This window comes from Pseudophryne corroboree, chromosome 8 (genome assembly GCF_028390025.1).
Source record: "Pseudophryne corroboree isolate aPseCor3 chromosome 8, aPseCor3.hap2, whole genome shotgun sequence".
Lineage (NCBI taxonomy): Eukaryota > Metazoa > Chordata > Amphibia > Anura > Myobatrachidae > Pseudophryne > Pseudophryne corroboree.
In genome coordinates this window covers 405,143,763-405,287,941 of record NC_086451.1, presented here as the reverse complement: position 1 = coordinate 405,287,941, position 144,179 = coordinate 405,143,763, and the positions used below count along the sequence as shown (strand labels likewise).

At 46.2% G+C, this 144,179-nt stretch overlaps 1 protein-coding gene across 1 annotated transcript; it reads left to right on the top strand.

Annotated features, from left to right (window-relative positions):
* The first annotated feature begins 29,360 nt into the window (after positions 1-29,360).
* On the top strand, positions 29,361-129,586 carry LOC134949887 (cytochrome P450 2G1-like). The gene is made up of 9 exons (XM_063938584.1): positions 29,361-29,384; positions 51,689-51,905; positions 55,399-55,551; positions 58,315-58,475; positions 61,292-61,468; positions 66,715-66,856; positions 106,062-106,249; positions 122,985-123,126; positions 129,012-129,586. Exons 1-9 carry the CDS (start codon positions 29,361-29,363, stop codon positions 129,191-129,193), a joined length of 1,386 nt encoding a protein of 461 aa, XP_063794654.1. The 3' UTR covers positions 129,194-129,586.
* Positions 129,587-144,179: the final 14,593 nt, after the last annotated feature.

Below are 144,179 nucleotides of genomic sequence, written 5' to 3'. Positions count from 1 at the left end.
AATAGAAATAGAAACAAAAGTGTACATGTGATGAGTGAGTGTTTTGTATATATAAGTTTATACAATTTTTGAGGTTGAACCACAAGAAGTCGAGTTCTCGCAGGGTACATGCATGTAAGTGACGTACATGGTGGCTAGGGAGGCATCCCTTGTTAAACATAGAATCTGAGAATTAGAGTATAGCAGACAAGGAGGTCACACTGTAGCACAGACCAGGAGGTCCAGAACAGACCAGGAGGTCCAGGTACAGCAGACAAGGAAGTCCGCTATAAATAGAGAAAAGAGCACAACCCAGGGGGTTGGTGCAGAACCCATATAGGCCATTAAAGCTCATGCTGAAGGAATTCGCAGCCGAAATTTTCGATTCCACTGGTCGCTCTGCACATAAGATTAGTTGCTTATGTGCTGAACGATTGTACCGCACGTAATTGTGTGCATTAGTTAATCTGACCAGTACCATTTGTGTACGAAATGGGTCATAAATACTATTTGTACATTCTGACGTGATTTGTGTAATTTTTTATTTTCTAAAGGGAAGTTCGCTGGTCACTCAGGAATTATCCAACAACCAACAGTTACTGGAAAGGGTCAATGCTCTGCGGAACACACTCACATGTTCCAGTAAATAAAGGTTTATAGGGGCCCTGGGTCGAGTACGCCAGCACTAGGACAGTGTGTAGGTCGTATTGGTCGGCGTGGGCGAGTGAGTGGGGTACTCGGTAAACCGCCACCGTCAGCCTATCTTGAACATTTTGGTTTTTGTAAGGGTTGGCTGAAGAAAGCAACGCCTACAGGTATGGGGGCCAATTGTTCAGGTAGGGTCGATCAACCTCGGTTCGGGTTGATTCAGTGAACCGACCAGTCGGGTCGGCAAGGTACGTAATGTGTGAAAAATACGGTTCACACACAGAGGTTTTATGTGATGAATGGGAGAGAATGACTGTACATGACGGGGAGAAATTCCCAAGAGTAGGTAGCTTTAGCCCAGAAGTGTTACAAAATCTAAGGAGGAGGATATGTCTCATTAAATCAACAAAGAGACAAATCAAACATTATGATTATTTGCAGTTATGGCAACAGGAGGGTGAAATACAGAGAGGATTGGCTCAGGCGGCGGGATCTAACCCTATCAAGAAACTGATAGCCACGGCCCCGCCACCACCTTACGTAACAGGAGAGAAATTGGTTGCGGAGAATGACGCATTAGGGTGTAACAAACAAACACTTAGCAACTGTGTAAATGTTAACAAGTTAACCAATGCAAGTATTAACCCGTGCAAGTTGTACCCTGTTTTGAACTTTCCCCAGGAGTGTGATCAAGAGGACGAATCGGCAACAATATCGGCGCTCTCTCTAGCAGCCACCATATCAGAAACTACAGTAGGCACGGCCCAACCCTTAAGATTAGTAACAAAGGTCCCTAGCAGAGGGACAGGTGAGGTCGTATCTACGGGTAAGTACGGCACCATACACTATGCTGAAACCATTTCACCACAGGCTGTAGAATCTACACAGAATGATGTTGCTAGACTTAATCCTGTTAGGGTGATAGCTGTTCCAAATGGGAAAACAGACACTACAGGAGTCACTCCCATTAGGAACATTGCCATGTATAGCCCATTTTCCCGAATGGAATTAAGAACCATAGTGTCTGAATTCCCTGACCCTAGGAAAGACTTAGTTGCTAGCCAGAAATACATCAGAGACCTAGGGAACACTTTAGAGCCCAATAACAAAGACTGGCAGGTATTGCTGAGGGCTTGTTTACCCTCCAATGTCGACTCGGCTCAATTTTTAGCTGACTGTGGATTGGATCAGGATGTACCTCTTACAGATGTGTACAACAAAGATAATGTAAAAAGGATAAGTTTACAGTTAAAGGAGTATTTCCCAGCTGTAGTTAAATGGAACAAGATATTCTCCATTAAACAAAAGGAGTCAGAAACAGCTGCAGAGTATTTTCACAGGGCATTACTAGATATGGCTAAATACACAGGCATAGAGGACATTAAAACAAACATAAACCATCGAGAAGTAGCAGTATCTGTACTAATGGATGGTTTAAAAGAGGCATTAAAGACAAGGGTACAGACCACGCAACCATGTTGGCGAGGTCTGTCGGTGGCTACTTTGAGAGAGGCAGCTGTTGATCACGATCGGAATATCACCAGACACAGGGAATTACAAGGTGATAAGTTAATGGGCGTAAGTATACAGGCCCTGACCACAAGGCAGCCTTTGTATAAATCACCAAACCCTGTGGGTAAGTCAAATGTGGTAACCTGTTATTCTTGTCATAGAGAAGGACACTTTGCACGAGACTGTAAATCGAGAAACATACAAAAGTCTTATCAACCCCCTAGACAACGACACGACACACAACATTGGGAGCAGGGTCCACAGAAACGGAGTTATGAGCCACATGCAGGGGAAACAAAAAGATACCACCCAAACAGAGACTGGCAAGCCTCTGGTAGTTCCCATTTAACCCCTTCACAAGTAGTTGCTGCCAGCGGGATTCAGGGAGATCACCATACCCAATAGGGGTGTGGCCGTACCTGTAATCTGCAGCCAGTAAAATTGATTGCAAGTTTTAGAAGTGAACCCGAAATTGCAATTAATGTAGCTGGTAAATCATTAAACTTTCTTGTAGATACGGGGGCGGCCAAATCAGTGATAAATTCGACAGTGGGCATGAGAACCACTGGTAAGACAATTCCAGCCATGGGAGTAACGGGAGTAGTCCAGCATTACCCTGTTAGCAAACCAGCCAAGATTACAATAGGGCCTTTACATGCCAAGCATTTACTTTTTGCTGGCTGCATCGGCACCGACTAATCTCCTGGGAAGAGACTTATTGTGTAAAATGGGGTGCGTCATTTATTGTACTCCTGAAGGTGTATTCTTGGACATACCTGAGAATCACGCTCAGGAAGTGCGAGACATGGTAGACTCCCCATCAAAATTAATGTCACATACCATTATGACAAATAGGACTCCCTCCCAGGTAGAAGAAATGACATCCCAGATACCAGAGTCACTTTGGACTAAAGATGGACAGGACACTGGATTAATGGCAAACGTAGCTCCGGTAGTTGTACAAGTAAAAGATGGTAGGATAGCTCCAAAAATCCCACAGTACCCTCTGAAGCCAGAGGTGGAGTTAGGAGTTTACCCAGTAATAGAGCGCTTGCTACAACAGGGCATTCTGGTAAGAACATCCAGCACTGCCAATAGTCCCATCTTCCCTGTGAAAAAGAGTGGGGGGAGGGGTTACAGGCTAGTGCAGGATCTAAGGGGGATTAACAAAATAGTTGAGAGTCAGTTCCCCGTAGTGCCAAATCCAGCTGTCATCCTTATGCAAATCCCTCCCACTGCGAAATTTTTCACTGTTATTGACCTCTGCTCCGCTTTCTTTTCGGTACCTCTGCATCCTGACAGCCAATATTTGTTTGCATTTACATACAGAGGAGTCCAATACACATGGACTCGATTACCACAAGGTTTCATAGATAGTCCAAGTATATTTTCTCAGGCTTTGCATGATTGTTTACAGTCTTTCCAACCAGAGAGTGGATCAATATTGATACAGTACGTGGATGATTTACTACTGTGTTCAGATTCATTGGAAGCATCCCTGAAGGATACGAAACAGCTCCTGTTTCATCTTTCAGACACAGGACACAAGGTTTCCAAAGACAAGTTACAATTATGCCAAACTAAAGTAAAATATTTGGGACACTGTCTAACACAAGGACTGAGACACCTGACCGCTGATAGAATTCAAGCAATTAGAGACATGACTCTGCCACAAACCCAGCAACAGATCAGAACGTTTTTAGGAATGTGTGGGTATTGCCGTAACTGGATCCCAGGATTTTCCATTCTGGCATTACCTTTGCAGGAGATGGTCTCCTCAAACAAACCTGATCGGATTTCGCATACAGACGAGTCCGAGATGGCATTTGAGAGACTTAAACAGTGCCTAACGCAGGCACCAGCATTAGGTATGCCAGACTATGGGAAACCCTTTGAGCTGTACGGAACAGAAAGTGCTGGTTGCGCGGCAGGCGTCTTAACCCAAAAGCATGGTGATGCCAGCAGACCGGTAGCATACTACAGCGCTCAGCTAGATACGGTAGCGCGATCCCTCCCCACATGCTTGCGAAGCGTTGCTGCGATAGCATTGTTAGTAACGAAAAGCGAAGATGTAGTGCTAGGTCACAACCTCACAATTCATACACCACATGCAGTGTCAGCCTTGTTAAACTCTGCCCAAACCAGGCACGTCTCATCAGTGCGGTTTACAAGATGGGAATTGGCACTAATGGCCCCCGTAAACATCACCATAAGGAGATGCAGTGCATTAAATCCTGCAACATTTCTCCCAGGTGTGCCTGGACAGGCACAAAGGGTGGAGGATGAGAGTGGTGGGGAAGGAGGATTTAATACAAAGGAGGACACACATGATTGTGTGGAATATTTGACCCAAAATTTTACCGCAAGGCCTGACATCAGTGACAACCCACTGGAAGATGTAGATCTAACCTTCTACACGGATGGTAGTTGTCACAGACAGTCAGACTCGGGAGACTTGTGTACTGGATACGCAGTCGTAGATGACCAAGGCACCATAGAAGCAGAACCGCTAGGCCCACCTCACTCAGCCCAGGTTGCTGAACTGGTCGCCCTAACCAGAGCATGTGAATTGGCTAAGGGCAAATCAGCCAATGTCTACACCGACTCTAGATACGCATTCGGGGTAGTCCATGATTTCGGAGCCCTATGGCGCCTCAGAAACTTCATGACGGCAGCTGGTACACCGGTAGCGCATGCAGCTCACATCAAAAGGCTTCTAACAGCGATACAGGAACCCGACAGAGTGGCTGTTATCAAGTGTAAAGCACACACATATAGCCAGGACCCAGTATCACTTGGTAACAGCCGAGCAGACGAAGCAGCTAAGTTAGCAGCTGGTACACCCAGACAGACAGACACCACACAATTGATGGTATTTAACACCATCAACACACAGAAATTGTGTGAAATGCAAAATTTGTGTTCCACACAGGAAAAGGCAGTCTGGAAGGCAAAGGGATATGGCCAGGGGTCCTCAGGACTCTGGACGGATGGACAAGGTAAACCAGTGGCCCCCAGAGCATATCTTCCATGTTTAGCTGAGGCAGCACATGGGCTGACTCATCTGGGCAAGGAGGGAATGTGCAAGTTGGTAAGAGCATATTGGTGCGCCCCAGGATTTTCATCTCATGCGAGTAAGAGAGCGATGTCATGCCTTACCTGTTTGAGAAAGAATATCGGAAAGGCAATACCAACAGAACCATCTCATATCCCACCTACAGGCGGCCCTTTTCAGGTAATATAGATTGACTTTATTCAATTACCCCCTTGTCGAAATTTGAAATATGTACTTGTTTGTATAGATGTATTCTCAAATTGGGTCGAAGCATTTCCTGCGGCCACAAATACCGCGATGTTCACTGCTAAGAAAATTCTACAGGAATTTGTATGTAGATATGGTATCCCTAGAATAATCGAAAGTGATAGGGGTACCCATTTTACAGGTGATGTCTTTCAAGGAATGTGTAAGTTGATGGGAATTGATAGCAAGCTGCACACTCCATACCGTCCCCAGGCGAGTGCGAAAGTGGAAAGAGTGAACAGCACTATTAAAAATAAACTGAGCAAAGTTATTGCAGAGACAGGATTGACATGGCCAGAAGCTTTACCCATTGTACTGTACAGCATCAGAACCACTCCCAGGTCCCCTCTTAATCTGTCTCCCTTTGAAATCTTGTTTGGTCGACAACCGCATGTTATGATTAACCCTCAGGATGATTTGAAGTGTAACAATGAAGTGACTGTAAAGTACCTGGTTAACATGAGTAGACAGCTAAGGAATCAAAATGATAATTTGAAGTTAGTGATTCCTGATTTACCAGATAGTAATTGTCATGACATTGAACCTGGAGATTATGTAATGATACGGAATTTTCTACGCTCAGGTTGCCTTATTGACAGATGGGAAGGACCATACCAAGTCTTATTGACTAGCACTACCGCATTGAAGGTTGCCGAGAGAGAGACTTGGGTTCATTCGTCCCACTGTAAGAAGGTTGCTGATCCAGAGAGGTCCCGTGATAAGGAACAGACGGTAGAGGAAGTTGTATCACTGGAGTGTCTGTTCCAGGAGGACTGAGGCGGCACCTGAGCATCGGAAAATCATAAGATCAAAAGCAGTTGTCGATTCCCTGTTCCCTTTTATTGTTTTTCTCCACTTCCCATCCCCTCTCCCTCAAATTATTTTTCCCCCTTCTCATTCTTCTCCGTTTCCTCCTATAAGATGGACTTGCCCCAAGAGACTGTGATCCGGATTTTCCTGTTGACCATGATGTTGACCAGAGCAGTCTGTTCCGGCGAGAGTACCATGGAGGTCGAGAGAGGTTCTGGAATGGGTTCTGATGACAAAGGTGGAGACGTAGTTTTCCAAGAACAACTTAACCAACAAGTAAAGGCGAGTATCAGAAAACGATCCGATAGCATTGACAATAGAAGGAATTGTGAAGGATTGTTAGCTGAAGAAAACTGTATCTGCAGGCTCTGTGACAATGTAGTTGAGGATGGGTGCCTCAAGAAATGCCAATCCAGTTTTAATATCCACATGGACCGGCATCCATTGAGTGACTATCACTCCTTAGTGGGTAGTGTGTTAAATCAAACAGATTGTTGGGTATGCTCTCAAGTACCTCAAGGTCATAGCAAATCAGGACTAGTACCATTTCCTTTAACGGTAGGGGAGGTACTTGAGCTAAAGGGTGGGAGACCGGTGGACAGGAGGTTTAATATCTCCAGTCCTCCTAGTTTGAAGCTCCACCAATATCATGTGGATAGATCCCTAATATGTTTTAACATTACCAATCCCCGAAAGCCGGGAAATTGGGAAGTGTCATGGAGTAACCAAACCATGACCTTTTCATATAGAGCAGATAGAATGCCGACAGATACAGAGCTTATACGCCACATAGCCAGTAGAGAAAAATCTTTCCGATATAGGTATACCCTAGGAAGTAGGATTACGAGAGTTGGAGAAGTATCACCAGGATACTGTGCACATATCGTACAAACTGATACGTGTACTAGACAGATGGGAGAATTAGGGTTAGGAGATTTCACATGGAAGATGTGTAATATGGTTATGTCCTACTCCGTCCCATATGTTCTCCCCAATGATGCATATTTCATATGCGGGAGGAAGGCGTATAAGTGGCTTGCCCCAAACTCTGAAGGATTATGTTATATTGGAAAAGTACTGCCTGAGGTAATGACTGTATCACATGCCAAAATGAAAGATATACACCGTGTTGCCCAAGCTCCTTATACTCACACTCATTACGAGCACGTAGTTAAACGGCACCTGATAGAAAGAACAGAGCATCCGGCCTCTGACATGATCCATGAATCCACCGGGATTCAGGTCCTAATCGCGTTAGATTTCACTCGCACCGCTAGAGGAGTGCTGAACTATAGATACATATCTGCGCTTGCAAATTTGTTAGACAATATCACAGAAATGTATGATGACACGTTTAGGTATACTGGAAGGGAACTTCAAGCTTATAAAACAGAACTGGTTCAGCATAGAATGGTTCTTAATTATCTCACGGCAGTAACAGGTGGATATTGTGTCACACTGGCAACGCAGTACGGCGTGAAATGCTGCACATATATTACGAATAGCACCGAGGACCCGGTCGAGGTCATAGACCAAAAGATGGATGATATTCTCCAATTAAAGTGGGAATTTCGCAGGCGACACAATCTCACCCGTGCTGCTGTGGGTAATGAGCTGACTGGTTGGGTGTCATGGTTGAACCCGCGAAATTGGTTCTCTGGTTTAGGAGAATGGGCTCAAGGAGTCATAATGGATGTAGGGAAGTTTCTCCTATGTATCTTAGGTGTTGTCATAACGATTGGCTTGATATTTAAATGCGGTCAGGCTTTAATGAAGTGCAAACGTAGTACCAGGGTAGTGAGTCTAAGGAGTGAGGAAATTGTAATTCCAATGGATTTGATTTATGACCCAACTGTAGAAACAATGATGTGATGAAAATGCGATTATACGGTCCGTTTCTTTCACCTGTTTTTCTGTTTTTTCCAAGGTAAAAAGACCCACTTTTGACGAGGAATTTGATGATCCTGTATACAGACAACTGATGGATTAAAGAAGAAGTTTTGACAACCTTATACACAGATATTTGATGAACTATGCCATAGACCCCCAGTTTCCCTAGAAATTTTAAAATTACGCTAGCCCAACACTTTTGTAAGTCTATGGACATTGACAAAGCTTTTTGCCCACACCTTTTGGCAAAAGCCCAAAGAAGACTGCATTCAACAGACACCGAACAAGACTTCAACCGACAAATGTTCATTAACCTGACATAGAATACCACTGCATTTACCATAAGTGTTCTTTATCTTCATCACTACAACCTTCAGGTAATGACACACATAGTCGATAGGGAATACAGGCACAGATATCAGCAATCACATATTCCCCCATTCATGTATCATCAACTAAAATGTGCTCCCCCATTTTGTTGCAACCAAAATCCGAAAAGAGCTCGGTAAAGTTTGACAGCCCATCCACAGACCCGTACCGCGGGATAAGAAGGAATTCAAATGTATACTTCGCAATACCTCGAAGCTTGATTTAAAACACGTACGGCACGATGATACATGACCCCCCCCCCAAACATGGATTCATACACACATGCTTCTGCTATCTCAATAGGTCATACCCTTTTCCTACCTTCTCCTCTCCTCCCCTACCCAACCATGGAAATGTATTTACACCTGACATATATTTTTCTCGTTTTGAAATGTTTTAGGAAGTGGCAGTTATTGTTGACTGCCAAAGGGTGGACTGTCAAAGTCAGAAAAATATCACGCTACACACTGCCATATTTGCACCTCATGCGAGTGCCTGTTACACGTTCATGAGCCCTGCCGTGCGTGCGCATACTCGCCGCTGCGGGCACCCGCAGGCGCACGGTGTGCGCATTTACGGTAAAGTTTATGTGCGTCTAGCGGGCGACTCGTTCATAACATATTTTAACTGTATAACGTATTTTGTAGATCATGGTCCCTTTGATAGATTCTGAAAGTTTAGTTAATATAGCATGTTCATGGACAAAGAGATCCCTCTTTGTTTAATACGAAGGGTCAGACATGGGTCATACAGTGGTGTTTAGTATCCATCGGAAGAGTATTTAATTAGCAATATTCCGGTGTTGGTTTGAAGCGGATTAATCGCTCGTGCGAATAGTTATGGACATAAGAAGTTTATGTCTATTTACTATTATTTGCACTTACTTATCCATGCGGCGGGAAACCTAGTTTCCCACCCACCTGAGCAGTTGGAAATGGTCTCAGCCCACCTGTGTGAATCAACCTATGACCTTTTGTTATAATACGAAGACGAATTCCTGTGTCCAATGAACAATGAGATTGTAGGGACCATTGAATTGTATTGTGTGTGGGGCATAAATAGACAAGCCGATGATATCCAGCTCACTCTCTTCAACGGTTCTCATTGCTGATAATCGGGAGCTGGATATCGAGGCGCATGCGATCGTTCCCCTTGTGCGTAAGTTTTCTCCGCAATCATATTGTCTTTCTTGTTGTTGTGAGCCATATCTCTCTCTCTCTCTCTTCTCTTTCTCTCTCATTTCTCTTATATAGTTATTGTACTGATATTGTATTTCCTGTGTAGTTATCTGGTTAGTTAGTCTATGTTATATTGGTAGTGTATGACTTGTAGTGTATTATTCTTTTGCAAGTATAACATTCATATAAGGCGTTAGACCCTAAGCCCGGTATTTGTGTATTTCTTATAGTGTTAAGTATTCTCAGACCGTCGGTGACGCTTGAACAGCTTTTAAGTTAATAAGGTTACACTGTGTTGCATCTACACCCTATCACTACACCAAGGTTTACTGCATAATACACTGTTTTATGGTATAGTTATAAAGGTTTAACATTGTGAGCGTCTGCGCCGCTGGTGATCTCCTCGTGGTCCCGAGCGTCCGCTACGCTATAGCGAACCATTACGTTAGTCGGCAGCCAATAGCGTGCCTGTCTGTGATCTCTTGGCCGTGAGCGAACGTGACGCTTGAGCGTCTCGACTACGGCTAAGCGATTGTTACGCAACGTGCGTACCCTTACGGTATTCCATACGTTAATAGCGTACAGTGTTCTTAGACCTCTCAAAGGGTTTTAAGTAAGATAAATATTTAGCTTTATCAATATATATTGGGGTAAAAAAGTATTTGGTCAGCCACCGATTGTGCAAGTATATATTAGAGATGTGCACCGGACATTTTTCGGGTTTTGTGTTTTGGTTTTGGATTCGGTTCCGCGGCCGTGTTTTGGATTCGGACGCGTTCTGGCAAAACCTCCCTGAAAATCTTTTGTTTTAATTGGGTGTTTTTTTACAAAAACCCCTCAAAAAACAGCTTAAATCATAGAATTTGGGGGTCATTTTGATCCCATAGTATTATTAACCTCAATAACCATAATTTCCACTCATATCCAGTCTATTCTGAACACTGAACACCTCACAATATTATTTTTAGTCCTAAAATTTGTACCGAGGTCGCTGGATGCTAAGCTACGCGACCCAAGTGGACGACACAAACACCTGGCCCATCTAGGAGTGGCACTGCAGTATCAGACAGGATGGCAGATTTAAAAAATAGTCCCCAATCAGCACATGATGTAAAGAAAAAAAGAGGTGCACCAAGGTCGCTGTGTGACTAAGCTAAGCGACCCAAGTGGCCGACACAAACACCTGGCCCATATAGGAGTGGCACTGCAGTGTCAGACAGGATGGCAGATTAAAAAAATAGTCCCCAAACAGCACATGATGCAAAGAAAAAAAGAGGTGCACCAAGGTCGCTGTGTGACTAAGCTAAGCGACCCAAGTGGCCGACACAAACACCTGGCCCATCTAGGAGTGGCACTGCAGTGTCAGACAGGATAGCAGATTAAAAAAATAGCCCCCAAACAGCACATGATGCAAAGAAAAAAAGAGGCGCAATGAGATAGCTGTGTGACTAAGCTAAGCGACCCAAGTGGCCGACACAAACACCTGGCCCATCTAGGAGTGGCACTGCAGTTTTCTAGCGAGAGGATGAGTGCTTCCATCCTCAAGTGAATCTGAACCACTAGCCATGAACATAGGCCAGGGCCTCAGCCGTTCCTTACCACTCCGTGTCGTAAATGGCATATTGGCAATTTTACGCTTCTCATCAGACACTTTTAATTTTGATTTTTGGGTAATTTTACTGAACTTTTGTAGTATACTTGACGACACAGCGGTAGAGCAGTGGACTACTGTACCGTACTGCTATATATATACTGGTGGTCACAGCAACATTCTGCACTGTCCTCCTACTATATACTGCGCACAACTAAAATGCACCACAGGTATGGATGGATAGTATACTTGACGACACAGAGGTAGGTAGAGCAGTGGCCTACTGTACCGTACTGCTATATATATACTGGTAGTCACAGCAACATTCTGCACTGTCCTCCTACTATATACTGCGCACAACTAAAATGCACCACAGATATGGATGGATAGTTTACTTGACGACACAGAGGTAGGTAGAGCAGTGGCCTACTGTACCGCACTGCTATATATATACTGGTGGTCACAGCAACATTCTGCACTGTCCTCCTACTATATACTGCGCACAACTAAAATGCACCACAGGTATGGATGGATAGTATACTTGACGACACAGAGGTAGAGCAGTGGACTACTGTACCGTACTGCTATATATATACTGGTGGTCACAGCAACATTCTGCACTGTCCTCCTACTATATACTGCGCACAACTAAAATGCACCACAGGTATGGATGGATAGTATACTTGACGACACAGAGGTAGGTAGAGCAGTGGCCTACTGTACTGTACTGCTATATATTATATACTGGTGGTCAGCAAAATTATGCACTGTCCTCCTACTATATATACTGCGCACAACTAAAATGCACCACAGGTATGGATGGATAGTATACTTGATGACACAGAGGTAGGTAGAGCAGTGGACTACTGTACCGTACTGATATAATACTGGTGGTCACTGGTCAGCAAAATACTGCACTGTCCTCCTACTATATACTACAATGTAGCACAGATATGGAGCGTTTTTCAGGCAGAGAACATAGATATTTTCAGCACACTGAGCACAGATATTTGCAGCACACTGAGCACAGATATTTGCAGCACACTGAGCACAGATATTTGCAGCACACTGAGCACAACTGAGAGAACGCTGCACGTCCTCTCCCTATCATCTTCAATGCACGAGTGGAAATGGCGGCGACGCGTGGCTCCTTATATAGAATACGAATCTCGCGAGAATACGACAGCAGGATGATGACGTTCGGGCGCGCTCGGGTTAACCGAGCAAGGCGGGAAGATCCGAGGCTGCCTCGGACCCGTGTAAAATGGGTGAAGTTCGGGGGGGTTCGGATCCCGAAGGAACCGAACCCGCTCATCACTAATATATATATATATATATATATATATATGAGAGATTGTGTACAGGTGTGCTAACGTTGTTTCAAAAGTATACCATTCAGGGCTTCACTCTGAAGATATTTTCAACATTAAGGGCCTAATTCAGACCTGATTGCTTCTCTGCAAATTTGCAGAAGTTTGCGATCAGATAGTCGCAGCCCATACGGAGTGAAAATGCACCCATGCAAGTTTGCATATGTCGTGCGAAAAGCTCTGCGAACACCAGTCTGCTGCAAATTCGTTCACAACTCACCATCTAATGTGCGTAGCCCAGGATCTACTTCTACAGTGCGAAACAGGCTGATCAGGGCCGGAGCTGACGTCACACACCCTCCCTGAAAACGCTTAGAAAAGCCGGCGTTTTTCCTGACACTCCCAGAAAATGGCCAGTTACCACCCCCAAATGCCTGCTTCCTGTCAATCAACCTGCGTATGCCTAGCGATCAAAAAAGTTGCTGAATTCTTTCACAGTTTGGCCTCACGCGTGCGCACTATGATCCGCACGCATGCGCAGTCGTTCGATAATCAGCAGCCCTGCAAATTTGCACAGCAGTGTTCAGGTCTGAATTAGGTCTTAAATCCCATTGCTGTCAGGCTGCAGCTCCCCACTGTACAGGTTGCATTACGCAATCCCACAGGATAAAGATATCTCAAAGGAATCAGAGGGGATGCTTCATAGTGCAGTATATTTTATTCTTAACAATTGTCAGACTCCAAGGACATCTCACAGGTAAAACTTGTACCTATACATTCCACTGAGTGTGTTTCAAATACCACTCGGCTTAAACAGTAAAAATTACCGGCATCGGCTCCACCACCTGCCTGATCATATGTCAGGATCAGGGCCGGTGCAAGGTTTCTTGACACCCTAGGCAAAACTTTAGCCTGCTCCCCCCCTGCATGCTTACATAGTGGTACGTGGTGGATGCCGTACATGCAGGAGTCTGCAATTGTGGGGGTGGGGGCTAGCGGGCAACATGCGGGAGTCTGCAATCGCTGAAGGGGTGGTGGTCAAAAACACGCCTGAGACTGAAATCGCAAGGTGTGTGTGTGTGTGTGTGTGTGTGTGTGTGGGGGGGGGGGGGGGGGATGTGGGTCTATTCATGATGCAGTGTAAACAGTGGAGAAGTTGCCTATGGCAACCAATCAGTGTTGAGGTAACATTTATAAAGTGTATTCTATACAATTATATAAGCTGATTGGTTGCCATGGGCAACTTCTTCACTGACTTACTTCTCCACACTTTTCACTGCTTCATGAATAGACCCCACAGAAATGTGAAAAGAGAGAGGGTGATCGGGTGAGTGTTAGAGACGGTGGGTGACAGAAAAGTCAGTAGGTGACAGGGAGAGGGTGACAGGAGAGAGAGCGGACGGGAAAAGGGTAACAGCAGGGAGAGGCAGTTGGAGAAGGGTAGAGAGTGAAGCTAGGGACAGGCAGTGACCAGTGAGTGGAGGAAGGTGACAAGCAGAGGGTGAAAACAGAGGGTGACATTGAGAGGATGAGAGTCACTGGGTAACAAGCGAGAGAGGTGATGGGGAAATGGTGAACAACAGGAAGAGTGTAATAGAAGAGAGGTGACGGAGTGAGGGCAATACCCCTTTTACACCGCCAGCATATAACACAGATTATTGCACTTGAAGGTGCATAACCCGTGTTGCTGGCTGGTGTAAAAGGTTCGAGTTGGAATAATCCGGGTCGAGTGACCCGGTATTCCAACTCGGGTGGTTTGCAGGGTTGAACACGAGTTCAACTCGGCAAACTTTGCAGTGTACAGTGAATGTGCGGGCGGCGCTTGGAGATCATGTGATCTCCAAGTGCCACCCCCGCCACGTCACTGGCAATATGCCGGGTTGGCGATTGCAGTGGGAAAGGGAGCTGACGCAGGGCGCAGCCGGGTAGCACCCGTGTCAGGCTCCCGGCTGCGACCCGCGCTGTTGGTCTAAAAGCGGTATAAGAGTCAGTGAGTGATAGGGAGAGGGTCTCAGGAGAGAGGTGACGGGCGGGGAGAGGCAGTGGGTGATAGGCAGTGGGAAACTGCATTAATTAAAAAACAAAAACACATTAATATGCCACTCCCCCATACACATTTTTAATATACCGTCCCCCCCTCCCCTGCACATATTAATATACCACCACCCCCTCCCCTGCATACATTAATATACCACCATACCACCCCCCTCCCCTGCACACATTAATATACCCCCCCCTCCCCTGCACACATTAATATACCCCCCTGCACACACTAATATACCACCCCACCTCCCCTGCACACATTAATATACCCCCCTGCACACACTAATATACCCCCCCTCCCCTGCACACATTAATATACCCCCCTCCGCTGCACACACTAATATACCACCCCCCCTCCGCTGCACACACTAATATACCACCCCCCCTCCGCTGCACACACTAATATACCACCCCCCCTCCGCTGCACACACTAATATACCCCCCTCCGCTGCACACACTAATATACCACCCCCCTCCGCTGCACACACTAATATACCACCCCCCTCCGCTGCACACATTAATATACCACCCCCCTCCGCTGCATACATTAATATACCACCCCCCTCCGCTGCACACATTAATATACCACCCCCCTCCGCTGCACACATTAATATACCCCCCTCCGCTGCACACATTAATATACCCCCCTCCGCTGCACACATTAATATACCCCCCTCCGCTGCACACATTAATATACCCCCCTCCGCTGCACACACTAATATACCCCCCTCCGCTGCACACACTAATATACCCCCCTCCGCTGCACACACTAATATACCACCCCCCCTCCCATGCACACACTAATACACCCCCCTGCACACACTAATATACCCCCCTTCCCCTGCACACATTAATATACCCCCGTCCCCTGCACACATTAATATACCACCCCCCCTCCCCTGCACACACTAATATACCCCCCTGCACACACTAATATACCACCCCCCTCCCCTGAACACATTAATATACCGCCACCTCACCTGCACACATTAATATACCACCCCCCCTACCCTGCACACACTAATATACAACCCCCCTTGCACACACTAATATACCCCCCTCCCCAGCACACACTAATATACCCCCCCTGCACACACTAATATACCACCCCCTCCCCTGCACACACTAATATACCCCCCCTGCACACACTAATATACCACCCCCTCCCCTGCACACACTAATACACCCCCCCTGCACACACTAATATACCACCCCCCTCCCCAGCACACACTAATATACCCCCCCTGCACACACTAATATACCCCCCCTCCTCCCCTGCACACACTAATATACCCCCCCTGCACACACTAATATACCACCCCCCTCCCCAGCACACACTAATATACCCCCCCTGCACACACTAATATACCACCCCCCACCCCAGCACACACTAATATACCCCCCCTGCACACACTAATATACCACCCCTCCTCCCCTGCACACACTAATATACAACCCCCCCCCCCCTCCCCTGCACACACTAAAATTACCAGTTTCCCTCATTAGCAGCAGAATGTACCTGAGTCTGTGCTCCCCCGTATGGTATGGCTTTCTGATAGACCTGCTGGGCTGCTGCTCCTCACGTCTGAAGGCTCCTCTCCTCTCTCACAGTCACATGTGCACCAAGTGACTTCTTCCTGTTCCTGTCCATGCAGGAAGCAAACTCAGCAGAGCGTCGGCTTCTGTATGAGCACACTGCAGCATGTGGCTGCAAAGGGAAAATAAAAGTGCCCTGGCCCTGGGGGTGGGGGGGTGGTAAGGGTGCAGGCAACATGCCTGAGCCCTCAAGTGAATATGTGAGGCGCTATCACGGAGGTGGGGGGCGACAGATTTGTAGAGACAGCATTTTCTCATCAGTGTGTTCTGCCGCCCTCCAGTGGCCGGCGCTCATAGGCAGCTGCCTAAAGCTGCCTAGTGATAGCGCCGGCCCTGGTCAGGATTTTCCCCACGTTCTGTAGGAATAACACCTGCTTTGGTGCGTCGGGATACCGTCAGTCACAGCAACAGGAGAAGTTATCCAAGAGGTAGAAGACACATCACCAGGCCACAAAGTGTTTGGTTTTATAAACTGTGCATGTTCTTTTTAATATCCAACATAAAGATTGGTGGAATGGCAATTTAATCATGCACCATTTTTCTTTTCTGCCAGTGCTGTGTGGTAATGTTTTATAAATGTGCTACAAACTGCCGTGCGTTTGTGCTGCTGCTCTGTCACCTAGTAACCAGCCTGCTCACTGCAGACTTTGGCCAGTATTGATGAAAACAATATTATGAACTGTGACGTGGTCCAATAGACTGAAAATGACTTGTCATTAAGGTAAACAATACTGTAGGAACAAAAAAAAATGCCCCAATTATGTGATTTCTACTGTTTTTTATCGACTTGTGAAAAAAATACAGACCCAAGACCAAAACATGGGCGTCAGCACACTGGTAAAAAAGGTCAGCGGGTGAAAAGTCAACAGCTCTTATGGTTGACAGGTGCAAAAGGATGACAGGTTCAATAGCTCAACATGACAGTGGACATTGGCGTTAAAAAAAAATAGAAAACTCATGTCGGCATTTTGACATGTTGGCATTTCAAATGTCGGTATTCTGACTATGTTGACATTTTGAACATGTCGGCATAATGAATGTCGGCATTTTGACTGTTGGTCAATGGCTGTCGGGATTATGACCGTCAGTAATGTGTCTGTCGGTAAATCAACTGCTACCCTGCGAAATTATCTTTCTCTAACGTCCTAGTGGATGCTGGGGACTCCGTCAGGACCATGGGGAATAGCGGCTCCGCAGGAGACAGGGCACAAAAGCAAGCTTTTAGGATCACATGGTGTGTACTGGCTCCTCCCCCTATGACCCTCCTCCAAGCCTCAGTTAGGTTTTTGTGCCCGGCCGAGAAGGGTGCAATCTAGGTGGCTCTCTTAAAGAGTTGCTTAGAAAAAGTTTTTAGGTTCTTTATTTTCAGTGAGTCCTGCTGGCAACAGGCTCACTGCATCGAGGGACTTAGGGGAGAGATTTTCAACTCACCTGCGTGCAGGATGGATTGGATTCTTAGGCTACTGGACATAGCTCCAGAGGGAGTCGGAACACAGGGCTCGCCCTGGGGTTCGTCCCGGAGCCGCGCCGCCGACCCCCCTTGCAGATGCTGAAGATGAAGAGGTCCGGAACCAGGCGGCAGAAGACTCTCAGTCTTCATCAGGTAGCGCACAGCACTGCAGCTGTGCGCCATTGTTGTCAGCACACTTCACACAGCGGTCACGGAGGGTGCAGGGCGCTGGGGGGGGCGCCCTGGGCAGCAATGTATAATACCTGTATGGCGAAAAATACATCACATATAGCCCTTGAGGCTATATGGATGTATTTAACCCCTGCCAGATATCAAAAACTCCGGAGAAGAAGCCCGCCGAAAAGGGGGCGGGGCCTATTCTCCTCAGCACACAGCGCCATTTTCCCTCACAGAAAGGCTGGTGGGAAGGCTCCCATGATCTCCCCTGCACTGCACTACAGAAACAGGGTTAAAACAGAGAGGGGGGGCACTGATTTGGCGATATGTATATATATTAAAATGCTATAAAAGGAACACTTATATAAAGGTTGTCCCTGGATAATTATAGCGTTTTGGTGTGTGCTGGCAAACTCTCCCTCTGTCTCCCCAAAGGGCTAGTGGGTCCTGTCCTCTATCAGAGCATTCCCTATGTGTGTGCTGTATGTCGGTACGTGTGTGTCGACATGTATGAGGAAAATATTGGTGAGGAGGCGGAGCAAATTGCCTGTAATGGTGATGTCACTCTCTAGGGAGTCGACACCGGAATGGATGGCTTATTTATGGAAATTACGTGACAATGTCAACACGCTGCGGGCCGGTTGACGACATGAGAGGGCCGGCGAACAAATTAGTATCTGTCCAGGCGTCTCAAACACCGTCAGGGGCTGTAAAATGCCCATTTACCTCAGTCGGTCGACACAGACCCAGACACGGACACTGATTTCAGTGTCGACGGTGAAGAAACAAACGTATTTTCTTTTAGGGCCACACGTTAAGGGCAATGAAGGAGGTGTTACATATTTCTGATACTCCAAGTACCACAAAAAAGGGTATTATGTGTGAGGTGAAAAAACTACCTGTAGTTTTTCCTGAATCAGATAAATTAAATGAAGTGTGTGATGATGCGTGGTTTCCCCCGATAGAAAATTATTGGCGGTATACCCTTTCCTGCCAGAAGTTAAGGCGCGGTGGGAAACACCCCTCAGGGTGGATAAGGCGCTCACACGCTTATCAGAACAAGTGGCGGTACCATCTACGGATAGGGCCGTACTTAAGGAGCCAGCTGATAGGAGGCTGAAAAATATCCTAAAAAGTATACACACACATGCTGGTGTTATACTGCGACCAGCGATCGCCTCAGCCTGGATGTGCAGAGCTGAGGTGGCTTGGTCGGATTCCCTGACTAAAAATATTGATACCTTTGACAGGGACAGTATTTTATTGACTATAGAGCATTTAAAGGATGCATTTCTATATATGCGAGATGCGCAGAGGGATATTTGCACTCTGGCATCAAGAGTAAATGCGATGTCCATATCTGTAAGAAGATGTTTATGGACACGACAGTGGTCAGGTGATGCAGATTCCAAACGGCACAAAGATGTATTGCCGTATAAAGGGGAGGAGTTATTTGGGGTCGGTCCATGGGACCTGGTGGCCAGGGCAACTGCTGGAAAATCCACCGTTTTTTACCCTAAGTCACATCTCTGCAGAAAAAGACACCGTCTTTTCAGCCTCAGTCCTTTCGTCCCTATAAGAGTCATATCTGCCCAGGGATAGAGGAAAGGGAAGAAGACTGCAGCAGGCAGCCCATTCCCAGGAACAGAAGCCCTCCATTTCTCACCAAGGGTACCTCAGGTTCGTGGTACAGAACTGTCACTATCAGTTTCAAGACGATGCCGTTGGATTGTCCAAGGCACCCCGGGTCCTTACCAAGGTAATGACCAAAAGGAGGATTCGTCTTCAAAGAAAATGGACGACCTCCTGATAAGAACAAGGTCCAGAGAACAGTTGGAGGTCGGAGTAGCACTATCTCAAGTAGTTCTACGACAGCACGGGTGGTTTCTAAATATTCCAAAACCGCAGTTGTTCCGACGACACGTCTGCTGGTCCTAGGGATGATTCTGGACACAGTCCAGGAAAAGGTGTTTCTCCCAGAGGAGAAAGCCAGGGAGTTATCCGAGCTAATCGGGATCCTCCTAAAACCAGGAAAAGTGTCAGTGCATCATTGCACAAGAGTCCTGGTAAAAATGGTGGCTTATTACGAAGCGCTTCCATTCGGCAGATTTCACGCAAGAACTCTTCAGTGGGATCTGCTGGACAAATGGTCCGGATCGCATCTTCAGATGCATCAGCGGATAACCCTATATCCAAGGACAAGGGTGTCTCTCCTGTGGTGATTACAGAGTGCTCATCTTCTAGAGGGCCGCAGATTCGGCATTCAGGATTGGATGCTGGTGACCACGGAGGCCAGCCTGAGAGGCTGGGGAGCAGTCACACAAGGAGTGTGATCAAGTCTGGAGAATTCTCTCCACATAAATATACTGGAGCTAAGAGCAAATGTATAATGCTCTAAGCTTAGCAAGACCTCTGCTTCAAGGTCAGCCGGTATTGATCCAGTGGGATAACATCACGGCAGTCGCCCACGTAAACAGAAAGGGCGGCACAAGAAGCAGGAGGGCAGTGGCAAAACTGCAAGGATTTTTCGCTAGGCGGAAAATCATGTGATAGCACTGTCAGCAGTGTTCATTCCGGGAGTGGACGACTGGGAAGCAGACTTCCTCAGCAGGCACGACCTCCACCCGGGAGAGTGGGAACTTCATCGGGAAGTTTTCCGCATGATTGTGAACCGTTGGGAAAGACCAAAGGTGGACATGATGGCGTCCCGCCCGAACAAAAAATGGGACAGGTATTGCGCCAGGTCACGAGACCTTCAGGCGATAGCTGTGGACGTCCTGGTAACACCGTGGGTGTAACAGTCGGTGTATGTGTTCCCTCCTCTGCTTCTCATAACCAAGGTATTGAGAATTATAAGACATAGAGGAGTAAGAACTATACTCGTGGCTCCGGATTGGCCAAGAGGGACTTGGTAACCGGAACTTCAAGAGATGCTCACAGAGGACTAATGGCCTCGGGAGCTAAGAAGGGATTTGCTTTCAGCAAGTACCATGTCTGTTCCAAGAGGAACCGTGGCATCGGCCTTTAAGAAAGGACCTGCTCCAGCAGGGACCTTGTCTGTTCCAAGACTTACCGCGACTGCGTTTGACGGCATGGCGGTTTGAACGCCGGATCCTAAGGGAAAAGGCATTCCGGAAGAGGTCATACCTACCCTGGTCAAAGCCAGGAAGGAGGTGACCGCACAACGTTATCACCACATGTGGTAAAAATATGTTGCGTGGGTGAGGCCAGGAAGGCCCCACGAAAAAATTTCAACTAGGTCGATTTCTGCACTTCCTGCAAACAGGAGTGTCTATGAGCCTCAAATTGGGGTCCATTAAGGTTCAAGTTTCGGCCCTATAGATTTTCTTCCAGAAAGAATTGGCTTCAGTTCCTGAAGTCCAGACGTTTGTCAAGGGAGTATTGCATATACAGCCCTTGTGTGCCTCCAGTGGCACCGTGGGATCTCAACGTAGTGTTGGGATTCCTCAAATCATATTGGTTTGAACCACTCAAATCTGTGGATTTGAAATATCTCACATGGAAAGTGACCATGCTGTTGGCCCTGGCCTCGGCCAGGCGATTGTCAAAATTGGCGGCTTTGTCTTACAAAAGCCCATATTTGATTTTCCATTCGGACAGGGCAGAACTGCGGACTCGTCCCCAGTTTCTTCCTAAGGTGGTGTCAGCGTTTCACCTGAAACAACCTATTGTGGTGCCTGCGGCTACTAGGGACTTGGAGGACTCCAAGTTGCTAGACGTTGTCAGGGCCCTGAAAATATATATATATATATATATATAATTCCAGGACGGCTGGAGTCAGAAAGTCTGACTTGCTGTTTATATTGTAGGCACCCAAAAAGCTGGGTGCTCCTGCTTCTAAGCAGACTATTGCTCGTTGGATTTGTAGTACAATTCAGCTTGCACATTCTGTGGCAGGCCTGCCACAGCCAAAATCTGTAAATGCCCATTCCACAAGGAAGGTGGGCTCATCTTGGGCGGCTGCCCGAGGGGTCTCGGCTTTACAACTTTGCCGAGCAGCTACTTGGTCAGGGGCAAACACGTTTGCAAAATTCTACAAATTTGATACCCTGGCTGAGGAGGACCTGGAGTTCTCTCATTCGGTGCTGCAGAGTCATCCGCACTCTCCCGCCCGTTTGGGAGCTTTGGTATAATCCCCATGGTCCTGATGGAGTTCCCAGCATCCACTAGGACGTTAGAGAAAATAAGATTTTACTTACCGATAAATCTATTTCTCATAGTCCATAGTGGATGCTGGGCGCCCATCCCAAGTGCGGATTGTCTGCATTACTTGTACATAGTTATTGTTACAAAAAATCGGGTTATTATTGTTGTGAGCCATCTTTTTTAGAGGCTACTTCATTGTTATCATACTGTTAACTGGGTTCAAATCACAAGTTGTACGGTGTGATTGGTGTGGCTGGTATGAGTCTTACCCGGGATTCAAGATCCTTCCTTATTGTGTACGCTCGTCCGGGCACAGTACCTAACTGAGGCTTGGAGGAGGGTCATAGGGGGAGGAGCCAGTACACACCATGTGATCCTAAAAGCTTGCTTTTGTGCCCTGTCTCCTGCGGAGCCGCTATTCCCCATGGTCCTGACGGAGTCCCCAGCATCCACTACGGACTATGAGAAATAGATTTATCGGTAAGTAAAATCTTATTTTATGTCCCTGTACTGTATAATGGGGGTAATTACGAGTTGATTGCTCGCTAGCTAGTTTTAGCAGCCGTGAAAGCGCTATGCCGCCGCCCACTGTGAGTGTATTTTAGCTTAGCAGAAGTGCGAACGGTTGTATCGCAGAGTGCCTGCAAATATTTTTTGTGTAGTTTCAGAGTAGCTCAAAACCTACTCAGCACTTGCGATCACTTCAGACTATTCAGTTCCGGATTTGACGTCACAGATCAGCCCAGCGTTCGCCCAGCCATGCCTGCATTTTTCCTGGCACGCCTGCGTTTTTCCACACACTCCCTGAAAACGGTCAGTTGCCACCCAGAAACTACCACTTCATGTCAATCACTCTGCGGCAAGCAGTGCGACTGAAATGCATCGCTAGACCCTGTGCAAAACATTGTTTGTTGTGCCCGTACGTCGCACATGTGCATTGTGCCGCATAAGCATGCGCAGAACTGCCATTTTTTAGCCTGAACGCTGTGCTGCAAACAAATTCAGCTAGCGATCAACTCAGAATGACCCCCCTTATTTAAATCAGTGGCGTGTGGTGAGGTCAGTGGCTGGTGAGGCACTGACTGGTGTGTGTGCAAAATGTGTAGGGGTCGCCGTGGGTGTGGCGCTAAGTGAATGGAAGAGCTGGACAACAAAATAACCATGGTGTTGTGTGCGTAACCATGGGCGGATTGGGATGGAAAACCAGCCCGGTAAATGGATGGAAGCAGCAAGGGGGCACAGTGTAAGCCACTGCTGCCAGGTGTCTGGGGGGGGGGGGGGGGGGGCAGGAGGGCAGGGGACACAGTGCAAGCCACAGCCTGTTCATGCCGGGACTAAAATAGATGCATTTGACTGCTGCTAGGTCCTAGTGCCTGCCGACTGCTGCGGCGATGGCTTCCCTTCCATATGGAGGCAGTGCACAGAGGGAGGACTGAGGCACCTAGTACCCACTGGCCTTCCGATGGGTCCTAGTGCCCAGTCGTAGCGCTGTAGGGAGGACTGGAGCACCTCTAAGCTGGCCTAGTTACGATATATGGTGTGTGGGTGTGCGTGTGTGTGTGTGGGGGGGGAGACAGGATGATGATTTGAGTAGTGGGTAGAAAGTGGCTGTAAAACATGATAGGGGTAGTGGTGGTGCAGAGCAGGGGCGGGATGGAAGTAATGGGGCAGAAGGCAGGATGAGTTAAGTATTAAGGAGCAAGGTGTAGGATGGGTGTGGTAGTGGAGAGCAGGGGGCAGGATGGGCATAATGGTGGACAGCAGGGGTCAGGATGGGAGTAGTGGTGGAAAGCAGGGGTCAGGATGAGAGTAGTGGTGGACAGAAGGGGTCAGGATGGGAGTAGTGGTGGACAGTAGGGGTCAGGATGGGAGTAGTGGTGATCAGCAGGGGTCAGGATGGGAGTAGTGGTGGACAGCAGGGGTCAGGATGGGAGTAGTGGTGGACAGCAGGGGTCAGGATGGGAGTAGTGGTGGACAGTAGGGGTCAGGATGGGAGTAGTGGTGGACAGTAGGGGTCAGGATGGGAGTAGTGGTGGACAGCAGGGGTCAGGATGGGAGTAGTGGTGGACAGCAGGGGTCAGGATGGGAGTAGTGTTGGACAGTAGGGGTCAGGATGGGAGTAGTGGTGGACAGTAGGGGTCAGGATGGGAGCAGTGGTGGACAGTAGGGGTCAGGATGGGAGTAGTGGTGGACAGTAGGGGTCAGGATGGGAGTAGTGGTGGACAGTAGGGGTCAGGATGGGAGTAGTGGTGGACAGTAGGGGTCAGGATGGGAGTAGTGGTGGACAGTAGGGGTCAGTATGGGAGCAGTGGTGAGCTGCAAGGGACAGGATGGAGTGGAAGAGACTTACCCTGAACGCTGCAGTCTGTCATCCCACACTTCTGCATTCACCAGCTGTACGTGTGCAGGTGCAGGGAGCTGGCTGACGGTATTCAAAGCAGGCGGCGGCTATCTGACTTCAGTCAGATGCTGTCATGCCTATGCTGCTGGGGGTCACCTCCTGTCTGCTGCTGCCGGGTCCCGAACGCTCTGCCTTCCTCCTTGGACAGCACGGACGCTGACTGCAGCCATACACAACAGAGGAAGACGCCGGCCGGGTAAGTAAGCTCCGGCGTCCCCCTCCTCCTGCTCCCATTCACTCTGCAGCAGCCACAGGGGACGGGTCATTCTGAAGACAGGCAGCAGGCACTGGCAGCGCAGGCTGAGGGCCGCGGGGCGGGGGGGAGGGGGGCGCCTCGGGCGCACAGCCAGTTACTAGAGGATGGGGACCGGACTACTGTTTTTTTTAAGAAAGAGCCCGGGGGGCACCTGAACCGCATCCTTCCTCCCACCAGATCCGCATGTGAGAGCTGACACTGTGGCTTTCTTCCTCCCTGTACAGCACTGACAGTGACTGCCAGTGCTGAATCTGGTGCCCAATCACATCTGCCTTCAGTGACAGGGGCGTGCTTTCTTATGGGCTGAAAGCACGTCCCTGCACTGAGGCACTTGTATGGGTGCCGCTTACACAGTTTTTTCAATGGGCTTTTACAGCCCCCTGCTTCTGGACATTTACTATTGGCAGCGGGAGGCACTGCTCTCGGTGCCTCCGAAATCAATTTAAACACCTATTTACACTGAAAATGATTACCATAATATAAAGAAGATAGTTATGACACAGAATATGTGTCATAAGTATCTGCTTTGTATTATTTTAATCATTAATGACAGGGGAATGACAGGGAGGCACTGCCTCCCATGCCTCCCCTGACTGCACGTCCCTGATTTAAATATAGTGAATATTGCACTACTATAAACAATGAATAATATTGCAGCACTCTGTGAATTATTCTTTCTTGAAATGTTTGGATACTGCTCCACGCCTACAATTTATGTGGTAAACTGGTGAGGCTGACTGAGCTCAGTGTCTTGGCAGACTGTCAGTCACACAGAGAACACAAGCCACTGGGAACTGAGAATGGATCTACAGCAAGATCTGACACTACTACTGATTTTATGCGCCTCTTGCCTCATCTTGTATTTAAGTTTGAAGAGATTTTGGAGCTGTCAGAACCTTCCCCCTGGACCAACACCTCTTCCACTGCTGGGAAATGTCCTGGAGATAGGAATAGGAGGTATAGTGAACTCTCTGATGAAAGTAAGTTCCCTATAAATTATATATATATTTTTATCTGGAAGAAGTTAATATGTGGTAATTAATATACCAGTGGTGTGATGAGTAATATTACATTCTGTTTGCAAAATATTGAATATTGAAATGCAGAGCAGCAGATTACAGTGTAAGGCAACAAGATCAAATGCTGGTGGGACAGAATTAATTGCCTACATCATTACTTTAAAATATAACCCTGTAAGGAGCTAGATGAGACAAATCCGAAATCACTTATGTCATGCAGCTGCAGGGCAAATGCTAGAAATTCCCTGTTTGCCCTAACATGTGCCCACTTTGTGTGTTTGCAGTTAGGAACATGGTCGTATGATTTTCATTGTATACGCAAATGGAAGTATTCATGAAGGTACATGGGACTGGGTAATGGGATGGCTCTGTTACTGTGGAGTCAATAAACTGGAACCTTCAAGATGAAGTTATGGATAATGACATACTGTACAGTACCAATGCACAAGTATACTGAAGGCAATATCTATAGAATAATCTAATAAGGTCTGTCCCATTTCTAATATGCATGCTGACTCTAGCCAGAGAGAAGGAAGAACTGCTGGACATGGGAAAGTATATGCCACAGCGTGAGGGAGGGGGGCCGGAGGGAGCAGGAAATAGGCCAGGACACAACATCAGACAGAAAGGGATGTGGGGTGGGACAGAGCAGGAGGCAGAATGCAAACAGAGACCGGGATGGGGTATAGGACAGAGCGGAGTGGGACAGGGTGTAGCCGTGGGCAGACTGAGTTGACCTGGAATCCCTTTACTATTGATGACAATATACAGTACCTTGCTAAAGTATTCACCCCCCCCCCCCCCCCCCCTTGGCTTTTTACCTATTTTGTTACATTACAGCCTGTAATTTCATTTTTTTTTTCATCTGAATTTTATGTGATGGATCTGCACACAATAGTCTGAGTTGGTGAAGTGAAATGAAAAAGATTTATATTAAAAAAATAATTTTTATAAATAAAAATGTGAAAATTGGCATGTGCATATGTGTTCACCTCCTTTGCTATGAAGCCCCTCAAAAGCTCTGGTGCAACCAATTTCCTTCAGAAGTCACATAATTAGTGAAATGAAGTTCATCTGTGTGCAATCTAAGTGTCACGTGATCTGTCAGTATAAACACACCTTTTTTCTGAAAGGCCCCAGAGGCTGCAACACCACTAAGCAAGAGGCATCACACCATGAAGACCAAGGAGCTCTCCAAATAAGTCAGGGACAAAGTTGTTGAGAAGTGCAAGTCAGGGTTGGGTTATAAACAAATATCCAAATCTTTGATGATCCCCCGGAGCACCATCAAATCCATCGTCTTCAAATGGAAAGAACATGGTACCACAATAAACCTGCCAAGAGAGGGCCAGCCACCAAACTCACAGACCAGGCAAGGAGGGTATTAATCAGAGAGGCAGCACAGAGACCAAAGGTAACCCTGGAGGAGCTGCAGAGTTCCACAGCAGAGACTGGTGTATCTGCGCATGTTACCACAATAAGCCATACACGCCATAGAGCTGGGCTTTATGGAAGAGTGACCAGAAAAAAGCCATTACTTAGTGTTAAAAATAAGAAGTTTGAGTTTGCCAAAAGGCATGTGGACAACTCCCCAAATGTATGGAGGAAGGTGCTCTGGTCAGATGAGACTAAAATTGTACTTTTTGGCCACCAAGGAAAACGCTATGTCTGGTGCAAACCCAACACATCCCATCACCCAAGAACACCATCCCCACAGTGAAACATGGTGGTTGCAGCATCATGCTGTAGGGATATTTTTCATCAGCAGGGACTGGGAAACTGTTTCGAGTCGAGGGAAAGATGGATGGTGCTAAATACAGGGATATTCTTGAGCAAAACCTGTTTCAATCTGCCTGCGATTTGAGACTGGAATGGAGGTTCACCTTCCAGCAGGACAATGACCCGAAGCATACTGCTAAAGCAACAATCGAGTAGTTTAAGGGGAAACATTGTAAATGTGTTGGAATGGCCTAGTCAAAGCCCAGATAACAATCCAATTGAGAATCTGTGTTCAGAATTGAAGATTGTTGTTCACAAGTGGAAACCATCCAACATGAAGGAACTGGAGCAGTTTTGCCTTGAGGAATGTGCAAAAATCCCAGTGGCAAGATGTGGCAAGCTCATAGAGACTTATCCAAAGTGACTTGCAGCTGTAATTGCCGCAAAAGGTGGCTCTACAAAGTACTGACTTTAGGGGGGTGAAAAGTTATGCACGCTAAACTTTTCTGTTATTTTGTCCTTCACAATAAAAAAAAAACATCTTCAAAGTTGTAGGCATGTTCTGTGACTGAAATGATGCAAACCTTCTAACAATCCATTTTAATTCCAGGTTGTGAGGCAACAAAACATGAAAAATGCAAAGGGGGCGTGAATACTTTAGCAAGGCACTGTGGTGGACATTCCGAGTTGTTCGCTCGTTGCCAATTTTTGCAACGGAGCGATTAAGGCGAAAATGCGCATGCGCATGGTACGCAGTACGCATGCGCTAAGTATTTTAGCACAAAACTTAGTAGATTTACTCACGGCCGAATGAAGATTTTTCATCGTTGAATTAAAAAATTATATTTTCGGTTTCAGTAGTGTATAAAACAAGAGCAAAATCTTTCTTTGTTGTCATTTTCTGGATACATGCTTCTGTTGCCATTGCATTCCTAATGACAGTGCCAATCTATTGACATATGTAGATGATGCACTACAAAGAGATAATCAGCACTCACATTAAGTAGTAGATTGGGTGATAATAGAACAGTTGGTAGGATAATAACCACCCTCTCTGGTATTCCTTTCTCATTGTGGTAATTGACAGCATAGCTGGAAGCTTTTGTTCTTGAGGAATTCTAAATCGATTGCTAGTGGTGGCTCCAGAAGTAGAGCTGCAGCACAGTCCAAAATCCAAACAGGGGAGCCACACCAACTGCCACCCCAAATGCTGCCAAACATCTGCAGCCATGACTCACTGGCAGTTGGTGAGGCTCCCCTCTTTGAATTTTGGACTGTGCTGGAGCCACCAATGTACAATTCTCCAGAGACAAGAACTATTATAACTGTTATTATATAAATTGTGTTGTAACAAAATCATTAGTATTTATAATCAAGTAAACCTCCTAATGGCTGATGTGTGCCTCCATTCTAACAGTAAAACATCCTATACCCTTATACTAAGAATAAAGACACAGAGACTTGTATTTGTCAGAAAATTGTTAGCTATTTATTGTAACCCTAACCACTAGAAAAACCTGTAAAAGGAAATATTAAATTAGCATATAATATTAACCGAATATGGTGGCAGAAAAAAGAACGGCTAAAAACCCACTGAAGATAACCTCAAAGATGTTAAAACTAAAAAAATCCTAATCTACCACAAAAACCATACATAGGTATCCAACTCAGACCTCCACGCTGACTACCCACCCTGATGTGTGATGACGCTGCCCCCTGTCGGGTGATCTAGCGGCCTTAAAAGTCAATGGAGGTGAGTGCACCTAAACCACACCAACACCGTAAAAACTGTGACTAATAAGCCAAACCAGATCCTGCCGTTCTTTTCCGCCAACAGTGAAATACTCCTCTACAGAGGCTTCGCACGCCACCATACCCTCAACCTAACTCCTGCACCCCTTCAAACAGATCCTCCAGGAAAAACATCATCCCTTCCTTGGACAAATGGACACCATCAGGCCGAAAAAGGTGAGTGTCACGGAACCGAATCCTAGCATGGCGAACCACTGTCCCTCCGTGAGCCAAAACCCACTTAGCTACCGCTGCATTCACTTTTTGCCTGGCCTCATCAATAGGGTGACCATCCGCCACTCCTCGCCAATGCAACCTTGGCACAATCATTGAGAACACCAAAACACAGCTAGGCCAAGCTGCGGCAATACTTGACAAATCTTCCACCATGGACCATCTCAAATCTAAAGACGTCTTCTTACCCAGATCGTTACCACCCAAATGGACAACCAGAACCCTAGGGACTCCATGTTCCATGGCTTGACTGACCAACCTACACTTCAAATCATGGCACATCATTCCACGCCAACCAAGCCAATGAACACTAGGAGCCTGAGGAAAAAACTGCACCCCTTCCGAGGCCAAAAACCTGGCTGCCCAGTAAACAAAAGAGTGACCGACTACTCATACTGACAACTCATCTTCCATCCAACCTAAAGTGAAGTGAAGGAATAAAAAGTAGGTTAGTAAATGTCCTAACATGAGCTGAATACATGACTTAACCTGAAGGATCTGCCAAAAGAAAAAAGGGGTTGTCATTTCGTATTGAGTAACGGCCTAGCCGTGCTAAACAAGCTTCAAGCCAATCGAAGCGTAACATAAAGGCACAAAGGGAAAGATCAAAATAAAACAAAGCAAAAGTAAAAGAGGGGGGGGGCGGTGGAAATGGGGAAAACAGAAGAACTCAACTGGAGGTGAAAGCTTAGAAACCTGCTGAGGGACTTTTAATTGGAACCAATCAGCCGAATTATGGTAACATTGAAATTCAGTCTGTCAGGTCAGGCAAAAAGTGCAAAAGAACTCCAGACCCCCACTGCCAGCAGCGGCGAGTAGCTAATCCCTGGGTAGGATGAACAGGGGAGACAAACGGACACAAACTGTACAATGACGGACTCAACAAATTCAAACAGTAAACCTCTTAACATTTGCTAAAACAGTAACTCATAAAACCGGCAAATATATCGCCTATAACTGGAAGACTTCCAGCGCCCCACCGCCTGAATCTCCGCCGCGGAAAAACCTGCCGCTGCAGCCGACGTTACAGCTCTGATTCGAAAGGAATGCGTACCAAAAGCAGTGGGTGAAAGGCCCAAGCCGGCCATACAGCGACTCAGCATCCAGCGAAATTGATACTTCGTCAATGGTAAACCGTCATAATGCAGCAGTCAGGAAGCCCTCGCATCAGGCCGTACTGCCGCATATCTCATTGCCAATCTTACCAGGCAAATGCGCTCATCCAGAGATGATACCAAAGTGACCCATCGCCCTCTACTCACCTAGTCCATCTTAGAGCACCGCAGTCTACACAGCAAAGACCTCTCACCCACCACCACATCATCTCGGAGCATGTGCGAATCTGGCCATTTAGATGGTGCCACCAATTCCGAAACCCGATAGGCTCCATGATAAGCCATGGAGAATGCCAACTCGAGCAACAGCGACTCAAAAAGTGAAGACACAACTCCGGCTACTGCACTGATGACAGCCGGCAGCAGGGCCGCGTCGATTGGGCGCCACCCATCGCCTTTGCAAGGAGGCCGCTCTTTGTCACGTCAGGAAAGCCCTTCAGTTTATTAAAAAAGGAAATCCCTGCTAGGTACCGGGACACCACGGCTCTAGACCTACCCGTGACAAAATGCTGCCAAATAAAAGAAAACATCAACCGATGCCTGCTCTTACCATCTTGCCCCCGCCCTTGGACAAACTCTTCGCACTCACTCCAAGCTTGACTGTAAGCCTTGAGCGTGTTCGGAGCTACAGATCGCATCGCTAAGTTCTCCAGTCCAGCCCGATCACCTGCCAGACATAATCAGGACACTGAAACCCCCGCGCATCAGCCTCAGGTGCTAACAGCCAAAACCTATCCCACTGCCCAAGGGACAACGCGTCGGCAATTCCCTTCTCAATTCCCGGAACATGCTGCGCACAAAACCATACATTCCAATGCAAGCAAGTCAGCAACAGCTGCGCAAGCACCCTCAACACCACCAGCAACTTAGCCCTCTGATTATTAATCGCATGCACCACGCCCAGATTGTCACATCTGAACAAAATGCTGCGATTGGCCAGACGCTCACCCAAACCTCCAAGGCCACCATAATGGGGAAAAGCTCAAGCAGCAAAAGGTCCTTAGTGAAACCCTCGCGAGACCAACCCTCTGGCCAAGGGGCCACACACCAAGAGTCCTCTAGGTAGCATCTGAACCCAAAGGAACCCGCCGCATTGGTATAGAGCTGAAATCCACCATTGTCGACGCACCCCATTGAAGTCCTCCAGGAACGAGGCCCAAACGGCCAAATCCCTCTTAATCTCGGAGGACAAGCAAATGAAATGATGCGGTCTGGCACACCCCGCCGTCGACCTTTCCAACTTCCGGCAAAAAACTCTGCCCATAGGGATGACCCGACAAGCAAAGTTCAAGAGGTTCAACAAAGACTGCGCCTGTCGCAGCGTAACCTTGCACGACGCCACAAACTGACCGATAACCTCGCGAAGCTTGGCAACCTTGGCATGAGGGAGGTAGCAGGAGCCCGCCACCGTGTCGATTTCAATTCCCAAAAACAACAGACAGGAGACATGCCCCTCCGTTTTATCCTCGGCCACAGGTACGCCAAATTGATAAAACAGGGCTCGGATGCTAAACAACAAATCGCTGCAGCACGGAGAATCCGCCGGACCCACGCACAGGAAATCTTCAAGGTAATGTGCTACCCCATGACCACTCGTAGAAAACTCCACGCACCAGTGCAAAAACGTGCTAAACCGTTCGAAGAATGAGCAGGAAACGGAACACTTTATTGGCAAACATTTGTCAACGAAATATTCCGCTCCGATTCGAAAACCCATAAAACGGAATGAGTCCGGATGCAGTGTAAGCAACCTAAATGCGGATTCAACATCAATTTTAGCCATCAGAGCTCCTGGGCCATAAGCCCGAACGATCCCCAGTGCCTCGTCAAACTACTGGTACACCACCGAACACTGTTCCGGCGGTATTGCGTCGTTGACTGACGACCCCGACGGGTAAGAAAGATGCTGAATGAGCCTAAAGGCACCCGGAGTCTTCTTAGGGACCACCCCCACTGGAGAAATAACCAATTCATCCAATGGGGGCAGGTGAAACGGGCCCACCATCCTACCCAGGCACACCCCCTTTTCCACTTTTTCGCGCAAAACTAACGGGAAAGTGCGAGCGGATTGAAGATTCTTGGGGGCACTAACTCTCACATCGCCTGCAACCGGCAGGCGGAAACCAAACTTGAAACCCTGAAACAAAAAACTAGCGACTTGCCTATCTGGATACCAGCCAAGCCACTTGGACATGGCATCCACATTAATTGGCGTTGGAGCCCTGCTGAGCGCTCCCGCTCCCAGGGGCTTTACCATTGCCATGCTTACCATTCTTGGGCCCTGTCGATTCCCCTTAAAACAGTTGGAGGCCGGGTGAAAACCGCCGCATTGCAAGCAAGAGTGTCGAAAACGAAACTGCCTGCCGAAGGAACAGGTCGCGTTATTATATGTGAAGCATTTACCCTTCGCGGGCGCCTGCCCGCCCCCGTGATTAGCAGCTCTTCGTTTCCTGTTCGACCCTGCCTCCGCGCTAGCTCCCTGGGCGGACGGCCCAGCGTGCTGTCCATCCACCCCCGAATTCCAGGCTACTTCGCAGTCAAAGAAGAGCGAGTGACCTGAAGCCATACCTCAACGTCTTTGCACCCAAAATCAATTATATGCAAGCAATCCTGCTTCTCCCTGAACTTCTCGTCATACGCTCGCCATTCTACTCCTGTCGACGACCGCTGCATATTGTGTATCAGGTGCAAGTACCGGTAGACATTCATGTGCTCATCCGGCCTATCCTCCAAATAACACGCCGCAAAGACGCAGAAGCAAGCCAGCCAATTGTCAAACGACCGGAACGCCTCAGCACCTATGCCCTTCTTAGCTTTCGCTGCCTTATACTCTCTCTTAGCATCCTTAGTCAGCACGAACAAATCCACGTAATCGCCTCTTCCAATTTTCTTATGACAGCTATCCCGCAGCCCCCGTAACACTGCCGTAAAGTCACAGTGTACCACACCCGGCAAATTACGGCGCTTCTTGGCCCTGCGATCGCTCTCGCTAAGCCGCTTGCGCCTCTTCCGCTTCCCCCGCTGCCCAGCCGCCTTTTTCGCGTACTTGGCAGCCCGCTTCTTTGCTCTAGCCGTGCTACTCACCTCGGACGCTTGCGACGATAAGGATGAAGAAGAGGAGGAACTGTCAGAACTAGTGTTCGCAGAGGAGCCCTAAGCCGAAATCTCCACCTCACCTGAAGATGACGACCGCTCGGACCCAGACGCCACAGCTGTGTGAATCTCAAAATCCTCGTCCCCATCATCATCCATTTCGCCAAGCCCTCCTGAAAAAGAAAACAAAGAACAGGACCCGGAAGCCCCTGCCGGGACCGGCAGTCCGATCCGAGATACTCCCTCCTGCTCAATACGCGAGCGCCTCGCCCCCGCTGGCGGGTCGACCAACTGCGCCGCGTCCTCCTGCAACTCCTGGCAAGCGCGCGCTATCCGCTGCACCGTCGATCCCGACGGCGTGGCAGAAGCCCCCCCTGCCCCCCCGCGAGCCTGATGACTCACCGAACCCGGGGAGGCAGCTGCCACAATGGGGCCAAAGCCGACGCCACTGACGACAGCGCAGATGCCAGGTCCCCAGTAGCCTCCTGTTCACCCCCATCCTCCCGGCCCCTGCCAAGAGAGACTTCCGGGGCATCCAGTGCCCCACTCCGTCTCCTGCCCTGGCCCACGTAAGGTGCCGAGGAGGGCCCTGCACCTAACTGGACAGGGTGCCTGGGTGACCTGCTGGTCCCCCTTTCGACCCCCTGTCCTGCCCACTGCACCCAGCCACCCTCACTCACCCTGTCCTGCATTGCCCAGCCATCGCTGCCAGCCCCGACCCACTCTCTCAAACTAGCCCCCAGCCGGGAGGCTCCAGGTCCCTGAAGCCCGGAGCTCCCCTGAGCTACAGGGAAAGCAGCCCCCCCCCCCCAGCTAAATCATCAGCAGCCAGAGATTGCACCGAAACACTGAAGCCGGCCGCCCCCAGCCGCACTTCGGCACTGAGGGAGGCAGCAGGGGAGAGAGATCATCCAATGCCACTGCTGTGCGCACATGTGCGAGAGCGGGGCCAGCAGCCGCAGGGATGGACGCGCTCGACCCTTGCCGCGTGCGCTCCCCCCCGCACTGAGGAGAAAGCACGCCAGCAGGGGAGAGAGCTGTTTGCCGGGCTCCGACCACCACCTTCCCCAGCTGCTCCGGCGCCCGCCGTCCACCCCGCTGCCCATGGCCGGCAGATAACTGTGGCCTAGCTATGGGCGACGGAGGAGGCACGCATCCCCGCGGTGAAAGGCTCGCAGGCCCGTCCCGGCACGCATGTGCGCGTGCCCGCGAAAACTGGGCATCTACGGAGGGAGCCGCAGGCCGAGCCCCGGCTACAACTCCCTCCCCAGCCACGGACCGGCATCCCCCCTGCCGCCCGCGACTGGATCCCACAAATGGCCCCGGAAACTGCGACAGGGGAGACTGAGCTCTACCTCCCGCTGCCACGCGTGCACGTGCGCCGGCGGCCGAACGGGCGGCCGAGGCTACCGGCCCTACACTGGCTCCCTCCTCACCACTCTCAGAGCGGTAGCGAGCAGGGGCTCAGGTGGAACGCTGTGGGCGGGCTGCGGCAGCCATGACAAAAGAAGGACAAGGAGGGGGATGAGAAACAGAGTATTAAGTCCCCTAAAGCTAAGCTACAGACAGCAGAGGTAACAGCTACTCTATCTAACACACTAAAAAACACTGAGCAATACAACTGTCCCAGAGATCCCTAATGCCCTATACATCCCCTATATATACTGGTCCCTCCCCTACCTATGATTGGCTGCAACCTGTCATGACATTTTGGTCCACACCCATCCCAGGAGGTTTAACTCTCTCCATTCCCATGTCTGTCATTCTGTTCTCCTAAATCAAGTAATAAACATCAAGTAATAAACTCTTAAGTTAAATATGGAGCTCTTGACTATGGACCCGCTCGAGCAACAGGTCGAACAAAATATGTTTCTGTGGTCCCGGGAGTGGAGAAAAGTTTGCTCTCATCAAGATTTGTTTGGAATGTTTTAGTAACTAATTAAAATTCTTGACATGATTTAATTAGAGATGTGCCCCGGAAATTTTTTGGGTTTTGTGTTTTGGTTTTGGATTCGGTTCCGTGGCCGTGTTTTGGATTCGGACGCGTTTTGGCAAAACATCCCTGAAAATGTTTTGTCGGATTCGGGTGTGTTTTGGATTTGGGTGTTTTTTTCAAAAACCCCTCAAAAACAGCTTAAATCATAGAATTTGGGGGTAATTTTATCCTATAGTATTATTAACCTCAATAACCATAATTTCCACTCATTTCAAGTCTATTCTGAACACCTCACACCTCACAATACTATTTTTAGTCCTAAAATTTGCACCGAGGTCGCTGGATGACTAAGCAAAGCGACCCAAGTGGGCGGCACAAACACCTGGCCCATCTAGGAGTGGCACTGCAGTGTCAGACAGGATGGTATTTAAAAAAAATTGGCCCCAAACAGCACATGATGCAAAGAAAAGAGAAAAAAAGGTGTACTGTGGTCGCTGGACGGCTAAGCTAAGTGACACAAACACCTCAATATCACAGGAATAATTCGTTCTAATCAATGGTACTATTATTGGTCCAAATCACTGGAAGAAAATGACAAAATCACTGGAATTATTCATTCTAATCAATGGTACTATTATTGGTCCAAATCACTGGAAGAAAATGACAAAATCACAGTAATTATTCGTTCTAATCAATGGTACTATTATTGGTTCAAATCACTGGAAGAAAATGACAAAATCACTGGAATTATTCATTCTAATCAATGGTACTATTATTGGTCCAAATCACTGGAAGAAAATGACAAAATCACAGTAATTATTCGTTCTAATCAATGGTACTATTATTGGTCCAAATCACTGGAAAAAAATGACAAAATCACTGGAATTATTCGTAAACATTTGTAGAAAGTCGCTGCTTCCTGATTACAGAAATGCTCAGATATTCCTGCGAATCCACAATCCCTTCCCAGAGGAAAAAGAAATTGAGAAACCATTGTTTGAGAACGTTTGTTCTCTTTCACTTACAAAGGAACAAACCACTTTCCAAGAAGACTGACGTTTTTGGGATTATGGAGACATAATGTTTTTGAATATAAATCCTAAAGCAGGTGGTGTATTAGAGCAAAAGAGTGCAAGAGACCAGCCATGCAGTTTCTGAAATATTATGACAAAATGTTACTGTATTTCATAAGCACTCATTCCTAACTCTGCTAAGTACTGTTTGGTATACTGTATCTGGCATCCATGAGGTAGTTGTCCATTATTTCAGCTTCAATTGACCTTTTTGAAAGCAGTAGAAGTTATCAATTCTTTTTTTTATTTTTATTTTCCCCTATTTTTAATTTTTTCCTGCATAGCCAAGTAAAATGTTGCAATGTTAAGTATTGACTTGTGCGTTGGGGGAGTCCACTTCTTCACCAAACCCAGCCAAATCTCATCCTGATTCCTAACCCTCTGTTCCACATTCTCTATGTACCCCATCTTTGTGACCCATGTCTGTCTACCCCTCCCCTTTAGATTGTAAGCTCTCACGAGCAGGGCCGTCTTCCCTCATGTGCACTGTAATACTATATATACTGCTCACGAAAATGCCGTAAAGATATGGAATGGATACTTGCAGTGACACAAAGCTGCAAGATACAGCAATGGCCTACTGTACAACTATATACTGTTGGTCACCAAAAACCTCCCTGAAAATTTTTTGTCGGATTCGGGTGTGTTTTGGATTTGGGTGTTTTTTTACAAAAAACCCTCAAAAACAGCTTAAATCATAGAATTTGGGGGTCATTTTGATGCCATAGTATTATTAACCTCAATGACCATAATTTCCACTAATTTCCAGTCTATTCTGAACACCTCACACCTCTCAATATTATTTTTAGTCCTAAAATTTGCACCGAGGTCGCTGGTTGACTAAGCTAAGTGACCCAAGTGGCCGACACAAACACCTGGCCAATCTTGGAGTGGCACTGCAGTGTCAGACAGGGTGGCAGATTAAAAAAAATGTCCCCAAACAGCACATGATGCAAAGAAAAAAAGAGGTGCAATGAGGTAGCTGTGTGACTAAGCTAAGCGATCCAAGTGGCCGACACAAACACCTGGCCCATCTAGGAGTGGCACTGCAGTTTTCTAGCGAGAGGATGAGTGCTTCCATCCTCATGTGAATCTGAACCACTAGCCATGAACATAGGCCAGGGCCTCAGCCGTTCCTTGCCACTCCGTGTCGTAAATGGCATATTAGCAAGTTTGCGCTTCTCATCAGACGCTTTTAATTTAGATTTTTGGGTCATTTAACTGAACTTTTGTTTTTTGGATTTTACATGCTCTCTACTATGACATTGGGCATCGGCCTTGGCAGACGACGTTGATGGCATTTCATCGTCTCGGCCATGACTAGTGGCAGCAGCTTCAGCACGAGGTGGAAGTGGATCTTGATCTTTCCCTATTTTACCCTCCACATTTTTGTTCTTTATTTTTTAATGTGTGGAATTATATGCCAGTATCAATAGCAATGGCCTACTACTATATATACTGCGCACAACTGAAATGCACCACAGGTATGGATGGATAGTATAATTGACGACACAGACGTAGGTAGAGCAGTGGCCTACTGTACCGTACTGCTATATATTATATACTGGTGGTCAGCAAACTGTGCAAAACTGAAATGCACCACAGGTATGGATGGATAGTATACTTGACGACACAGAGGTAGGTAGAGCAGTGGCCTTCTGTACCGTACTGCTATATATTAAATACTGGTGGTCAGCAAACTGTGCAAAACTGAAATGCACCACAGGTATGGATGGATAGTATACTTGACGACACAGAGGTAGGTAGAGCAGTGGCCTACTGTACCGTACTGCTATATATTATATACTGGTGGTCAGCAAACTGTGCAAAACTGAAATGCACCACAGGTATGGATGGATAGTATACTTGACGACACAGAGGTAGGTAGAGCAGTGGCCTTCTGTACCGTACTGCTATATATTATATACTGGTGGTCAGCAAACTGTGCAAAACTGAAATGCACCACAGGTATGGATGGATAGTATACTTGACGACACAGAGGTAGATAGAGCAGTGGCCTACTGTACCGTACTGCTATATATTATATACTGGTGGTCAGCAAACTGTACAAAACTGAAATACACCACAGGTATGGATCGATAGTATACTTGACGACACAGAGGTAGGCAGAGCAGTGGCCTTCTGTACCATACTGCTATATATTATATACTGGTGGTCAGCAAACTGTGCAAAACTGAAATGCACCACAGGTATGGATGGATAGTATACTTGACGACACAGAGGTAGGTAGAGCAGTGGCCTACTGTACCATACTGCTATATATTATATACTGGTGGTCAGCAAAATTATGCACTGTACTCCTACTATATATACTACAATGCACCACAGATATGGAGCGTTTTTCAGGCAGAGAACGTATAATACTGGTGGTCACTGGTCACTGGTCAGCAAAACTCTGCACTGTACTCCTCCTATATAATACTGGTGGTCCCCAGTCCCCACAATAAAGCAGTGTGAGCACAGATATTTGCAGCACACTGAGCACAGATATGGAGCGTTTTTCAGGCAGAGAACATGTAATACTGGTGGTCACTGGTCAGCAAATCTCTGCACTGTACTCCTCCTATATAATACTGGTGGTCCCCAGTCCCCACAATAAAGCAGTGTGAGCACAGATATTTGCAGCACACTGAGCACAGATATGGAGCGTTTTTCAGGCAGAGAACGTAGATATTTGCAGCACACTGAGCACAGATATTTGCAGCACACTGAGCACAGATATTTGCAGCACACTGAGCACAGATATTTGCAGCCCCCTGAACATAGAAATTTAGAGGACGCCAGCCAGGTCCTCTCACGATCATCTCCAATGCACGAGTGAAATATGGCGGCGACTCGCGGCTCCTTATATAGAGTACGAATCTTGTGAGAATCCGACCGCGGGATGATGACGTTAGGGTGCGCTCGGGTTAACCGAGCAAGGCTCGGACCCGTGCAAAAAAAGGTGAAGTTCGGGTGGGTTCGGATTCCGACGAACCGAACCCGCTCATTACTAACTGTGATACTATATATACTGCTCACAAAAATGCCGCACAGATATGGAATGGATACGTGCAGTGACACAGAGCTGCAAGATACAACAATGGCCTACTGTACAACTATATACTGTTGGTCACCAAAATGCTGCACTGTAATACTATATATACTGCTCACAAAAATGCTGCACAGATATGGAATGGATACTTGCAGTGACACAGAGCTGCAAGATACAGCAATGGCCTACTGTACAACTATGTACTGTTGGTCACCAAAATGCTGCACTGTAATACTATATATACTGCTCACAAAAATGCCGCACAGTGATAATGTCGATATTATCTTAAACCATAAAGCTATACCTTTAAACACACTTTTACCATGGAGCCGCTGCGGCCGCTAAACTTAATATGCACTCTACGTACTTTGTACGCTATTTGCGCACAGAGTCCCGTACCTTGTACGGACTTAGCGTACAAACGCTGCGCTGGGGGTACAAAGTACACACAGCGCGCACATACCCAGAGTTATACTTTAAACCTTGTGAAAAATATGTTTAGGTGTTACAAATGTGCGCAATTAAAAACAGAATCATGCAGCAGTATCACACGTAAAATTGAGTGTTCATCCAACACTCAAAAAAACTGAATAATATTCTAAAGGATTTTTTACGTGCTCAATCCTGCGCTATTCTGCTTAACCATGTACAGAATGATACCAGGAATGTGCATAGGAGAAGACAAACAATCATGCAAAAAGGTGTATACATGCAAAGCACCACATCCAAATATAATAGAAATTACTGAGCTTTTGTAAATGAATGATGAATTGATCACAGACTTCTGTGAATAGCTTCTCAATGCATGTAGAGGTAGATACCGTCCAGAAATCTATGAAATCAGAACAATCGTGCTTCCCTCACAGGGGTATTACCCGTTTCAGAGGGAGTCAGCACAGAGAATAAATAATAGTGCAGGAACAGGAAAACTGCAAACATATCACCAAAATCCTGCTGATGGAATCAGGAAGGGATTAGCGGCCACAGTTCCGGAACCTGTAGGAGCTTCTCCAAGGTGGCGATGCAGGGTGAATAAGTGTCCGACCAACAGGAGTTGTAGAGACCACACTTAACGCGTTTCCTGATTCCATCAGCAGGATTTTGGTGATATGCTTGCAGTGTTCCTGTGTCTTTGCCATGAAAGGATGTCTTACATGTGATTTTTATTTCTATTTGTTGTAAGTGCAATTTGTATTAAAACGTTTCCTCTTTTATACAAAATACTGCACTATTATTTATTCTCTGTGCTGACTCCCTCTGAAACGGGTAATACCCCTGTGAGGGAAGCACGATTGTTCTGATTTCAGAGATTTCTGGACGGTATCTACCTCTACATGCATTGAGAAGCTATTCGCAGAAGTCTGTGATCAATTCATCATTCATTTACAAATGCTCAGTAATTTCTATTATATTTGGATGTGGTGCTTTGCATGTATACACCTTTTTGCATGATTTTTTGTCTTCTCCTATGCACATTCCTGGTATCATCCTGTACATGGTTAAGCAGAATAGCGCAGGATTGAGCACGTAAAAAATCCTTTAGAATACTTTAAACCTTATTAGTAATGCAATGCAATGATGTTCCACCTTAAACCTTATGCAGCGCTGACGGTATAAAGTACCCGCAGTGCGTACACACCTTATCAATACACTTTTAAACCTTATACAGTTAGGTAAGGTAATACGCTTTAAACCCTAGCAGGGAAAAGAGGACACAACACCGATTTGTAGTTAAAACTGGGTTCCGACACCACAGAGTATATATCTGGAAGGGGGTTAACAATACAATTTATACACTACAATACAACAGAGTAAATGGCTACAGTCAATGTACATACGTGAGAATATTCGCATGCGCTTCCTGGTCCAGTCCTCCGCTAATCATGTAGATAGCGTTAAGAGTCTTCTGACCGGCCAGGCAGCAACAGGATTTTTATACACTACTTCCAAAAGCAATACAATGGATACTGTAATCCCTTTGTCCATTGGACACAGGGATGCATCTTTACATTACAGGAGAGGTCATAGGTTGATTTGAAAAGGTGGGCGATGTCTTTCTCAACTGCTCTTGTGGGTGGTCTCCTTTGGATTCCCGCCGCATACATAATATACAGTAAATACAGTTTATATCTATATTCTACTTCTGCACATAACTATCCACAGGAACATGCGATCTTCCTCTAACCAACACCGGAATGTTACCCTTAAAATACCCTACAGCTGGATACCAGACATCACCTTATAACCTTAGTCTGTCCCTTCCTATCATGCAAAGGTGAATCCCTTAGTCCTGGAGTCATTTAACCGGTTGATACTTGCTGATGTGGTGCAGGAGGGCTATGTGTACAATGTGCACTATTTGGATTAAATATGTAATGTTTTGATAACCCTCCATGCGTTCACAAACTCCGCCGTAAATACCCACACCACACGCAGGACCGCGGTAGCGACCATACGCAAATTGCGGATATGTGCACGCACGGCGGAACAAGTGCATGCGCAGCGGGCATGTGTGTGTTGTTAGTACGTAATGTGTGTACTGGAATATTTTTCAACTTTGACAACAGATATGGAATGGATATGTGCAGTGACACAGAGCTGCAAGATAGAGCAATGGCCTACTGTACAACTATATACTGTTGGTCACCAAAATGCTGCACTGTAATACTATATATACTGCTCACAAAAATGCCGCACAGATATGGAATGGATATGTGCAGTGACACAGAGCTGCAAGAAACAGCAATGGCCTTCTGTACAACTATATACTGTTGGTCACCAAAATGCTGCACTGTAATACTATATATAGTATACCGCTCACAAAAATGCTGCACAGATATGGAATGGATACTTGCAGTGACACAGAGCTGCAAGATACAGCAATGGCCTACTGTACTGTACTACTATAATTATTATATACTGGTGGTCCCCAGTCCCCACAATGCAGCACACTATTTGGATTAAATATGTAATGTTTTGATAACCCTCCATGCGTTCACAAACTCCGCCGTAAATACCCACACCACGCGCAGGACCGCGGGAGCGACCATACGCAAATTGCGGATATGTGCACGCACGGCAGAACAAGTGCCCGCGCAGCGGGCATGTGTGTGTTGTTAGTACGTAATGTGTGTACTGGAATATTTTTCGACTTTGACAGTCCACCCTTTGGCAGTCAACAATAACTGCCACTATCTAAACACTAAGCAGAAAAATATATATAATACAACATCTACAGATGATTGGATGGTAGGAGGAGAGGTGTAGGTGGGAAATGTATGACCTAGTGGGATAGTAAAAGCATGTATGTATGAATCCATGTCTGAGGGGCATGTATCATCGTGCCATATATGTTCTAGATAAGCTTCGAGGTATTGCAAAGTATACATTAAATCCTTCTTATCCCGTATTAAGGGTCTGTAAGTGGGCCAACAAATACTACCGAGCTCTTTTCGGCTTCTTGTTCCAACAAATGGGGTGCACATTTAGTTGATGATACATGGAGGGGGAACATATGTGAGTGCTAATATATGTGGATATCACCTGTCGACTATGTGTGTCACTAACTGAAGGTTGTAGAGATGAAGATAAGACACATATCTAAAATACATTCACATAACATTTTCATAATCGTTCTTGGGAAGGGTCAATGTCTTTTCCGGATCGGTGTATCTGGGCAAAGGGGGAGACAAAGGAAAAACGGGTGAAAGAAACAGGCCATGGAATTCATTTGCAATCCTTATCACAACATTTTCTCTATGGATGGGTCGTAAATTAAATCTGCTGCTGTAACAATGCCCCCACTCCTTAGACTCATCAATTTTGTGCCGTGCTTGCGCCTCGTTAGAATTCAAACACACCTAAATATCAAACTAATAATTATGACGACTCCCAAGATACAAAGGAGAAACTTCACTAAACTCATAATAACATTTTGAGCCCACTCTCCTAATCCTGAGAACCAATTTCGTGGGTTCAACCATGAGACCCAGCCGGTCAGTTCATTACTCACAGCCGTCAGGGTAAGGTTGTGTCTCCTCCAGAACTCCCACTTCAACTGCAAGATATCGTCCATCTTTTGATCGATGATCTCGGTTGGGTCATCAGTGCTGTTTGTAATATACGTGCAGCACTTCACACCATATTGAGTTGCCAAAGTGACACAGTACCCACCCGTCACGGCTGTGATATAATTAAGGACCATCCTGTGCTGGATCAGTTCTGTCTTGTAAGCTTGCAACTCCCTACCCGTATACCTGAAGGTGTCGTCATACATCTCAGTGATATTATCTATCAAGTTCGCTAGCGCATGGATATACCTATAATTTATAGTTCCTCTGGCAGTACGGGTGATGTCTAATGCGAGAAGGAATTGAATCCCGGTGGATTTGTGGATCAAATCAGAGGCTACGTGCTCTGTCCTATCTATGAGGTGTCTCTTAACGATGTGTTCATAGTGAGTATGAGTATAAGGAGCCTGAGCACTGCGATGAACGTCTTTCATCTTATCATGGGTTATGGTCATGACCTCTGGCAACACTCTTCCAACATAACACAATCCCTCTGAGTTCGGGGCAAGCCACTTATACGCCTTCCTTCCACATATGAAATAGGCATCATCAGGGAGAACATATGGGACAGAATATGACATTACCATATTACAAACTTTCCAAGTGAAAAACCCAATCCCTAGTTCTCCCATCTGCTCAGTACAAGTATCAGGCTGGATGATATGAGCACAGTACCCTGGTGATACTTCTCCAACCCACATGGTCTTGCTTCCTCGAGTATACCTATACCGAAAATACCTTCCACTGTTGGCTATTTGGCGTACAAGTTGAGAGTCTATGGGTATCCTATCAGCTCTATGCGAAAAGGCCATGGTCTGGTTATTCCATGTCACCTCCCAATTTCCTGGTTTTCGGTAATTGGAAATGTTGAAGCATAATAAGGATCTATCTACATGATACTGGTGGAGCTTCAAACTAGGGGGCCTAGAAATATAAAATTTCTTGTCCACCGGTCTCCCACCCCGTAATTTGAGTACCTCATCTATTGCTAAAGGGTATGGTACTAATCCTGACTTGCTCTGACCTTGTGGTACTTGTGAGCACACCCAGCATTCTGTTTGGTTTAAAACCTTACCCACTAGTGAGTGGTAATCACTCAATGGATGACGGTCCATGTTGATATTAAGGCTGGACTGACATCTCTGGATGCACCCATCCTCAACTATGTTCTCACAATTCCTACAAATGCAATTTTCCTCAGCCAATAACCCTTCACAGTGCCTCCGAGCTCCCTGACTACCAGATCGTTTTCTGATACTCGCCTTTGCTCGAGTGATGTGTTGCTCTTGGAATTCTACAAATCCGTCCTCGACATCAGAACCCATTCCAGATCCTTTCTCGACCTCTCTGGGACTTTCACCGAAATAGACTGTTTTGGTCAACATCAGGGTTAACATGAAAACCTGGAACGCAGTCTCTTGGGGTAAGTCCATCTTTTTAAGGGGAGAGAAAGGAAACAAGAAGGGGGAGGAAAGGGAAGGAGAGAAGGAGGGTAGTGGGAGATGGAGAAAATAATAAAAAAGAAAAACTGGTGCGACAACCGCCACTGGTCTTGTTGTTCTCTGCGCTCAGGTGCCGTCTCAACAGTACTGCCTCTTAACCTTCCCGGAACAGACACGCCAGTGATACGATGTTCTCTCCGAGTCAGCGACCTTTCTGTAGGTAACATAAATCTTGCATTTCAATGTGTTTAACTGTTGTGTATTATCAGTTGTGTGAAGTAAACCATCTTTGGAAAGTGAAAAGAGGGTGGGAAATAATTAAAAGAAAATTTGTCAGATTTGCGTTCACCATCAGGCTGTCACACCATCATGTATATCGGTATCTATGCACAGTCTATCTTCACCAGTATTCCCATTCTCCACCATTTGTGCATGACCAGGAACACTGATACTGGTGTCAATATGCTAGTGAGATATACTGGATTTAGGCAGAGCTCTGAAAGACCGAGTAGGCATGTGGCGTTTGAACTATAATCCTGTCAGCGAACGTAAGAGATGAAGAGAAAACTTTGAAGACAAAGTACAGAGTTTAGTAACAGGTAAGTTTGTAAAGGCAAAGAAGATTTTACAAAGTTTGACATCTGGATTGGGCACTACGGGGAATGATTCCCTAATCGGTCTGTTCTCCTTAAAAAAAATTCTATGTGTGTTATATCTCTACTGGGACTATCCCAGCCATCAATCCAGTGTCTTGTCCATTCTAAGTTCATAGGGAACCCGGTATCCTTGAGATAATTTCCTCTACCTGTGATGGACATGCATCTAAAACAGTGAAATGCAACATTAGTCTTCGTGGGTGTCTAACATATTTTGTGCTTCCTGGGTGGGAGCACTCTATATGTATACCATCTCTAACAAAACTCCTGTTAAGTTACTTAGAGGTCACTTCTGCTAGAGAGAGAAGCAGAAGTTTAGAGGCCTCCTCCTAATCCCAGTAAGTTCTGTCAAAAGGGTAAAGTTGCATTTATTCTGTTCTTCCCATTAAACGAATCTGTGTTTTTCTATACAGTATCGTGATTCCTTACTATATGTCCCTTGATCCCGTCTATGTGTTTAATAACGTGGCTTGTTTACTCTGTCTAGGGGTCTATATTGGCTATGTGCTGTACTACTCTTACAATTTCTAGCAAAATGTCCTTTATTTTTACAAATGTAACATATTCTCGGTCTTTTGTTACTACTAGGGTTTTGGGGTTTGGGCTGATGAGACTTTGGTGTAAGAGCCTGCATACTTTCAATCCTCAGCCTCTCCTCTTGTAGTTTACTACGCCTAGCAATATTCCTATGGTGTTCAATTGCGCACTCTCTAAGGCAAGCTACTGTGACCCCTCTCCAACCAGGCAAAGAGGTTTGTACTCTGTCCCTCACTGTCTTATCGAGTCCGTCCATCAGCGCAGAGACAGCCACCTCTCTGTAATTTTCATCGTTCCCTGCATCCGATACCCCTATGTATCTATCCATTATGTGCAGGGCCCGATGGAAATATTCAGATGCCATTTCATTTTCCCTCTGCTTTATGGAGAAAATTTTTCTTCACTTGGCAGTTGTGGGGAAATACAACTCTAGTTGTCTGTTAATTTGCTCTAAGTTCTCCTGATTGAGTTTGTCAGTCATACGACTATCTGACTCTAATCTACAATCAGTGATTAATTTTTGGGTGTCAATGTTAGGGGGTAGGCACGCTTTCAAAAATATCCGCCAGTGTTTGTTTGTCGGTTCATACGCATTACCCAGATCTCTGATAAATTTCTGACATCTGGCTAAATGCTTCCAAGGGTCGGGGAATTCTGAAATGATTGATCGCAGCTCATCTCTGGGCCACGGGCAATACATTGCATTATTCCTGGTGAGGATTATTCCCTGACTATCGGTTCCCCCAATGGGAGTTACTATTTCCAAGACAGGGTGTAATTCTACCATTCCGTTCCTAATCTGTTTACTGTGTGGGGTTGTTGTCTCTGTGCAATGAACTGTTTCACACTTACCGGTAGCTGTGACCTCACCCGTTCTTTCATTGGGGAATACTGTTACTGCGCTACCTGGTTGGACAGGCCCCACCTGAGTTTCCTGCAAGGTGACTGTTTGGAGGAGAGCTGCGATTTGGCTGAATCCTTCATCTTCCTGTGACCTAAAACCTTGGAGAGACTTCAAAACAGGATACATTTTGCAAAAGTTAGGGTTAATACATTGCTCTTTCATATTACTATCATTTACGGATGTATCATTGACTGTAGCCTTCTGTTCCCCTTCGACCTGTGTCGACAATGGTGTGTTTGTGTTCTCATTCCCGCTAGGTTTGGAACCGGCTGCATATGTTAATTTCCCTTGCATATCTCCTTCTTGTTGCCATAAATTTAAACAGTTTGTGTGTCTGACCCTTTGCTTTCGGGATTTTATCAGACATATCCTAATCCTTAAATTCTGCAATACCTCTGGTTCAAAACTGCCTACCTTAGGGAATGGTTCCCTATCTTCCGCAGTCATACGTTCCCATTCATTGCAAAAAACTTCTGTGTGTGGTCCATGCTTCTCACACATTATGTACCTCGCTGACCCCCTGGGACGCGGAATGTCAACCTGAACCCTGGTTGAACGTCCCTTACTTGAGCAACTGGCCCCCATATTTTGCAGGTATTGTCCTTTTGGCAAATCCCACAAAAAACCCCCAAAATACTCAATATAAGGCAACGGTGAAACTTCTCCGAGTGCTTTCACCCACTCACGCCACCGTTGGCCAGTACTACCATACACTGTTGATAGCGCAGGCAATGTACCCAGCCTAGGGCCCCTACGTAACCTCTATTTACTGGAAGTATCTGGGAGTGACTTACCCTTTCCAGTAAATATTGGTCGTTGGAGATTTCCTGAGAGAGACCAGCAAAAACTCCCTTAACCTTTATTATACACAAATCACGCTTGCGTATGCTATATCCAGCGCTAATGATCCCACGATTTTAAGCAAAGCTCGTAAAAAGAGTATCACGTTGCGCTAAGTATTGCACCCACTCACGCGCGGTCCAATCGCACAGCGTATAGGTACTTGTTACTTATCCGCCGTACGACCAATGGAATCGATTTTTCAGGCTGCGAAACCTCAGCCGGAGCGTATCAAAAACAATCCTATATGGGTAAACCTCGCTAACCCCCTGGGCTGCGGTACTCTAAACCTCGCTGACCTCTTGGGCCGCGGTACTCAAAACCTCGCTGACCTTCTGGTCTGCGGTACTCTGCTACCTTGCTCCTTTGTACTTCAATCTATATTAACATGAGTCAGCTGCCTCACGCCACCGAGTCTCCACTCACTCGGTGTACCACTTCAACGGGATCCCGAATTCCCTGGGTCCACAACACCTTTATTATGTTTGCACACTCACGTTCGTTCATTCAAATACACTTTGGTTTTTCTGTACAGAAAATTAACTTTCATTCAGATAAACAGCCTTAGTACCAGAGGTAATACAGTAAAAAAGGTTTTATTTAAACTATATTTTGGAAACCGAGCAATTTGTGCTATTGTAGCGTGGCTACTGTTCCGCCCCTAAACTAAACAATGCTATTGTGTAATTTATACTTAGCGGTCGTACCCTTACGCACGTTGCGTAAACACGCGACCGTGCGTATGTCTTTACGTTGCATACGCAGTCCCGTACTTTGTCCGAGACACGTGTACAAAAACCGTACGTCCGCAATAACACAAATCCCACACTTCTATAAATGTAAGCGATATTACCTATAATCGCTCACTTCACACAACACAGTTGTCTTTCTGTATAAACCTTTTTAACTAGGCCAGACTGTATTCGTGTTTTACGTTTACTTCCTTAATATTTAGTCTATGTTTTAACTAAATAGCAACAAATTTCTCCGTACAGGTCTAAATGAATCTAGTAATCAGTATTTATGGCAACAATATGAGCAGATATACAAATACAAAGTACAGGTGTATGCTTGTGTTGTGTGCGCATTTGGCGCCAAACAGAAATTCACAGACCTTTAAAACAATAGCTTTGCGTATTTACTTTACGGGTCCCACCAGCATCCCTACAAACCATGCAGAGCAGACACCATCTAATCAGCAATAAGATAGGATTTTCCAGTGTATTCTACGGCCAGGAAAAGGTTCACGTAGGATACCTGTCCGCCCTTTGCTGATAGATAAAGTCTGCTTTAACCTGCTAGGCTGCAGGTATGAGGAAAATCCGGACGATGCCCCCAATTGATAATGTCGATATTATCTTAAACCATAAAGCTATACCTTTAAACACACTTTTACCATGGAGCCACTGCAGCCGCTAGACTTAATATGCACTCTACGTACTTTGTACGCTATTTGCGCACAGAGTCCCGTACCTTGTATGGACTTAGCGTACAAACGCTGCGCTGGGGGTACAAAGTACACACCCAGAGTTATACTTTAAACCTTATTAGTAATGCAATGCAATGATGTTCCACCTTAAACAAAATACCCGCAGCGCGTACACACCTTATCAATACACTTTTAAACCTTATACAGTTAGGTAAGGTAATACGCTTTAAACCCTAGCAGGGAAAAGAGGACACAACACCGATTTGTAGTTAAAACTGGGTTCCGACACCACAGAGTATATATCTGGAAGGGGGTTAACAATACAATTTTTACACTACAACACAACAGAGTAAATGGCTACAGTCAATCTACATACGTGAGAATATTCGCATGCGCTTCCTGGTCCAGTTATCCGCTAATCAGGTAGATAGCGTTAAGAGTCTTCTGACCGGCCAGGCAGCAACAGGCTTTTTATACACTACTTCCAAAACCAATACAATGGATACTGTAATCCCTTTGTCCATTGGACACAGGGATGCATCTTTACATTACAGGAGAGGTCATAGGTTGATTTGAAAAGGTGGGCGATGTCTTTCTCAACTGCTCTTGTGGGTGATCTCCTTTGGATTCCCGCCGCATACATAATATACAGTAAATACAGTTTATATCTATATTCTACTTCTGCACATAACTATCCACAGGAACATGCGATCTTCCTCTAACCAACACCGGAATGTTACCCTTAAAATACCCTACAGCTGGATACCAGACATCACCTTATAACCTTAGTCTGTCCCTTCCTATCATGCAAAGGTGAATCCCTTAGTCCTGGAGTCATTTAACCGGTTGATACTTGCTGATGTGGTGCAGGAGGGCTATGTGTACAATGTGCACTATTTGGATTAAATATGTAATGTTTTGATAACCCTCCATGCGTTCACAAACTCCGCCGTAAATACCCACACCACACGCAGGACCGCGGTAGCGACCATACGCAAATTGCGGATATGTGCACGCACGGCGGAACAAGTGCATGCGCAGCGGGCATGTGTGTGTTGTTAGTACGTAATGTGTGTACTGGAATATTTTTCAACTTTGACAACAGATATGGAATGGATATGTGCAGTGACACAGAGCTGCAAGATAGAGCAATGGCCTACTGTACAACTATATACTGTTGGTCACCAAAATGCTGCACTGTAATACTATATATACTGCTCACAAAAATGCCGCACAGATATGGAATGGATATGTGCAGTGACACAGAGCTGCAAGAAACAGCAATGGCCTTCTGTACAACTATATACTGTTGGTCACCAAAATGCTGCACTGTAATACTATATATAGTATACCGCTCACAAAAATGCTGCACAGATATGGAATGGATACTTGCAGTGACACAGAGCTGCAAGATACAGCAATGGCCTACTGTACTGTACTACTATAATTATTATATACTGGTGGTCCCCAGTCCCCACAATGCAGCACACTGATCAGATATTTGCAGCACACTGAGCACAGATATGAAGCGTTTTCAGGCAGAGAACGTAGATATTTTCAGCACACTGAGCACAGATTATTTGCAGCACACTGAGCACAGATATTTGCAGCACACTGAGCACAGATTACGGAGCTTTTCAGGGAGATAACGCTGCCACGTCCTCTCCGTTCAATCTCCAATGCACGAGTGAAAATGGTGGCGACACGCGGCTCTTTATATAGAATACTAACAGCGGGATGATGACGTTCGGGCGCGTTCTGGTTAACCGAGCAAGGCGGGAGGGTCCGAGGCTGCCTCGGACCCGTGTAAAATAGGTGAAGTTCGGGGGGGTTCGGATCCCGAGGAACCGAACCCGCTCATCTCTAGATTTAATACACTGTCTCATTCCAACTGACCCTAAATAATATCCATGCTATGATGCTTGGAGATTAAAGTTAAAGGAAAAAGGTATTTTAGTGTATTTGATGCCATGCCCAGAGACCTCTACCCTTCTATGATTTAGGGGAGGGAGTTGTTTTTTGTTTTTAGATGTGATTTACAGTACTGTATGTCCTTGATTTGGATGATTGAGATTAAACTACATTATGTAGCAATAGGAAATTCCATTGAACATATTAACCTTATACAAAATAATAATTTCTCTTATTCAGCTCAGTGAGAAATATGGTGATGTATTTACCATCTATCTGGGGTCCCGTCTGATCGTTGTAGTCACTGGATACAACCTAGTAAAAGAAATCTATTTGGACAAAGGGGATGACTATCTAAATCGGGGGGAAATGCCGGCCTGGAAACCTTTCTTCAAGAATTATGGTCAGTAGTTAATCTTGCCTTATCTCAGCACCTTTCTCCATATTGTAATGTGTGCAAGAGGAAAACCTCCAGTTACATCTATTATGACAGTGTAGGGAAATATTTAGTTTTTTTTTCTTCAGGATTAATATAATATCAATACCTTTTAAGCCATATAGATAGACTTTATATATATTCCACATATACACAGACAACCTTGCCAAGGTTTAAAGTGTTGTCTATAGAGTTGGCATGATTACACATAGTTAGATCTGATTTCCCATTTTGGTTACATCAATATGTAGCCCATCAAATAGTTTTTTTTTTTCTGAAAGTCCAGAATCCATCACAATCTCTTTATATCATTCAGATGAGATGACCAGGGCAACCCATCAGATGTATTGTTAGACCAGGACCCTCTTTGTTTTCTGATGTGTCTGTTCAGAATTACATTGAAACATCCAGATCTATAATATTGGTATTGTACATACAGTATGTTGCCAAATGCATAGCAGAGGATAGCTTACCTTCTGCTGATGTAAGAAACAGCGGCAGTGGAGGCAAAAAGGGGGCGATTCAATTGTCCTACCCTGCAGCTGCCTCTAGATGGCTTCCAATGGAGCTATTCAATTGTTGCACCATTTGGGTGTGAATAGCTGCGGGGGGACACATTAGACCTTGCAGCCTCCTGTGCTGGCGAGCTGAACTGTGCAATAAGTTGGCACTTTGGGAAACCTAATGGGAGTTTGGGTGGCCAAAGCAGTACTTTAGACGGGTTTAGCCACTTTGCATGGCTAAAGCTGATACTTCTGGGTGCGCAGGCATGGTATGTGAGCCCAAGGGAAGGAACAATTGATTTGCTCTGATGTGCACCCATTACGATTGGGCCCCCACAAAACAGCTGAATTCCCCCCAAAAAATGTATTGCACCACCTAAGAGAGAATTTCCCAAACTCCACCATTACAATCCAGGTTTTAAGGATATCCATGCTTGAACCCAGGTGGATTAATCAAATTGACTTAAGTAATAATTAATTCACATGTGCTTACTAATTAATACCCCATTTACTTTGCCAAAATATCCCGTGTTATTGCCGGGTCAACCCAGGTTGAGGTGCAGTGTGAAAGCGCCAAAGTGACATAATCAGTGCTTAAGCAGGTATATCCTTAAAACCTGGACTGTAATGATGCAGCGTGGAAAACTCTGTCATACAGTAAAGGTTTCCTAGGATTTGGCACATGTCACAGCAAATAGATATCTTGCATGATGGATATGCAGAGTCTCCAACATAACTCCTAGACCAACAGGCACACACCCGAGACTGCTTAAAAAGAGATAATACAGTCAAGCGAGAGAGCATGAAATGGAAAAACACTGTGACTGAGGGAGCAAACAATTGGCAGGAGTCCTGACTCTGAGTCAGACAAAATGAGGTAGTAATTAGAAATCTGGAGAAACAGGAAAGATCGAGCGTGATGTACAATAGAACAATGAATATAATAAAATGCATGCAAAAATGTGCCTTTGTATTTCATTAAAATTAAAAGTTATTCCAACACAATGTCCAAATTAAAACCAGTGACATAAGACTTAAACAATAGAAAGTTTAAAGACAAGAAATATGTGTTTATCATTGTACAACATATATACGTACGATATAATGGGGGGGATGAGACATTTTTAGCTATTCTCCACTTTGCCCCCTTTTCCAATTTGTTCCATTTACACATGTAATGTGGGGGTTTGAACATGATATTCACCAATTATCCAAAATTTGGTCTTCTTTTTCGTTTTTTTGTGTAGAGTTACATCTCTATTAGATAATCATTGTTATTATACAGTATTTCTTGTGAGCATATTGCTTCCCTGAAGTATCTGTTTATTATACTCCTATCATACCGCCACCCAGGGTCGGACTGGGGTATGTAGGGCCCACCGGGGGAATGCAGTGGTAGGGGTATGGCCAGTCTCTAGAGGGGGTGTGCCCAGCCGCCGCATCGGTTTGCCTAACCATTTTGCAAGTGTTGGTCCCCTAGATAAATATATACAGTAAATACTGTAGTGCATGCAAGATAATGTATTAGATTAGTAACAGCACAGTCTGGAACCTGATCCCTAGAGGAGGGGGTGGGCCCACAGGCAGTAGGGCCCACCGGTGCTTTCCCCTGTACCCCTGTGGGCCAGTCCAACCCTGCCGCCACCTACGAACATGTGTTATGGGCACATGAGTGCGCATAACCCGTGTTCAGGTGCGGTCTGAAAGGTGCAATGGTTGAAATACCAGGTTGAGAGACCTGGTATTTCAACCCTGGTCATGAGCAGGGTTGAACACGTCTTCAACCCGGCTCACTGTGTGGTGTGAATGGGAGCCGGGTCGATTCACTCTCATGTGATCCCAAGCCCTGCCCCCACCACCTCACTGCTGACGTCACCAACCCGGCAATATGCCGGATTGCAGTCAGCAGTAGCGGGTCGCCTGAGGCAGGGCACGCACTGGGAGCTCCCATGTCAAGCTCCCAGTGTGCGACCCTCCTCAGGCGGTCTGAAAGGGGATATTATTTAGCTTACATTGTATGATGCCTTCACTCCAGCAATACAGCTGTAATGATTTATATTGTGCCCTGTGTAACTTGCAACAATATAAACTCACTTACCTGTTAAGGGGGGTATGCTATTAGCTCCGATCATTTAGGAGCTAATGAATTCGCCCCCTAAGTATTTAATTGATGGCAATTTTCATCCATGCCTTTTCACCTTTTTTTTTAAGTGAAAAGGCATTGGCGAAAAATGCCTCAAAGACGGTGAAAAAAGCCCGCGTTTCGACGGAAAACATATGGAATCGCCGATCCACGTGTTTTCCGCTGCCGGCCGCATTTTTCACCTAGGCGGAAAAATGGACCTGCTATTGCATAGGGTGAATCCCCATTCGCCCTAAAAATAGCAAAAAGCTCAGTTTTTTCGCTTAGGCTAAAAAAATGGAGCTAATTGCATAACCCCTCTGGGTCTTAATGGGTCACTAGATAATAACAATGTCAATTTAAGCCAAGTTATAAATACACTATATACTTTGTCCTTCCCTGTGGTGGAGATTGTGGACGCATCATAAAGTTTTTCAGTTATAAAACGGGAGAAATAGCAAGACAGAACAAGTTTTTGTTTGAAGTGTTTTATTTAAACATTCATATGTACATACTTTTTAATAAATGTATCTATAGATTTATTTGTACATCAGACCTCTTTTTTGGTGATTATACAGTAAAGGTTAATTTTCAAGATTTCATGGTTCAGTTAAGTAGTTTATATTTATATAAACAGCTGACAAAGGGGTCTATGAGGTCTATGTACTAAGCCTTGGGGAGAGAAAAAGTGGATAGAGATAAAGTAGCAACCAATGAGCTCCTGCCTTGTTACAGGCTGGTTTTGAAAAATGACAGTTAGGAGCTGGTTGGTTGGTACTTTATCTCTCTCTCCAAGGCTCAGTACATATAATGTGACTTATTTTGCTCTTCACAGGCTTGATTTATACCACCAATTTGGAGAGGTGGAGGGAGCTCCGTCGGTTTTCTCTCCTCACTTTGCGGGATTTTGGATTAGGGAAAAGGAACACTGAAGATCGCATCCAGGAGGAGACTCGCTGCCTGGTGGCAGAACTAAAGAAAACTGAAGGTTAGTACAAAAGGCACACAATTAGAATATACCGTAAATTTGTAGATTTTATTACATTAACATTTTATTAACCACCCAGGAGTTTGGAAAAATCCCTATTGCTATCAGCACAGGGCTGAGCTTGATTGCATAGAGCTTGATTGTCACAACAGAGAGGTGATCTTATGTTGTGGGTTTCCTTGCTATGGTGCCACCAGCTAGATACGGAGCTTGTCGTCCCAAATGTTTTAGCTAGCAGTGACGGTTGAAATTTTTTAAATTATTTTTTTTTAGACAGGTAATGAGAGATCTGTGCTGGTGATCATCATCATCATCAGTGGATCTTGGATTAGGAAAGAGGCAGCTGCCACCGACATGTCACATAACAGGCGTAACAGCAATTTTATCTAATCTGCATGGTCCATAAAACGTTACTTGATCTAAGACAGCCAACCCCTTCATTCCTCGGTTGTGCCTACCTGTGCAATAATTCCCAATGGGAGATACTTTTCAGTTGGCAAAGAAGCTGAAACATTCTCTTTTTTTACTGTAGATGCACAGTAGAAAACAAAAACATTTTGAAGGGAAAAAGCCCTGTACAATCTATTCATGTCCAGATTTGCATGAGACCCAATATTTTATCTTCCAACTCCCTTGTAGTGGTTTTCACCAAAGACTTTTTTATTTTTATTTCCCTTGGATATAGCACAGCATGTGTTCATAGATGCATCTGTGTCTTATGCACAATGCTAAGTTGTGTCAATTAATAATTCTGATTGATAATATAATTCATGGTGAATCATGTTGCCACACTGCTGTACATCCCACTTAGACCTCCTTTCAGGGAAGAGGCAGGAAACAGTCAGATATGTGTTAGTAACTCATACTGTATAACCAATTTAAATGGGTTGATTAAGATCCCTTTAAGATTTTAATAGCTTATAGTATACAGTATGTTAGAGCTCTGGTCTGTTATGTGTCCCCTTCACCAGGGGTAACCAGGGTTCCTGAATTGTGAGCTGCAGTTAGGGATCTGACCAGAGATGCTGCTCTCCTGACTGTGTACTGCAGCCAGGCATCAGGTGATTTATCAGTTATTATTAGCAGGGACTACACCTGACACCTGCCTATTTAAGAAACTGACAGATTTCTCCCTGCGCTATATCAGTATAAGAAATGGTATGGCTAGAATTCAAATGACTTCAACTCCTATATTTACATCATATACTTTAATAAAAAGAATTATTGCTTTCACACTGACACTCTCCACTAGGGAGCATTACTTGTGAACGTAAGTGAATATACGGGGCTAACTGCTAAAGAACTGTGTGAACACATATGAAGGAAATCCCTATTAGGGACCAGTACCATCCTTTACAACTACAGCTATTAGCGGATTTTGTCTAATTTTTTTATTTTTTATTTTTGTGTGCACATAGCTATTTAGGATCCACCTCCTTGAGGAATGAACTCTGAAGTGCTATAGAGCATTTTAATGTAATAACCTTCAAATGTATGATGGTTTTATTGTAATATGACCGGTCAATAATTCTTTTTATTAAAGTATATGATTTAAATACAGGAGTTGGAGTCATTTGAATTCTTGCCATACCTTTTCTTGGGGGTCATTCCGAGTTGATCGCTCGCTAGCTAGTTTTAGCAGCCGTGCAAACACTATGCCGCTGCCCACTGGGGAGTGTATTTTAGCTTAGCAGAAGTGCGAACGCTTGTGCAGCCGAGCTCTGCAAAAACAGTTGGTTCAGTTTCAGAGCAGCTCTGAACCTACTCAGCCCTTGCGATCACTTCAGCCTATTCGTGTCCGGATTTGACGTCATATACCCACCCAGCGAACGCCCAGCCATGCCTACATTTTTTCAGACACGCCTGCGTTTTTGCAAGCACTCCCTGAAAACGATCAGCTGACACCCAGAAATACCCCCTTCCTGTCAATCTTCTTGTGGCCATCAGTGCGAAGAAAAACTTAGTTCCAACCTGTGCACAACAACCACAACAGCCTTTGTACTCATACGACGCTCGTGCGCATTGCGGCCCATACGCATGCGCATAAATGCCATTTTTTCACCTGATCGCTGCATTGCAAAAGTCGGCAGCGAGCGATCAACTCGGAATGACCCCCCCTTGTACTGATATAGTGCAGGGAGAAATCTGTCTATTTCTTGCTATTTGCACCTGGTACATCCAGACGAGCTTTGACTTGCCACCACAAGCCAACACTCCTTTGCTGCTTAATTAATAAATAATTAATTATAAGATCTTGTATATCATTAGGATTATTGCTTTCTTGATCATTACAATAGTACTAGGCTACTTTGTGTTTTTAGTACCTCCCTATTTAGTCTGGTTGATTGCAGCATTCTTTGCTGGGTCATTAATGTTTTCTGCTATAGTTCTGTCCTTGGTTTACTGTGAGATCCTGTGATTTATGCCTGTTAAGCCAAGGAAAATCTTCCACTTATCAGGCTACTATCCTTCTTTATTTGATTATTTTGCCTCTGATTTGTTTCTCGTCTGTTTTCTGGATTATGTTTGCATTTTAAAGTATTCAGGCTCATCTTCATTACCAAGAATACCTGCTTTTCCAAGTTTGTCTGTATTATTAAGCTTAACTGTACTCCCCTGCCCTTGAATATTCCCTCAATAAACATCATTCCAAATGTATTACAACAATCCGTGACTTGTGACTAAACTGCACCCAGGGGATTCAGAACAGTATAGCAATCATCTTTAAGAATATACATTTTCAATCTTGTAATTACCTTCTAGGATCATTCTGTGACCCTCGGCACTGTCTCAGCAGAGCTGTTTGCAATGTTATCTTCACCATCATGTTTGGAAATCGTCATGAATATGGGGAAAAGGACATAGACACTGTTTTGTCTTATATATATGAAACATTTGTGATGGTCAGCTCGGCCTGGGGACAGGTAACAATGGAATTATAATACTTGGTACATGTATTTAACATAATTGGCAAAAATGACACTTGCTTGGAATGCTATGCACAAACAGGCATATTACACTTGCGCACTTTGGGGCCAATGAAGCGTGAGTACTACACTACTTGCTGTGGCATATATTGCATATTGGGGGTCATTCCGAGTTGTTCGCTCGCAAGCTGCTTTTAGCAGCTTTGCACACGCTAAGCCGCTGCCTACTGGGAGTGAATCTTAGCTTATCAAAATTGCGAACGAAAGATTAGCAGAATTGCGAATAGACACTTCTTAGCAGTTTCTGAGTAGCTCCAGACTTACTCGGCATCTGCGATCAATTCAGTGCTTGTCGTTCCTGGTTTGACGTCACAAACACACCCAGCGTTCGCCCAGACACTCCTCCGTTTCTCCAGCCACTCCCGCGTTTTTCCCAGAAACGGTAGTGTTTTTTCGCACACACCCATAAAACGGCCAGTTTCCGCCCAGAAACACCCACTTCCTGTCAATCACATTACGATCACCAGAACGAAGAAAAAAACCTTGTAATGCCGTGAGTAAAATACCTAACTGCATAGCAAATTTACTTGGCGCAGTCGCACTGCGGGCATTGCGCATGCGCATTAGCGACTAATCGCTCCGTAGCGAGAAAAAAATACCGAGCGAACAACTCGGAATGACCCCCATTATGTGTCCCCAGAGAAAAAATGTCTACAAAAAATGTGCAAAGGTAAAGTTTGAAGCATTGAGCCTTATGAATGGAGATGCTGAATGATGTTGTGAAGGGACATTGTAACATACTGAAGGCATGCTGTACCAGCAAATATGACCATTGATAAGTGGTGGCTCGAGGTGGGGCTACTGTGCAGTCCAAAATTCAGATAGGGGAGCCACACCAACTGCCATTCCAAACACTGGCAAACATTGTCGGCTGGGACTCACTGGCAGTTGGTGTGGTTCCCCTATTTTAATTTTGAACAGTGCTGAAGCCCCACCTCTGGAGCCGTCACTGCCAGTGTTTATTATTCACACTAACTATTATGCATATACTGTATACATACTGTATGTTTGAGGCAAATCTTTTGCACATGGTATCAGGGCCGGTGCAAGATACTTTGGCACCATAGGCAAAACTTATTCCCCATCCTCACTCTGTGTCTCTCAGCCAAATACCCTTCACTGTCACTCAATGTGTCCCCCCCTCACTCTGTATCTCTCAGCAACCCTCCCTCACTCTGTGTCTCTCAATAACCCCATCCCCCCTCACTCTATGTCTCTCAAAAAACCTGCATACCCCTCAGTTTATGTTTCTCAGCAACCCTCCCCTTATTCACTGGCAGTTGCTCTGCAATGCAGCAGTCAGTAATGTAAGCATTGCGCTTCCTGGGTCTCGCCTCCCAGCAGCCTGGCAAAATGGGAGGCAGCAGTAATGATGGACCAGGACACAGGTGTAAAGTAGATGGTGTGCGCCGCGGTACCAGAGCATATCCTGCTGCATACTTGCACCACTGGCAGCTCTAGTCTAGTCTCGTTTGCACCCCTATGAATCCACTGCATTCTCCATGGCAGCCTCACCAGGCCACACCTTCAGGTCCCCCGCCCATAGGCAGCTGCCTAATGGAAGTGCCGGCACTACATGGTATAAGGCAGGTGCAAATACACACTGATTATGAGGGTATATTTGACCCATGCAGATGTGGATGCTAAATTTTTGTGACCACTCATTTTTTGAGTTATATGTGCCAGTATTGCTCATAACTCTACATCAGCCCCACTTACAAGTATTGCAGGATTCTGTATGGCACAAGTCTTCCACACTATCACACTTGTTTCATTAAAATAACCCTATCCTATCTGTGTTTGCATTTTGCTCACATGAGTGTTTTCCAAAAGGAATGCAATGGAAGAAAAATGCTTGCAAAATAGTGTAGGCTAGAGATTAGTCTATACAAAATTGGAAGACTAGACAGTACTATAAGGATCATTAAAATAAATTTAAGTTTAAATCTGATTTGGCAGGGGAAAAAATAAGAATTAAACATTTATTAAAAACGTAGTTTAATAGCTGGGAAATATTATTCAATTAGTACATTCACACTACAATAAAATGACAGAAAAATTGATTTTAATGATACAAAATAGCAATATTTCAAGAGGCATATTGGCTCAGGAACTTTAAATCACTAATAACTAGCTGACAGTCCATGGCATAGCTGTCAGAAAGTGTACAGTACTGTATATTACCAAATGTACTGTAGCTGAATATTTCACTTCAAACTGTAATCCATTTACCAGAGTAGTGACGCATAGCTGTATTAAACTTAATGCATCAACAGCCAAAGTTATATCCTCTCAAAGTAGTTGGGCAACATGGCTCTGCGAAAGATTGGTAAGTAAAGTGTCCAGAACTGAATCAGCTAAAGCTCGGTGTATTGGGAATGGTCTGGATCCAGTAAATTACTTACAATCAGGAGGTCAGTGAAGTCATGGTGATTGGAGAAGCATTCCCAATGTCATTTCAGATCAACGCGTTTCACCTCTTATAGCGCTGTCTAGTCTTACATGTTTGTATTATTTTTCTGTGAAAATTATAACCTGATTAGACAATTAGCAAATTATAACATTAAATAGCATGATGGATATTAATCCTTGATAGAACATGTATTGCACAACTGACTAAAGAGAGGTGCTTGATGTTACCTGTCATAATTTGTGAGTGTGAACTTGGTAAGGTTGTCCGTTATTCTTACTAAAACTATACTTTCCTCTCTTTACATATTTTTTTATTGCACACCCTCCATTTCCATCTCCAGGTGTATGAGATGTTTCCTGGACTGATGAGATTTATTCCTGGGCATCATCACAAGATAACTCATCTACTAAAGAAGCTTGGCCAATATGTAGATAATAGAGTACAAATTAATCTGAAAACTTTGGATCCTAATAACCCAAGAGATTATGTAGATGCTTTCCTCATTAAAATGGAAAAGGTAAACTGTGAATGTGTGAATGTGCCCTGGAGAACTCCAAGATAGATTTTATGGGTGAAATGTATGAAGATCAGTAAGAGATCAGTTTTAGGAAGTAATTGTGTGGCATGAATTTAATTATAGTAACCTATTTCAAATACAGTAATAGAAGAACAAATTAATTAAATGAAAGAATTAAGAGGAGGAATGTACAGTATAGAGAAGCATTGTATATAGTTAAACTATAGGAAGTGGTAATAGAAGATGGGAAGTATTGCTTATTAGAGCAATCTTGTGGTTCACTGATTACTTTCGATTCCATAATTTATATCACCCTATGGACAGATTATCTTTAAAAATAGTCAAATGGATTTGAGAAAATCTGTCCCTCCAACAATGGCGGTAATTCCAAGTTGATCGCAGCAGGAAATTTTTTAGCAGTTGGGCAAAACCATGTGCACTGCAGGTGTGGCAGATATAACATTTGTAGAGAGAGTTAGATTTGGGTGGGTTATTTTATTTCTGTGCAGGGTAAATACTGGCTGCTTTATTTTTACACTGCAAATTAGATTGCAGATTGAACACACCACACCCAAATCTAACTCTCTCTGCACATGTTATATCTGCCTCCCCTGCAGTGCACATGGTTTTGCCCAATTGCTAACAGAATTCCTGCTGCGATCAACTTAGAATTACCCCCAATGTTGTGTATGCTGTCTGAAATACCTCACCTTCCAAAAAAAAAAAAAAAATGTATAGCATAAAGGAGGTCATTAATTCTTGGTGGAGCTATTAGGTGATACAGAAACCTAAACACAAAGCTTATTGTAAGTGGCTGATGAAGATCTATACTGTACAAGCAATTTAAAGATAAGAAGATGGAGACAGAAATACAGCCGTAATTAAATGTACAGTAAACATGATTGTTATAAACAAATATCTGACCCGAAAATTTGCTAATTCAAGGAGGGTTTATAGTGTACATGGTATTTTTATTTATTTATGGTCCGATTCCTTTGTCTCAATTTATCATTCATGTAAGACAAAAATGATTAAATACATTGTTCTGTTTTTCCCTTACTGTACAGAAGCTCTGCATTGAGCAATCACTTATTTAGGAAAAGACAAAGCTGTGGGGTATGAGACGGGATCCTGGTGGTTGGAATGCCGGCGGTCACATGACCAATACCAGCATTTTGACAATTGAACGCCGACAGGGGATGGGGTCATTTTTTTTCTGATGGGCTGACAAATAAATGTGTAGTCTGTCCACTGTGTGCTCAGATAGATTGGATGGTGTAACGGGGTGCGTAGATGGATAAATACTCTCTATCTGGGGTGGGGTGGGAGCAAATTGTTGTAATTGTGTTTCTCTAATAGGCAAAACCATGTGCAGTGCAGGTGGGGCAGATATAGCATGTGAAGAGAGAGTTAGATTTGGGTGGCGTGTGTTGAAACTGAAATCTTAATTGCAGTGTAAAACTAAAGCAACCAGTATTTACCCTGCGCAGATACAATATAACTAGCGATGTGCACCGGAAATTTTTCGGGTTTTGTGTTTTGGTTTTGGATTCGGTTCCGCTGCCGTGTTTTGGATTCGGACGCGTTTTGGCAAAACCTCCCTGAAAATTTTTTGTCGGATTCGGGTGTTTTTTTCAAAAAAACCTCAAAGACAGCTTAAATCATAGAATTTGGGGGTAATTTTGATCCTATAGTATTATTAACCTCAATAACCACAGTTTCCACTCATTTCCAGTCTATTCTGAACACCTCACCTAACAATACTATTTTTAGTCCTAAAATTTGCACCAAGGTTGCTGGATGACTAAGCAAAGTGACCCAAGCGGGCGGCACAAACACCTGGCCCATCTAGGAGTGGCACTGCAGTGTCAGACAGGATGGTACTTAAAAAAATTGGCCCCAAACAGCACATGATGCAAAGAAAAGAGAAAAAGAGGTGCACTGTGGTCGCTGGACGGCTAAGCTAAGCGACACAAACACCTCAATATCACAGGAATTATTCGTTCTAATCAATGGTACTATTATTGGTCCAAATTACTGGAAGAAAATGACAAAATCACTGGAATTATTCGTTCTAATCAATGGTACTATTATTGGTCCAAATCACTGGAAGAAAATGACAAAATCACTGGAATTATTCGTTCTAATCAATGGTACTATTATTAGTCCAAATCACTGGAAGAAAATGACAAAATCACTGGAATTATTTGTTCTAATCAATGGTATTATTGGTCCAAATCACTGGAAGAAAATGACAAAATCACAGGAATTATTCGTTCTAATCAATGGTACTATTATTGGTCCAAATCACTGGAAGAAAATGACAAAATCACTGGAATTGTGCCTTCTGGGGGTCCACTTCTTCACCAAACCCAGCCAAATCTCATCCTGATTCCTAACCCTCTGTTCCACGTTCTCTATGTACCCCATCTGTGTCACCCATGTCTGTCTACCCCTCCCCTTTAGATTGTAAGCTCTCACGAGCAGGGCCCTCTTCCCTCGTGTGCTTATATACTGTTGGTCACCAAAATGCTGCACTGTAATACTATATATACTGCTCACAAAAATGCCGTACAGATATGGAATGGATACTTGCAGTGACACAGACCTGCAAGAAACAGCAATGGCCTACTGTACAACTATATACTGTTGGTCACCAAAATGCTGCACTGTAATACTATATATACTGCTCACAAAAATGCCGCACAGATATGGAATGGATATGTACAGTGACACAGAGCTGCAAGATTCAGCAATGGCCTACTGTTCTGTACTACTATAATTATTATATACTGGTGGTCCCCAGTCCCCACAATGTAGCACACTGATCAGATATTTGCCGCACACTGAGCACAGATATGGAGAGTTTTCAGGCAGAGAACGTAGATATTTTCAGCACACTGAGCACAGATTATTTGCAGCACACTGAGCACAGATATTTGCAGCACACTGAGCACAGATTACGGAGCTTTTCAGGGAGAGAACGCAGCCACGTCCTCTCCATTCAATCTCCAAAGCACGAGTGAAAATGGCGGCGACGCGCGGCTCCTTATATAGAATACGAATCTCACACATGTTATATCTGCCCTACCTGCAGTGCACATGGCTTTGCCCATTAGAGAAAGATTTTGCTGCTGCGATCAGGTCTTAATTAGGCCCAAGGACACTTTTACAAGCTAGGGGATATTATTCAAGGGACGACATTCATAAAGGTGCAAGTAGAGGAGACTGATGGCATTTAAGAGGCATGTGGAGGGGACTGTTGGCATATAAGTGCCATCTAGAGAGGCTGATGTCATATAAAAGGGCATCTGTAAGGGTCTTATGGCATGTAAGGGACATGTGAGGAGTGTGATTGCTCATAACAGCAAGAGGAAGGGCCTGATGACTAATATATAAAGACATAGTCTAAAAGTGCCATGTGGATAGATAAATTATGATGGGACTCATAAAAAAAGAAAAGAGGTAGGATGGCAAATGTTTTAAATGATGGGTCCTCAAGTAGAATGATGCTCTGCCTCTTTGTTACCTTGGAGCAACTCTCAAAAAAATACAGGTTGATAACACTTCTGATATATGCATAGAATCTGCAATGAGTTACCAACCTATAGTGTACATCTAATTGATAGACCTGACACAAGCCGTAAAATCACCTTATTCCTGTAATTCCCTTCTACCTTTCATAGGAAACATTAAAAGCCTATCTGATTCTTTGCTGACTGGATAATGTCCAGTTTGATCATGTAAGATTCATTAGCACAATTAAATCAGTCTTGGAGATTAAATAAACAGATAATTGCCATAAAGCACAGCAATGAATGTACAGTGTTATATAATGTATAGTTTTGTCCTTGCTTTGTGTATGTGCCTCTGATACACTTGATGACACTTTTAATCGACCGAAGGTGTTCAGGGTGAATCTTTGTATAACTATTTCCATCTTGAGTTCAACTATTTCTTGTTCTTGTATTCACTGGATCTCTGTATGTTCAGCCATTCCTATGTGGCTACCCTTCAAGCTGTGCTATGCCAGCAGTGGCCAACGCAAGATTTCTGTTGGGGGGGTTTCCATATGCAGTACACAATCTCCCACTGTGCAGAACATTGGTGCAAGTGTGGGAGTCTGAGGGAGCAATATATGTGCACAGTGGAACATATATATGTGTACAGTGCACATTAGTATTTTTAAACACTAGATACTGTATGGAACACAGTATTAATAATACGATAAATGGTCTATAGTATAGACTGTATCAAACATATTTAACTAATATAAATAACACTGTGTTTACTGTTAATGGGTGTGTGTATTGCTATGTACATGGATACTGTGTGTGTAACTATGTATGTATGCTGTGTGCATGTATAGTATGTGTCTTTTATCCTTTAGGTAATATAAACCCTTTTTGAATTAAGGTTCAAAAAGGGTTGCGATTACCTCAATGGATAAAAAAATGGGCAGAGTAGATGGGCCAAGTTCTTCTTATCTGCCGTCAAATTCTATGTTTCTATATGTATGCATGCTGTGTGCTTGTATACTGTGTGTGTGTGTGTGTGTATGCATGTATACTGTGTGTGTGTGTGTGTGTGTGTGTGTGTGTGTATGCATGCTGTGTGCATCTATTCTGTTTGTGTATGTCTGCTGTGTGCATGTATAATGTGTGTACATATGTATGTTGTGTGCATGTGTACTGTGTGTGTGTGTGTGTGTGTGTGTGTGTGTGTGTGTGTGTGTGTGTACATATGTATGTATGCTGTGTGCAGGTATACTGTGTACATATGCTTGCTGTGTTTGTAAAATGTACACATCGAGTGCCGTGTGCTGGCTACTAAGTTACAAACACACACACACACACACACACACACACACACACACACACACACACACACATACGTCTGGAGACCCCCCCCCCATGAAAATCCTGCGTTTGCCACTGGGTGCTTCAGCATTACATCCAACATTAGCAAACAGGCAGCGCCATTATGGGCTGCGACATTATACATGTCATCTCCAGGGCAACGTTCCTTGAGTGATGCCACCAGACACACCTCCCTTTTTACGGCCCTGCAGTAATAGTAGGTAACAGGAAGAGAATTGTATGGAGTAATAGTAGTTGTCTATAGTATAATGCAGTATTATGGAGAGTATGTAGTATTTATAGGAGTTATTTGTTACATGCTATTTAATTAATGAATACATCATGGGAATGGTTCTATTTATCAAAGCATTCTCTTTACTTCACCAGGAGAAAAATAACCCAGACAGCGAATTCAACATGGAGAACTTATTGGCTTGTACCTTACAGATCTTCTTTGCTGGGGTGGAGACCGTCAGCACAACACTGAATTACTCTTTCTTAATTCTCTTGAAATATCCAGAAGTTCTTGGTGAGTGATTTAAGAAAATTCAACTCCTTCTAAGGTTTCCATTATCACATTGATCACTAGAATATTGATCACTGAATATTTTTTCAGAAGAATTCCTAAAAGTTTATTAGTGCAGATCAACTATGTATACTTTGTGTGGATCATACACAGGTGTTTAAAAACAACTGCTTAAAACATAGACAACACCTTTCATTTTGTACATGCTTTTAACTAGAAATGAGCGGGTTCGGTTCGTTGAGATCCGAACCCCCCCGAACTTCACCCATTTTACACGGTTGCGTGGCAAACTCGAATCTCCCTGCCTTGCTCGGTTATACTGAGCGTGCCTGAACGTCATCATCCCGCTGTCGGATTCTCGCGAGATTCGTATTCTATATAAGGAGCCGCCCGTCGCCGCCATTTTCACTCGTGCTTTGGAGATGATAGCGAGAGGACGTGGCTGCGTTCTCTCAGTTTCTGTGTTCAGTGTGCTGCAAATATCTGTGCTCAGTGTGCTGCAAATATCTGTGCACAGTGTGCTGCAAATATCTGTGCTCAGTGTGCTGAATATATCTACGTTCTCTGCCTGAAAAACGCTCCATATCTGTGCTGCATTGTAGTATATAGTAGGAGGACAGTACAGAATTTTGCTGACCACCAGTATATATATAGCAGTATGGTACAGTAGTCCATTGCTCTACCTCTGTGTCGTCAAGTATACTATCCATCCATACCTGTGCTGCATTTTAGTTGTGCGCAGTTAATAGTAGGAGGACAGTGCAGAATTTTGCTGACCACCAGTATATATATAGCAGTACGGTACAGTAGTCCATTGCTCTACCTCTGTGTCGTCAAGTATACTATCCATCCATACCTGTGCTGCATTTTAGTTGTGCGCAGTATATAGAAGGAGGACAGTGCAGAATTTTGCTGACCACCAGTATATATATAGCAGTACGGTACAGTAGTCCATTGCTCTACCTCTGTGTCGTCAAGTATACTATCCATCCATACCTGTGCTGCATTTTAGTTGTGTGCAGTATAAAGTAGGAGGACAGTGCAGATTTTTGCTGACCACCAGTATATATATAGCAGTACGGTACAGTAGTCCATTGCTCTACCTCTGTGTCGTCAAGTATACTGTCCATCCATACCTGTGCTGCATTTTAGTTGTGCGCAATATGTAGTAGGAGGACAGTGCAGAATTTTGCTGACCACCAGTATATATATAGCAGTACGGTACAGTAGTCCATTGCTCTACCTCTGTGTCGTCAAGTATACTATCCATCCATACCTGTGCTGCATTTAAGTTGTGCGCAGTATATAGTAGGAGGACAGTGCAGAATTTTGCTGACCACCAGTATATTTATAGCAGTACGGTACAGTAGTCCATTGCTCTACCTCTGTGCCATCAAGTATACTATCCATCCATACCTCTGCTGCATTTTAGTTGTGTGCAGTATATAGTAGGAGGACAGTTTAGAATTTTGCTGACCACCAGTATATATATAGCAGTACGGTACAGTAATCCATTGCTCTACCTCTGTGTCGTCAAGTATACTATCCATCCATACCTGTGCTGCATTTTAGTTGTGTGCAGTATATAGTAGGAGGACAGTGCAGAATTTTGCTGACCACCAGTATATATATAGCAGTACGGTACAGTAGTCCATTGCTCTACCTCTGTGTCATCAAGTATACTATCCATCCATACCTGTGCTGCATTTTAGTTGTGTGCAGTATATAGTAGGAGGACAGTGCAGAATTTTGCTGACCACCAGTATATATATAGCAGTATGGTACAGTAGTCCATTGCTCTACCTCTGTGTCGTCAAGTATACTATCCATCCATACCTGTGCTGCATTTTAGTTGTGCGCAGTATATAGTAGGAGGACAGTGCAGAATTTTGCTGACCACCAGTAAATATATAGCAGTACGGTACAGTAGTCCATTGTCCTACCTGTGTGTCGTCAAGTATACTATCCATCCATACCTATGCTGCATTTTAGTTGTGCACAGTATATAGTAGGAGGATAGTGCAGAATTTTGCTGACCACCAATATATATATAGCAGTACGGTACAGTAGTCCATTGCTCTACCTCTGTGTCGTCAAGTATACTATCCATCCATACCTGTGCTGCATTTTAGTTGTGCGCAGTATATAGTAGGAGGACAGTGCAGAATTATGCTGACCACCAGTATATATATAGCAGTACGGTACAGTAGTCCGTTGCTCTTCCTCTTTGTCGTCAAGTATACAATCCATCCATACCTGTGCTGCATTTTAGTTGTGCGCAGTATATAGTAGGAGGACAGTGCAGAATTTTGCTGACCACCAGTATATATATAGCAGTACGGTACAGTAGTCCATTGCTCTACCTCTGGGTCGTCAAGTTTACTATCCATCCATACCTGTGCTGCATTTTAGTTGTGCGCAGTATATAGTAGGAGGACAGTGCAGAATTTTGCTGCCCACCAGTATATATATAGCAGTACGATACAGTAGTCCATTGCTCTACCTCTGTGTCATCAAGTATACTATCCATCCATACCTGTGCTGCATTTTAGTTGTGCGCAGTATATAGTAGGAGGACAGGGCAGAATTTTGCTGACCACCAGTATATATATAGCAGTACGGTACAGTAGTCCATTGCTCTACCTCTGTGTCATCAAGTATACTATCCATCCATACCTGTGCTGCATTTTAGTTGTGTGCAGTATATAGTAGGAGGACAGTGCAGAATTTTGCTGACCACCAGTATATATATAGCAGTACGGTACAGTAGTCCATTGCTCTACCTCTGCGTCGTCAAGTGTACTATCCATCCATACCTGTGCTACATTATAGTTGTGCGCAGTATATAGTAGGAGGACAGTGCAGAATTTTGCTGACAACCAGTATATATTTTTTTTTAATTAAGTAATTTTTATTCAGTAGTCTGGAGAATAAGGTACAGACATTGCAAAGCATCATCATATCACAAACAATACATCAAATTGTCTTGAATCAGAGCCACATTTTGAGCGAGGCTTACAACAATGAAATATCAGGTCAATTTCAAGAGGTAATATACAAGGATTTCCTATTGTTCGGACCATTAGGGTCTGCAAAATCCGTAGCCAACTATATTAGTCTCCATTAACTTTTGTATATTTACACCCGTAAACTAAACAGCAAGAAAAATAACAAAACAAAAAAAAAAAAAACACAGAAGCAAAGTGAGAAGGAGTCATCCGATTCAGGACCACATTAGTCATACATATAAGTAGGCGAACACGCGAACACGCAGGGCCCAACCGCCAAACATCTCAGTATACATCAGAAACAGTAAGTTTTTGATATGTTAGCACTTCAGTGCCCACTGTATTTGGGGAACCAGGTGAGAATGGGGGGAGTCTATCCATGGAGACCAAACCTTTTCAAACTTGGCTGATGCGTTTTGTTTCATATAGACGTATCTTTCCTTAATTATTGTATCGTTAATTAAGGTCTTAAGTGCAGATATTAACGGGCTTTTAGGGGCCATCCACATCCTTGCAATGCAAACCTTAGCCAAGGCACATACACTGAGAGCATAGAGACCCACTGAAACAGACACAGAAGTAGAGCATCCCATCCCCAAAATACAGAATTGTGGGGTAAGCAGTCCGCTAGTCACTCCCGTACTCTCCAGAATAGCAGAATAGACCTGACCCCCAACCAGAACACCCTCAACCTCGGGCAATCCCACACTAGATGCCAGAATGTTCCCACCGCCCCCCCGCACTTAGGACAAAGGCCAGATCCGCCCGTCCCAAAAGTAGCCAGCCTAGCTAGAGTCATATATGTTCTGTGTAAAATGAAGAATTGAATGTGTTGATATCTGAGTGATTTGGTAACCCTGGCAGGGTATTCCAGAGCAAGGACCCAGTCATCCTCAGTTATCAGACCCAAATCCTCCTCCCATTTTCCACGTAGACATGTCAAAGGGTCCGTATGGAGCTTGGTAAGAAGATATCCATACGCAAGGGAGACCATCTTAGCCCGACCCAAAGTAGCCACAAAGGTCTTGATGGGGAATGGGAGGATTCGTGGGGGGGATTCAGCAAATTGGGACTGGAGGGCGTGACGAAGCTGGAGATATCTGAAGAAGTAAGAATTGGGTAGGTCAAACTCATCTCTCAGTTGTTGAAAGGATTTGAGTACATTATCTAGGTAGAGTTGAGAGATAGAAATCACCGATCTAGGGGCCCATACCTCCCGCCCCTCAAGTGCATGCAATTCAGGGAGCCAGTCAGAGTACCATAAGGGGGTATCTGGGTCCAGGCCATCGTACCTCAAGAGGTCTCTCAGGGCCCGCCATATCTTTAAGGCCTGGAAAATGATAGGGGGAAGAAACCTAGCTATGCTCCCACTCAGTAGCACCTGCATAGGAGAGAGGTGGGGAAAGTAACAACGAATAAACTGACAATGCAAAGAGTCAGCCCCAGAGTTTTGTGCCCATACAGTGATATGAGTCAGCTGAGCAGCGAAGTAATACATCTGAAAGTTAGGCAGAGCCAGGCCGCCATGAGATCGCTGTCTGGTAAGGGTATTTAGCTGTATCCTAGGTCGTTTATTAGCCCATATCAGTGAGGACAGAACGCTATTCAATTTCCTAAAGAATATTGGATAAATATATACCGGGGACTGGAGAATAATGTATAAGAGTTTGGGCAGTATAATCATTTTAATGAGATTAACCCTGCCAGACACCATCAGTGGAAGCTTACACCAAGTCTTGGATTTGCCCATGACCCACTGCATGGTCGGGTCCAGATTCAGAGGGACAAAATCTGAGGGGTCGTTAGTTATTTGGATTCCGAGGTACTTAAATTGTACCGTCCAACATAATGGCAGGGGGATTTTGGAACCAGTAGGAGGGGGGCCTATGACTGGCCTAATGTATGATTTAGGCCAGTTAATTCTGAGACCCGAATGATCTCCAAAGTTCTCTATCACACGCAGCAGGCATTGACTTGGTGTAATCCTGCAAAAACAACAACATGTCATCGGCATAAAGAGCTATTCTATCCTCACGTGAACCTGTACAAATTCCCACAATATCTGGGTGTGATCTTATCAAGCAGGCCAGGGGCTCGATGGCCAAGGCAAACAGCGTGGGGGACAGGGGGCAGCCCTGTCTAGTACCACGGGTCAATTGAAAAGAGGGGGATACATAGCCGTTCACCAAGATCCTGGCACTCGGATGTTGATACAGTAATTTAATCCACCTTATAAAATTGGGTCCAAAGCCCATACAAGCCATCACCTCCCATAAATAAGTCCATTCAATGCTGTCAAAGGCCTTGGCCGCGTCTAACGAGACCACAGCCGAGACAGAAGGGGAGTCGTGTGGGAGTTGTAAAATGGTATACAGTCTACGTAGATTGATAGACGTGGACTTTCCTGGCATGAAGCCAGTCTGGTCCGGGTGAATGAGGGAGGTGATCACTGTGTTAAGCCGTACTGCCAATATCTTTGCCAGGATCTTAGCATCGGTGGGAATCAGGGATATCGGCCTATAGGGTCTTTACCGGGTTTTGGGATCACTATTATAACTGCCTCTGACATGGAGGGGGGGAGTTCGTTACTGGCAAATATATCTAAGTATAGGGCATGAAGCTTGGGCCCAAAAAAATCAACATGATTTTTGTATACCTCGGAGGGAATTCCGTCACAACCCGGGGCCTTGCCATTAGGGGATATACCAATGGCCGCAGTCACCTCTTCGAGCGTCAAAGGCGCCTCCAGCAGCTCACAGGCTTCAGAGGAGAGTGCGGGCAGCGGAACACCCCCCAGGTAATATGAAAGATCTGAAGTAGAGCGTGTCAATTGTGAGTTATAAACCTCAGAGAAATAAGATCGGAACAACAGCGCAATGTCCGGTGTGGTGTCAACAAAAGAGCCATCCGCACCGGACATTTGGGTGATCGTAGTCCCAGGACGATCGTAATGTATAAGACGGGCCAGGAGGCCCCCCGTCCTATCAGCCTGCATATAAATATTAGTAGCCTTAAAAAGGAGGGATCGAGAGTTTTTATCAGACAGGTGGGCCAACCAAGCCGACTGAGCCACTAGCCAGCGTGTCTTTGTCGCGGGGGCGCCGTCAGACAAATATTGGGACTCTAGTTCCCTAGCGTCCCTTTCAAGGGCCTGTTCTCTCTCCCTAGAGGACATTTTATGAGCCGCTATACGTCCAATATATGAACCTCTCAAGAACGCCTTGAATGAATCCCAAACTACTGTACCCGGGGCAGACCCTACATTGTCGCTAAAGTAACCCTCCCACTGAGTCTCCAGATCACCGCAGTCCCCCAGCTGGGTTAGCCAAGAGGGGTGCAGTTTCCAATAAGAGTGCCCCCTCTGATTTTCCACAGCAAGAGTCATCAACAGAGGGGAGTGGTCAGAGACCCCTCGAGCCTCGTAGTGGACGTCAATAATCCCAGGGACGAGGGCGGGGGACACCAACATCAGGTCAATCCTGGAGAAGGAGCCATGAGTGCTGGAAAAACAGGAGAACTGACGGACCGCAGGGTGACGAAGCCTCCACACATCTACCCACTGCAAACTATTCAAAAAATCAGCAAACTTGGTAGGACCACCACCCGCCAGTGCAGCCTGTGGGGAGTGCCATCGGTCCATAGACAAATCCAGGACGTTATTAAAATCGCCCAAGCAAATCACCGGGGTGGTAGGGGAAGGAGCTATGAAAGAAGCAGCTTGCTGCAGCACAGCATATGAGAAAGGAGGGGGGACATACACCGCTAAAATGTAGTAGGGCTGGGAGCTCAGCTTACACTCCATAAATACAAATCTTCCATATGGGTCAGTTTTAATCGATGACAACTCAAATTGCACTGACTTTTTAATCAGAACGGAGACACCCCTAGAAAAGGAGGAGTGAGAGGCATGGTAAGCCCAACCCACCCAGGCCCGTCGTAAGGACAGTAACCTATGTCCCTCCAAGTGGGTCTCACTGAGGCATGCAATATCCGGGTCATATTTCTTAATCATATTCAGAATCAAAGATCGTTTGATTTTGTTATTCAGACCTCGGACATTCCACGCCAGAAATTTTAGATTAATCATGACTCCATGTAAGCTCTCTGTACCACCCGGATGGACCTCTCCCAAAATACATCTTGAGAATCAGCATTATTAACACCAGCAACACATGACGTATATGAGCCCTGCGTTGTAAGCCACTGCATCTGAAATATGAAACATCCTTGCCTCAGAAAATACTTAAATAAGAAAAATAACAAACTAAAGAAAGAAAACCGAAAACAGCAAAAGGAGGCGCAACTAACAGCTTCCCAGCTAACCATTCCCTCCCCCAGGGCCGGCTCCGGGGCTTGTGGCGCCCCGGGCGGCTTTAGGGGGCGTGGCTTTGTACAGGGGGCTTGGTCATTTACGCCCCCTGTACAGCTGAATTGATGTGCGGTGCGCGATGACGTCATCGCGCACCGCACAGCAAAGGTCCTCTCCACGAAGGGAAACTAGACGCGTAGCGTCTAGTTCCCTTCGTGGAGAGGACCTTTGCTGTGCGGTGCGCGATGACGTTATCGCGCACCGCACAGTAAAGGACCTCTCCAGGAAGGGAAACTTGACGCGTACGCGTCTAGTTTCCCTTCCCAGCGGTAGCGGCCGGGGGCAGCGGGCAGCGGGCAGCAGGGGGCACACACCAGTAGCGGATCTTGCCCTGGTGCGGCGCCCTCCGGAGGGCGCCCTGCGCCCTCCGGAAGGCGGCGCCCCGGGCAAAAGTACTGCTTGCCCGTGGCAAGATCCGCTACTGCCCTCCCCGTACACCACCCCAAACTCCGGCATACTTATATCCCGAACAATCAACCCAAACTACCAAGCGCTAGGAAGGCCTAGATTCTCAACTGAACCTCTAACCCTCTCTAACCAACACCACTTGGACGTAAAAGTCTTGAGCCACCAATGCAAAGGAGGGGGGCTCCCCGAACTGTGATCGTTGCCTCCGGTAGACCAGGCCCCAGGCTCTTCAACGCAGGAGATCAGTCCGGAGCCAGTTGCCGAGCACCCGGCGCAAATCTGTCCAACCATTGGGCCGCCTCTCTAGGGGAATTAAAAAACTTGGTCTCCCCATCCGCCACAACCCGGAGCCTTGAAGGAAACAGCATGGAGTACGAAATGTTGAGGTCTCGCAGACGCCGTTTAAAGGGCATAAACTGGGCTCGGTCCTTCTGGACGTCTGCGGCAAAGTCCGGGAAGGCCGATACCTTGACTCCATTGCGGACCAACGGGCCCTTCGTGCGACCTAAGCGGAGAACCGAGTCACGGTCCTTATAGTGCAGGAATTTAGCGATGATGGTGCGAGGAGGGGCACCAGGAGGTAGCGGCCGAGATGGTATCCTATGTGCTCGCTCCACCGTGAAATGAGCCGTAAAGGACTCAGTGCCATACATCTCCTTAAGCCAGGATTCGAGGTAGTCCTCCGGCTGTGAACCCTCTTCTCTTTCAGGCAGGCCTACAAATCTTACATTATTTCTGCGCAGCCGACCCTCCATGTCTAAAAGCTTGGTCTGAAGGGAGGAAACCTGCTGGGTCACCGTGGATACGGACTGCTTAAGGGGGCCACACAAATCTTCCAGATTGGAGACCCGTGTCTCCGCCTCACCCACTCTCTCTCGGATACGTTGAACATCTTGGCGGAGCAAGGAGAGATCGCACTGCACCTTCTCCATCTTATCGGAGAGACGCTGTTCACTGCCAGCTATAGCCTCCAGCACTTGTTGAATAGACGGCGCCTCCGCTGCCGCTGGGGAATTGACAGCAGACTCGGGAGGGGAGGTCGAGTGTGTCGGAGAGGCTCCATGAGAAGGAGCCGGTGTTACCCTGAGGTTGGGTTGTCTGGTAAATCTTTCTAGTTTGGCCGCGGCCGCACTCTGGCCGCCCTTAACCATATTGGACAGGAGCAGTCACACTCACCCCACAGTAGGGTTACAGTATAGGATTGTAATTAGAAGGCGGCTGCAGCAAGGTTGCGTATAATCAGTGGCGGGAAACAACCGTGTCCGGTCTGTAGGTCAGAGTATCTATGGATAGGAAGCACAGGGTCGTGTAAAAGTAACAGTACGGACGGAAATATCCTGCAGTAAATGCCGGGAGGCAAAAGTAGGATAGTGGTACGCAGTACACTGTAGGATATTAGTGCAGCACAGCAGTGTAGTCAGTTCCAATCTATATGCAACTCCTGTGTAGTAGAATGGAAGGGCTGTGCAGTGGAAATAGCTGACTTTGTCTCCAATCTCAGGTGGATATTAGCATAGTCATTAGGAGAGTAAGAATAGGAGAGGGCAACATGCAGTAAGGACCCAGTGTGCAGAGACAGTTCACAGGGCACATCAGATAAATGCAGCCTTTCCAAGCGTGGATGTCAGCCAGAGCAGTGGGGCCGTTTGTATAACTTCTCCCAAAATGGCCGCAGTGTCCCTTCCCCTTCCCTAGGAGTACCTGCTTCTTCTTCTTCTCCGGGTATCGGGGCTCCGGGCCGCAGCCTGTCAGGGAGAGGAGAGGCAGCTTCCACCTCCCAGTCGTCCCGGGGTGCTTGTCAGCAGCGGCAGCCCGCCGCCCGAGCTCCGGGCGTCTCGCAGCCGAGGGCGCCGAAATTGAGGCCGGGGATCCGGAGGAGGCACAGGCCGCAGGGCCGGAAGTTAGCCGACGCCGTCCCACGAGTCCCGGAGACTGCAGAAAAGGATGCCCGCCGGTGCCCAGCAGTGTGAGGGAGATATTCAGCCTGGGTAGGGACACCAGAGGGGTCAGGATGGGTTAAAGGATTGCTGTAGTCGGGGAGCTCCCAAGATCCGCACCTTACTCCTTGACAACCAGTATATATAATATATATATAGCAGTACGGTACAGTATTCCATTGCTATTGATATATTACTTGCATATAATTCCACACATTAAAAGATGGAGAACAAAAATATGGAGGGTAAAATAGGGAAAGATCAAGATCCACTACCACCTCGTGCTGAAGCTGCTGCCACTAGTCATGGCCGAGATGATGAAATGCCACCAACGTCGTCTGCCAAGGCCGATGCCCAATGTCATAGTATCTCAGATACTATGTTACTATTATCTACAAGCTACAAGAATCAGGGCTAGGAAGCACAATATGCACTTGGGTCAAAAACTGGTTAGATAATAGGGAGCAGCGCGTTGTGGTTAATGGAACTTTTTCAACTTGGACTGAAGTGCCTAGTGGTGTGCCGCAAGGCTCAGTATTAGGACCGCTATTGTTCAATATTTTCATTAACGACCTAACAGAAGGTTTAGAGAGCATGGTGTAAATTTTTGCAGATGATACCAAATTGTGTAAGGCTATAAATACAGAGGAGGATGCCGAGTCTCTTCAGAATGACTTAGTTAAATTAGAAGCATGGGCAGCCAAATGGAGAATGCGCTTCAACACAGACAAGTGTAAGGTAATGCACCTGTGGTAACAAGAACAAAAATTACACCTACCTACTAAATGGGGTAAAAATAGGGCATTCTGTACTGGAAAAGGACTTAGGTGTCCTCATAGATAGCAAGTTAAGCAGTAGTACCCAAAGTAGGACTGCAGCAAAGAGGGCTAATAAGATATTAGCATGCATAAAACGGGGTATTGATGCTAGGGACGAGAGTATTATACTCCCGTTATATAAATCACTAGTGAGGCCACACCTTGAATACTGTGTACAATTCTGGGCACCGTACTACAAAAAGGATATCCTGGAGCTTGAAAAGGTACAGAGGAGGGCGACCAAACTAATTAAGGGCATGGAGACGATGGAATACAAGGAAAGGCTTGAAAGACTAGGCATGTTTACATTGGAAAAGCGGAGACTAAGAGGGGATATGATCAACATCTACAAATATATAAGGGGACAATACACAGAGCTTGCGCGGGACCTGTTTTTGGTTAGATCAACACAGAGGACTCGTGGACACTTGCTCAGGTTAGAGGAGAGGAGATTCCGCACAATACAGCGTAAAGGCTTTTTCACGGTAAGGACAATACGTGTTTGGAATTCCCTGCCCGAGGGAGTTGTAATGGCGGAATCTGTCAACACCTTTAAGAATGGGTTAGATAAATTCCTAATGGATAAGGATATCCAGGGGTATGGTGCATAGTCATGCATTATAGTTACTATAAATAGGGAGAAAATGCAACGGCTGACAGCAGCATCAGTCAGAAATTTTAGTCAAATCATCATGCATAGGAGACCACAAATAGGTTGAACTCGATGGACAATTGTCTTTTTTCAACCTCAGATACTATGTAGAGCATGTAAAATCCAAAAAACTAAAGTTCAGTAAAATGACCCAAAAATCTAAATTAAAATCATCTGAGGAGAAGCGTAAACTTGCCAATATGCCATTTACGACATGGAGTGGCAAGAAACGGCTGAGGCCCTCTCCTATGTTCCTCATGACTAGTGGGTCAGCTTCACATGAGTATGGAAGCAATCATCCTCCCACTAGAAAAATGCAAAGACTTAAGCTGGCAAAAGCACAGCAAAGAACTGTGCGTTCTTCTAAATCACAAATCCCCAAGGAGAGTCCAATTGTGTCGGTTGCGATGCCTGACCTTCCCAACACTGGACGCGAAGAGGTGGCGCCTTCCACCATTTGCACGCCACCTGCAAATGCTGGAAGGAGCACCCACAGTCCAGTTCCTGATAGTCAAATTGAAGATGTCACTGTTGAAGTACACCAGGATGAGGATATGGGTGTTGCTGGCGTTGAGGAGGAAATTGACAAGGAGGATTCTGATGGTGAGGTGGTTTGTTTAAGTCAGGCACCCGGGAGACACCTGTTGTCCGTGGGACGAATATGGCCATTGACATGCCTGGTCAAATTACAAAAAAAATCACCTCTTCGGTGTGGAATTTATTTTAACAGAAATGTGGACAACAGGTGTCAAGCCGTGTGTTGCCTTTGTCAAGCTGTAATAAGTAGGGGTAAGGACGTTAACCACCTAGGAACATCCTCCCTTATACGTCACCTGGAGCGCATTCATCAGAAGTCATTGACAAGTTCAAAAACTTTGGGTGACAGCGGAAGCAGTCCACTGACAACTAAATCCCTTCCTCTTGTAACCAAGCTCCTGCAAACCACACCACCAACTCCCTCAGTGTCAATTTCCTCCTTAGACAGGAAAACCAATAGTCCTGCAGGCCATGTCACTGGCAAGTCTGACGAGTCCTCTCCTGCCTGGGATTCCTCCGATGCATCCTTGAGTGTAACGCCTACTGCTGCTGGCGCTGCTGTTGTTGCTGCTGGAAGTCGATCGTCATCCCAGAGGGGAAGTCGGAAGACCACTTGTACTACTTCCAGTAAGCAGTTGACTGTCCAACAGTCCTTTGCGAGGAAGATGAAATATCACAGCAGTCATCCTGCTGCAAAGCAGATAACTCAGTTCTTGGCAGCTTTGGTGGTGAGAAACGTGTGTCCGGTATCCACCGTTAATTCACAGGGAACTAGAGAATTGCTTGTGGTACTGTGTCCCCAGGACCAAATACCATCTAGGTTCCATTTCTCTAGGCAGGCGATACCGAGAATGTACACAGACGTCAGAAAAAGAGTCACCAGTGTCCTAAAAAATGCAATTGTACCCAATATCCACTTAACCACGGACATGTGGACAAGTGGAGCAGGGCAGAGTCAGGACTATATGACTGTGACAGCCCACTGGGTAGATGTATTGCCTCCCGCAGCAAGAACAGCAGCGGCAGCACCAGTAGCAGCATCTCGCAAATGCCAACTCATTCCTAGGCAGGCTACGCTTTGTATCACCGCTTTCCATAAGAGGCACACAGCTGACAACCTCTCACGGAAACTGAGGAACATCATTGCAGAATGGCTTACCCCAATTGGACTCTCCTGGGGATTTGTGACACCGGACAACGCCACCAATATTGTGCGTGCATTACATGTGGGCAAATTCCAGCACGTCCCATGTTTTGCACATACATTGAATTTGGTGGTGCAGAATTTTTTTAAAAATGACAGGGGCGTGCAAGAGATGCTGTTGGTGGCCCGAAGAATTGCGGGCCACTTTCGGCATTCAGCTACCGCGTGCCGAAGACTGGAGCACCAGCAAACACTCCTGAACCTGTCCCGCCATCAGCTGAAGCAAGAGGTGGTAACGAGGTGGAATTCAAAACTCTATATGCTTCAGAGGATGGAGGAGCAGCAAAAGGCCATTCAAGTCTATACAGCTACCTGCGATATAGGCAAAGGAGGGGGAATGCACCTGACTCAAGCGCAGTGGAGAATGATTTCAACGTTGTGCAAGGTTCTGCAACCCAGTTCAGACACTGCCAGCCTGAGTCAGGTCATTCCCCTCATCAGGCTTTTGCAGAAGAAGCTGGAGAGATTGAAGGAGGAGCTAAAATGGAGCGATTCCGCTAGGGATGTGGACTTGTGGATGGAGCCCTTAATTCGCTTAACCAGGATTCACGGGTGGTCAATCTGTTGAAATCAGAGCACTACATTTTGGCCACCGTGCTCGATCCTAGATTTAAAACCTACGTTGTATCTCTCTTTCCGGCAGACACAAGTCTGCAGAGGTTCAAAGACCTGCTGGTGAGAAAATTGTCAAGTCAATGTTTATTCAACATAAGGGTGGGTGGGAGGGCCCAAGGACAATTCCATCTTGCACCTCTTTTTTCTTTAATTTATCTTTGTATCATGTGCTGTTTGGGGACTATTTTTTGAAGTGCCATCCTGTCTGACACTGCAGTGCCACTCCTAGATGGGCCAGGTGTTTGTGTCGGCCACTTGGGTCGCTTAGCTTAGCCATACAGCGACCTTGGTGCACCTCTTTTTTTATTTGCATCATGTGCTGTTTGGGGACAATTTTTTGAAGTGCCATCCTGTCTGACACTGCAGTGCCACTCCTAGATGGGCCAGGTGTTTGTGCCGCCCACTTGGGTAGCTTAGCTTAGTCATACAGCGACCTCGGTGCAAATTTTAGGACTAAACATAATATTGTGAGGTGTGAGGTGTTCAGAATAGACTGGAAATGAGTGGAAATTATGGTTATTGAGGTTAATAATACTATGGAATCAAAATTACCCCCAAATTCTATGATTTAAGCTGTTTTTGAGGGGTTTTTGAAAAAAAAAAACACCCGAATCCAAAACACACCCGAATCCGACAAAAAAATTTCAGGGAGGTTTTGCCAAAACGCGTCCGAATCCAAAACACGGCCGCGGAACCGAATCCAAAATCAAAACACAGACACCCGAAAAATGTCCGGTTCACATCTCTACATTCAACCCATTTGGGTGAGGCCAGTTAACAACAGCAGCAAGATTCTCTGGATCCTTCTGGGGACTAGAGCCTGAAATTATGTATTGCAGAAAAGTCAGTTCTTTTTGCTCAAAGGAAAATATCTCTAGTTTACAGTAGAGTTGCTTAACTCGGATTCGAGATAGTACCTCACAGACCTGTTTGTGATGATTTCGGAGAATGTGATTCATGAACATTTAGAAGACAGCAGGTGCATTACGTAATCCACAAGGCATGACAAGTACCCATAGTGAGTGTGGCCGGAGAGACCTCCAGCCACATATGTAATGGCGGCCACAGCACTGATGGGGTTAAGCCTCAGCTTCCAGGTGCCATTTGGACAATGGGCACCAGGTGCTATTTTAAAAAGGAACACTTGGCTCTAGGCACCATGCACTATACATGACTAAATATATGTGTAATGGTGTTTTTTAACATGTCATATGAAGTGCTCTGTGCACAATTATAGGATTGCATGTTTAAATGTATTTATATTTAAGATGTGCTCAAATGTATTTTAAAGGGTAAAAATGCACTTACTACTGAATATATATATATATCTGAATAAGCATCCCATATCTTCTGTCAGTTGGAAATGGCATGCTAATTGCCCTCTCCTAGCAGATGTGTGAATGACAAAACCTTTTGAGGTTGGCCAGTGCACAGCAGGTAAATGCTTGTAGTGTGAGATCCTCAGGGGAAGATGTTAATTATGGGGGGTTTCCTTATTACATATGTAAAGTGGTATGGGGTTTGGAACCTGTATTTATTTATGTAGCTGGTTTAAATTGATATACGAATCCTCAATGGTATATGCAGGAAGGATGAGAAACATTTGTATTTTGAAGCTATGTGTTAAATGTGTTAAAGTGGAAGTCAAAAACTACCAGGTGGTAAGGAATGATGTTTAAATTACAAGAACTTTGTCTGTGTGACCGGAAGGAGGAAATTACTTCATGCACTTATATCCTTTTAAATTGTAATTTATTTATATTTTGTAAGATATCCTGATTGGATCGAAAGAACTCGGGGGGGATGACTACCCCCTGAGAGGTATTGTGGTTTTACTGGATAAAAAGAGGAGGCCTGTGAGCTTCAGAGTGTATTATACCATTTTTATTCTGCTGTGAACATCTTGCTTTATGCTGTGTCCCCTAGCATTAGGGAAGAGTTCTCTTTAGAACTATTGCAAATAAACATAATTTGCCTCAAGAAGACCGCTTCAACTTGTGACCTGCAGGGCTAGGCGAAACCTAGTTCCTTTTTTATGGCTGTCCAGTGTGTAACCAGCGTTTCCAAGTTCCGCCTTCCGCCAGCTACCAGCAGAGGCCTAGTCAAGCGACTAGTGGGGATTCGTCAGCACCATGCAGGTGTGGTAAGGCGGCATGTTGACACATACATAGCAGAACCGTGGTTCCAAACGTCACAGCAGGTTAGGAGTTTGGTGGTGGCAGCGTAAACCCGCCCACTGCGCAGTGGGTGGAGTCAGTAACATGCGGTTACTGATGGTAAATGGGAATCCCCTATGTGGCCAGGTCCTGCGTGACCTAAACATCCATTCTGTGTACTGGGGACGGGATGCGAAAGCGGTGAGGGCTTTCGTACGGGACCATCCGGTCACAGTGTCCATCACGAGTGTCTTCCATTCGTCCTCAGACTAGGTTTTAATCAGGTTATAGGTGCTGTGAAGATCTAGCTTGGTAAAAATTTTCACCTTTTTTATTCATTCGAAGAGCTCCAAGATTAGCGGTAAGGGATACTGGTCCTTGATGGTAATGGCATTCAGACCCCTGTAATCAATGCATGGTCTTAGGCTTTCATCCTTCTTCACAAAGAATAGACCAGCTCCTGAGGGTGACTTGGACTGTCTGATGAATCTGCATTTAAGGTTCTCTATAATATATTCAGATTTCACCTGGGTCTCAGGAAACAAGAGAGGAATTTCTTGAGGTGGAATTTTCCCAGGTAGCAAGTCTATAGAGCAGTCCCACTTCCAATGGGCTGGAAGTGTCTCACTAGCTTTCTTACTGAATACCTCCTTGAATGGCTGACATGGAGCTGAAAGAGAAGGTCTGATAGCTGTCAAGCACATCTGATGACACTGAGATCCCCACGACAGGATTTGGGGTTCACTTCAGTCTAATGTGGGAGCATGGTTGCGTAGCCATGGAAGACACAAGACCCAGGACACCAATTTTCATGGTGGGACCTCTGAAGTCTTGAAGTGAAGGTAGCCATATGAAGTTTGCTCCCATCCACACCAATGATGCAGACTGGAGTCTTTAGCGCACACTAAGAATTTAAAAAAGCACAAAAAGGCCTTGATAGTTACCAAGGGATTTTCAAGTAGTGGACTCACATAGATCACAAACGGAGATGAAATATCCCTTTTTTGGGTGTGCTGAAGTGCACTTAATCTGACAGCCTTATGATCAGAGAGGCATTCTCGTTTCCCAGATGCTTGGAACACTGAGCAAGGAGATGACGTGCTTCGCCACTGTACAGACACAGCTTATTCTTCATCCTCCGTTCCCTTTCTGCAGCAGTGTGACATGATTTCCTGATCTGAATGGGTTCTTCAGGAAGAATGGCCGGGGCTGTGAATAGAGGAGCGAGCTTGAAGCTGAAGTGTATGTACTGTACCTGCCCTCATGCTCTTTTTCTATGATGGATGTCTACTCGAATACACAAAGAAATGATGTCATCCAAGGATGTCAGAAGCTCCCTGGATGCTAGTATGTCTTTTATTTACTATGAGAGACCTTGCATGAATACAGCAACCTGGGCTTCATTGTTCCATCCTAGTTCAGAGGCAAGAGTTCAGTATTCCACTGTATATTGCCCTGCTAACTGATTGCCTTGTCTCAACTGCAGGATAGTTGATGCTGCTGATGAAACCTTTTGGAAGGCTTCTGGAAATTTGGTACTGTCATTTATCAGCGGGTCACCTTGGTTCTGTCTGAAGAAAAATGTGCGGTCTGGACCTAGAACTGGATTGAGCAGGGTTTATGAAACTCTGACAGCTCTTGGAATCCCCATCAAACTTTCTGGGGTTCAGTATCTGCAATGGTGCAGAAGAACTAGCAGCTGGAATGGGCACCACAGGAGGTTACCAACTTGCATCATAAGGTTCTGCAGGCATGGCATGATCTGAGCCTGGTCTCATTCTTGCTTATCCATTCGACTGAGAAGATTCTCCAGCAGCTCACATGGCGAGGGATTACCAGCGGCATCCATTTTTTTGTGCCAGAGTATTCTTGCACAACTCAGGGATGGGTATTGGATACTTGCCCATACTTGGGACTGGAAAAGACCCATAACAGAAGAGCGTAGTTTAATGTGCTGGTGTATTCGCCAGGGATTCCTGCAAATAAGTATGGGCTTAGCTGCACCCGAAACTCAGGTTTCGGTCATTTTGGTAAGGTGCTGGCGAGTTCAGGAGTGTAGCTGGAAGTAAGTAGTCAGGTGTATGAGGTGCAGTTGGCAAGCCCAGTCAGAACCAACCAGATGACGAAGTACCAAGGAGAAGGCAGAATCCGGTCACTAGGACCAACAATCACTAACACAGTACCAAAGGATAAGGTGAAGAGGGGTCACAAGGAATAGCTGAGTTCGGGAGGATCAGGTACACAATAGAACAAGGGTCAGGTACACTTGAGCAAGGTATGAGCCAATACTCTTGCACAGGAACAGTCTTCGGGACTTCCATGACACTAGCAGGCATCAAAGACTACCCACAAACTGCTTCAAAGGAGTCCCCAGGGATCAGCACCGCCTATCCCGGCACTTGGTGAGTGCCAGGATCCAGTGCGATATGACATTGAATCATTCATTCTACAAACAAAAGAGTGCACCAAAAAGTGAGTTTTCTTCAGTTGGTCCGATCTTGTGGTCCATCACTGCTCTTGATTATGCTGTACTTTTCTCCATGGTGCACCGCCAACCATCTGCTTAAATCGACAAAGGATTACCCTGCATAATTAATACTTTACTGGTTGTTTTCTAGTTATTACTAGTGATGAGCGGGTTTGGTTTCTCGGAAACCGAACCCCCCCGAACTTCATCCTTTTTACACGGGTCCGAGGCATACTCGGATTCTCCCGTATGGCTCGGTTAACCCGAGCGCGCCCGAACGTCATCATCCCGCTGTCGGATTCTCGCGAGATTCGGATTCTATATGAGCAGCCGCGCGTCGCCGCCATTTTCACTCGTGCATTGGAAATGTTAGGGAGAGGACGTGGCTGGCGTCCTCTCCATTTATTCATTGTTGAGTTGATGCAAATATTTGTGCTTGCTTATATCATTGTGGGGACTGGGGAGCAGCTTTATATTAATATAGGAGGAGTACAGTGCAGAGTTTTGCTGATCAGTGACCACCAGTTTTATCCATTCTCTGCCTGAAAAAAACGCTCCTTATCTGTGCTCAGTGTGCTGCATATATCTGTGCTCACACTGCTTAATTGTGGGGACTGGGGAGCAGCTGTATTATATAGCAGGAGTACAGTGCAGAGTTTTGCTGACAGTGACCACCAGTATACGTTGTCTGCCTGAAAAACACTCCATATTTGTGTTCACTGTGCTGCTTTATTGTGGGGACTGGGGAACACCAGTATAATATATATATAGGAGGAGTACAGTGCAGAGTTTTGCTGACCAGTGACTACCAGTATATAATATATAGCATTACGGTACAGTAGGCCACTGCTGTACCTACCTGTGTGTCGTCAAGTATATTATACATCTACATTCTATACCTGTGGTGCATTTCAGTTTTGCAGTTTGCTGACACAGTGCCCACCAGTATATATAGCAGTACGGTACGGAAGGCCACTGCTGTACCTACCTCTGTGTCGTCAAGTATACTATCCATCTACATTCTATACCTGTGGTGCATTTTAGTTTTGCAGTTTGCTGACACAGTGACCACCAGTATATATAGCAGTACGGTACGGAAGGCCACTGCTGTACCTACCTCTGTGTCGTCAAGTATACTATCCATCTACATTCTATACCAGTGGTGCATTTTAGTTTTGCAGTTTGCTGACACAGTGTCCACCAGTATATATAGCAGTACGGTACGGAAGGCCACTGCTGTACCTACCTCTGAGTCGTCAAGTATACTATCCATCTACATTCTATACCTGTGGTGCATTTTAGTTTTGCAGTTTGTTGACACAGTGACCACCAGTATATAGAGCAGTACGGTACGGAAGGCCACTGCTGTACCTACCTCTGTGTCGTCAAGTATACTATCCACCTACATTCTATACCTGTGGTGCATTTTAGTTTTGCAGTTTGCTGACACAGTGACCACCAGTATATATAGCAGTACGGTACGGAAGGCCACTGCTGTACCTACCTCTGTGTCGTCAAGTATACTATCCATCTACATTCTATACCTGTGGTGCATTTCAGTTGTGCGCAGTATATGTAGTAGTAGGCCATAGCTATTGAGATTGGCATATAATTCCACACATTAAAAAATGGAGAACAAAAATGTGGAGGGTAAAATAGGGAAAGATCAAGATCCACTTCCACCTCCTGCTGAAGCTGCTGCCACTAGTCATGGCCGAGGCGATGAAATGCCATCAACGTCGTCTGCCAAGGCCGATGCCCAATGTCATAGTAGAGAGCATATAAAATCCCCCCAAAAAAGCTCAGTAAAATTACCCAAAAATCTAAATCAAAATCGTCTGAGGAGAAGCGTAAACTTGCCAATGTGCCATTTACGACATGGAGTGGCAAGGAACGGCTGAGGCCCTGGCCTATGTTCAAGGCTAGTGGTTCAGCTTCACCTGAGGATGGAAGCACTAATCCTCCTGCTAGAAAGCTTAAAAGAGATAAGATGGCAAAAGCACAGCAAAGAACTGTGCGTTCTTTTAAATCACAAATCCCCAAGGAAAGTCCAATTGTGTCGGCTGCGATGCCTGACCTTCCCAACACTGGACGGGAAGAGGTTGCGCCTTCCACCATTTGCACGCCACCTGCAAGTGCTGGAAGGAGCACCCGCTGTCCAGTTCCTGATAGTCAAATTGAAGATGTCACTGTTGAAGTACACCAGGATGAGGATATGGGTGTTGCTGGCGCTGGGGAGGAAATTGACAAGGAGGATTCTGATGGTGAGGTGGTTTGTTTAAGTCAGGCACCCGGGGAGACACCTGTTGTCCGTGGGACGAATATGGCCATTGACATGCCTGGTCAAAATACAAAAAAAATCAGCTCTTCGGTGTGGAATTATTTCAACACAAATGCGGACAACAGGTGTCAAGCCGTGTGTTGCCTTTGTCAAGCTGTAATAAGTAGGGGTAAGGACATTAACCACCTAGGAACATCCTCCCTTATACGTCACCTGGACCGCATTCATCAGAAGTCAGTGACAAGTTCAAAAACTTTGGATGAAAGCGGAAGGAGTCCACTGACAACTAAATCCCTTCCTCTCCTGCCTGGCATTCCTCCGATGCATCCTTGAGTGTAACGCCTACTGCTGCTGGCGCTGCTGTTGTTGCTTCTGGGAGTCGATCGTCATCCCAGAGGGGAAGTCGGAAGACCACTTGTACTACTTCCAGTAAGCAATTGACTGTCCAACAGTCCTTTGCGAGGAAGAGGAAATATCACAGCAGTCATCCTGCTGCAAAGCGGATAACTCAGGCCTTGGCAGCCTGGGCGGTGAGAAACGTGGGTCCGGTATCCACCGTTAATTCAGAGGCAACTAGAGACTTGATTGAGGTACTGTGTCCCTGGTACCAAATACCATCTAGGTTCCATTTCTCTAGGCAGGCGATACCGAAAATGTACACAGACCTCAGAAAAAGAGTCACCAGTGTCCCAAAAAATGCAGTTGTACCCAATGTCCACTTAACCACGGACATGTGGACAAGTGGAGCAGGGCAGACTCAGGACTATATGACTGTGACAGCCCACTGGGTAGATGTATTGCCTCCCGCAGCAAGAACAGCAGCGGCGGCACCAGTAGCAGCATCTCGCAAACGCCAACTCGTTCCTAGGCAGGCTACGCTTTGTATCACCGCTTTCCAGAAGAGGCACAGAGCTGACAACCTCTTACGGAAACTGAGGAAGAATGGCTTACCCCAATTGGACTCTCTTGGGATTTGTGACATCGGACAACGCCAGCAATATTGTGCGTGCATTACATCTGTGCAAATTCCAGCACGTCCCATGTTTTGCACATACATTGAATTTGGTGGTGCAGAATTTTTTTAAAAACGACAGGGGCGTGCAAGAGATGCTGTCGGTGGCCCGAAGAATTGCGGGCCACTTTCGGCATTCAGCCACCGCGTGCCGAAGACTGGAGCACCACCAAACATTCCTGAACCTGACCTGCCATCATCTGAAGCAAGAGGTGGTAACGAGGTGGAATTCAACCCTCTATATGCTTCAGAGGATGGAAAAGCAGCAAAAGGCCATTCAAGCCTATACATCTGCCCACGATATAGGCAAAGGAGGGGGAATGCACCTGACTCAAGCGCAGTGGAGAATGATTTCAACGTTGTGCAAGGTTCTGCAACCCTTTGAACTTGCCACACGTGAAGTCAGTTCAGACACTGCCTGCCTGAGTCAGGTCATTCCCCTCATCAGGCTTTTGCAGAAGAAGCTGGAGTCATTGAAGGAGGAGCTAAAACAGAGCGATTCCGCTAGGCATGTGGGACTTGTGGATGGAGCCCTTAATTCGCTTAACCAGGATTCACGGGTGGTCAATCTGTTGAAATCAGAGCACTACATTTTGGCCACCGTGCTCGATCCTAGATTTAAAACCTACGTTGTATCTTTCTTTCCGTCAGACACAAGTCTGCAGAGGTTCAAAGACCTGCTGGTGAGAAAATTGTCAAGTCAAGCGGAACGTGACCCGTCAACATCTCCTCCTTCACATTCTCCCGCAACTGGGGGTGCGAGGAAAAGGCTTAGAATTCCGAGCCCACCCGCTGGCGGTGATGCCGGGCAGTCTGGAGCGAGTGCTGACATCTGGTCCGGACTGAAGGACCTGCCAACGATTACTGACATGTCGTCTACTGTCACTGCATATGATTCTCTCACCATTGAAAGAATGGTGGAGGATTATATGAGTGACCGAATCCAAGTAGGCACGTCAGACAGTCCGTACGTATACTGGCAGGAAAAAGAGGCAATTTGGAGGCCCTTGCACAAACTGGCTTTATTCTACCTAAGTTGCCCTCCCTCCAGTGTGTACTCCGAAAGAGTGTTTAGTGCAGCCGCTCACCTTGTCAGCAATCGGTGTACGAGGTTACTTCCAGAAAATGTGGAGAAGATGATGTTCATCAAAATGAATTATAATCAATTCCTCCGTGGAGACATTCACCAGCAGCAATTGCCTCCAGAAAGTACACAGGGACCTGAGATGGTGGATTCCAGTGGGGACGAATTAATAATCTGTGAGGAGGGGGATGTACACAGTGAAAGGGGTGAGGAATCGGAGGATGATGATGAGGTGGACATCTTGCCTCTGTAGAGCCAGTTTGTGCAAGGAGAGATTGATTGCTTCTTTTTTTGGTGGGGGCCCAAACCAACCAGTCATTTCAGTCACAGTCGTGTGGCAGACCCTGTCGCTGAAATGATGGGTTTGTTAAAATGTGCATGTCCTGTTTATACAACATAAGGGTGGGTGGGAGGGCCCAAGGACAATTCCATCTTGCACCTCTTTTTTCTTTCATTTTTCTTTGCATCATATGCTGTTTGGGGACTATTTTTTTGAAGTGCCATCCTGTCTGACACTGCAATGCCACTCCTAGATGGGCCAGTTGTTTGTGTCGGCCACTTGGGTCGCTTAGCTTAGTCACACAGCTACCTCATTGCGCCTCTTTTTTTCTTTGCATCATGCGCTGTTTGGGGGCTATTTTTTTGAAGTGCCATCCTGCCTGACACTGCAGTGCCACTCCTAGATGGGCCAGGTGTTTGTGTCGGCCACTTGTGTCGCTTAGCTTAGCCATCCAGCGACCTCGGTGCAAATTTTAGGACTAAAAATAATATTGTGAGGTGTTCAGAATAGACTGGAAATGAGTGGAAATTATAGTTATTGAGGTTAATAATACTATGGGATCAAAATGACCCCCAAATTCTATGATTTAAGCTGTTTTTTAGGGTTTTTTGTAAAAAACATCCGAATCCAGAACACACCCGAATCCGACAAAAAAATTTCGGTGAGGTTTTGCCAAAACGCGTCCGAATCCAAAACACGGCCGCGGAACCGAATCCAAAACCAAAACACAAAACCCGAAAAATGTCCGGTACACATCACTTGTTATTACATACATTTATTTTCTATTTCTGTCCACATCTCCTACTGTACATTCTACAGTACCTCCACTGTTTAATACATCAGTAATATAGGTCAGCCAGTTTGGGTACTTTCTGCCCATGAATGACCCAGCATTGACTGGTTTGTGCTTCCTGGAGCAGACTAATTTAAAGAAATGGAAATGATAAAAATATAATGTTAAAAAATAGATTTTATTTTATTAAACTTTTTAGAAAAAAAAGTTGTATTTTTATTGCAGAGCCTCAGTGACGGCTTATAGTCATTGCTGACTGCAGTGTTTGTTAAATAGAGAAAATCTCTATCTACAGTATGTCAAGAATAATCATTTCTGCTGCATTTCGGATGCCTCCTTATAATAAATAAACACCTAACTTTCGTAGAGCTGAGAGCATCACAAACAGTAGTCTGGTTATTATGGTGATTATAATAACAATAGTTTATTGCAGTGGTTCTCAAACATGGGGCCTAATTTAGACCTGATCGCTGCAGCAAAAATTTATTAGCAAATGGGCAAAACCATGTGCACTGTGGGGGGGGGGGGGGGGGGGGGCAGATATAACATGTGCACAGAGAGTTAGATTTGAGTGGGGTGTGTTCAAACTGAAATCTAAATTGTAGTGTAAAAATAAGCAGCCAGTATTTACCCTGCCGAGAAACAATATAACCCACCCAAACCTAACTCTCTCTGCACATGTTGTATCTGCCACACCTGCAGTGCACATGGTGGGTAATTCAGAGTTAATCGCAGCAGTAAATTTGTTAGCAGTTGGGCAAAACCATGGGGGTCATTCCGAGTTGATTGCACGCTAGCTGTTTTTAGCAGCCATGCAAACGATAGTCGCTGCCCACGGGGGAGTGTATTTTCGCTTTGCAAGTGTGCGAACGCCTGTGCAGCCGAGCTCTGCAAAAACATTTTGGCCCTCATTCCGAGTTGTTCGCTCGTTATTTTTTTTCCCGCTACGGAGCGATTAGTCGCAAAATGCGCATGCGCAATGTTCGCAGCGCGCCTGCGCCGAGTAAATTTGCACAAAAGTTTGGTATTTTACTCACGGCGTAACAAGGTTTTTTTCATCGTTCTGCTGATCGTAGTGTGATTGACAGGAAGTGGGTGCTTCTGGGCGGAAACTGGCCGTTTTATGGGAGTGTGCGGAAAAACGCAGGCGTCTCAGGGAAAAACGCGGGAGTGTCTGTAGAAACGGGGGAGTGGCTGGGCGAACGCTGGGTGTGTTTGTGACGTCAAACCAGGAACGAAAAGGACTGAGCTGATCGCAGTGTAGGAGTAAGTCTCGAGCTACTCAGAAACTGCTAAGAAATTTCTATTCGCAATTCTGCTAATCTTTCGTTCGCAATTCTGCAAAGCTAAGATTCACTCCCAGAGGGCGGCGGCTTAGTGTGTGCAATGCTGCTAAAAGCAGCTAATGAGCGAACAACTCGGAATGAGGGCCTTTGTGCAGTTTCAGAGTAGGTCTGAACTTACTCAGCCCTTGCGATCACTTCAGTCTAGAGATGTGCACCGGAAATGTTTCGGGTTTTGTGTTTTGGTATTGGATTCGGTTCCGCGGCCGTGTTTTGGATTCGGACGCGTTTTGGCAAAACCTCACTGAAAATTTTTGGGCAGATTCGGGTGTGTTTTGGATTCGGGTGTTTTTTAAAAAAAAAAACCCTCAAAACAGCTTAAATCATAGAATTTGGGGGTAATTTTGATCCCATAGTATTATTAACCTCAATAACCATAATTTCCACTCATTTCCAGTCTATTCTGAACACCTCACAATATTATTTTTAGTCCTAAAATTTGCACCGAGGTCGCTGGATGACTAAGCTAAGCGACCCAAGTGGGCGGCACAAACACCTGGCCCATCTAGGAGTGGCACTGCAGTGTCAGACAGGATGGCACTTCAAAAAATTGTCCCCAAACATCACATGATGCAAAGATAAATTAAAAAAAAAGAGTTGCAAGATGGAATTGTCCTTGAGCCCCCCTCCCACCCACCCTTATGTTGTATAAACAGGACATGCACACTTTAACAAACCCATCATTTCAGCCACAGGGTCTGCCACACGACTGTGGCTGAAATGACTGGTTGGTTTGGGCCCCCACCAAAATAGAAGCAATCAATCTCTCCTTGCGCAAACTGGCTCTAGAGAGGCAAGATGTCCACCTCCTCCTCATCGTCCAATTCATCACCCCTTTCACTGTGTACATCCCCCTCCTCACAGAGTATTAATTCGTCCACACTGGAATCCACCATCTCAGGTCCCTGTGTACTTTCTGGAGGCAATTGCTGGTGAATGTCTCCACGGAGGAATTGATTATAAATCATTTTGATGAACATCATCTTCTCCACATTTTGTGGAAGTAATGTGATGGGTCACATTCCGCTTGACTTGACAATTTTCTCACCAGCAGGTCTTTGAACCTCAGCAGACTTGTGTCTGCGAGAGTTACAGAGAGATACAACGTAGGCTTTAAACCTAGGATCGAGCACGGTGGCCAAAATGTAGTGCTCTGATTTCAACAGATTGACCACCCGTGAATCCTGGTTAAGCGAATGAAGGTCTCCATCCACAAGTCCCACATGCCTAGTGGAATCGCTCCGTTTTAGCTCCTCCTTCAATCTCTACAGCTGCTTCTGCAAAAGCCTGATGAGGGGAATGACCTGACTCAAGCTGGCAGTGTCTGAACTGACTTCACGTGTGGCAAGTTCAAAGGGTTGCAGAACCTTGCACAACGTTGAAATCATTCTCCACTGCGCTTGAGTCAGGTGCATTCCTCCTCCTTTGCCTATATCATAGGCAGATGTATAGGCTTGAATGGTCTTTTGCTGCTCCTCCATCCACTGAAGCATATAGAGGGTTGAATTCCACCTCCTTACCATCTCTTGCTTCAGCTGATGGCGGGGCAGGTTCAGGAGTGTTTGCTGGTGCTCCAGTCTTCGACACGCGGTGGCTGAATGCCGAAAGTGGCCCGCAATTCTTTGGGCCACCAACAGCATCTCTTGCACGCCCCTGTCATTTTTTAAATAATTCTGCACCACCAAATTCAATGTATGTGCAAAACATGGGACGTGCTGGAATTTGCCCACATATAATGCACGCACAATATTGGTGGCGTTGTTCGATGTCACAAATCCCCAAGAGAGTCCAATTGGGGTAAGCCATTCTGCGATGATGTTCCTCAGTTTCCTTAAGAGGTTGTCAGCTGTGTGCCTCTTATAAAAAGCGGTGATACAAAGGGTATCCTACCTAGGAACGAGTTGGTATTTGCGAGATGCTGCTATTGGTGCAGCCGCTGCTGTTCTTGCTGCGGGAGGCAACACATCTACCCAGTGGGCTGTCACAGACATATAGTCCTGAGTCTGCCCTGCTCCACTTGTCCACATGTCCGTGGTTAAGTGGACATTGGGTGCAACTGCATTTTTTAGGACACTGGTGACTATTTTTCAGACGTCTGTGTACATTTTCGGTATCGCCTGCCTAGAGAAGTGGAACCTAGATGGTATTTGGTACCAGGGACACACTACCTCAAGAAATTCTCTAATTGCCTGTGAACTAATGCCGGATAACGGACGCACATCTAACACCAACACAGCTGCCAAGGCCTGAGTTATCCACTTTGCAACAGGAGGACTGCTGTAATATTTCATCTTCCTCGCAAAGGACTGTTGGACAGTTAATTGCTTACTGGAAGTAGTACAAGTGGTCTTCCGACTTCCCCTCTGGGATGACGATCGACTCCCAGCAGCAACAACAGCAGAGCCAGGAGCAGTAGGCGTTACACTCCAGGATCCAGCGGAGGAATCCCAAGCAGGAGAGGACTCGTCAGACTTGGCAGTGACATGGCCTGCAGGACTATTGGCTTTCCTGTCTAAGGAGGAAATTGACACTGAGGGAGTTGGTGATGTGGTTTGCTGGAGCTTGGGTACAAGAGGAAGGGGATTAATTGTCAGTGGACTGCTTCCGCTGTCACCCAAAGTTTTTGAACTTGTCAATGACTTCTGATGAATGCGCTCCAGGTGACGTATAAGTGAGGATGTTCCAAGGTGGTTAACGTCCTTACCCCTACTTATTACAGCTTGACAAAGGCAACACACAGCTTGACACCTGTTGTCCGCAATTCTGTTAAAATAATTCCACACCGGAGAGGTGATTTTTTTTTGTAATTTGACCAGGCATGTCAATGGCCATATTCATCCCACGGACAAGTGTCTCCCCGGGTGCCTGACTTAAACAAACCACCTCACCATCAGAATCCTCCTTGTCAATTTCCTCCTCAGCGCCAGCAACACCCATATCCTCATCCTGGTGTACTTCAACAGTGACATCTTCAATTTGACTATCAGGAACTGGACTGTGGGTGCTCCTTCCAGCACTTGCAGGGTGCGTGCAAATGGTGGAAGGCGCCACCACTTCCCGTCCAGTGTTGGGAAGGTCAGGTATCGCAACCAACACAATTGGACTCTCCTTGGTGATTTGTGATTTAGAAGAATGCACAGTTTTTTGCTGTGCTTTTGCCAGCTTAAGTCTTTTCATTTTTCTAGCGGTTCCTTGCCACTCCGTGTCGTAAATGGCATATTGGCAAGTTTACGCTTCTCCTCAGACACTTTTAATTTAGATTTTTGGGTCATTTTACTGAACTTTTTTTTTTATTATTTTACATGCTCTTTACTATGACATTGGGCATCGGCTTTGGCAGACGATGTTGATGGCATTTCATCGTCTCGGCCATGACTAGTGGCAGCAGCTTCAGCACGAGGTGGAAGTGGATCTTGAACTTTCCCTATCTTACCCTCCACATTTTTGTTCTCCATTTTTTAATGTGTGGAATTATATGCCAGTAACATATCAATAGCAATGGCCTACTGTACTGTCTGTACTACTACTGCTGGTCACCAAAATGCTGCACTGTCCTACTATATACTGCTCACAACAATGAAGCACAGATATGGATAGTATACTTGACACAGAGCTACAAGATACAGCACTGGCCTACTGTACTGTACTATATGTATGCTGCTGGTCACCAAAATGCTGCACTGTCCTACTATATACTGCTCACAAAAATGCAGCACAGATATGGATAGTATACTTGACACAGAGCTGCAAGATACAGCAATGGCCTACTGTACTGTACTATATGTATGCTGCTGGTCACCAAAATGCTGCACTCTCCTACAATATACTGCTCACAATAATGCAGCACAGATATGGATAGTACACTTGACACAGAGCTGCAAAATACAGCAATGGCCTACGGTACTGTACTCCTATAATTATATACTGGTGGTCCCCACAATGCAGCACACTGAGCACAGATATTTGCAGCACACTGAGCACAGATATGGAGCGTATAATTGACATAGAGCTGCAAGATACAGCAATGGCCTACTGTACTATATGTATACTGCTGGTCACCAAAATGCTGCACTGTCCTACTATATACTGGTCACAACAATGCTGCACAGATATGGATAGTATACTTGACACAGAGCTGCACGATACAGCAATGGCCTACTGTACTGTACTATATGTATACTGCTGGTCACCAAATGCTGCACTCTCCTACAATATACTGCTTACAATAATGCTGCACAGATATGGATAGTACGCTTGACACAGAGCTGCAAGATACAGCAATGGCCTACTGTACTGTACTACTATAATTATATACTGGTGGTCTCCACAATGCAGCACACTGAGCACAGATATTTGCAGCACACTGAGCACAGATATGGAACGTTTTCAGGCAGAGAACGTAGATATTTACAGCACACTGAGCACAGATATTTGTAGCATACTGAGCACAGATATTTGCAGCACACTGAGCACAGATACAGAGCTTTTCAGGGAGAGAACACAGCCACATCCTCTCCGTTCAATCTCCAATGCACGAGTGAAAATGGCGGCGACGCGCGGCTCTTTATATAGAATAGGAATCTCACCAGAATCCGACAGCGGGATGATGACGTTCAGGCGCTTTTGGGTTAAACGAGTAAGGCGGGAAGATCCGAGGCTGCCTCGGACCCGTGTAAAATAGGTGAAGTTCGGGTGGGTTCGTATCTCAATGAACCAAACACGCTCATCTCTACTTCAGTCTTTTTGGTGCCAGAATTGACGTAACACACCCGCCCTCCAAACGCCTGGACACGCTTGCATTTTTCCCTACCACTCCCAGAAAACGGTCAGTTGACACCCATAAACGCCCTCTTTCTGTCAATCTTCTTGCGATCAGCTGTGCGAATGGATTCTTCGTTAAATCCATAGCTCAGCAACGATCCGCATTGTACCTGTACGACGCGTGTGTGCATTGTGGTGCATACGCATGCGCAGTAGAGACCTGATCGCAGCGCAGTGAAAATCAGCAGCGTGCAATCAACTTGGAATGACCCCCCCCATGTGCACTGCAGGTGTGGCAGATATAAAGTTTGCAGAGAGAGTTAAGTTTGGGTGGGTTATTTTGTTCCTGTGCAGGGTAAATACTGGCTGCTTTATTTTTGCACTGCAGTTTCGATTTCAGTTTGAACACACCCCACCCAAATGTAACTCTCTCTGCACATGTTATATCCCCCCCCTACAGTGCACATGGGGGGGTCATTCCATTCCGTTCGCACGCTGTGGTTCATCGTTGCGGTGCGAATGGGTTGGAAATGCGCATTTGTGGCACCCTCAATGCGCACGTGTGTCATTGCCCAGTGACAGCCATCGCCGGGCATTCACCAGAAGAAAGAAGAAAGTGATCGTTAGCGCGATCGCACGAAGATTGACAGCAGGGAGGCATTCCGGGACGGATACTCACCGTTTTCTGGGCATGGAGATCCGAACGCAGGCGTGTCCAGGTGTTTGGAGGGCGTTTGGAGGGCGGTTGTCTGACGTCAATTCCGGGACCTTCATCGCTGTATCCATCGCAAGGGTAAGTAACTGCAGGGCTAGTCTTGTTCTGTGAGAGAGTGGTGGTGCGGAGTTGTGCGGTGTAGTGCCTGCTGCTGTGCAGGTGTAGACTCACTACTTACCAGGCGCCGCACCCTCTCACCTTCAGGTCGTGGAAACTCAGACAGACCTGGAACTCCAAATGGACCCAGACACAATGACCTAGGGGGAAGGAGATTGCTGAGTGCCATTCCTGCTAACTGCGGACCGAAACGCCCTCCGACAAGAGAAATAGAATTTTTGGGCTAGGTGAAGGTCACCCTCAGCACTCTGCCTCAGAGCCCGAATTTCCCCTATCGTTACTCTCGCACCAGATGTAAATTCAATCTTGCACCTGCGTGCAAGGTTCACCGTTCGCCCTGGAGGAAGGGAGACAGATATGGACAAACACACACAGAAAGGGAGACACGGACAGAGATGTTTCTCACCGTCACAAATCTTGTACTCCGATCTTCTCCACTTACAGTCATGCAGGGTCAAGAACTACCCTAGTGTGCGTCTTCTACACTAGCTACATGAACAGAGCCCTCAAACTAGTTTAGGTGTGGATGGTGCAACACAAACTTCAAAACAAACACTTTGCTCTGCACGGTAACAACACACATCACAATATCACCGTACAAGATTAAACAGTGCTGTCCCTGTAAATCCCTCCCTCCCGCCGGCCAGCCCTTCCTTGTCCCTGAATACTATTGTGGCTATTGACTAGTGTGGAGCTGGACCGCTTCTCTACATAGGGGAAAACCTACCAAGCCTGCCCACCTCCCCACACACTCCCTTGGGCCTACTGCCCCCTCTAAATGTACACAGGCCGGAGGCCTGACTTTACCCACGGGCCTAGTGCCCAGCTGTCACGATCCGGGTGACTGGACACCGTTTCCTACCCGTTAGGTGTCTCCTGAGATTGGCTCAGCGAGCCAGGGCTGGGCTATGACTGTGTTTTAGGTTGCATCTCATAGTTATTGCCTGCAGCCCTGGGTCAGCGGTCTCCTCAGTGTATGCACTTACGGTGGTGCGGCGCTCTCGGCCACGTCGCGGCCGTTACTGTCGCGCCTGTGGTCTTCCGCTGGATGTGCGTCCTTGGTGTGCCGCTGCTGTCATCCCTGTGGCCGCTGTGCGCTTCTGTGCGCCTGGAGTTTCTGCTGCTGCGGCCTCCACCGCCATTGTTGTTTGACACATGGTTTCAGAGTGCTTCTTTGCCCTTCGGACTCTGTCTATGGGCGCAGCCATTTTGGATTGTACCACATGTCACTCTTCTCACCTATCCGCAGCGCTGCTGTAGCCTGAGCACAATTGTCAGCCAATCCCTGCTGTCCAGCAGGTATAAATATCCTGTCCCAGCACCCAGAAGGTTGTCAGTGCTTCAATTGTCTCTCCAGCGACTCCAGTGCGCAGTTTTACTGTGGACTCTCCTGTGGACTTTCCCTGTAGTACAGCCTGACTCCCTTGTGGTTACTCTCTGCGGTGCAGCTCCAGTTCTCCTATGCTGACGCTCTGTGGTGCAACCTGCCTCCCTTGTTCCTGCACCCAGCGCTAGCAGAGTGTATTACTCCGGCTTTCCAACAGCCGCTCTCCAGCAGTCCTCTGTTTACTCTACTGCCAGTACTCACCATTACAGTGGAGTATTGATCCTGCGAACCCCAGCTTCACTTACAGCTTTACCTGCGAATCCCAGCTTCACTTACAGTTTTACCTGCGAACCCCAGCTACACTCAAAGCTTTACCTGCGATCCCCAGCATCACTTCATGCATCACCTGTGTTCCCAAGTATAATAGAGCACTACCATTTATACTCCGGATTACTGGTCTTGACCAGTAGTGTTTCAGAGACTCACTTGTGACATTATTGTTTGGTTGCACATTATCTGACTTTTATTGTTTAATAAAATCGCTCAAAGGCACCTCATGTTGTCGTGGTCACGCCTTTGGGCATTTGGTACTACTATCTCAGCGCATGTCTAGGAGTCTCCTTTCACCTCCTAAATTCAGGTACCCAATAGCCCCTGCAACTGAGGCTTCCAGTTACCAACACCAGCCCTCAGTTGTGACACCACCTATCGTGATGCCGGGTGGAGTGACCTGGGCCTAGTGCCCAGATCACTGTTCTACAGTGGGGCTCAGGCTTACAAGCCTGCCTACTTTGGGCACGTTCGAGTGGCCTGGGCCTAGCGACCAGTACCGCCCTTATTCACCAGGGGGGCACTTATTAACTGTTCCTAATGCCCTCTAACTATCCCTACAGGCCTATTGCCTGAACTTGCCCACAGGCCTAATGCCCACCTACCTTGCGCCACAGGCCGGTGGCCTGACAGTCCCCCACGGGCCTAATGCCCGATCCCTGATCTAGGGAGGAGAGAAGGTGGGGTGACTAGAGCCCTCACCGATGGCCTACCTGTACCAGTGGGAGAGGCACCAGGGGGGAGCTTCGTTAGCTCTTTTGCATTCCTCCCTTGGTGGCCTCTCCGGGTCCTCCGCTTCAGTCTTCTGCCTTTGACCCATCCTGGCCAGCGCCACCGCCGCTGCTCTTCTGTGTCCAGCCGCCACTGGACATCTTTGTCTGTGGTATTCTGGTGCTGCCCGTCTCTTCACCGCTCTTCAGCGTGGTCTTCCATCTTCTCCTCATCCCGTCAGCGTATAACATCACTCGCCGCAGACGGGGCCTATGACGCGGCGAGCGCCAGATTCAAAATCCCGCCGCTGTTGCTTCCGATTGGCTGCCAAAACAGCGCCAAGTTTGAAGCGCCGCTACTGCGTGGTTATCCGTCGCCGCTTCTGTGCAACCAGCGCTGGGGATAGACAAGCCGCCCCAGCGCTGATGGTCACTCTGTCTCGCAGGGGATACAGATCCCCTGCAAGCTGACGCTCGTCCGGCACTGAGAGCGGGCACACTACCCCAGCGCTGAAACACACTTCCACATCCCCCCGTCCTTTTTCCTTTGTAGTCCCTACAAAGGTCCTCTTGATGTCCACTGTCAGGGAATTCCAAAGTCCCTCTGGTGAGGTTGTGTTCGAGGGCCCAGCCTGGACCGACTGTGACTCCACATACTTCTTCTGCTGGCTCCGGGCTCCTCTTCTTTGTACTTCCTGACCTCAATCTGCGGATCCTCTGGGGGAGTGGCGACTCATCTTCACAACTTACTGTAGGCCACAAGGGGTAATCCTCATCCATGGGTGCAACAGTCACCCAATCTTGGCCTCCCATATCGTCTGGGGCATCATCACTGTCTTCAGGGTGTGGGACCGACCGCCACCCAACAGTGGAAGCCTCCGGGGCATCCGTTTCCTCCTGGGCAACAGCCACCAATTGCAGTGTTTCCTCGTGGGGCATCTCCAACGGTCCCATGTCTTCCTCTAGAACCGGTCCTCCCACGACATCACACATATCTCCTCCCCATGTGTCCGTCCAACTGTCCACAGCCGGCAAGTGATCTTGCTCCAGGACCATCTCCTCCTCTTCACGGAGGGCAATTGACTGCGAGCACGACTCCACTCGATCCTGCCTGTCACTCTCGTCAGCACTTCCTATGCCCGAGTCATCCAACATCTGTTCTTGATGGCGAGATTCGTCGTCAAACAAGGCGGACATCTCACACGAGTCAGGGTTCTTCTCCACCGACACCTGGACTAGGGGACTATACTCTTCAGCGTACTCTTGTCTGTTCCGCAGTGTACTTTTCTTCTGCTGGTATCTCACGATACCCAGGACACTTCAGCTCTACATGTCCTGGTCGTGGACAGTTCCATTGTGGGGAACTTCTGGACATGTCTGTCACTTGGTCTTCACGCTTTTCCTCGCAGCGTGGTCTCTTTTCCTCCCAGTCATCCACGTCCGCCTTCTGCGGGTAAGGATCCACTTTCATTGGAGTCGCTCTCTTGGGGCAGAATAAGTCAGCGGCATCTACCCAGGGACACTCATTGGCTGAATGTCCCTTTTGCCGACTCTTCCAACAAGGGAGTGTTACTGCCACCTTCTTCAAGACGGGTTCCTTGGCCTCCTCCTTCACTGAGGGATCTTCACCCATTGGCGCTGGCTCAGATGAAATGGGCACCTGCAAACTAACTTCAAGCAGGCTCTTCTGCTCCATTTCTCTGGTTTCTTCCTCCTATCTCTGTACTCGGCTATATGCAATCATCCGTTGTTCATCCCATGGTCAATCGGGAAGCTTGTGTCCCTTCTCCTTACAAAGGGCACACACGGATTCTTCAGTCACCCGGTTCCATAGTTCCTGATGAGACTCCACCTGTTGCTTCACCGTGGCCTCGTACTCTGCCCAGTCTTCAGTCCATGGACACTCCGGAAGCCGATGCCGGGGATCTCCACAGCTTTCACACCAGAACTCGACCTCGTCTTGGCTCCACTCGTCATCCCAAGGACAGCTGTTATGCTCATGCATGTAGTTTACGCAGAGCAAACAACAGGACTCTTTCTACGCTTGGCCCTTCTGACAGCGTCTTTGGTCCGCTCGCTGGACCACCTGGGTGACCTTATTCTAGGACGTGTCTTGGCCTTTTCTCCTTAGTCTCTCGGCATGTACATTTGTCTGCAAATTGTCCCAATTGCTGACACTTCTGGCAGGGTGTCACAGCGGCCTTCTTGTGCCCTTGTTCCAGGCACTCTTCTTTTCCACGCTGGACCGACCGCTGCACCATCTACAGGATGTCTGTCCCAGACACCGTTACCCAGTCGCTCTTGTCCTCACACGCCGGGGGTGGGTCTGTTCCGGAGCCGCCCGCAGGGGGTCTTCCTGGGGACGTTCCACATCGTGTCCATGGTCCTTTATCCTGCCGACCAGGGCCGCCATCAAGGGGGTGCCCTGTGTACAGTTGTCCAGGGCCCCATCCACTCTGACAGAGTGGAGGGCCCGGGCTGCTCAAACTGCCAGCCGGTCTCTATTCCCGGCGGCGGCTGCCACCGGGGGAGCGGACCGCTGCTGCTACCACCCCTACATATCCTGGCGGCCGGTGGGCAACACCATTGAGACTGTCTGAGGCCGCCGCCACTCCCTTTCTGCTTAGGCTGCTCCCCACCGTCCACCGCTGCCAGCACTCTGAGTCTCCGGCTCCCTCCTCCTTAACCCTCGGATGCCCGGCTCCCGCCCCCGCGTTCCCCCTTCTGCCCAGCACCCACTTCCTGATCCCCCTGCTACCCGCCTCCTGCCACTGCCTCCTGATCTCCCAGCTGTCCGGCTCCTGCCCCTGCCTCCTAACCCCCTGGCTGCTCGCCTCCCGCCGCTGCCTCCTGATCCACAGGCTTCTACCACATTAAACACCGCCCAGGAGTGTCTGCAAGATCTTAAGAACCAAGTCTCAGGCTGGTCAGCGGGAAGCGAGAGAGCAGGTAGATGACAGGGGCAATTAGACATTGTACAGTGTAGATTCAATGTTACACCCGTTGCCATGGCAGCTAAGGGTGCCCATCATACATTACTCCCTCCTATTGCTCCTTAGCAATGGGGGGCTGAGGTGTGAATTGTTGGGCTACTTCAGCATTGTCCCTCAAAGTGCAGTTCTATGGCGGAAATACTAAGAGAATAAGCCATGGCAAAACATTCGCTATATGTTGCTTTATTTCTTAAACTAATTGTGTTGAAACTTAGAAAGATCATTCATTACTTCATCAAAGTACAACAGCATTTCTGCTGAAAAAGGCATACAGGAAACAGCAGGTTGTACCGATCACCCTCCCCTCCTGAATGCTTTCTGGCTCAGCAGGATGGTCACGCGTGGCTGTATCCCCCGAAGGATGGTCACGCATGGCTGTATCCCCCGCAGGATGGTCACACGTGGCCATGGTACATAAATTACCTATTAAGGTAAAAGATAATAGGGCAGAGAGATTAGATACTTCCGCGCATATGGGTGGACACACAGATAGTAGTGGAGTTTGGGTAAGTAAGTAGAGCCTGGATATACAGTATGGTTCAGGGGTGGGAATCTTGAATGAAAATAAGAGTTTTAAGGGCACTTTTAAAGGATAGGAGGCTGGGAGAGCTTTCTAGAGGTTGGGAGTGGGAAGCGGTTATCAGGGGGTGGTGAAGAAGCTGTCATTGGTTGACTGGACTGATGGAGTGAAAGTGCGGGTGAGGGGGGGCACCATCATCTACGCCTCAGGGCGTTTGGTATGAACTTACGCCCCTGTGGATTTACAAAGGGTGAGTATGTATGTGTTTGTGACTCTGAGAAGGGGGCCCGGGGCTGGCTCAGCTGTCATGTCATGATGCTGCAATATACACAGAAAGGGTCAAAGGGATTAAGGGAATGAGAAGAGAACAAAAAGGAAGAAGTAGGAATAGGATAAATATGGTGGAGGGAAACATAATGAAAAATAGATCAGACAGGGTGCAGAAAAAAGGCATAGACATTCAGTAAAATCAAGAAAAAGGTGAGAATGAGAATGTCTGCCTAGGATATTTATTGTAAAAGTGTGTGGATGGGGGACCCTGCCTATTTTGTCAGACCCGGGCCCCACAATTTCTGGTGGCAGCCCTGCTGCCAACTATGCCAAATGTGAGAGTGGCGGTACGGTGTAGTGCCTGCTGTTGTGCAGGTGTAGACTTACTACTTACCAGACACCGCACCCTCTCACCTTCAGGTCGTGGAAACTCAGACAGACCTGGAACTCCAAACTCCAAATGGACCTGGACATGATGACCTAGGGGGGAGGAGATTGCTGAGTGCCGTTCCTCGTAACTGCGGACCGAACCCCCCCCCCCCCCCCCCCCTGACAAGAGAAATAGAATTTTCGGGCTAGGTGAAGGTCATCCTTGGCACGAATTTCACCTATCGGTACTCTCTCACCAGATGTAAATTCAACCTTGCACCTGCATGCAAGGTTCACCATTCGCCGGAAACAAGAAAACAGCCATGCAGGGCCAAGAACTACCCTAGTGTGCGTCCGCTACACTAGCTACATGAACAGAGCCCTCAAACACTTTGCACTGCACGGTAACAACACACATCACAATATCACCGTTAAATAGTGCTGTCCCTTTAAATCCCTACCTACCGCTGGCCAGCCCTTCCTTGTCCCTGAATACTATTGTGGCTATGAGTGTGGAGCTGGAACGCTCTTCTACACAGGGGAAACCTACTTTAGAATTACTTGGGAGTGGGCGCCTCTAAAGCCTGCCCACCTCCCCACATACTCACTTGGGCCTATTGCCCCCACTAAATGCACACAAGCCGGAGGCCTGACTTTACCCACTGGCCTAGCACCTGTCTATCGTGGGGCAGGGTGGAGTGACCTGGGCCTAGTGACCAGATCACTCTTATACAGAGGGGCTCAGGCTAATAAGCCTTCCTTCTTTGGGCACATTGGAGTGGCCTGGGCCTATCACCCAGTACCACCCTTTTCTCCTGGGGGGCACTTATTAACTGTGACTAATGCCCTCTAACTATTCCCACAGGCCTATTGCCTGAACTTGCCCATGGGCCTAATGCCCGCCTACCTTGCGCCACATGCCAGTGGCCTGACAGTCCCCCACGGGCCTAATGCCCGATCCCTGATGGTCTAGGGAGGAGAGAAGGTGGGGTGACAGGCACCCTCACTGAGGGCCTACCTGTACTGGTGGGAGAGGCACCAGGGGGGAGCTTTGTTAGCTCGTTTGCATTCCTCCCCTGGTGGCCTCTCCGGGTCCTGCGCTTCAGTCTTCTGCCTCTGGCTCATCCTGGCCAGCAGTGCCGCCACCACTCTTCTGCATCCAGCCACTGCTGGACAACTTCTCTAGCGCCGCCCGCGTCTTCAGGCCTCTTCCACGGCCTCAGGAACTCTCCGTGCAGCATCTGCAGTCTTCTGGTGCTGCCCATCTCTTCACAGCTTTTCGGCACGGCCTCCCGTCTTCTCCTCATCCTGGCAGCGTCTGATGTAACTCGCTGCGGGTGGGGCCAATGACGCGGTAAGCGCGGATTGGCTTGTCGTGGCCGCACATGATTGGCCAGCGCCCCGTGAGTCGTGATTGGGTCACGGACGGTGCCGGATTCAAAATCCTGCCGCTGGCACTTCCGATTGGCTGCCAAAATGGCACCAAGTTTGAAGTGCCACTGCTGCAGTGCTGTCCATCACCAATTATGTACAACCAGCGCTGTGGACAGACAAGCTGCCCCAGCGCTGATGGCCACTCTGTCTCGTAGGAGACACAGATCCCCTGCAAGCTGTCACTCGTCCGGCACTGGGATAGGGCACACCGCCCCAGTGCCAGAACACACTTCCACATTTGCACAAAACTTTTTTAGCATAGCAGGGCTGCACAAGCGATCGCAGCCCTGCTATGCTAAAATACACTTCCCCATAGGCGGCGTCTAGTTGATCGCACAAGCAGCAAAAAGTTGCTACGTGCGATCAATTCGGAATGACCACCATGGTTTTGCCCAACTGCTAACAAATTTGCTGCTGCGATTAACTCTGAATTAGGCCCATGGTTTTGCCTATTTGCTAACAGATTTGCTGCTGTGATCAGGTCTGAATTAGGCCCATAGTCCTCAGGACTCCAACAGTTCATATTTCCCAGGTTATCTAGCAGGTGCACAGGTGTATTCATTAATCACTGACACATTTTCCTGAAACCTAAATTTGAAAACCACAGGTTCATTAACAAAATAGTGTAAATTGTACATTAATATCCTTGTTACAAATGTTAATATTATTATTCCATTGTTTTGTTACCTGTTCTCCAGCCAAAGTTCAGAAGGAAATTGACCACATCATTGGCAGAAATCGCAATCCGATGGTACAAGACAGGAAAAACATGCCTTACACGGAAGCAATGATCCATGAAATGCAAAGATTCACAGACCTGGTCCCAATGGGTGTACCAAGGAGAACAATAAGAGAAGTGAAGCTAAAAGGATACACACTACCAAAGGCAAGGGCATATCTACCAGTGACGTGGGGTGAGGCAGAGCCTTTCCTGTCATACTAACGTTTGTGCCAGAGTTTTGACTGTATAAAGTATATGACAAATACAAAGAATATGTTTGAAATATCTTTTTTGCATTATTCTAATAATTTTTATTGCCAAGACTCTGGAGTAAAAAGTCTATGGCAGGTGAGGCAGTGCCTCACCTGTGTATCTTTTCCATACATCTCTGATCAAAACTCACCAAATTTTCAGGCATTTATACTTCTGCACCTGTGTATAATGCCCACATGTACCCTTTGGCTCATATATTGCATGTAAATTTGGCTCAGGTGCAAGCTAGTGCCTCCTGAGTCATTTAGCTCACCGCATGTCCCTGATATCTACTACCATACTGTAGGTGCAGGGGGTGCAGCTGCTATGGGGCCCAAAGCTAAGAGGGGCCCACCTTCTCTGTCAAAGTTACATGAGATATATATATTTTTTTTCACCATTGGGTGGTACATATGGGTCCTTAATCTTTGGGTGGTACATAGGGGCCTATAATATATTTAGTTATGCCTCTGGATCTGCTCATTGTAATGTCTTTTAAAATTAACTGGAGGGCACTATAATGTGCCATAATATAAACTGTGGACACTGTGGGCGATATTCAATTGTTCTATTGTGCCCAATCGCCTATCTAAAGTGATGTGAAATTGTGGGGCAATACTCAATTAATCTTTTATATCCCCCTGATTGTGACCATAGTGGTTGGGTCTAGCTGTGTAAAGCCAAAGGGCCAGCATGATTGTGAAAAGTGCCATTTGGGGCGCCCAAATGGATCACTTTTCATGCATTTCAGCTCGCTACCCCTGGGGGGTGCGAGATGAAATGCAGATGCCGACAGCCATTTTTGCCCAAACGGAGCTACAATTGAATAGCTCCGTTGAGCACCATCTAGTGGCTGCTAGTGAGAAAGAGAATTGAATCTCACCCTGTATGTCACAATGTGATTTGGTTGTACTATGTTGCAGAATGTGTACTGACAGCACTACAATGTGATATAACTTATCTCTGGTACTACTATGGTTCATAATACAAGTTAGGGCACATCTGTTGGGTATAACATTAACTTAGACACTACTATGGTTCAGGAAATGGGGCATACAATTAGGAATCTATTAAAATTAACACCTGCTGTGGAGCGATTTTTCTCTAGAAGCACTGGGACAGGGACCCCTTCATAATGTTGCCATGAGGCTTGTTAGGTTTGGTATGTACGCTTGACCTTAAAATGTCTACTATACGAACAGGTACACAGGGTGAGATATATCACCTTGACAAAGACTAATTTGGAGTAGAAACACATTGGTCTTCACACACAACATGGGGACTGTCCATACCAAATTGGAGTGAAACCTCGTTTCCTACTGGAGCAATTATCTGCATAGTGTTCCAGAGCCTGCTATTGACTATCTTATGCTATTGTGTACCCATTTGCTGGTACTATTCCTCTGAAAGGTGGACCTAATCCTATTTTTGTTGAAAGCTGTCATATGCATTGTGAGGATCAGAGATACCGTATTAGGTAGGAAATATTGATCGCAATATTGCCAGTTATAGTTTGCCTGTGATACTAGGATGGGTATTAGAGGATGTTCAATTTAAATGTTCATTCAATAAGGATAACTTTGATCCCAGGCAGATACAGGAAAAGCTTTTGCTATCTCAGAAGGTATCATTAGCATGTTACTGGTAATTCAGGCCTAGGAAGGTCTTTTGTTGACTGTAATGTCTGTACATCAAAGGTAATTGAATTCAAGGGAAAGGTCACATTAACTGACAGGACAGTCTTTTGTCTGTGGTTGCCTCTTAAGGGAAGCACCTCATGGGGGGTAACCAGACCACATGTGTATTCAGGGTTGAGCCAAAAGGCAGCTTTGACACAGGACAGATGAAAGCTTTCTCCGCTTTCATATGGTATACCAAGTGAAATTAATATTTTCCTATTGGGAACTTGAGAACGTCTGTCCTTTTTTTTTTTTTAAATGGATCCTCTGATATTTGGATTTTTTCAAATGTAAGTGGAAAATAAGATTTTACTCACCGGTCAATCTATTTCTCGTAGTCCGTAGTGGATGCTGGGGACTCCGTAAGGACCATGGGGAATAGTGGCTCCGCAGGAGACTGGGCACAGCTAAGAAAGATTTAGGACTACCTGGTGTGCACTGGCTCCTCCCACTATGACCCTCCTCCAGACCTCAGTTAGGATACTGTGCCCGTAAGAGCTGACACAATAAGGAAGGATTTTGAATCCCGGGTAAGACTCATACCAGCCACACCAATCACACCGTATAACTCGTGATATGATACCCAGTTAACAGTATGAACATAACAGAGCCTCTCAACAGATGGCTCAACAATAACCCTTTTAGTTAATGATAACTATATACAAGTATTGCAGACAGTCCGCACTTGGTACGGGCGCCCAGCATCCACTACGGACTACGAGAAATAGATTTACCGGTGAGTAAAATCTTATTTTCTCTGACGTCCTAGTGGATGCTGGGGACTCCGTAAGGACCATGGGGATTATACCAAAGCACCCAAACGGGCGGGAGAGTGCCGATGACTCTGCAGCACCGAATGAGAGAACTCAAGGTCCTCCTCAGCCAGGGTATCAAATTTGTAGAATTTTGCAAACGTGTTTGCCCCTGACCAAGTAGCAGCTCGGCAAAGTTGTAAAGCCGAGACCCCTCGGGCAGCCGCCCAAGAAGAGTCCACTTTCCTCGTGGAATGGGCTTTTACAGATTTAGGGTGCGGCAGTCCAGCCGCAGAATGTGCAAGTTGAATCGTGCTACAGATCCAGCGAGCAATCGTCTGCTTAGAAGCAGGAGCACCCAGCTTGTTGGGTGCATACAGGATAAATAGCGAGTCAGTCTTCCTGACTCCAGCTGTCCTGGAAACATATACTTTTCAGGGCCCTGACTATGTCCAGTAACTTGGAATCCTCCAAGTCCCAAGTAGCCGCAGGCACCACAATTAGAGATGTGCACCGGAAATTTTTCGGGTTTTGTGTTTTGGTTTTGGGTTCGGTTCCGTGGCCGTGTTTTGGGTTCGAACGCGTTTTGGCAAAACCTCACCGAATTTTTTTTGTCGGATTCGGGTGTGTTTTGGATTCGGGTGTTTTTTCAAAAAACCCTAAAAAACAGCTTAAATCATAGAATTTGGGGGTCATTTTGATCCCAAAGTATTATTAACCTCAATAACCATAATTTCCACTCATTTTCAGTCTATTCTGAACACCTCACACCTCACAATATTATTTTTAGTCCTAAAATTTGCACCGAGGTCGCTGGATGACTAAGCTCAGCGACCCAAGTGGCCGACACAAACACCTGGCCCATCTAGGAGTGGCACTGCAGTGTCACGCAGGATGGCCCTTCCAAAAAACACTCCCCAAACAGCACACGACGCAAAGAAAAAAAGAGGCGCAATGAGGTAGCTGTGTGACTAAGCTCAGCGACCCAAGTGGCCGACACAAACACCTGGCCCATCTAGGAGTGGCACTGCAGTGTCACGCAGGATGGCCCTTCCAAAAAACACTCCCCAAACAGCACATGACGCAAAGAAAAAAAGAGGCGCAATGAGGTAGCTGTGTGAGTAAGCTAAGCGACCCTAGTGGCCGACACAAACACCTGGCCCATCTAGGAGTGGCACTGCAGTGTCAGGCCGGATGGCCCTTCCAAAAAATACTCCCCAAACAGCACATGACGCAAAGAAGAAAAAAAAGAGGCGCAATGAGGTAGCTGTGTGACTAAGATAAGTGACCCTAGTGGCCGACACAAACACCTGGCCCATCTAGGAGTGGCACTGCAGTGTCACGCAGGATGGCCCTTCCAAAAAATACTCCCCAAACAGCACATGACGCAAAGAAGAAAAAAAAGAGGCGCAATGAGGTAGCTGTGTGACTAAGATAAGCGACCCTAGTGGCCGACACAAACACCTGGCCCATCTAGGAGTGGCACTGCAGTGTCACGCAGGATGGCCCTTCCAAAAAACACTCCCCAAACAGCACATGACGCAAAGAAAAATGAAAGAAAAAAGAGGTGCAAGATGGAATTGTCCTTGGGCCCTCCCACCCACCCTTATGTTGTATAAACAGGACATGCACACTTTAACCAACCCATCATTTCAGTGACAGGGTCTGCCACACAACTGTGACTGAAATGACGGGTTGGTTTGGACCCCCACCAAAAAAGAAGCAATTAATCTCTCCTTGCACAAACTGGCTCTACAGAGGCAAGATGTCCACCTCATCATCATCCTCCGATTCATCACCGTGTACATCCCCCTCCTCACAGATTATCAATTCGTCCCCACTGGAATCCACCATCACAGCTCCCTGTGTACTTTGTGGATTGCAATTGCTGGTGAATGTCTCCATGGAGGAATTGATTATAATTCATTTTAATGAACATCATCTTCTCCACATTTTCTGGAAGTAACCTCGTACGCCGATTGCTGACAAGGTGAGCGGCGGCACTAAACACTCTTTCGGAGTACACACTTGTGGGAGGGCAACTTAGGTAGAATAAAGCCAGTTTGTGCAAGGGCCTCCAAATTGCCTCTTTTTCCTGCCAGTATACGTACGGACTGTCTGACGTGCCTACTTGGATGCGGTCACTCATATAATCCTCCACCATTCTTTCAATGGTGAGAGAATCATATGCAGTGACAGTAGACGACATGTCCGTAATCGTTGGCAGGTCCTTCAGTCCGGACCAGATGTCAGCATCAGCAGTCGCTCCAGACTGCCCTGCATCACCGCCAGCGGGTGGGCTCGGAATTCTGAGCCTTTTCCTCGCACCCCCAGTTGCGGGAGAATGTGAAGGAGGAGATGTTGACAGGTCGCGTTCCGCTTGACTTGACAATTTTCTCACCAGCAGTTCTTTGAACCCCTGCAGACTTGTGTCTGCCGGAAAGAGAGATACAACGTAGATTTTAAATCTAGGATCGAGCACGGTGGCCAAAATGTAGTGCTCTGATTTCAACAGATTGACCACCCGTGAATCCTTGTTAAGCGAATTAAGGGCTCCATCCACAAGTCCCACATGCCTAGCGGAATCGCTCAGTGTTAGCTCCTCCTTCAATGTCTCCAGCTTCTCCTGCAAAAGCCTGATGAGGGGAATGACCTGACTCAGGCTGGCAGTGTCTGAACTGACTTCACGTGTGGCAAGTTCAAAAGGTTGCAGAACCTTGCACAACGTTGAAATCATTCTCCACTGCGCTTGAGACAGGTGCATTCCACCTCCTATATCGTGGTCAGTTGTATAGGCTTGAATGGCCTTTTGCTGCTCCTCCAACCTCTGAAGCATATAGAGGGTTGAATTCCACCTCGTTACCACTTCTTGCTTCAGATGATGGCAGGGCAGGTTCAGACGTTTTTGGTGATGCTCCAGTCTTCTGTACGTGGTGCCTGTACGCCGAAAGTGTCCCGCAATTCTTCTGGCCACCGACAGCATCTCTTGCACGCCCCTGTCGTTTTTTAAATAATTCTGCACCACCAAATTCAAGGTATGTGCAAAACATGGGACGTGCTGGAATTTGCCCAGATTTAATGCACACACAATATTCCTGGTGTTGTCCGATGCCACAAATCCACAGGAGAGTCCAATTGGGGTAAGCCATTCTGCGATGATCTTCCTCAGTTGCCTAAGAGGTTTTCAGCTGTGTGCGTATTCTGGAAAGCGGTGATACAAAGCGTAGCCTGCCTAGGAAAGAGTTGGCGTTTGCGAGATGCTGCTACTGGTGCCGCCGCTGCTGTTCTTGCGGCGGGAGTCAATACATCTACCCAGTGGGCTGTCACAGTCATATAGTCCTGAGTCTGCCCTGCTCCACTTGTCCACATGTCCGTGGTTAAGTGGACATTGGGTACAACTGCATTTTTTAGGACACTGGTGAGTCTTTTTCTGAGGTCTGTGTACATTTTCGGTATCGCCTGCCTAGAGAAATGGAACCTAGATGGTATTTGGTACCGGGGACACAGTACCTCAAACAAGTCTATAGTTGGCTCTGCAGTAATGATGGATACCGGAACCACGTTTCTCACCGCCCAGGATGCCAAGGCCTCAGTTATCCGCTTTGCAGCAGGATGACTGCTGTGATATTTCATCTTCCTCGCAAAGGACTGTTGGACAGTCAATTGCTTGGTGGAAGTAGTAAAAGTGGTCTTACGACTTCCCCTCTGGGATGACCATCGACTCCCAGCAGCAACAACAGCAGCGCCAGCAGCAGTAGGCGTTACACTCAAGTATGCATCGGAGGAATCCCAGGCAGGAGAGGACTCGTCAGAATTGCCAGTGACATGGCCTGCAGGACTATTGGCATTCCTGGGGAAGGAGGAAATTGACACTGAGGGAGTTGGTGGGGTGGTTTGCGTGAGCTTGGTTACAAGATGAAGGGATTTACTGGTCAGTGGACTGCTTCCGCTGTCGCCCAAAGTTTTTGAACTTGTCACTGACTTATAATGAATGCGCTGCAGGTGACGTATAAGGGAGGATGTTCCGAGGTGGTTAACGTCCTTACCCCTACTTATTACAGCTTGACAAAGGCAACACACGGCTTGACACCTGTTGTCCGCATTTCTGTTGAAATACTTCCACACCGAAGAGCTGATTTTTTTGGTATTTTCACCAGGCATGTCAATGGCCATATACCTCCCACGGACAACAGATGTCTCCCCGGGTGCCTGACTTAAACAAACCACCTCACCATCAGAATCCTCCTTGTCAATTTCCTCCCCAGCGCCAGCAACACCCATATCCTCCTCATCCTGGTGTACTTCAACACTGACATCTTGAATCTGACTATCAGGAACTGGACTGCGGGTGCTCCTTCCAGCACTTGCAGGGGGCGTGCAAATGGTGGAAGGCGCATGCTCTTCACGTCCAGTGTTGGGAAGGTCAGGCATCGCAACCGACACAATTGGACTCTCCTTGTGGATTTGTGACTTCGAAGAACGCATAGTTCTTTGCTGTGCTTTTGCCAGCTTAAGTCTTTTCATTTTTCTAGCGAGAGGCTGAGTGCTTCCATCCTCATGTGAAGCTGAACCACTAGCCATGAACATAGGCCAGGGCCTCAGCCGTTCCTTGCCACTCCGTGTGGTAAATGGCATATTGGCAAGTTTACGCTTCTCCTCCGACGATTTTATTTTAGATTTTTGAGTCCTTTTTTTACTGATATTTTGTGTTTTGGATTTTCCATGCTCTGTACTATGACATTGGGCATCGGCCTTGGCAGACGACGTTGATGGAATTTCATCGTCTCGGCCATGACTAGTGGCAGCAGCTTCAGCACGAGGTGGAAGTGGATCTTGATCTTTCCCTATTTTTGGAACCACAACATTTTTGTTCTCCATATTTTAATAGGCACAACTAAAAGGCACCTCCGGTAAACAATGGAGATGGATGGATACTAGTATACTTATGGATGACGAGCGACTGACGACACAGAGGTAGCTACAGCCGTGGACTACCGTACTGCGTCTGCTAGTATAGAGATGATAATGATATAAAAAATATATATATATCACTACTGCAGGTATATATAATATAATGACGGACCTGCTGGACACTGTCAGCAGACTCCTAAACTACTAGTATGAAGAAGATAGAAAAAAAACCCCCACCACAGGTAGGTATACAATTATGGACGAGCACTGACGACACAGAGGTAGCTACAGCCATGGACTACCGTACTGCGTCTGCTAGTATAGAGATGATAATGATATAAAAAATATATATATATCACTACTGCAGGTATATATAATATAATGACGGACCTGCTGGACACTGTCAGCAGACTCCTAAACTACTAGTATGAAGAAGATAGAAAAAAAAAAACCACCACAGGTAGGTATACAATTATGGACGAGCACTGACGACACAGAGGTAGCCACAGCCGTGGACTACCGTACTGCGTCTGCTAATATAGAGATGATAAAGATGATAGAGATGAACAAAAAAAATATAACACTACTGCAGGTAAATATTTATATAATATAATGAATGACGGACCTGCTGGACACTGTCAGCAGAATGCGTTTATAGAATAAAAAAAAAAAACACCACAGGAGTGTTTAACAGTTTCAGGCAGACAATATACTGGTGGTCATTGGTCAGTCACACTGGCAGCAAAAGTGTGCACTGTACTCCAGCTATAACTGCACCCCAGTCTCCCCCACAATTCAGCTGTGTGAGCAGTGAGCACTCAGCACAGTCAGATATACATAGATGATATTATCATGCAGCACACTGAGCTGAGCACAGATATGGTATGTGACTGTGTATCGTTTTTTTTCAGGCAGAGAACGGATTATATTAAATAATAAATAAAACTGGTGGTGGTCACTAGTAACTATCAGCAAAACTCTGCACTCTGAGTACTCCTAATGCTCCCCAAAATTACTAAGTTAGTAGTAAATCAACTCAAGTGTCTCTATCTATTCTAACGGAGAGGACGCCAGCCACGTCCTCTCCCTATCAATCTCAATGCACGTGTGAAAATGGCGGCGACGCGCGGCTCCTTATATAGAATCCGAGTCTCGCGATAGAATACGAGCCTCGCGAGAATCCGACAGCGGGATGATGACGTTCGGGCGCGCTCGGGTTAACCGAGCAAGGCGGGAAGATCCGAGTCTGCCTCGGAGACCCGTGTAAAAAGGCTGAAGTTCGGGGGGGTTCGGATTCCGAGGAACCGAACCCGCTCATCTCTAACCACAATAGGTTGGTTCACATGAAAAACTGATACCACCTTAGGAAGGAATTGGGAACGAGTCCTCAATTTCGCCTTTCCCATATAAAATACAGATAAGGGCTTTTGTCAATTCTGATACACGCCTGGCCGACGCCAAGGCCCACAGAATGACCACTTTCCACGTGAGGTATTATAGCTCCACGGATTTAAGTGGCTCAACCCAATGCGACTTCAGGAAATCCAACACCACGTTGAGATCCCTCGGTGCCACTGGAGGCACAAACGGGGGCTGACTATGCAGCCCTCCCTTAACAAAAGTCTGAACTTCAGGCAGTGAAGCCAGTTCCATTTTGGAAGAAAATCGATAGAGCCATAATCTGGACCTTAATGGAACCCAATTGTAGGCCCATAGTCACCTCTGACTGTAGGAAGTGCAGAAATCGACCTAGCTGAAATTTCTCCTTTGGGGCCTTCCTGGCCTCACAGTACGCAACATATTTCCGCCATATGCGGTGATAATGGTTAGCGTTCACTTCTTTCCTAGCTTTAAATAGCGTAGGGATAACTTCCGGAATTCCCTTTTCCTTCAGGATCCGGCGTTCAACCGCCATGCCGTCCAACGCAGCCGCGGTACGTCTTGGAACAGACAGGCCCCCTGCTGCAGCAGGTCCTGTCTGAGCGGCAGAGGCCATGGGTCCTCTGAGATAATTTCTTGGAGTTCTGGTTACCAAGCTCTTCTTGGCCCACCCGGAACAATGAGTATAGTTCTTACTCCTCTCCTTCTTATTATTCTCATTACCCTGGGTAAGAGAGGCAGAGAAGGGAACACATACACCGACTGGTACACCCACGGTGTTACCAGAGCGTCCACAGCTATCGCTGGAGGGTCCTTGACCTGGCGCAATATCTTTGTAACTTTTAGTTGAGGCGGGATGCCATCATGTCCACCTGTGGCCTTTCCCCAACGGTGTACAATCATTTGGAAGACTTCTGGATGAAGTACCCACTCTCCCGGGTGGAGGTCGTGTCTTCTGAGAAAGTCTGCTTCTCAGTTGTCCACTCCGGGAATGAACACTGCTGACAGTGCTAACACATGATTTTCCGCCCATCGGAGAATCCTTGTGGCTTCTGCCATCGCCATCCTGCTTCTTGTGTCGTTTACATGAGCGACCGCCCTGATGTTGTCTGACTGGATCAGCACCGGCCGGTGTTGAAGCAGGGGTCTAGCCTGACTTAGGGCATTGTAAATGGCCCTTAGTTCCAGAATATTTATGTGTAGGGAAGTCTCCTGACTTTTCCATAGCCTTGGAAGTTTCTTCCCTGTGTGACTGCCCCCCAGCCTCGAAGGCTGGCATCCGTGGTCACCAGGACCCAGTTCTGTATGCCGAATCTGCGGCCCCCTAGAAGATGAGCACTCTGCAGCCACCACCACAGCGACACCCTGGCCCTTGGAGACAGGGTTATCCGCCGATGCATCTGAAGATGCGACCCGGACCACATGTCCAACAGATCCCACTGGAAAATCCTTGTATGGGACCTGGCGAATGGAATTTCTTCGTAAGAAGCTACCATCTTTCCCAGGGCTCGCGTGCATTGATGCACCGACACCTGTATACGTATTAGGAGGTCTCTGTCTAGAGACGACAATTCCTTGGACTTCTCCTCCGGGAGAAACCCTTTTTATCCTGTTCTGTGTCCAGAACCATACTCAGGAACAGTAGACGCGTCGTAGGAACCAGCTGCGACTTTGGATATTCAGAATCCAGCCGTGTTGTTGTAGCACTTCCCGAGATAGTGCTACTCCGCCGAACAACTGCTCCCTGGACCTCGCCTTTATAAGGAGATCGTCCAAGTACGGGATAATTATTTCGGCCATTACCTTGGCAAATACCTCGGTGCCGGGGACAGACCAACGGCAACGTCTGGAATTGGTAATGACAATCCTGTACCACAATTTTGAGGTACTCCTGGTGAAGAGGGTAAATAGGGACATGCAGGTAAGCATCCTTGATGTCCAGTGATACCATGAAATTCTCCAGGCTTGCAATAATCGCCCTGAGCGATTCCATTTCGAACTTGAACCTTCGTATATAAGTGTTCAAGGCTTTCAATTTTAGAATGGGTCTCACCGAACCGTCTGGTTTCGGTACCACAACATTTTGGAATAGTAACCCCGGCCTTGAAGGAGGGGTACCTTGATTTCACCTGCTGGAAGTGCAGCTTGTGAATTGCCGCCAGTACTACCTTTCTCCGAGGGCAGCAGGCAAGGCTGAGGTGAGGTAACGGCGCGGGGGAGTCGCCTCGAACTCCAGCCTGTATCCCTGTGATACTATTTGCAGAACCTAGGGATCCACCTGTGGGCAAACCCACTGGTCCCTGAAGTTCCCGAGACGCGCCCCTACCGCACCTGTCTCCACCTGTGGAGCCCCAACGTCAAGCGGTGGACTCAGGGGAAGCGGGGGAAGATTTTTGGTCCTGGGAACTGGCTGCTGGTGCAGCTTTTTTCTTCTTCCCTTGTCTCTGTGCAGAAAGGAAGCGCCTTTGACCCGCTTGCTTTTCTGAAGCCGAAAGGACTGTACCTGAAAATACGGTGCTTTCTTAGGCTGTGAGGAAACCTGAGGTAAAAATTTTTTCTTCCCAGCTGTTGCTGTGGATACAAGGTCCCAGAGACCATCCCCAAACAATTCCTCACCCTTATAAGGCAGAATCTCCATGTGCCTTTTATAGGCAGCATCACCTGTCCACTGCCGGGTTTCTAATACCCTCCTGGCAGAATGGACATTGCATTTATTCTGGATGCCAGCCGGCAAATATCCCTCTGTGCATCCTTTATATATAAGACGACGTCTTTAATATGCTCTATGTTAGCAAACTATTATCCCTGTCTTAGAGTATTAATATTATCTGACAGGGTATCAGACCACGCTGCAGCAGCACTATTTATGCTGAGGCAATTGCAGGTCTCAGTATATAACCTGAGTGTGTATATACAGACTTCAGGATAGCCTCCTGTTTTTTATCAGCAGGCTCCTTCAAGGTGGCCGTATCCTAAGACGGCAGTGCCACCTTTTTTGACAAACGTGTGAGCGCCTTATCCACCCTAAGGGATATCTCCCAACGTGACCTATCCTCTGGCGGGAAAGGGTACGCCATCAGTAACTTTTTAGAAATTACCAGTTTCTTATTGGGGGAACCCACGCTACTTTACACACTTCATTCATTCATCTGATGGGGGAACAAAACACTGGCTGCTTTTTCTCCCCAAAAATAAAACCCCTTTTATGTGGTACTTGGGTTCATGTCAGAAATGCGTAACACATTTTTCATTGCCGAGATCATGTAACGGATGTTCCTAGTGGATTGTGTATATGTCTCAACCTCGTCGACACTGGAGTCAGACTCCGTGTCGACATCTGTGTCTGCCATCTGAGGTAACGGGCGCTTTTTTGAGCCCCTGATGGCCTTTGAGACGCCTGGGCAGGCGCGGGCTGAGAAGCCGGCTGTCCCACAGCTGTTTTACGTCATCCAGCCTTGTAAGGAGTTGACATTGTTGGTTAATACCTTCCACCTGTCCATCCACTCTGGTGTCGGCCCCACAGGGGACGACATCCCATTTATCGGCCTCTGCTCCACCTCCACGTAACCTTCCTCATCCCACATGTCGACACAGCCGTACCGACACACAGCACACACACAGGGAATGCTCTGACTGAGGACAGGACCCCACAAAGTCCTTTGGGGAGACAGAGAGAGAGTATGCCAGCACACACCAGAGCGCTATTTAATGCAGGGATTAACACTATAACTGAGTGATTTTTCCCCCAATAGCTGCTTGTATAAACAATATTTGCGCCTAAATTTAGTGCCCCCCCCTCTCTTTTTAACCCTTTGAGCCTGAAAACTACAGGGGAGAGCCTGGGGAGCTGTCTTCCAGCTGCACTGTGAAGAGAAAATGGCGCCAGTGTGCTGAGGGAGATAGCTCCGCCCCTTTTTCGCTGACTTTTCTCCCGCTTTTTTATGGATTCTGGCAGGGGTATTTATCACATATATAGCCTCTGGGGCTATATATTGTGATATATTTGCCAGCCAAGGTGTTTTTATTGCTGCTCAGGGCGCCCCCCCCCCAGCGCCCTGCACCCTCAGTGACCGGAGTGTGAAGTGTGCATGAGGAGCAATGGCGCACAGCTGCAGTGCTGTGCGCTACCTTGGTGAAGACTGATGTCTTCTGCCGCCGATTTTCCGGACTCTTCTTGCTTCTGGCTCTGTAAGGGGGCCGGCGGCGCGGCTCTGGGACCGAACATCAATGGCCGGTTCCATGCGGTCGATCCCTCTGGAGCTAATGGTGTCCAGTAGCCTAAGAAGCCCAAGCTACCACCAGTTAGGTAGGTTCGCTTCTTCTCTCCTTAGTCCCTCGCTGCAGTGAGTCTGTTGCCAGCAGATCTCACTGTAAAATAAAAAACCTAAAATATACTTTCTCTCTAGGAGCTCAGGAGAGCCCCTAGTGTGCATCCAGCTCAGCCGGGCACAGGATTCTAACTGAGGTCTGGAGGAGGGTCATAGTGGGAGGAGCCAGTGCACACCAGGTAGTCCTAAATCTTTCTTAGCTGTGCCCAGTCTCCTGCGGAGCCGCTATTCCCCATGGTCCTTATGGAGTCCCCAGCATCCACTAGGACGTCAGAGAAATTACTATTTTCCCTTACATTAAACAATGATGAATATGTCCCATAGTGTCACTTATTATACAATACACAATACTGTACACTATCTCATAAGTAAATAAAAAAATACACATAGAAGCTTTAGGCAGGTTCTCCAAGATACATTTAATTATGTATGTCGTATAAATGAATTAATTTAATTACCATAGTGTAATAAACTTAGTATCGGCCGAGTTTCCCTTTGCTAAGTAAACGAGCTTGATTCTGATACGTCACACCGGAGTTCGGAAAACAAAAGGTTTGCTTTATTGAGGGACGGTAGTCTTCACGCTGTTATTAACTTTAACAGTAGAATCCGAATACGTTTAAACACATTCAAAAGACATGCCTTATATCATTTCAAGTAGGAATAGATCTTTCAACAGACACAAGAGGTTTTTATTACACTGGAACTGAGGGATTGTGGTACTCTCTCCGTCTGCGTCTCTTTCCTGTAAGACAGTTAACCTATCTCGCACAACTTTACAAAATTCAATACTAATTTAAATACGATTTTTTATATACATTAAACCTATGTACGTTAGTTAGCCTGGTTAAATAGACTATGAACTAATATAAGCTACACCTTAACTCACAAAATATAAATATTGGCTGCAAAGCTAGCACTTTATACCGTAAATTTTCCCCCACCCTGAACCAATGTATATAAATAAACCGGCTTAAGTCATTAAGGTAAGAAGTCACTTAAAGCACGTGCACGGCTAACTATTTTACTAATGAGAGCTCTCTTATTGTTCTTTGCCCGGGTACAATGGAAGTAGGAAATTAATTGCTCTTTACTCCATACAGTTCGTCCTAGTGTCTAAGGCGGCTCCTGCGGGAAGACTAGTCTATTTCCAAATCTGACAGTATGTAAAAGGTGATCCGATATCTGTGTGAAGGCAACATCTCCTTTTGGATATTTACTTATGTAACGCTCTCCGCGTTAGGGACTCTGTACTTGACTAGCCTGTCAGAATATAATTTAGAGCTGTCTAACTTTACAACTGACGTGTTGGACTGCGGTCCTTCTATAGAAACTGGAGGTATGCACAGTAGAGAGATGCTGGGCAAAGTCTTAAACATCCTAATGATACTCGGTGGACCCCTTCATTCAAAGTAAAGCATTCATTACCTCTAATACCAAGAAATAATGACACGGAGACTTGAATTTGGCAGAAAACTTGCTAGCTATTTATTGTACCCTAACCATTAGTAAACCTGTAATTGAAAAATTTGTTAACATGCCGATTCAGCCGGCATATGGTGGCAGAAAAAAGAACGGCTCTATTGAACTGACGCTAACCTTAAAATGTTAAAATTCAAAACTATCCTAATTTAAATACAAACTATCAAATCGGTAATAGGTGCCCAACTCATACCCCCACGGTGACTACCCACCCTGATGGGTGCCTGCCGCTGTCCCCGGACGGGTGGTCGAGCGGCCCTAAAAGTCGATGGAGGTGAGTGCACCTAAACCACACCAAACTGTAAATCACTACAGCTAACAATACAAACTACAACCTGCCGTTCTTTTCCGCCAAATAAATAGCCAACGATAAAACCAGCCAACAATTCAACGCCAAGGCACTCCGTGCTAGAACCTCTACCAACAGGGCGGGAGGGCGGGAAGGCAATTCAGCAGCAAGAGAGAGCAAACTGGCCTAGCATTCCCTATATATATTATCCCTCCCCTTTTTCCAAAGGCTGTACTTTCCTCACAGCTAGGTCCACCCCTCACAGGATGTTTAACTCTTTCCTTTCCTATGCAGTCAATTCTCTCTCCATCTATCTCCTATTCTTTACTCAGAGTTTATTATGGCTTCTGCTGAAGTGTGTAAGAAAAGTGCGGTGTGTGTGCTTGATTTACAGACCTTCTCTCATTGTTAGTAGGCTGCTAGCTGCCTACAGAGGGATGATTGCTGCCTATTCACTGCTGCTCCCCTGGTGTCCGGGAGAGGGGTAGGTCCACCCTCTTGCAACGCCCGGTGAGCGAGGATCTCCCTGTCCTCTCCCGCTGTCTGTGTGTGAGCAGGGAGAGTTGGCCACCTGATCTCCGCCCATTCACCACCTCCTGGCTTGGCAGCTGTCAGGAAGCCGCACCTCCAGCAATCGATTACGGATCAGCTTTGCTATTGGGAGGCAGCTCCGCCTCCGGACCCACTTCGGCCCCGCCTTGACTCTCAGCGGGGATCGGCTGCCTAGACACAGCCCTCCTATCTCTCTGCAGGGGCTACGTCTCTCCGGCCTGCCTCTGTCAGGCCGGAAGCCGCTTCTTCACCCATGGGAGCCGATGCCGGGTAACGGTGCCAGAGGTCGCGTCTCCTTCTTCCACTCCCGCTGTCCGGATGAAGCACACACGGCCGGAGCTCTCTCTACCGCTCAGATGACGCAGGTTTTTTTTTTTTCTTCTTAACGGTCAGTTCCCATGCTCTCTCCCCGGGAACACCTGGAGGCCGGCGCGCGGTGGGTCCAGAACTTTCTCCTCACGCGCCGGCCCCAGTGAGGATGGCAATTGGCTAGCACTGATTGTCCACTGACACCACTGTCTAATATAGCCACAGCACGGCTATAGGCATAACACACTGTCACCAATGCAGTTTTGGTTATTTTAATAAATAGGCTGCATCCAGTGCTATAACTCTTCGTATAGGGCACCAGGGCTGTTTCTTGGGGCAGGCGAGCAGTGCAACCGCACTGGGCGCCCGCCGCGGCACTAACTGTTGCTCCCAGCTTCCCCCTCCTATTTCTCCCCGAGTAACCCGTTCGGGGGGCGGTGTTTCACGGTTCACGGAATCACGAGGTTGCGTCGTTACATCACGACGCAACCCCGTCACTCCGCGAAACTCCCCCCCCCCCCCCCCCCCCGAGTGGAGTACAGAGTTGGAGCAGGGTCAAAAACTGGATTGTGAGGTAGTCTTTTCAGACAAGGCCATGCCCATTTAAATGAGGCCACACCCATTTAGATGAGCCCACGCCCCCTTGCCGGGAGCGCACGCAAGTTTTTTTTCTCCCATCTAGGTGTGTGGGGGGGGGGGGGGGGGGGAGCACATTTTTTAATGTCATGGGGGGCGCATTTTTAAATCTCGCACTGGGAGCCAAATTGGCTAGAAACAGCCCTGCAGGGCACATACACATACCTTCCCCTATTTGTTATCCCAGAAGGTCCCATAACCATAATCAGGTACCCCATGTAAACATGCATGAGGAATAAGGGTACTTTCTGGTAGAATGCGGTGTGGTGTCACAATAGTACAGTTTCTAAATGTATTTTTTTGCACTCTCTGAATATCTCATGCTTCCAGGATACTGATGTTCTCCCAATGCTGACATCTGTGCTGAAAGATCCATCCTGTTTTAAGTACCCAACAGAGTTCAAGCCTGAAAATTTTCTCAACGAGAAAGGAGAGTTTCAGAAGAATAATGCCTTCATGCCTCTATCTGCAGGTAAGCACCTTATGTGTGACTCTTCTACAAAACAGATCACTTTAAGATACATCTATTTAACATAGTGGCCATAGGGCAGATAAAGATTGATGATTTGATAAAGTAATTTTAGGAGGGTCCTGCCACAGCAATGTCATTGACAAAATGATATGCTGATCATATTATATAAAATGCTAACTAGAATTGTGATATTTAAAAGTGAAATTATTTAAGCAAATTCACTAATTAAAGTGAGCCTTTTCTAAGCAGTAGATATAGGGGATAATTCAGACCTGATCGCACGCTAGGTTTTTTCGCAGCGCTGCGATCAGGTCAGAACTGCGCATGCGTATGCACCGCAACGCGCAGGCGCGTTGATCGGGTACAAAGCGGATCGTTGCTGTGCGATGGATTTAACGAAGAATCCGTTCGCACAGCCAATCGCAAGGAGATTGACAGGAAGAAGGCATTTGTGGGTGGCAACTGACCGTTTTCTGGGAGTGGTTGGGGAAACGTAGGCGTGTTCAAGCGTTTGCAGGGCTGGTGTCTGATGTCAATTCCGGGCCCGGACAGGCTAAAGTGATCGCAGTGGCTGAGTAAGTTTTGGGCAACTCAGAAACTGCACAAATCTTTTTTGCATCGCTCTGCTGCACATGCGTTCGGACACTTGCAAAGAAAAAATGCACTCCCCTATAAGTGGCGACTATCTGATCGCAGCGCTGCAAAAAAATAGCTAGCGAGCGATCAGGTCTGAATTAGCCCCATAGTCATATCGTATAGTTTCTATGACTGTGTCCAGCTCACTGCAGCTAATGCTGACCAGCCATGTCAGGCAGCAGGAATGCACAACTCCCTATGAAATGTGCATTCACCATGAGGATCACAATGGGCAGGGTCAGCCCTATATATAAGCAAACTACGCAGCTGAGAAAGGCGGCGCACATAGAGGGCGCTCTGACCGCGATAGAGAGCCAGCTGATGCAGCCTGTGTCACTGACTTCTATTAGTCAGTGCTGCTGCCTGCTGCGGATGCGGCTCCCCTCTGTATAGTGCTGCAAACATAATGTTGCGTCGCTCATTACAGTATGCGCAAACTGGCCTTGGGCAGGATGGCCATCACTGCCGAGTGGAGCCTGGAGTGGACTAAGTGGAGGAGACATTTTTGAGCGGGTGGCCTGTAGCCTGCCATGCTCAAGCTCACAGAAGAGGACAGTTCTTTTTTAGGTGTTTTTGTTGCTTGGCTGACAGTCACTGCCATCCTCCACATAGCAGGACACAGCTGCTTACATGAGCATGTCCCAGACCATTCTCATTCTGTATTGTCACTCGCTGTCTCCCTGTCACGCCTGCCTCAGTCATCCACTGTCTCCCTGTCACCCCTGCCTCAGTCACCCAGTGTCTCCCTGTCACCTCTGCCTCAGTCACCCAGTGTCTCCCAGTCACCCCTGCCTCAGTCACCCACTGTCTCCCTGTCACCCCTGCCTCAGTCACCCACTGTCTCCCGGTCACCCCTGCCTCAGTCACCCACTGTCTCCCTGTCACCTCTACCTCAGTCACCCACTGTCTCCTTGTCACCTCTGCCTCAGTCACCCAGTGTCTCCCTGCCACCCCTGCCACAGTCACCCACTGTCTCCCTGTCACCTCTGCCTCAGTCACCCACTGTCTCCATGTCACCTCTGCCTCAGTCACCCACTGTCTCCCTGTCACCTCTGCCTCAGTCACCCACTGTCTCCCTGTCACCCCTGCCTCAGTCACCTACTGTCTCCCTGTCACCCCTGCCTCACTAGTCACCCACTAGCTCCCTGTCACTCCGGCCTCTCCAGTCACCCACTAGATCCCTGTCACCCCTGCCTGACAAGTTGCCTACTATCTCCCTGTTACCCATCATTGCCCTATACCCGTACAATTGTGTGGCCACATACCTTTCTGTGGCATGTGCTATCCCTTTAATAATTTTTTTTTTAAATACCAGTATTCCCAAAAGAAACTGCAGATTTCCTTACACATGATACTTCATGTGGTTGCAACTGGAGAGTAACCAGTCTATCCTAGGAAATAAAGTCGCACATTTACTACTCCTGCCCACTAGGTGTTGCTGTTGCATCATGCAGTTATTATATTGGCTGGCAGAGATTAATGGAACATCAATTATTTACAGTCTGAATAAATATGTACTGTATATATGCTCTGCCTCAGCTACCTCCTATGCTTCCACAAGTAATCAAGCTGTGCCTGGAAACCTGATTACAGCCCTTGTTTACAGCTCGGCTGTTCAGGGTACAGGAGGGTGTAAGCACTGGACGGAGAGATTGGCAGACTGAACAGCAGCAGCAAGGGAGCCACCTTCTATACCCCTGGTAACAGTGGCACGTATAGGAATGGCCATCGACCACTGATGATTCATAATCATTCATTCATGGTTTATTAGCAATGTCGAATGCTTTTGCCATCGGTGGGGGAGAACCAGATGGTTTCTCTCCATCGATGGCACAGCTTAACCAAATGTTGGTTTTTTTTTGTTATTTTTTTTACAAGGTGATGGGACACAGAGCATTTCTATACCCCGACACACACAAAGTTCCTCCCCCAGGTTCTGATTGGCCAACGGGTTGGTGAAACCAACAATAGTCATCCATAGCATATTTGCCAACCATCGATGGCAACTTGCTATATCGCCATCGATGGTAACCATACCAATGGCCATCCCTAGGCACGCAACCTTTAACATCTTGGCACTAGGGGGTCAATTTCCCATCAGTGGTGGCTTGTGACACTGACCTTGCGGCCTTAACAGTTCTGGGGGTACCTGAGCTTTTGGACCTTTCCTATGACTACTGGCCCAAGCCGTACAGTTTATTGGAGAGAGCTCTCCCTCTTTACATATTAAATGGCCACAGTCAATAAATATGCCAAATATACACATACTTAGGGGTACAGTGTATAGATGGAGTTACCTTACATAATTAGATATATACAGTAGCTCAGTTGTCTCTCCACTACAGTGTGATCACGTAAACTGTACACATATTTTTTCCTTACATATATTTCTTTTCAAGTGCCTGTACCTCATAAATTACTCCTTTCCACATATTTATTTACAGTAGCTATGATATCTCTGTTAACCCTTTTAAGAAGGGATTACATCTTCTCCTTTCCTCCCTTTAACCCTCAACCAGGATTACACGTGTTCTTATTTTGTGTGTACTGTTACCATGACAAAATGCGTCAGGTCCTTTTACAGCAGTTTGCAGTAAGGTTATTTGACCAAAAAATTGATTGCTGTAAAACTATGCATTTATCCTGGAAGCTTATTGTGTAACTATGAGCTAGTGTGTGATATGTTTATTGTGTAAATATGAGCTAGTGTGTTATATGTTTATACTGTGTTAGCATACTGTACATTCCAACCTGTTCATCCATAACCTAATTTAGCATTTTACTCAACCACACTGCAGAAAAATTGACTGTTATTATCCCAGCTCTATTCATAGGCTATAAATTATATAAAATGTAAATTTGCAAATAGATTCTAGATTTATAAAACAAATCTGGTTCTCTAAGATTGTATCAGAGGAACTTTGCACCTCAATGAAATTATTGGGTCCACGCTGCAATTTACACACAGGCCGACAACAGATAAAAACTGCACAGAAGGGATCCTTTGACCCCAATAAAATACATCGATAAATAACATGTGTGCCGGCTTTTACTGTATATTACATTTCACAACTCAAGCAGCAAATTAATTACATTTTCAAATATACAATATATTCTAATAGGATCCAACTTAATGTGGCATTAAGTTTGTTGAAGTTACTGAGATTTAGATCCATTAGAAGAACATTTGAGAAGTATTACACAGCTCCCCCCCCCCCCCCCCCCCACAAAAAAGAAAAATATTACAAATTTATGATATTTGTAGGTTTCTGAATTTAAAAATGAAAGTAGTTTTATTAAATTGGTTCTAGTTCTTAAGATAATGGATACCCTGAATTAATAGGGAACTTATGCTGGGTACACACTAGTAGATATATCTGCAGATCTATTGATTTACATGTGCCCACCCAATTCAGCTGTCAATCACCGCCGGCTGCTGCACATTTGTATGGAGGGTCGGCTCACCGCCCGTACACACACAGCGGTGCACCAATATATTGGTAGATATATTGGTCATCGTGTGTGCTGCAGGATAGACGCAATATGTCTGTGAACAATGTCATTCACAGGCATATTGTTTGTATACACTGGCTGACGGACCCGCGATATATCGGCCGTTCACGTGTGCACAGTGCCGTAACTAGACATTTTAGCGCTGTGTGCAAGAAACGGCATTGGCACCCCCCCTTTATGTAAAGTAGGGGCAGTGTGCATCATAGGCGTGCAAAAACTATATAGGGGCGTGGCTTCATGGGGAAGGCGTGTGGCCACAAAATAATACCAATTCATATTATGGTGCACAGTAGTCTCCATTATTCAAATTACGCCGAACATTAGCGTCACTACAGCAGGTATAGCCCCTTTTTACACATTACGGCAGACAGTGTCCCCCTTTTTACACATTACAGTAGACAACATCCCCCTTTTTACACATTACGGCAGACAGCATCCCCCTTTTTACACATTACGGCAGACAGCGTGTCCCTTTTTACACATTACGGCAGACAACGTCCCCCTTTTTACACATTACGGCAGACAGCGTCCCTCTTTTTACACGTTACGGCAGGATAGATAGATAGATAGATAGATAGATAGATAGATAGATAGATAGATAGATAGATAGACAGACAGAATAGTTGATACTTACCATCTCTCCGCTGGTTCAGGCAGTCAAGCTCCTCGGTGCTGGCAGCTCCAGAGGCAGGGAAGAAGGAGGAGGAGGGAGGGGACTCCGGAGCTGTCCCTCGCCACCGCCACTGTGAATGTAGGGATGAGGGAAGTGCATCCCAGCATTCACTACAGCGGCGGCGGCCAGCCAATGTGGAAGGAGAGGGACAGCTGCAGCGGCGCCGCTACTAATTACATAGCGCTGCTGCGGCTCCCTCCTCCCCCTCCTTCCTCTTCCTTTTCTCCTGCCCGGGATCTGCTCCTCATCCTCTCCTCCTCCAACACACATTGGCGGCTTGTAATGAGTCAATTTGACTTATTACAAGCTGCTGACTTGGAATCCGGGCAGTTGCACCCTCGGGGCGACTGCGCTGTGTGCCAGGCACACCAGGCACACACGTAGTTACGGCTCTGTGTATGCATATGAGAATCTACTGAAACATGCTAGAAAGTGAGACACCCAAGTATTCTAGGTGTACACTCCGCTATCATTTTAGAATATTCCCCCTCTGTATATAAGTGATCAGCCGTGGACAGCAGCTGACCGGTGCTGTCTATAGTGTTTTCTGGAAAAAACGATATTTTCAGATTCAGCACCACAGTTACCCTAAGTCTATCTAATATGATTGACAATAAAATGAGTGGTGATCATTGTTGTATATCCTTTAATGGAAAGATTAAAACTCATATGGATGATTTACTAATGTTGCATTTTGGTGCACATTTTGCACTAAACCGCAACAAGAAACAGCTTTTACTGTACTATGCTATGACTATTACTATGGCTTAGTGCAAAAATTGCACTTAAAGGCAACATTTGCAAATGAACCCAAATAAGTCTAATTAAGTGTCATAGTGTACAATACATCGATGTTGCACTATATTATTACATTATGTCTACATAAGGAAATGTAAAATTTGTGATTAAATAATTTATATATTTTAGTAAGACTTTGCCTTTGTTTTTTTCCATTGTAAATTAATGAGTGCTAGTGTAAGGCTCTCACATCCCCTATTGAGTTGTTACAGTATTGTGTGTGACACTGTTTGACTATTTACCGCTATATCCTCACACTTCTTAGGAAAGAGAATCTGCCTCGGAGAGCCCCTAGTACGAATGGAACTGTTCCTCTTCCTTACCACCGTACTGCAAAATTTTAACCTGAAGTCCCCTGTGCCACGGGAAGAACTGGACATTACGCCAAATGTATCTGGACTGGGAAACTTTCCCAAACCGTACAAAATTGCTTTTATTTCTCGTTAATTGTTAAACTGGTCTCAGAACGTTCAGGTTATCTGCCTTAACTTATTTTGGGGTGCAGGTAAAGAGTGTAGTTAGTCATATTATTTGTTTTGTTATTACTTGTCACATTTATGGTACTTATAATGTGTGTGCGTATATAATATATACTGTATGCATAGAAAAGTGGGGTGCACACACCAGATTAGTGTTAAAGCAATTTACTGTAATAAGTTTATCAGAGCATCATAAATATCTCATGTTTCAGTCCTCCCCAAGGACCTTTGGGAATTTTACTTCTCTTAATTACTGGTAACCACTTCCACCGATTATCACACATTATCCCTGCACAAATATCCAGTGGTAGTGTAAATACATCAAACACGCACAAAGTATATACAAATTAGAGATGTTCATGGACCCCCATTGGTTTTGGTGTTGGTTTTGGTTCTAATTCATCATTGTGTTTTGGTTTTGCCAAAACCACTATCAAGTGTTTTCGTTTTGGATCTGCATTTTTTTTACATTGATAAAAGTAGCTAATATCATGTAATTTGGGCCGTTTTTTCCCCCAAACAGTATTATTAACCTCAAAAAACATTAATTTCCAGTCACCTCCAGTACATTATGACCACCGCACAGCTCACAATATTTTTCACCTATATTGGCCAAAGGCTGGCTGGCTAAACTAAGCAACAGAGCAACAGCACAAACACAGCAGTTTAAATGAATATAACACAGCTATGAAACATTATTGCACAGCAGTGGCAGTTTAATAGACTATATGACCCCATAGAAAGAATGTTTTCATTAATCAAGAAGAGACCCATGGGCAGTACAGGGAAATGGATGTGGAGTATGTAGTGGAAGGCAGGATTGATTGATTTATTGATTTATTAATTGATTAATTCATTGATTGATTGATTTAGAAAATTACATTTTAAACGTGGCCTTCCAAGAGTCAGAAGACTCTGTTTTGCAGCAAGTGAGAAGAGATAAGGCCATAAAATAATACAATGTTAATTGCCAAAGATTCCTGACAAGGGATGAAAGAGAAGCCCACAAAAAATAATAGTTGCATTGCAGAGCTTAAAACTACAAATCAGCTAAACACTAACAAATATTAGGAGGCTAACCTGCTGGCCACACTAAGGGGGTGATTCTGAGTTGTTCGCTCGCTAGCAGATTTTAGCAGCATTGCACACGCTAAGCCGCCGCCCTCTGGGAGTGTATCTTCGCTTAGCAGAATTGCAAACGAAAGATTAGCAGAATTGCGAATAGAAAATTCTTAGCAGTTTCTGAGTAGCTCGAGACTTACTCCTACACTGCGATCAGCTCAGGCCGTTTAGTTCCTGGTTTGACGTCACAAACACACCCTGCGTTCGGACAGCCACTCCCCCGTTTCTCCAGACACTCCCACGTTTTATCCTGGCACGCCTGCGTTTTTCAGCACACTCCCAGAAAACGGTCAGTTTCCGCCCAGAAACACCCACTTCCTGTCAATCACACTCCGATCACTTCAACGATGAAAATTCTTCGTTCTGCCGTGAGTAAATCTACTAAGTTTTGTGCTAAAATACTTAGCTGCGTACCATGCGCATGCGCATTTTCACATTAATCGCTCTGTTACGAAAATCGTCAAAAGAGCGAACAACTCGGAATGACCCCCTAAACCCCTTGCTACCCAACCCCCTCCTTCCTGATTGGGTAACACATACATTTATGAGGCGCACAAGAAAGCCTGAGTATGAGTGATAATACAATGTTTTTTCTCCTAAATCTAGCTCACAAGCGGAGAGATTTTTGGCATAAACATGATCTACAAGCTTGTAAGCATTTCTGTTGACCGTTGTGCATAATACTATTCAGTGGTAAATAAATGAACACATTTTGCAGTAAAAGCCATTGATATTTAATCAACTCACTGCAAATGCCAATTTTTCACTTCCCAGTGAGGACTTTTTTCAATGTTGATGGGTTCCAAGTGACAACAGATGATGAAACATGTAAGGGAGTTACCTGAAATGTGGCTCTATAAACACTGGCATGAATTGCAAAATCATTAGTAGTCTCACAAGAAAAACATACAGTACTGTATCACTGGGTAATGAAGCATAAGGCTGACCTGTAAGCCTGAGACCATTTTAAACCCCCAAAATCAAGATATTAGTCACCCATCGCCCCTCCTTACCCTTGAAGAAATTAGGGACTGATGCTTGAAGTGCTTCAGTTTTTCCCTGTTGTGTGTGAGGGGCAGCGATTTTTAAGGGTTAAGTAGGGGTGGGATGTACAAAGTATTAAATATGCAATGCAGTACATCCCGTCATTTACCGTGGACATACTTATGGCATATGTACTTGCATATGTGATTAGTGTCACAAAGGAATGCTCTCCTGATAAGAGTTGTCCTTTGCAATGTCGGGACTTCTGGGTTTGAATCCCGGGAGTCCCTCTGCACATGCACAGAGGGCAGCGGCGGCCGCTGGGTGTGCTTGAAGTGATCCAATTGGATCCCTGTCAGGGGAAATCACAAAAAGAATCCCATAGGATTCTAATGGGTAAAATCCCAGATTTTTTTTTTCTTACCTGATTTTAGGCTTTAGTACAGGCCTGGCCAACCTGTGGCTCTCCAGCTGTTGTGAAACTACACATCCCAGCATGCCTTGCCACTGTTTTAGCATTCCCTAATAGCAAAGACTGTGGCAAAGCATGCTGGGACTTGTAGTTTCACAACAGCTGGAGAGCCACAGGTTGGCCAGGCCTGCTTTAGTACATCTGTTCACAGATTGCATAAATCACCTTTGTACAGTATTCTGGAAATTTCCTCCCTCCCCACTGTGATTTACTTTGTGTTGTCCTGTAGTTTGTGGGTGGCAGAAACAATGTATGTATATTTGCCTATTTTGTATGTTATATTGGTTAAATGTCTCTCCCCACAAGTGACGATGGTATCCGTTCAGATGGTCGACAATGTTAAGGTCGACACTCATTAGGTCGACCACTATTGGTCGACATTGACATGGCCGACATGGACAAATGGTCAACATGTTAAAAAGGTCGACACATGAAAGGTCGACACATGAAAAGGTCGACATGAGTTTTTCACATCTTTTTCTTTTTTGGAACTTTTTCATACTTTACGATCCACGTGGACTAAGATTGGGAACGGTAATCTGTGCCGAGCGCACTGGTAGCGGAGTGAGGCACCTTGCCCGAAGCATGGCGAGTGAAGCGGTGCACTAATTGGGGTTCCCCGTCACTTTACGCAGAAAACGACACAAAAAAGTAAAAAAAAAACTCACGTCAAACATTTTCATGTGTCGTCCTTCCATGCGTCGACCATTTTCACGTGTTGACTATTAGTCCATGTCGACCATGTCAATGTCGACCAATAGTAGTCGACCTAATGAGTGTCAACCTTAACATTGTCGACCATTCATACCGGAACCAGTGATGATGTGTTAGGCCATTATTGTCCTGACCAGGAAATTGGATTCCGCTAATTCTGGTATGCTTTGTGGATTGGTGGCTGGTGATTGATTTGTAGTATGTTAGTTACAGTATGGTCTTGTTTTCTGTTGTGTTTCGACTGCCACCATACTAACAATTTTAATAATTCAATTAGTTATCAAAAATAAATTTGATATTTTGAAACACCATGTCCATGTGTCATGTGTTGTTATTTATTTAAGTTTTTTTGTTTATTAGATATTCATTAATGGAGGGACTGAGTGACAGCCTTCAACCATAAGGGAATCTATCTAATAATCAGTTTGGAATTTATTTATTACCAGTTATTTATATAGTGCACACATATTCCGCAGTGCTTTATAGAGAATATTTGGCTATTCACATCAGTCACTGCCCCAGTGGAGTTTACAATCTATAATCCCTACCACATGTACACGCGCACACATTCACACTAGGGTTAATTTCGTCAATTAACATACCAGTATATTTTTGGATTGTGGGAGAAAACTGGAGCACCCAAAGGAAAATCATGCAAGCATTGGGAGAATATACAAACTCCACACAGTTAGGGCCATGGTGGGAATGTACAGCACTATTGTTAAATCTTACTATATGTCCAGTAGAATTGTGCACTGGCCAGCGTGTTTTGGTTTTGGATCTGTATTAACTTTGTGTTTTGGTTTTGGCAATACCGGGGTTTTTTTTTGTTTCTAAAATAATATTGAGCTCATTAACATTCATTTTCAGTAATTTCCAGTCAATTTTGACCATCTCACAGCTCACAATATTGTTTTCATCCAGTTTAGGCCAAAGGCTGCAGCAAGCAGCAGCACAAACTCACGGTAGTTTATAGCACATCTATGAAACATTGGGGGTAATTCCAAGTTGATCGCAGCAGGAAATTTTTTAGCAGTTGGGCAAAACCATGTGCACTGCAGGGGAGGCAGATATAACATGTGCAGAAAGAGTTAGATTTGGGTGGGTTATTTTTTTTCTGTGCAGGGTAAATACTGGCTACTTTATTTTTACACTGCAATTTAGATTGCAGATTGAACTCACCACACCCAAATCTATCTCTCTCTGCAAATGTTATATCTGCCTCCCCTGCAGTGCACATTGTAGCCCAACTGCTAAAAAATTTCCTGCTGCGATCAACTCAGAATTACCCCCATTGTCACACAGTAGTGGCAGAAAAAAAAAGTAGTGCAAGATGAAATTCTCCTTGATGACAGCTCATTGCGGGGAGTCATTCTGCATATATTTATGTGAACAAAGTCGCAGTGGGGAACAGTTTACACAGGTTGTGCAAAAAAGAACAATTATTCTTTACTTTTTTTTGCAAATGACAACTCACAGCGGGGTATCACACCGCTTATATTTATGTCGCAGTGCACACAGGTTGTACCAAATAAAAGAACAATTATTTTTTTATTTGTTTGCAAAAAACTCACACAACTCACACAGCTGTAAACAAACTTAGTGGGGTACAGTACTGTGCACACAAGTTGTACAAATAAATAACCAATTTTATTAAACTGTCTTTTTAAATGACTGACAAGTTACTGTGGAAGCAGTGCTTACATTTATGGGAATGTATGAACAAATCCAGTGGGGTACGGCCTGCAGAATGACAGTAATTATGTTTATTGATGCACCTACACCATACAAGTTTTTTAGTTTTTTGGGGTTTTTTATATATGTTTTATACACTGCTGCACTTATTATAGCAATCGTGGCACACATACCCAGTGCTGTAACTAGGCATTTTAGCGCTGTGTGCAATAAACGACATTGGCGCCCCCCCATGCAAGATAGGGGCAGTGCGCGCCGTAGGTGCACAAAAAATATATAGGAGCATGGCTTCATGGGGAAGGGCGTGGCCACAAAATAATACCCATTCATACTACGGTGCACAGTAGTCTCCATTATTCAAATTACGCTGCACAGTAGCGCCACTACACCAGGTAGAGCCCCTTTTACACATTACGGCAGACAGTCCCCCTTTTTACACATTATGGCAGACAGCGTCCCCCTTTTACACATTATGGCATACAGCGTCCCCCTATTTACGCATTACGGCAGACAGCGTCCCCCTTTTTACACATTACGGCAGACAGCGTCCCCTTTTTACACATTATGGCAGACAGTGTCCCCCTTTTTACACATTACGGCAGACAGCGTCCCCCTTTTTACACATTACGGTAGACAGCGTCCCCTTTTTTACACATTACGGCAGACAGCATCCCCTTTTTATACATTATGGCAGACAGCGTTCCCCTTTTTACACATTATGGCAGACAGCGTCCCCCTTTTTACACATTACGACAGACAGCGTCCCCCTTTTTACACATTACGGCAGACAGTGCCCCCTTTTTTACACATTACGGCAGACAGCGTCCCCCTTTTTACACATTACGGCAGTCAGCGTCCCCTTTTTACACATTACGGCAGACAGCGTCCCCTTTTTGCACATTACGGCGGCCAGTCCCCCTTTTTACACATTGCGGCAGACAGAATAGATAGAGAAATAGATAGATAAAGAGAAAGAGGGAGAGAGAGAGAGAGATACTTACCATCTCTCCCCGCTGGCAGTCAGGCTCCTCGGTGCTGGCAGATCCCGGGCAGGGGAAGAGGAGGGAGGGGGACTGGAGCCGCAGCAGCGCTATGTAATTGGTAGTGGCGTCGCTGCAGCAGTCCCCTCTCCTTCCGTATTGGCTGCCCGCCGCCGCTGTGAATGCTAGGATGAAGGAACAGCATCCCAGCATTCACAGCAGCGCCGGGCAGTCAATACGGAAGGAGTGGAGACTGCTGCAGTGGTGCCTCTACCAATTACATAGCGCTGCTGCGGCTCCAGTCTCCCTCCCTCCTCCTCCTTCTCCGCTGCCTCCAGCGCTGGTGCTCTCCTCCCTTGCCTCCGGACCAGCTTCTCCAGCACGGCGCACACAGCAGAGGCGGCTTGCAATGAGTTAATTTGACTTATTGCAAGCTGCTGGCCATTGCGCCCTCAGGGCAACTGCGCTGTGTGCCAGGCACACCTGGCACACACGTAGTTACGGCTCTGCGCATACCAGTGTACTAGTGTGACCCAGGGGTTAATGTTGCCCCTGTATTAGTAGCTCTGGTCTGCACTGCATGCAGTTACAGCACCAGTGTGCCTGTGCACCAATAAGGGGTCAATGTAACGGTTAATGGAATTAAAAATGAATTGTTATTTATTATTTAGTGCACCAGTAAAGGATTAATATAATCATGCCCTGGCACTCTAATGGTTGTGCTCCCTGTCCGGCATCTGCTGTGAAATGGCGCCGAGCCACTGCTGCAGCCATTTATATAGAATCCAAAACATTGAAAATCTGACAACGGGATGATGACGTTTTGCCTCGTTTTAAAATCTGAGCAAGGCATAAAATCCTGAGCCGGCGCTTGGATTCCCTCAGATCCCGGAAGTTCTTGGAGAACCGAGCCAACTCATCTCTAATATCCAGGACATGTGCATGCATAGCAATAATGGCATTGATAACAAAATTGCTAGAAACCTCACAATACATACCTCCCATCATTCACGTTGACATATGCGGGACTTCTGCTCGGTCACACCTGAAAAGGGGGCTTGGCCTTGGTAAAAAGAGGCATTACTTCGACCGTAAGCCACACCTCCCATTTTTGGCACTGAGGGAGCATGTCCAGTGCTCTGTGAACTGCTGGCATGCCCACATCCCCTCTGTCTCCCGTGAATAGATGCACAGAGCATCTATTCACCGCTGGCGTGAGTGACAGCAGCCTCTCATCTGCACCTACCACCCTACCGCGGGACACTGTGGCCTGCGGGTGGGACAGCGGGACAGTGCCTAAAAAATGGGACTGTCCCACGAAAATCAGGACAGTTGGAAGATATGCAACATGATCAGAAGTTTCACCTGTTTTCTAATTTCTACTCATGTTCTCTGATTCACAGCACAGTCCTATTGCCAAATCATAATCAATATTCAGTGAAACTGGAAGTAATAAAGAAGGATCCATTTCCGACAATGGGTGTAGTACCGATGCCGGGATCCCGGCGGGGAGGGGCGAGTGCAGCAAGCCCCTTGTGGGCTCGCTGCGCTTGCCACGCTGCGGGCTCGGTGGCGACCTGCGGTCGCCACGGGTTCTATTCCCACTCTGTGGGTGTCGTGGACATCCACGAGTGGAAATAGTCCCTGTTGGTCGGCATGCCGACTATCGGGATAGTGAGGGGGTGGGATGTCGGTGGAGGTCATGTGACTGTCGGTCTCCCGACCGCCGGTCACATGAATACCACCCCCGGCAATACTATTAAGTTTGCACTACTGAGTTTACACTGAAAATGCATTGGCAAGGATTTAGTACAATATTGTTATTTTGCAGGCAACTCATTTCAATATATTGTTTTTTGACCCAGCAGAATCAAGGAGGAGTTTCTTGAGCCCCCTACTCATATTATACCTACCACTTTGTTTTACTGTTGATCTTCAGTAAAGTCCTTTGTATTGCCCATTGCTGTTCCCATATTTTATAATTTTTTGGATAGAGTAAAACTGCTTTTAAGATGTTATCCCGTGCTTTAAATATTCTTTATTTATGTCCAAAGATTCTGTGGTAAAGAGCCTCCTGCCATAGACTGCGGCAGTAATAGATAACCTGATATAGTTCAGGGGTTACACGGATGACCCTCTAACTTTCAAAAGGGATGCAGCATCCCCCTAACCACAGAATGGGGGGGAGGGGTGGTGGCAATATCTACCTTGGCTCTAGGTTACTGGGATGAAGGATGAAATGACATCACTGGCAGCATGGATTTGCAAAGCTACAAAGTTTCTTGATCTTTTCTGTTTTGCTTCCATATCAGTGTCAGCAACTTAATAGTAAATGCTCGGCACATAAATCTTTATAGGTGGTATAATGTTCTAGCAATGTGCATCCTATGCGTGAACTCATTTCTGACCTCTTGTCACACCTGAAGGTTGGTACTGACTGGGGAAGATGTGAGTGGCTGGAACTGTCAGAGATAGTGTGGAGAAAGCTGGGAGGCTTGATCTACCTTCTGCTTATGACGCTAGGAAGCAATGAGTAATCAGCAGAAGCTGATGATTAGTGGACTTGGACTGTAGTGTAGATACTTTGGTAGAGGTGGGTGCAAAGACATAAACAGGTAGAGAACACATATACATATACATTTTTATTGCACAGGCACTGGAACAGTGACTGAACTGGAACCGGATTGATGACTGGACTGGAACTAGGTGATGTCCGGATTGGTACCAAACTGGTCTGGAACTGGATAGATGACTTAAGTCCAATGGTGTAGGCTGTGCAAAGCCGTTTGGCTGTGCATTTTCAATCGAAGCGTGCATTTTATCAAAGCGTGATAAAATTGACAAATAACAGCAGCGTTCATTCAGCGTTCAATCGAAGTGAACAAGAAGGAAAACAGAAGCACATCAATCAAAAACAAACAAACAAAAAAACTGAAGAACTAAAAACAAATGTGAGTCACTTACTCCTCAGATCACTCACCTCCTGATTGTTGCATCTGATGAAATAGCACGGAACAACCTTACTTGGACAATTCAAAAACCAACCATTTCACCTACAAATGCTTGTATCTGTATTATTGTAATTTTGTTTTTTATGCACAGCTGCACCAATGCAATTTTACCTGCAAACACTTAAAAAACTCTAACATAATTACCATTGCTTCTTAAACCTCTCACAATCCTTTCATTTCTTACACTCCAAATACATTTCTGCACCCACTTTATCTACACTTTTGACTCATTTCATACTAAATCTACACCCCGTGAGCCTACACTGCTTTTCTCACCTGCATTTCTGCAATTCTTCTGCTCGGATTCCCTTACAGTCTCCTCTCCTACTTCCACTTTCCCTCAACCTATTCACCTACTTAACACTATGTCAAGGCTTTCCTATACTCCCCACATCACTCAGTGTCTACCTAATAATGTATCTTTATCCTTACCCCCTAGTCTCCTACACCTCCTCCTCTCTCCCCTCCTCTGTCTCCCCTCCATCCCTCTGTTTCCTTCCCCCACCTTTCCTGTTACCCCACTTTCATTCACCTCTGCCCCATGGTCCTGCTACCCCACAACTCAGCCCTGCTCCCTCTCTCCCTTCCCTGTCACCTCCCCACACCCCCATCCACATGACACTGACTTCCCTCCCTGCCCACCTCCTGCAGTTTCCCCTCCTAGCCTAGGCACCCGTACCATCACTACTCTCTCATCATCCCTGCCCTCAAAGTTAATCCTACCTCATCGCTACAGCAACCCTGATAATCTCATTCACATCTCTCCCACAGACTTATACCCCCTATCCTGTGCACTCTGGAATGCCAGATCTGTTTGTAACAAACTGGTCCCCACTCATGACCTTTTCATTTCCAAATCCCTACAGCTACTAGCCATTACTGAAACTTGGATTACGCCCTCTGACACTACTTCTGCTGCTACTCTCTCTGCTGGGGGCCTCACATTCACACACACACCCCGACCTGGGGGTCGCCATGGGGGTGTTGTCGGGGTCCTTTTACCTTCTAGTTACTCCTACCAACTCATACCACCAGAACCATCCCTTATATTCTCTACATTTGAGGTCCACGCCATAAGCCTCTTCCAACCAGTCCATCTTAGAGTAGCTGTCATTTACCGCCCCCCTGGCACTGCTTCCAAATTAATCGACAACTTTGCTTCCTGGCTTCCTCACTTACTCTCTTCTGACATTCCCACCATTATCCTAGGCGATTTCAACATCCCTATTGACACAATCCCCTGCCTCTAAACTCCTTAACCTCACCTCCTCACTTGGTCTCTCCCAGTGGACCTCCTCACCCTCCCATGTGAATGGGAGCTCACTGGATCTGGTCTTCACTCACCGCTGTGATATCTCTGATTTTTCCAACTCCCCATTTCCCCTCTCTGACCACCACCTGCTCTCCTTTAACCTATCTCTCTCGACTTCCCCATCTCTACCTCCTAAGGCTACCATCACTAAGCGTAACATTGAAGCTATTGACACCACATTCCTTTCCTCCCTGTTTGACTCACTTCTCTCTCCTATTCTCTCTCTCTCTCTCTTGCCCTGAACAAGCCACTTCCACATACAATGCTTCCCTTACTTCTGCTCTTGACTCTGTTGCTCCACCAACCACTATTCACCCTCGCAAATTAACACCTCAACCCTGGCACACCAAATGCACCAGATATCTGCAAAAATGCTCACGTACTGCTGAGCGACACTGGAGGAGATCACGCTCTAAGGCAGATTTCCTCCATTTCAAACTTATGCTCTCATCCTTCAGTGCTGCCCTTTCTCTTGCTAAACAGTCATACTTCAAGAACCTCATCTCCTCCCAGTCTTCCAACCCCCGGCGCCTCTTTGCCACTCTCAACTCACTCCTCTGCCCACCTCCACCTCGTCTCCCTTCCTCACTCTCTGCTCTTGACTTTGCCACTTCCAAAATTGACTCCATACGTCAGGACATCACATCACACCAGACCATCAGTAACCAGCCTTCTCCCATCCCTTACCAACCCTCCCCATCCCTCGCACCAACTCTGTCATCTTTCTCCCATGCATCTGGAGAGGAAGTCATGGACCTCATTCGTTCCTGTCCCCTCACCACCTCCCCACTTGACCCTATCCCCTCCCGCCTCCTCCGCTACCTCTCTTCTTCTGCTTGTTCCCATCTTTCCCACCTTCTCAATCTCTCCCTCTCATCAGGCACTGTCCCCTCTGCCTTCAAGCACGCTCTCATCTCTCCTATTCTTAAAAAACCTACCCTTGATCCAAACACTCTCTCCAACTACCGACCCATCTCTCTCCTCCCTTTTGCCTCCAAACTCCTTGAGCGTATTGTCTACAACCGCCTTACTTCCTTTCTTTCCTCACACTCACTGCTTGACCCATTCCAATCTGGCTTCCGTCCTCTCCACCCCACTGAAACTGCCCTTACAAAAGTATGCAATGACCTCCATGCTGCTAAATCTAAGGGACACTACTCTCTACTTATTCTACTTGATCTCTCTGCTGCTTTTGACACTGTGGACCATCCTCTCCTACTGCAAATCCTTCACTCCATTGGTCTGCGTGACACTGCCCTCTCTTGGTTGTCGTCCTACCTTTCTGACCGTTCATTCTCTGTCTCCTCTCATGACTCCACCTCCCCCTCACTTCCACTAACTGTAGGGGTACCCCAAGGTTCTGTCCTTGGTCCTCTTCTCTTCTCTCTCTAAACGTCCTCACTAGGTAAGCTCATTAGTTCTTTTGGTTTCCAATATCATCTCTATGCTGATGACACTCAAATCTATCTTTCCTCTCCAGACCTCTCCCCTACTCTCCTCACTCGTATCTCCAACTGTCTCTCTGCTATCTCTTCCTGGATGTCCCAGCGCTTTCTTAAACTTAACATGTCTAAGACCGAGCTGATCATCTTCCCTCCCTCCCGCATAACCTCACCTCCTACAATCTCATTATCTATTGATGGCACTACTATCTCCTCTACCCCCCAAGTGCGCTGTCTTGGAGTAATCCTTGACTTCTCCCTCTCCTTCAAACCACACATTCAGCACCTCTCACAAACCTGCCGTTTTCATCTAAAAAATATTTCCAGGATCAGACCCTTTCTGACCCAGGATGCTACTAAGACTCTTATACACTCACTGGTCATCTCCAGACTGGACTACTGTAATCTCCTCCTGACTGGCATTCCTGACAAATACCTCTCTCCACTCCAATCTATCCTCAATGCTGCTGCCCGGCTCATTTTCCTCACCAAACGCACTACGTCCACCTCTCCTCTCTTACTAGACCTTCACTGGCTCCCCTTCCCTTTCAGAATCCATTTCAAGCTTCTCACACTTGCTTACAAAGCCCTCACCCACTCCTCTCCCATCTACATCTCTGATCTTATCTCGCTTTACACTCCCACCCGTCCTCTTCACTCTGCTAATGCTCGCCGACTCTCCTGCCTACGGATTACTTCCTCCCACTCCTACCTCCAAGATTTTTCATGTGCTGCACCACTTCTCTGGAATTCCCTACCTCTCTCCCTCAGACTCTCCACCTCTCTACAAAACTTCAAACGGGCTCTCAAGACCCACTTCTTCACCAAACCCAGCCAAATCTCATCCTAAACCTCTGTTCCACGCTCTCTATGTACCCCATCTGTCTCACCCCTGTCTGTCTACCCCTCCCCTTAAGAATGTAAGCTCTCACGAGCAGGGCCCTCTTCCCTCATGCGCTTACCCTTTTAATAATCTTCAGCTGCACCAAATCCAGCAGTCTTCTGCCACCTGATACTTATTCCAGTGTCATCTGCTGATGTAGCTATGTTTATTTACCCTGTACTTGTCCTATATTGTAGTCAACTGTAAGTTGCTGTTTTCCTGGTTGATTATTTGTTTATGTACTCTGTAATTGGGCGCTGCGGAACCCTTGTGGCGCCATATAAATAAAGGATAATAATAATAATAATAATAATAAATGACTTAACTGGAACTGGACTGATGACCAGACTGGAACTGGGTAGGTGGCCAGACTGGAACCAGATGATGATCGAACTGGTTTGATGACTTATCTTGAACCAGATAGGTGACTGTGCTGGAACTGGTACTGACTGCACTGGAACTGGATTGATGACTAGACTGGAACCAAATAGGTGACTGGACTGGAACCAGATAGATGAATAGAACATCTATGAAGTGACCAGACTGTAACTGCACCCTTGCACTGTTTCTGGAGGGAACTCTGGTGTGGAGTCCGCTGTGTACAAGCAGAGAGACTGACAGCTGGTTGCAGGGAATGCTGACCAGAGAGAGCAGTATGCTGCAGAGTATAACACATGGGGACGGCAGCATGCCGCAGGAAGCGATGCCCCAATGCAGCGCAGGCGGACCTCAGTGCCAACCAGGACAGACACCACAGGGGTAAGAAATTCTGGCCCAGATTTATCAAGCCTTGGACAGTGACAAATTGCACGGTGATAAAGTACTAACCAATCTGCTCCTAACTATCATTTTTCAAACACAGCCTGTAACATGGCAGTTAGGAGCTGATTGGTTGGTACTTTGCCACTGTGCTATTTATCACTCTCCAAGGCTTGGCAAATCTAAGCCTCTGTTTAAAACCCGGAGCATGACACCTTTGCATTCTGAAACATTAGAAATAAACAAAACAACATTTTTCGTGTTAGTATTTATTCTACCTGCTCGATCCGATTACAGGTCTGGCTTCTACCTGGCGCTTATCTCAGAATACCTAGTATAATAATTAACTTGTAGGAGCCAACTTGCTATCTAGAAAAGAATATACAGGGCATGCATTCCTGAGACACATAATATGGGTGATGTTTCAGTAGACACAGATGGAACAGCTTATTAAACTTTTAATGCAGAATATTTGTAGCAATACATTTGAATATGTAAAGCTTCACTAAACACAGTTTTACAGCATAACATGGATTAAGTAAAGCATTGTGTATTGTTCAGTGCTTTGTAGAATGAATGAGGCATTAGGCCATTGGCTATTGCAGCCATGTGTCCTTGGGCACAAAGGATCAATGTCGACTTGCTCATTACCCCAAGCTGGCATGCAGCAGGGTATAATTGGCATTAAGTGGATGAGCCCTTCCCTTCAACCCCAATAAAAATGCAGAGGACCAGTCTCCAGCAAGTAAAATGGTAAGTCTGATGTGTTACAGTAAATTCATATATCAAAGTTGAACATAATGCTACAAAATAAAAATTGGGTATTAACTCTCGAAAAACTAACAGTGTAGTACAGACAATAGATTTGGACCAGTGTATAACCCTTCTCTTTAAGGGGGTAATTCAGAGTTGATAGTAGATGGGCTTAAATTAGCACATCAACGATCATTTACTCTGACATGTGGGGGGACGCCCAGCACAGGGCTTGTCCACCCCACATGTCAGGCCCTGCACCCCCTGCACGGGTACAAAAGCATCGCACAGCGGCAATGCTTTTGTACATGGCGAGTAGCTCCCTACTACTGATGTCACGCAGCCGCTGTGGTCCGCTTCCCCCAACGGTCCAGACACACCTCCGTTGTCTGGTCTGCACGCCGCCAACGGTGTTCTAACTCCGTTGGCACACTGCCTCCTGCCCGCCTCTGCCTATCAATCAGGCAGAGGTGATCGCAGCCAGTGATACCCCTTTTACACTCGCACTCCCGGGACTGACCCCTTTCACATGGCACTAAGACCTGGGATCGACCCGGGACAGCCCCATTCACACTGATCCCGGGATATCCCTGCAAATGCATATGTATATCATTAGAAATGGCCTTTTCTGGCTCACATAGATGAGGTCACACTAGTCAACAAAAGGGAGGGGTGAAGAAGAATCAACACAACATGTTTGGCGAATTAATTTATTTTTATTTTAAAGGGTTTGCGGTGTATCTCTGGGTGTTTTGCGCTGTGTGTACTTTGTACCCCCAGCGCGGCGTTTATGCACAAAGTCCGTACACGGTACGGGACTCTGTATG

Excerpts from the sequence above, each read along its gene's own strand:
- LOC134949887 (XM_063938584.1), top strand. The coding sequence starts at position 29,361 with ATGGACACCATCAGGCCGAAAAAG. Across the intron at positions 55,552-58,314 it reads AGAACTAAAGAAAACTGAAG|GATCATTCTGTGACCCTCGG; the intron begins GTTAGTACAAAA and ends ATTACCTTCTAG. Across the intron at positions 106,250-122,984 it reads AAGGATACACACTACCAAAG|GATACTGATGTTCTCCCAAT; the intron begins GCAAGGGCATAT and ends TCATGCTTCCAG.